Source organism: Microcebus murinus, chromosome X (assembly GCF_040939455.1).
Source record: "Microcebus murinus isolate Inina chromosome X, M.murinus_Inina_mat1.0, whole genome shotgun sequence".
NCBI classification, from domain to species: domain Eukaryota; kingdom Metazoa; phylum Chordata; class Mammalia; order Primates; family Cheirogaleidae; genus Microcebus; species Microcebus murinus.
The window spans coordinates 56284562-56411718 of NC_134136.1; the positions used below are offsets into that span (position 1 = coordinate 56284562).

The 127157-nt window shown below is 38.8% G+C and overlaps 2 protein-coding genes, 1 non-coding gene and 1 pseudogene across 8 annotated transcripts; 3 read left to right on the forward strand and 1 right to left on the reverse strand.

The window, feature by feature from the left end:
* The first annotated feature begins 4603 nt into the window (after positions 1–4603).
* Positions 4604–16599, forward strand: RAB33A (RAB33A, member RAS oncogene family). The gene is made up of 2 exons (XM_012750443.3): positions 4604–5526; positions 16013–16599. The coding sequence occupies exons 1-2, from the start codon at positions 5269–5271 to the stop codon at positions 16466–16468; spliced, it is 714 nt and encodes a 237-aa protein (XP_012605897.1). The 5' UTR covers positions 4604–5268; the 3' UTR covers positions 16469–16599.
* A 6833-nt stretch (positions 16600–23432) lies between these two features.
* On the forward strand, positions 23433–23539 carry LOC142866016 (U6 spliceosomal RNA). Its single transcript, XR_012916089.1, has one exon. It is a non-coding gene; the product is annotated as a U6 spliceosomal RNA (small nuclear RNA).
* A 9083-nt stretch (positions 23540–32622) lies between these two features.
* Positions 32623–85953, reverse strand: ZNF280C (zinc finger protein 280C). Of its 6 annotated transcripts, none has more exons than XM_012750411.3 (21): positions 85810–85953; positions 84549–84602; positions 76833–76876; positions 76664–76710; positions 73321–73467; positions 70850–70915; positions 70614–70750; positions 67198–67312; positions 64224–64394; positions 63931–64040; positions 59472–59692; positions 57416–57573; positions 56450–56550; positions 55145–55291; positions 50837–50968; positions 46570–46880; positions 45659–45799; positions 38737–38799; positions 34751–34869; positions 34566–34602; positions 32625–34443 (listed from the first exon to the last, which is right to left on the reverse strand). In XM_012750411.3, the coding sequence occupies exons 4-21, from the start codon at positions 76692–76694 to the stop codon at positions 34428–34430; spliced, it is 2223 nt and encodes a 740-aa protein (XP_012605865.1). In that variant the 5' UTR covers positions 76695–76710; positions 76833–76876; positions 84549–84602; positions 85810–85953; the 3' UTR covers positions 32625–34427. The 6 variants fall into 6 exon arrangements, with proteins under 6 accessions (XP_075855692.1, XP_075855691.1, XP_012605865.1 ...); XM_012750406.3 differs by having other exon boundaries at positions 84513–84602; XM_012750412.3 differs by lacking the exon at positions 84549–84602.
* Positions 83584–83656, forward strand: LOC142865994 (uncharacterized; annotated as a pseudogene).
* Positions 85954–127157: the final 41204 nt, after the last annotated feature.

The window sequence follows — 127157 nt, forward strand, 5'->3', positions numbered from 1 at the left end:
TGCTGACGCTGTGTCTGTAACGGGAAGTGCTAACAACACCTTACAAAGCGTGGCTCCAGCAGCACACTTTGTCCTTTATTTTTAGGCCACTAGTCACTAGGTACTTAAGCCTCCCGGATTCTCTTGCTATCGTCCATTTCCAGTCTTTCCATGGGTCCGAGTGGAGGAACCTGGCTTCCCAGACCCAGCTTGTACTTCTGCCTTTTACAACTTGCCGGCACTTTCCCACCTAACCCCTGTTTCCGAGACAACTAATCATTCTGTGCTCTTTTTTCCCATATTACCTTTACATTGTGCAATTCTGTGTTCTAGCGGCTGCACCAGGTGCTGTGGATAGTCTCCTGTTATTACGGCTTCGGTGCTTAAGAGCAAGGTACTGGCAAAAAGAGTTCGTTTTTCACAAACTTAGCGTGAGAGAAGTCCTAAACTGGATTTTCAAATTTGTGGGAGGATTAGGGTGAGGGGCTGAGTGTAAATAGGCGTTTTGACTCTGCCAAATGTAAGCTAAATTAGGAATAATGTTTTGGCTGTGTGCAGAACATAACGCGCCTTTTCCAAGGATTTGGGTTACATATTCATTTAACAAGTACTATTGAGCATTTGCCGCTTGGACTGTACCATTAAAGGGGCTCTGGTGGGTATGAAAAGTATGACTCACGATGGTTCGAATTCTGATGTTTAGACTTTGTGATGGGTTTATCAGGACATAACCTCTTTTAAGACTAGGGGCATCTGGACTTAAAGTGGTGTTTTTGTTTTGACTTTACGATGAATTTATGGGACATTAAATGCATTTCCAGGCCAGACGTGGTGGCTCACGCCTGTAATCCTAGCACTCTGGGAGGCTGGGGGAGGGGGGGAATGGCTCGAGGTCAGGAGTTCGAGACCAGCCTGAGCAACAGTGAGACCCCATCTCTACTGAAAAAAAAATAGAAAGAAATTAATTGGCCAGCTAAAATATATAGAAAAAATTAGTCGGGCATGGTGTCATATGCCTGTAGTCCCAGCCACTTGGGAGGCTGAGACAGGAGGATCGCTTGAGCCCAGGAGTTTGAGGTTGCTCACAGCTAGGCTGACGCCACGGCACTCTAGCCCGGGCAACAGAATAAGACTCTGTCTAAATAAATAAATGCATTTCCAACTTAAGTTATTTTGGACTTACAGTAGGTTTATTGGGACATAGCCTTATGGTAAATTCAGGTGCATCTGCATAGGAAGTGATCACTATATAGTTGGGGAGATGACCTACTGGTCATTGAAATAATAAATAATATCTGATGTAGTGCCATCAGATATTGTAGTGCTATCAGAGAGGAGTGTGGAATGGAATTCCTAAGGAAGAACTTTTTGCAAGATGTGTTATTTGAGCCATGTCTTGAAGGATGAGTAGTAAAATTCAAATAGTGGAGGAGAAGGAACAATATTTCAGATGGTCAATACGTTGGGACAAAAGGTAACATTTTTTTTTTTTTTTTGAGACAGAGTCTCACTCTGTTGCCCTAGCTAGAGTACTGTGATGTCAGCCTAGCTTACAGCAACCTCAAACTCCTAGACTTAAGGGATCCTCCTGCCTCAGCCTCCCTAGTAGCTGGGACTACAGGCATGTGCCACCATGGGATCCTCCTGCCTCAGCCTCCCTAGTAGCTGGGACTACAGGCATGTGCCACCATGCCCGGATAATTTTTTCTATATATTTTTAGTTGGCCAATTAATTTCTTTCTATTTTTAGTAGAGACAGGGTCTCACTCTTGCTCAGACTGGTTTCGAACTCCTGACCTTGAGCAGTCCTCCCGCCTCGGCCTCCCAGAGTGCTAGGATTACAGGTGTGAGCCACTGTGCCTGGCCCTAAAGGTAACATTTTTTAATGGTTAAGCATGTTGACCTTGGATCCAGACTGACCCAGGTTGAATCCTGGCTCTGCCATTTGGGCAAGTCACTTAACTGTGCTTCATTCTCCTTATCTACCAATCTCACAGGGGTATTAGGGAAACTAAATCAGCTAATATTTGTAGAGTGTGTTAGAGGAAGCACCATGCTGTTTGTTAAATTGAAAGGTATTAAAAACCAAAAGCCAGCATATTTTCAGGGGACAATGACCAGAGAGTAAGTACATACTTGGAAGTAGGGATAAGGACAGGTAAGTATGATTGGGCCAGATTTGAATTGGCAAAAGTGTTTGGCCCTAACCTTGTAGGTGATGAAGTTACTTTTTTTTCTTAGTGGAACAGGGATAGGAAATGAAATTACAAAGGCATTGTTTTAGGAAGTTTAATCCATAATGTAGTCTTTATTGGATGAAAATGATTCAGGGTTCCCTTACCCATTAAGCAGAGTAGATTAGTGTTAAGAAATGCAGGCAATTGGTGACATTTTACCTAGAGCTTCTTTGGGGGATAAATATTGAAAATATCAATTTCAGAGTAAGGTAAAAATTATATTTCCTTAATATTTTAAAGGCCTTCCCACATGGTCTAGCGGTTAAGAAGAAAAAGAAATAAAATAAAAAAAAATATTTTAAAGGCTTTACAGACATTGATGTTTATTGATATTTATAAAAATGAATAATAAACATGGACTGATTAAATACAAAGTTCATTGTATCTGTTGGTGAAAGAAACTTTGGAAAACTGCCAAAATCATGATAATCAGGTATCTATGAAAACAACTGCATACATTCAAAAGACAATCATTTAATAATACACAGTTAACAAAAAGGCATTTTACAGTACATTTAGTTTTTTTTACAATAGGTGCAATGAGATAGTTTCCTGTTATTTTAATTAAAAATTATATTTCATCCTTTTTTGCAAAAGCAATGTATACTCATTGAACTAATTCCAAAAATATAAGTGAAATGCCCCCAAAACCTCACCCCACAGAGGTAACATACACTTTTTGTTAGGACAAGGAACTCATTTTGAGATACCACATCACCAGAAATCAAAGCTTCTTCCTTACAAAAGTAGACTCATTGACAAGTTTTTGCCAGAAGTATACAACTAAATAATCTTATGTGGATCTAATGTTGATTTTTTAATATCTCTTAGGAAGTTGGCATTAATTCTAGCCGTGAGTTGGCAAAGCCTCTTTCCACTTTATGTACAGGATGTGCCTAATTAGTGGTCCCTCCACGGAACACACACACACTTTTTTACAGCTATTCTGTAAAGATCACCAGGTATTAGCTTCAAATACAGAGGAATGATCCAGCAAACTATTATCTGGACATTAAACAATTAAAAAATCAAAATACTGTACAGTGATGATTGATACATGATACAATGATAATTGGCATTCATAATGATGACCTTGGATTAGCCAACTAAGATTAAATCCTTATCTTGATGGTTTTAATGTTGAATAGTATAATCTAGGGTTTTAGGAATAGGTGACCTATATGTATGATAAAAGGGTTAGCTATAAATAAATCTGCTAACTCAACTAATAACATTAACTAGAAGACCCTGTTTTGAGTAACTGAGACTTGGTTAAATAATAACACTCCAATTTGCTTTCAGATATATGGCTGATGCACTGAATTGTTTCTCTCTTAGTGGGAGTGGATTTAGTCACATTTTTTCTCTTCCTGAAGCTCAGCCTCACATACATAAGGTGGCAGCTCATGTGTGCTGCTTGAATCTGACCTTAATGACATTAGCAATAATTCATGTGTCAGTGCTATTGGCATATGTCAGTGTTATCTTAGACTGTGAAATATGTAGAGGGAGGGGTACGGTCTTAAAAACAAACAAAATGGGCGCACTTTGTTGTATGTAAATTTTACCTCAGTAAAGTTGACTTCAAACAAATTCTGACCCTGCAAATAACTTTTGGGAAGGATATAATGGCCTTGACCAAGATGTGTGGTGAACAGTAAGCTTTGGGAAGCTGCCCCCTAATACCGTAAGGAAGTTGTGTTCATTTATCATCTTCCAAGCATAATCTAGGCTTCTGGCAAATTAGACCCAACCACTTTGTTCTACATTCAGTTGCAGGAGGGGGGGACCCTCCTAGGAATTCTCAACTCCCTTTGAAACCCCACCATTTTGGAAGGACTTATGGTTATATGGAGGGCTCAGGAATGCAAGGCACTGTGGGGTTTATGCCATGTCCCAAGATACCTCCACCTGGGCCTGTAATGGTTAGCCCCAGAAACAAAGTCCCCTTTTGCTGGAGCTGCCACCACTAGCTTCCCCCCTTCACTTACCCTCTCCCGCAGCGGGCCTTCCCCATTGGCCAGCCAGACACAACCGACTGCGGCAGCCAATGGGAGCTGCTCTCCTGAACATTCAGAGGATGGGTGCTCGTGGTGTGATGAGGGAAGGTTGGCGCCTGGTACGCGCCCCCCTACATCTGGCAAGTCTGTGACAGAAACAGTAACTAACACCCCCTTACACACGCACACTCGCGCCCCCCTGGCTCAATGCTCTCAGCTGCTCGGTCCCCCGCAATCCGCTGCGTGTCTTGGCAGTACCCTCCCCGGCTGCCTGGGGCACGTGAGTGCACCTGCTCACTCAATAAGACAGAGCATCCCTTTATCCCAAGGGTGGGGGAGGAGGGGACCCGGAGCGGGGCAGCTGCAGAGGCGCGGCTCAGCTGCCCGCTGCTCCCAAGGCAAAAGAGAGGTATCTTCGCTCTCCACCCCACCCTCGGCGAGTTGTGCTGCTCCCAGGCTGAAGTGCTCCAGTGATGCTTTAGGGTGCAGCGGTCTTTGTCCTCCCCAGCTGTACTCCCTAGCCGCTGACCCCCGTGTGCGCTCCGAGCGAGCGGGGGGTGGGCAGCCGGAAACCTATAACATTAATGGGGATAAGGAGAAAGAAGCTATCCCAGGGTGGTGTGTGCCGCCCAACCCACCCCCTCCCTTTCCCCTGCGGTCTGTCCCTGGGGTCCAGGCAGGGGAGGGTCTAGGCAAAGGCGCAGCGGCGGCTTGAGGAGCGTCCGGTCCGAGGGCACACACAGGCTGAACGAGGCTTGCGGCTTGTCCATCTCCTCCATCTCTTCTCCTCTCCCTGGCTTTTGTGTTGGTGCTTCGGAGCTGCAAGGAGGGTGCGCTGGGGGAGGAAGAGGGGGGCCCGGGTGACAGGCACCCCCTCCACGCGCGCGCGCGCACACGCTGCGGGCGCACGCACACGCGGGCGGACACACACTCACAGACACGCACGCACACACACACGCACAAAGCTCGCTCGCCTCGAGCACACTAACGTGGCCGTTTTCTTTGTGTGGAGCCCTTGAGGGGGGTTGGGGCCCCGGTCCGGTCCGGAGGAGATGGCACAGCCCATCCTGGGCCATGGGAGCCTGCAGCCCGCCTCAGCTGCTGGCCTGGCGTCCCTGGAGCTTGACTCGTCGCTGGACCAGTATGTGCAGATTCGCATCTTCAAAATCATTGTGATTGGGGACTCCAACGTGGGCAAGACCTGCCTGACCTTCCGCTTCTGTGGGGGTACCTTCCCAGACAAGACTGAAGCCACCATCGGCGTGGACTTCAGGGAGAAGACCGTGGAAATTGAGGGCGAGAAGATCAAGGTGATCCAAATGGTCAGGTCCGGAAAGGGAGGGATCTGGGAGGGGGCCTTGCCTGAGGCACAGCTCTAGTGGTTGTAATTGTCCAGCTCATGGCTGGTCTCCGCTTGCTGAGCACAAGACCCTGGGCACCTCCTCACGCTCTTTTGCCTCTCCCAGTCACCACTTCCCATCCTTATCCAATTTTTAGGGCAGGAGGGAGTGGTTGCATTCTTACTCTTTGCCCCTGCCTGACAGCTCCTGCCAGGGAAAGGATGTTTGATCCTATCCCTGACCCCAGAGCGAAGCAGCGGCACCTGTGGGCAGAGGGAGGCATGAGGCATCTCTTAGTCCTAGTCTGTGGGATGGATCCCAAAGCACTTTGCACATCTTGAGGTCTCTCTTCTACCTCTCGGGTGCCAATAGGCTGCAAAAACCCACTTTGGCTAAGCCTAAGGCATTATAGGGGAGGAAAGGATGGAAATCCATGGAGAATGAAAGCTGTTTTATTTTAAATTGCAGTTTATAGTTAAGGGCTGAGTTGGGATGGGGGTGGAGTGGGGTGATTCTGGCACAAAGCCATGAGCCCTACTAAAGAAATTGAGACAGGGTCACCTGCTGGTCCTTCATAATAGACAAAACTTGTTCTTTTGGAACAGGCTCCCTCAAATGATATCTTTTACTTGTCTGGGGTACCTAATGAATGAACTGCCCATTACTCATTCTGTTGGTATTGTCTTCAGGAGGCCTTTGCAAAAAATGTGGAGCAGCTTAACTGATGAGGGCCCAGGGAAATGCCTTGGTCCTCCCCTCCCACATTAGTTTATGAAATAGGTTAACTACAAATATTCTTGTGTGCTCACAAAAATATCTGTGCTCACCTTTAGTTCACAAAAGGTAGAAACTCGATAGGACAGGAATATGTTAATGTGCAGGGTGGGAGGGGAGGACATGGCAAGGGCAACTTCACGTGTCAGGGGAGCAGGAGGGGGCAGGATTATGGGGAGAAAAGCACATGTAATAAAGGCACTGGGTACACTGAAGTCCAGCTGTTCTCGACTCATGGTTGGCCTTTTCCTGAGCCTATGGTTGGACTCTAAACAGAGTCAGGGTGAAGGTAAACCTCCCTCTTGTTGGTCAAACAGCAAAAGTGACCACAAGGCCCCTCTTCTGAGTGATGTGCAGAGAAGGGCTGAGTAACTGGGGAGATACTCCAAACTGTGCAAAATTCCTGACTGCTTGATTATGAAAATGAAAATGATTATGAAAATGGCTTCAGAAACTGGGCCAAGGCACTAGATGTCAGGAAGGCAGACAGCTCAGTACTGATAAGGGAGAGTCCCAGGGCCAGGAAGATAGAGGATCACTTTGAAATTGTGATCTTTTTGGCCCCTTGCAATTTGGAGGAGAATTGGTACATTTCCCTTTAAAGTTAAAGTAGGTCTCTTTCCTCTCCTAGGGTTCTTATGTTGACATTTGCTTGGTTAAGACTTCCTCTGGTGTGTCTTTAATGTCTAGTGCTGCTTTAAGGCTGTAAGATTCTGGAATTTCTAAAACATGCCTTTTTTAGCCAAAGTAGATATATATTTATGGATGAATTCATAAACCCTCAAAAACCTTAAAGTTTCATGCTATCATTTGTTTGTTTTTTTGAGACAGAGTCTCGCTCTGTTGCCTGGGCTTGAGTGCCATGACATCAGCCTAGCTCACAGCAACCTCAAACTCCTGGGCTCAAGCAATCCTGCTGCCTCAGCCTCCCGAGTAGTTGGGACTACAGGCATGCACCACCATACCTGGCTAATTTTTTCTATATATTTTTAGTTGGCCAATTAATTTCTTTCTCTTTTTAGTAAAGACAGAGTCTCGCTCTTGCTCAGGCTGGTTTCAGACTCCTGACCTTGAGTGATCCACCCGCCTCAGCCTCCCAGAGTGCTAGGATTACAGGCGTGAGCCACTGCGCCAGGCCTATCATTTGTTTAAAATCAAGCGGCACAGTCAGCAAAAGAGTTCCTTGGATTGAAAAGGGAGGAAATAAGTCCATCTGAAATTCAGATAGAGGAAAGAGGAAGTGTCGTGGAGTCTAGGGGAGGACAGGGAGGATGAGTGAGGAGAGAGAATAGGAAGCTAGAAAGTAAGGAATGGGAGGTGAAAATGAGAGGAAGAGTCGCCACCCAATGGCCTTATAAACCTTTCCTTCCCTTCTAACACCTCTGTACTTAGCCAAACTGGGTTTAACAGTCTCTGCCAAAGATTCCAGACTTTTTCCCAGAGGACAGAGCCTGTGACAGTGTGACTCACTAGAAACAGAACCCAGCACAACCCCACGTGCAGATAAGTGCTTAATAAAGGCTTTTTTGGGAAGATGATATTTTCAAGAGGACAAAGCCTTGTGACACTGTTCATGGAGGAGCCCTCTGAGGGCAGATTCTGAAGGAATTCAGAGTAGAATGTGGGAGTAGGCGAGATGGTGACCTTGCCTCTTGTACAGCTGCTGCAACCTCAGGGCCAAAACTGACAGGCAAGAGACCGGCATGCCCATGGGAAGGTGGCAGAGCCTGGCAGCTAGCACATGATCTAGACAGGAGATTTGGCCCCACACTCTGGCTGGCCTGGAGTTTGTCAAGGAACAAATGCCAAAGCCATGCTAGGAGGTGACTGCCAAGGGCTCCCCACTTTGGGAGAGAAAGAAAAGTCTAGTGTGACAAGCTGAGGTAGCCCTAGACCACAGGCAGCAATACAAAGTTGTCGGGCAATAAAATAGCAGCTCTCACAGGAGAGTGGTAGAGAGGTCTCAGTCTGCTCTTCTCAGTCCAAGAGTAGGGTGTGGCCTTTTCTGGGCTTCCTCCTGTGTCCTAAGGTAGCGCACACATCAACCTGTGCTGGGCGACGGCTATTTGGTATAGTTGAGGCCACACTCTTAATTATCAGGGCCACCCCAGGGGATTGAGGCTCCATTTGGTATCTCCAACCACTATATCCCCCACCCTCACTCCATCACAATATTTACAATCCAGTGTTTCTTGGTTAATATGAACATCAAGAAAAGCCTCCACAGAGTAGGCAATAATAATAATAACAGCAACTTCTATTACTGTTTATTTAATAAACAAAGAGCCCAGGTAGGACACTTTATATGTATTATCTTATTTGATCCTCACAGCACCCCTATGAAATCAGTACTGTTATCATTCTCATTTTATAGATAAGGAGACTGAGGTTGAGTGAGATGAAATAACTTGCCCAGTGGCACATGGATCCAAGCTTTGGTCTTTGACCCTTGAGCCCAAGCATTTCCCCATCTCACTATGTTTTTTTTAAATTTATATTTAATAATTTTTACTTAATTCTTTTTTTTAATTTTAATTGTTTATCCTTACATTTCTTTTTCATCTTTTTGGTGTGTCAGTATCCAAACAATCCCCATCTCACTATTCTGCCTTCCTTGTGACAGGGCCAGGATTCCAACTTAGATTCAGAGCCCATGACCTTTACCATTGCACTCCACCCTAGGGGGCAACAGACAGTCTCCTGGACTAGAATGCCAGGCAGCCAGTCTTGTAGGCCAGGGGACATAGGGTTATAGCGCGAGGACCCAGGAGCCTTTAAGATGTCTCCTTCAACTGCATCTAGAACACATTTGAAACCATCTGGGTTTCACTTTTTGCACCTTCTCTATCTCATCTTTGGTGTGAGAATCAGATAATGTTCAGAGATAGAAGAGACCTTAGAGATTCTCTAATCCAACATCATTTTACAGATAGGAAACTGAGGCTCAGAGAGGGAAAGTAACTCACCCAAGATCACACATATCCAGGCCTAGAACTCAGGTCTCTTAACTCCCTTTCTGGTGCTCTTTCCACGCATTAGGCTTTCTGGCTTAAAAGAGCACATAAATCTCTACTCCAGGCTAGCTCCATGGTTCATCCAACCCATGAGGTTACCTGTGATAGGGATGCAGAGGGAATATATGGGAAAGCTGACAGTTTTTCCTGACATCAGCCTAGAAAGGGTGGAGGCATCCCCCAACCCCCAAAGGATGGGTGGAGTTTCCCTTAATGACCATTACGGTCTGTCACCTACAGATTTAGCTCAATCTGTTAAGTCTGTCTCAGTCTAAAAGCACTGGAAAATGCCGAGCAGGGGTGTGTGTGTTGGAGTGGGGTAGGTAGTAGAGGGTAGGCTCAGAAACTAATTTTTGAACCATTCTCTGTAAACTCTCATGGAAGCTGCCCTCCTGTCTAGTTTGGTTCCTCCCACAGGCAGGGTGCTCCCTTTGCCTCAGCCCTCAGGACCAGTCAGCGGTGCCTCTGGGCAGGTGCGGCCCGGGACTGTGGATTTCTCTTCCTCTGCTCATCACTAGGATAAAACACCTTCCTGTGTTACATTACCGAATGGATGGAGGCTGAGCTAAGTGTTCCTCAGAAGCTGCCCGCAGTCAGAATGACATCATGTCTTCTGTAGGGCTTCTGAGCTTCCATTTTCTGCCAGTTAGCTTAATGGTTAATTATCCATAAGTTTGTGTTTCTCTGTCTCCTTTGCTGCCTCTCTTTCTGTGCGTGAGTTTCTCTTTGTCTCTGTCCTCCTTTGCCATTCTCCGTGTCAGCTTTGTGTGTGGATCTTGCATGCAGATGGGATAGTCCAGCTAGTTGAAAACAGATTTCTTTTAAACTTTTCCCATCATCCACTCAGGCATGCTCCAAAGGTTACAGATGTATTTGTCTCACTTTTTGCACTTCTACCCTCCCCCATCAGCCTCCAACAAAAGGACATTGATGCCTCATCTATACAAAGATGCCAGATATGTTCCCTAGGGAATAGAAAGACCCATGTCAGCTAAGAGCACTTGCAGGGGTTGGGGGCTTGCTGAAGCTTGCTCAGGCAGGGAGAGCCCCAGAAAAATGGTTCAAAAGGCTAGATGTATCTTTGGCAGCTCCCCACACTGTCCTGCCTCCACCCTCCTTCAGCACCCCATCACTCTGGGCCTGTCCTCAGCCTCCCATGGCATGTTGCTGGCATTGCTCTCCCTCCTCCTCCCCACGGGACTACCCTTGCCTTGGCTGTCTCACCTTCGAGAAGCCAGGCTCTCTGTGCTTTCCAGGAAGAGAACCAATGGATTCAAGGAACAGTGATAACAGGAGATGGCTTGATAGGCTTTCTGAGATGATAGCAACACCTAATATTTGCAGAACACTTGACTTTTTGCAAACACCCTTTCTCATGTGTGATTTTATTGGAGGATTATCCCGGCAACTGTGGGAGCATCAAATTCCCATTATAGAGATGAGGAAAGTGAGGCTCAGTTCAGGGAGGTTAAAGGACTTGCCTGGTCATTTACTCAGCTACTAAAAGGAAGAACAGGGATGCTGCCTTTCCAACAGCACTTACTCAAGTCATTGTCCATTTAGACTTGGTACAGGTTTCAGGCCAGGGAGGAGAGGAAAGTGTATGTTATAAGTGTGTGTATTTATAGGGAATGCTAATCCTCACAGCATCCTTAACATGATTGCTGTTGTTCTCTTCACTTTCCAGATGAGGACACTTAAGATAGAGAGAAGCCGGGCGCGGTGGCTCACGCCTGTAATCCTAGCTCTTGGGAGGCTGAGGCGGGCGGATTGCTCAAGGTCAGGAGTTCAAAACCAGCCTGAGCAAGAGCGAGACCCCGTCTCTAGTATAAATAGAAAGAAATTAATTGGCCAACTGATATATATATAAAAAAATTAGCCGGGCATGGCGGCTCATGCCTGTAGTCCCAGCTACTCGGGAGGCTGAGGCAGAAGGATCGCTCGAGCCCAGGAGTTTGAGGTTGCTGTGAGCTAGGCTGACGCCACGGCACTCACTCTAGTCTGGACAACAAAGTGAGACTCTGTCTCAAAAAAAAAAAAAAAAAAAGATAGAGAGAGAAAGTAGTTTACCCAAGGACACCTAACTAGGACATGAATTGGGCTGAGATTTGCAACCAAGTTGGTTTGACTCCACTATACCCTACTGGCCCTCTGAGAGAAAAGAGGATCGGAGGAGTGTGTATGTGAGAAAGGAGCAGTTGCGCCCCTGTCCACTGTACGGCTGCAGTGCCCACAGGAAGGGAGGAAAGGGTGAGAGGAGAGCCGGCTTCGAAAGGAGATGCTTTCATTGCTTGGGGGGGGGGGCAAGGGCCGGGTGCTTATGAGGATGCTGAGAAGAACAGGAACACCGAACCCCCAAATAAAATGAGATCGTTTGGCTGGGCGCGGTGGCTCACGCCTGTAATCCTAGCACTCTGGGAGGCCGAGGCGGGCAGATTGCTCGAGGTCAGGAGTTCAAGACCAGCCTGAGCAAGAGCGAGACCCCATCTCTAGTATAAATAGAAATAAATTAATTGGCCAACTAATACATATAGAAAAAATCAGCTGGGCATGGTGGCGCATGCCTGTAGTCCCAGCTACTTGGGAGGCTGAGGCAGAAGGATTGCTTGAGCCCAGGAGTTTGAGGTTGCTGTGAGCTAGGCTGATGCCATGGCACTCACTCTAGCCTGGGCAACAAAGTGAGACTCTGTCTCAAAAAAAAAAAAAAAAAAAGAGAGAGATTGTTTCATGTGTCCAGCGAGCCTGACTGCTATGCTATTCCTTTCTTTTTTCTTTTCTTTTTTTTTTTTTTGAGACAGAGTCTTGCTTTGTTGCCTAGGCTAGAGTGAGTGCCGTGGCGTCAGCCTAGCTCACAGCAACCTCAAACTCCTGGGCTCAAGCAATCCTTCTGCCTCAGCCTCCCAAGTAGCTGGGACTACAGGCATGAGCCACCATGCCCGGCTAATTTTTTCTATATATATTAGTTGGCCAATTAGTTTCTTTCTATTTTATAGTAGAGACGGGGTCTCGCTCTTGCTCAGGCTGGTTTCGAACTCCCGACCTCGAGCGATCCGCCCGCCTCGGCCTCCCAGAGAGCTAGGATTACAGGCGTGAGCCACCGCGCCCGGCCTTATGCTATTCCTTTCTGATGGCTCAGAGGCCACACCACTGGGTCTTCTATTTTCTGCTGTGAGCAGCCTGCTTCCTGGCTCCCCTCTCAACATAGGGCTGCAAGAACTCAGGGTGGGGTTTATAAAGAGCTGGAATGGGGGTGTTGCCTACAGTTTAAATTCTGAGCCTCCAAATAAAAGCTTTGAGGCTTCCGATCACTTTGGAAAGGCAGAGGAGGTCTCCAGCAGAGAGGGCCCTCCCCACAGTTCCGGCAACTTGGGTGGTGTACACGATTATACAGCCAAAGAAAAGCCAAACGGCCAACCTTACTCAGCCTCAAACACCTCACACACTCCCACCCGTGTTCCTGCTAGTGGCAGGTATTTTTAGAGTCCTGAGCTCATGGTGTTAAAGCATCTGCCACATGCCTCAGGGCTGGTAGGGATTCAGCCTTTCTCAGAGGCAAGAGTTAAGACTGGGGGGTGGGGCGGGCCGTGGTGGGAGTGGGGATCATGTGCCAAGTGGTGATGGTATTCTTGGCCTATACCTGCTCTCTTCTCACTGACTTCCATCCCTCTCCTGGCCTGTTCTCCCTCTCTTCCTGTTCAGAACAACAGAGATGTGGAAGAAATGAAAATCTGTTCTGTCTCTGCTTGCAGAAACAAGTCAGCCTTCGAGGACTTATGTTTTTCGGTTTGACCAAAGTCAGACGTTCTCTCTGAAATTGCCTTAGCAGATGCCTAGGATGCCACGCTGCTTGTAGTTTTGGTGGCTCAGGTCAATCCTGCCTTTTGATAATGCTGTTCTTGACGATGACGACGACAAGCAAAGACTGCTTCTAGTTTAGCTGGACAGACTCCAGGAGCACTGATGAAACAATTAGAAAACACATAAATATATTCTAAGTGGTATGACACAGACTCAAAGTGCACTAGAAATTCCTACGAAAAGACAATTCAAGAGAAATTGGAGAAGGTTTGAGGAAGAAGGTGGAAGCATAAGCCAAACCTTGAAGAATGGGTGCAGGGCAATGAGGGGGGCAGCCAATTCGATGGGGAAGGGTGGACCTGCAGGGCCAGATGTGCACAGGATAGAGCAAACCAGGTGGGGCTGAGTAGTTTGAAACCAGCTTGGGAGGGGGCAAATTATGGCAGGCAGAAAAATTTCCATTTGATGCCACGTGCAGTAGAGGGCTATGGTAATTTTCTGAAGAGGAGGATGACATGAGGATATAAGCAGGGATTTAGGAAGGCTAGTCTGAAAGCAGTAATCAGGAGACACTGAATCCAAAAGACTTTGCTGTAGTCCAGGAGTGAGAAGAGGAGGGTCTGGCTGACGGACATGAACACTGAAATAGACGAAGGGGCAAATCTGAAGGTTGTGCCAAAGGAACTTAAAGGCCATGTCGATAGAGGAGATGCAGGGGAGGCTGGACAATGAAAACTACTGTTTAGAATGATGACTCTGGGGCCCTGTAAGATCTTCACTCAGCTGAGAGATTCAATTATATTTACTAGATTATACTTACTGACTGCTAACTCCAAATAAAGGCTATACTCCGTTTTAAGAGCCGTAGTAGTCAATTAGTGGCCATAATCAAATTTTCTTTGATAACTGAGAATTGTATAGGGCCTTGGGACCTTCATTCTGAGCATGAATTTTCCTTGTCCAAGGCATTGGCTGTATAAACGGTAATAGATTAGGCTGAATGTGTGTTGACTCCAGAGTATCCCCTGGGAGTTGTGTCTTTGCATATGTTACTGATATCAGCTGTTTTTCTTCAAAATTTGGCCTTTATCCCAAAAGCTGAGATGCAGAAGAAAAATCCAGTGAGTTAAATGACCTTATATATAACAAAAAAGTGAACTTAAAAAGAAATTGATGTTCTTCACATAGCAGTGCTGGGAAAAAAGAAAAAGTTATTAAGTAATATAAATTATATATTTAAAAAAAAAGAAGAAAAAAGAAATTGAACTAGAAGGTGAGATTTTAACACTGACTTTATTTTCTTTAAAAAGTACTGCAAGACGGGCACGGTGGCTCATGCCTGTAATCCTAGCACTCTTGGAGGCCAAAGCCAGAGCATGGTTTGAGCTCAGGAGTTCGAGACCAGCCTGAGTAAGAGCGAGACCCCATCTCCACTAAAAATAGAAATAAATTAGCTGGACAACTAAAAATATATAGAAAAAATTATCCAGGTGTGGTGGTGCACACCTGTAGTCCCAGCTACTCAGGAGGCTGAGGCAGAAGGATTGCTTGAGCCCAGGAGTTGGAGGTTGCTGTGAGCTAGGCTGATGCCACGACATTCTAGCCCAGGCAACAGAATGAGACTCTGTCTCAAAAAAAAAAAAAAAAAAAATTAAGTAATGCAAAAAAAATCCCAACTCAAAACAAAGTAATGCATGCTTTTAGCAGAAAAGTCAGAAAATGCAAAAAAAGAAGAAAATAAATATCACCTATAGTCCCATTGCACATAAATAACCGTTAATGTTCTGATATATACATTTCTAGTCTTTGTATATGTCTGTGTTTGGTGCTTTTAAAAAATTGGGACCATAGCGTATGAAAAATTTTGTATCCTGTTTTTTTTTTCACCTACATGTATTTTGTGAGCATTCCCTTTATCGTTTAGTCTTTGAAAACATTTTTAATGGCTGCAATAATAGCCCATTGTCTAGATATACACTTTAGCTATTCCTCTTCTGATGAGTGTTTAGGTTGTTTCTCATTTTATAAAAAGTCTAAATAATATTGTGATTAAGATCTCTGTATAGAATTTTGACCACATCACTGCTATTTCTTATCTTGAACTCGTACTCCAGGCATCAAGCAATCCTCCCACCTCAGACTCCCAAAGTGCTAGGATTACAGGTGTGAGCCACTACACCCAGCCTCTGCTATTTCTTTTGTATAGATTTCTGGAAGTGGGACTACAGGCTCTAAGAGTTGTAAACATTTTGAAAGTTCTTGATAATATTGCAAAATTGCCCTCCAGAAAAGTTGACCAATTTACATTTCCAGTTTTTCAGCTAAAAACCTCAAGATTTTTTAACTCAAGATTTTCAGTGAACACAAATTCTGAAACTTCTCTGTAGGCTTTGATAAGTCTATCCTGCTAATCTGTCAAAAGAACCACTTCCTGTGTCAGGGCTTGCAACCTCATTTTTTTTTTTTTTTGAGACAGAGTCTCACTCTGTCACCCTGGGTAGAGTGCAGTGGCTTCATCATAGCTCACTGCAACTTCAAACTTCTGAGCTCAAATAATCCTCCTGCTTCAGCCTCCTGAGTAGCTGGGACTACAGATGTGTGCCACAATGCTCAGCTAATTTTTCTATTTTAGTAGAGACTAATTTTTCTATTATTAGTAGAGACAGGGTCTCACTCTTGCTCAGGCTGGTCTCAGTCTCCTCGCTTAAGCAATCCTCCTGCCTCGGCCTCTCAGAGTGCTAGGATTACAGGCATGAGCCACCACGCCCAGCCAGTGTAACTTCATTTTTATAATGCTATAGAACCATGTTTTCTCCTATCTGTTCATGTTTCCTTTTCTGACTCCACATATGGGTTTTTATCTCTTCCAGGTTCAGGTGTGGGACACAGCAGGTCAGGAACGTTTCCGCAAAAGCATGGTCGAGCATTACTACCGCAATGTGCATGCCGTGGTCTTTGTCTATGACGTCACCAAGATGACATCTTTCACCAATCTCAAAATGTGGATCCAAGAATGCAATGGGCATGCCGTGCCCCCACTAGTCCCTAAAGTGCTTGTGGGCAACAAGTGTGACTTGAGGGAACAGATCCAGGTGCCCTCCAACTTAGCCCTGAAATTTGCTGATGCCCACAACATGCTCTTGTTTGAAACATCAGCCAAGGACCCCAAAGAGAGCCAGAACGTGGAGTCAATTTTCATGTGCCTGGCTTGCCGATTGAAGGCCCAGAAATCCCTGTTGTATCGTGACACTGAGAGGCAGCAGGGGAAGGTGCAGAAACTGGAGTTCCCACAGGAAGCTAACAGTAAAGCTTCCTGTCCTTGTTGAAACCAAATGGTGTAAATACAAGATAAATTATTGCTGGAGTTTTTTTCTTTCCCTTTTTTGCGTGCCTGCATAGCGCTGACACCTGCTTGTTTCCGTACAAATTGATATCAAAATAAAATTTGTATAGATTATCAATGACTTTTTGTCTTGATTTCCTCCAAGAAGACATTTCTGATTGTGATGAGAGGAAGAGGCAGCTTGCCCTCCTAGAGTGATGTACCTGTGCCAAGGCATACTGCCTACCAGCTTCCTATGCTTCCTGACATGCTCATTGTTTGAGTCACTTCTTCAGGACTAATTTATTCTCTCACTCAGTATCATCAGTGGGCAGAAACGCCTGGTGAGGATGGGACAAGGGCCAGATATGTTGTTCTATAGAGCCAAAGCACATGGAGGTATAGAGAAGTCTTGAAAGGAGATATGGACTCAATCAGTACATCCTGGGTTCCCTGGGCATGTGCCTTGGATGCTGAGATAGGTTGTTCTCTCCCTATTTTCCAAAGTTTAAGAATAAAAAGTATAGGTTGCCCAATGGGCCCAGTTGCTTCCAGAATAGATCCTTCTTCCCATTTGTCACCAGGCAGTCTTGGACACCAAGAGCATTCTGCCACACCCTGCCCTTTCTTGGATGGGGCTGGGCTCAAGCTAACAAATATCTGTTATGTCCTGAGACCTTTGCTGGGTGCTATGGAAGAAACACACCAAGAGAACACGTCCCCTATGTTCAAAGACCCCATGATCTAGTGGATGGGGCAATGTACATGCTGAAACTACTTGTGAACAAAAATTAGACAACGATGTCACCAAGTGTGAGGTTGTGCCATGGGAATGGAGAGCATTTATATATTCAATATCAAGGAGGGCTCACAGAAAAATAATTGGACTTATTTTGTATGTTGAATAAAGTACATTTGGATTGTTAAAGAGGAAGGGAGTGGGCAAAAGTAGAGAGGCAGGAATGACCTTGGGGGTTGGACAGGAAGACAACTGGGAGCCTGGCCTAGGAGAGCTGAGCAGCGCTCGTGGGGAGCTGAGGTTGGGGAGGGCCTGCACAGCAGGTGGAACAGTTTGCATTTGCTTTTGGAGCCAATGGGAGTTTTAGGTGGTTCCCCAGCAAGAGAACCCTATAGTTATTTCTTATAGATCTGCTCCTATTGATGTGAAAGCCCCTTGTCCAGTTGTTAAAGTAACTAAAAGTGGCTAGAAAGGCCTATCTACAATAGATTTCTTTGCTTAAGGGGTGCTCCTTTAGGGGGCTCTCTTGTTAGAATCATGTTGTACGAGAGCCCTGGGAAGACAGCTCCTGACCACTTTCCTGTTACGTGTATGCAGCTCTGCTCCCAGACAGTAAAACGGTAACACACACCAGATGTGCTTCCCACCCAAATAGCCTGTCTGGTCCTGCCTGGCTTGTCCCTATAGCCCTCTCCACACCACCCCATCTCCAACTAGCCTCAGGCTCAGCTCAGCCCCCCAGTCTGGTTCTCATCACTTGGCTTCTGCCTGGATCCTAGTATTTGCAACCTGCTTGGTACTCCAGTTAGAGCTGCATTTCTTCCCAGTTGTCTCCACCCAATGCCTGGCCCCTGAATCTCACCCAAGGGGCTAAGGTCCTATTGTCTGTGGATGAGCTGCTTGTCGAAACCCTGATTGCTATGCTTCTCTCAGATGGAATGCCCCATGACCTTGTCTCAGACTCCAAATGCTGGTTCCTTGCCCAGGACACAATCTATTGTGGCATCTTTTGGCTCCTGTGACCTGGCTGCAGGTCTGCGCCACCTCTCAGTGACTGGAGGTACACTTGTCTATTTTAATGTGTGCATTTCAGTGGGTTCTGGCCCCTCTTGATCAGGGCCTCTTTCTGCTATAACAAGGCCAAGATGACAATGTTCCGAGTGTTACGAATCCCCTAACCAAGATTGCCTCTTCTTAGACCTCGGTTGCCTCTGACACCTTTCAGGCAGTAAACAAACATTTACTGAGCACCCACTATGTGCCACTGTTCTAAGTCCTGGGGATACATAGGTAAACAAATAAAATCGTGCTCTTATAAAGGAGACAGACACTAAACAAGAAATGAGATACCTAAATGAGCTCATTTGAGAGAGTGACAAGGAATCTGAGGGCCATAAAACAGGGCAAATGAATGGAAAGTAAGAGAGGTTGGGGAGGGCAATGTATTAGCTAGAGTAGTCACAAAAGGCACCTCTGAAGAGATACCATTTGAGCTGAGGACTGAAGGAAGAAAAGCAACCAGTTGTGAGATCAGGGGGAGGAAAACCTCACATGGAAGAAACAGCAAATGCCAAGGTCCTGAGGCAGGTGAGAAATTGGCATGTTTGAGGGACAAAAAAGAGGCCAGTGTGGCTGGAATACAGTGATCCAGGGAGAGAGTGGTGGGAGATGAGGTAGAGAAGTAGGTAAGGCCAGGTCTACCAGGGCCCTGTTGGCCATGACTAAGAGTTTGGGTTTTATTTAAGTGTAGTGGGAAGCGAGTGGATTTTAGCACCATCTAGACTCAGTAACCTTTGGAAAGATTCAGCAGGCTTGCTGACCTGCAAGAAAGAAAAGCCGAGTGGGTGCACTAGCTCATGCCTGTAATTCTAGCACTTTGGGAGACTGAGGTGAGAGGATGACTTGAGGCCGGGAGTTGGAGACCAGCCTAGGCAACATAGTGAGACCCCATCTCTACAAAAAAAAAAGAAAAAAATAGCCAGGCACAGTGGCACACACCTGTAGGCCTAGCTGCTCAGGAGACTGAGGCAGGGTGATTGCTTGAGTCCAGGAGTTTGAAGCTTCAGTGAGCTATGACCGTGCCACTGCACTCCAACCTGGGTGACAGAGACCCCATCTCTTGAAAAAATAAAAAATAAAAAGGAAAGCCTCTACTTTTTCTTAGCTCCTCTGAGACGGATAGCTAGTGCTTCCTGGGTGACTCCTGAGTGTGGGCCTCAGCACTGCCACGTCCATGCTGGCTGGTCCCCACCTTAAAACCAGACTCTGAACACTCCCACTAGACTGTCACCTTTTGGTCTTGCCAAGGTTCTGATAGTTTTGCTGCAAATAGCAGGCACTCACCAGTCCTACCTGCTTCTGTCCTCTGTGCCTCACCTGCCTGATCCTTTCCCATCCCACAGTATGAGACTGTTCTCCCTCAGCCACGTGAGGACAGCCAAGAAGTCCTAGGGCTCCCCACTACAGTCCCAGGAATCCTGAGAATCTCCAGGCTCCACCCAGATCTTCTCTTAGTTCCTTGCAGGGGTCCCCAGTTCCCCTCCCAGGGGGCGGGATGCAGGGGAAGATGGTATCCTAATACGGAGCCAAGACATTTCAATAGGACCCCAGCATTGCTAGTAAGATCCCTTTCGCAGCCCCAGAACTGATTGATGGCCACAGCAGAGTTGCATAAGGTGCTCAGGCCTCCCTCAAATTGAGGGAGATGATTTGGGAATGGGCTGGACCCAGAACATACCCAGTGGAAGGGAACCCAGAAGGCCAGAGAACCATGAGACCCTTGTTGCCGTGTGGGTGGTGAGGAGTGGAGGGCTTCAAAGGAAGTAGAATGTTTCCAGGCTCCTCATTTGGCCTCACCATGTCTCTGGAACTATCCATGCTTGTTGCCATGTTTTCTACAGTGCCCCTTCACTCTCTAGACCTGTGTCCTGGGGTCTTCACCTGTGCTACAGAGACAGGACCTGGAGAAATAACTTCTAAAATTTGAATGTCTACTACCATGGGCCATGCTTGAACACTTTACATTCATTCACTATGTCATTTAATACTCCTTTAACCCTGTGGGGTAGGGATAATGATTTCCATTTTATGGACAAGAACATGGATGCACTGATTTAGTGACTTGTCCAAGGTAGTGAGTGATGAAATGAGATCTGTCTCACTTCAAGTTTAGGCTTTTTCTACAATATTATACTGTCCTTCCAGTGAGTTTCGAGCTCCAGGACCCTTGCGGGGGGGGGGGGCAGGGTTAGCCCAGCCAGTCTCCCTGACTCACAGGGGTTTGGCCACCAGGCCATTCAATATCCAGGAGGTGTCTGGGACATGCCTCCCTGAATAGGATGTCCCTGACTGGTTACCTCCAAGAAGCCCCACTGATTGACAGAAGTGTTGGCTCTGGGAGTCCAAAGGAGTCCCCAAAATGTCCTTGCCTTGGACAATCGTTAGGAACCACATAGCCAGCTGGACTCCACTGCAGAGCCTTTGGGGCTGTATGTCACTGTCCCCTACGCCCCTGCACTATCCCTTCCCCCAGTGCCTTCTCCTCTGCTCAGGGCCCCGGACTATCTCGGTAGGGTTCTCCAGTCAGAGAGCCCAGGACCAGGTGCTGCTCTGCTCACCACCACCTCGAGCAGTGGCGGGGAGGGATACCCAGCCCAGAGTAGCTGCAGTAGCCCACCCCTCGCCCCAAGGGAAGCTGACTGTAGCCCACCCTGAGTGTGTGTTCGGGGTGGGTGGAAATATGCTGAGAGCTCCTCTAAAGGCAAGGCTCGGCTTCTCCTGCAATTTTGACCAGCAGATGCAGGGAGAGGCCAGTATTTATTCTCTTGTAACACCTGAGGGGACAGAGTTGCCACCTTACCTTAAAGAGGCCCCCTCTACCTGCCATCCCTCATTGCCTCACTGAAAGGGTCCTTGCTCCCTCTGAGATCCCTTGAAGATCCCAGCATGATTCAAATGGAGTGGCCACATGGGCTAAAACCTTGTTTGGATTCCAAGTACTCTTGACTTCCACACCCCTAAGGGCTGGTGCTGGGGCAGCAGGACTGAGATGGGGGTCCCAGAGATTCCCCTAGATTAGTTGTTCCCAAATACTGGTTCATAGCTGACTGCATGAAATCAGTGGGGGACTTGTTAAAATACAGATTCCTGGGGCACCAACCCCAAATGCTCTTGCTCAAGTAGATTCGAGAGCGGGCCCAGGAATTTGTAGTGGTAAAATGTCCACAGGTGATTCTGATGTGCCTCCAGGTCTCTATGTATGTGCACGCGTGTGTGTGGCTGCACCTACACTTCCTGATGAGTTCTAAAATGAGAATCTACTTTTCCTTAGCCAGAGCTTCAAAACCAGCTGCGTGAACCCCAGGGCGATCTGGTTAACTACAGAACACGGCCTGGTGAGGCAGATCCTTTCAGGCTCTAAACTGTTTCTAAAGGAAACTGTCCTAGTTATACCCAATACCCTTGGGCTGTTCACCTGAAACTAGCAGGCAAGAGCCTCTTAACTTTAAGAGACTACTGAAGACTAATCCTGACTATAAACACCTCCACATTGAGTACCACTCTGGACGCAAGGCACAAGATGAGATTGATAATACAATAAAGAAAATGCATGTCTGCCATGCGCCTCCTGCTGGTAAGATTAGTGAAGGCAGGAGGCAGGAAAGTGTTTACCGAGTTTTTCTGACCAGTACTGACCATTTCCTGGGATGGACACCCAAAAGGAAGGAGCTAATCCTGGTCGCAATCTGAGCACTTAGACACCTGGAACTAGAGAGGTTACTCTTATAAAAGGGAATGGGCTGAGGAGGGTGTTCTGAAGTTACCTCTGCCAAATCACTAAGGCTTAACTCTCCTAAGGGAAGTCTGTGAACCCTGGTAAGAGCTACTAACTAGCCCGACAGCTGGGAGGGAGAGAGGGGAGACATTGAGAAACACCTCACCTGTTTAGGGAGGTACATTTTGAAGTCAGGTAGGTAAGTAGCCTGGGTAGTCTTAAGAAAGACCACTGGAGGCACAGAGAGATTTCTGCTAAGCCATGAGGTAGTTGAACTAGAATGAGAACTGGACCCCATGACCTGATCTGACTCTCCAGGTGGTACTTCATCTCTTCCCCAGTGATATAGTAAGTATTGTAACCCTCTGAATTTAAAGTACTGGAGGAAGTACTTTAAGTACAAGCATGGATAAGAAACCTGGCTGACTTGACCCTTACCCACCAATCCCAGGTGGAAACCCTGATGTTTCATATAAAGGAGGGATCTCCCCCGCCTCCATATTATTTTTCTGCCTGTCCTTCCAGGGAGATCATTACATGGAAAAGATAATATTGGACCACACCTAGTTTTCAGCTTTTATGCCTTTGACTGAAATGACAATTATTAATGGCAGCTAACATTGAGTACATACTGTGTACTACTAAGTACTATGTTATGTGCTTAACCTGGACTGTCATGCTTAATCTCACAATAGCCTGAGGCACAGAATGTTCAAAGCACCTTGCCCAGGGCCACACAGCTGCCAAGTATTGGAGCATGGTAGATCCCAGATCTGCCTAACTGCACAGCCTGAAGCACAGTGCTAACTTCTCTTATCCTTCTCTATTTCTTTCAAGCTGAGAGGAGATATGCTCTTGGGCCCAAAGTTAATGACCCTATCCCTGCTTCATTTAGGATTAAGTAGTAGATTAGATGGAAGTTGATGCTAGATGCCAGGGCTTTAAGTGGTGAAAGTATTCTTTTTTGTTTGTTTTTCAGCATATTATGGGGGTACAAATGTTAATGTTATGTATATTGCCCATGCCCCCTCCCCCTTCGTCGAGTCAGAGCTTCAAGCATGACCATCTTCCAATCTCACTCATTATATTTGTATATACCCATCCCCTCCTCCCCCCTCCCACCTGCCTGACACCCGATAAATGTTACTCCTATATGTCCACTTAGGTGTTGATCCGTTAATACCAATTTGCTGGTGAGTACATGTGGTGCTTGTTTTTCCATTCTTGAGCTACTTCACTTAGTAGAATGGATTCCAGCTCTATCCAGGAAAATACAAGAGGTGCTATAGGTGAAAGTATTCTTAGATGAGGCTTAGGCCCTGAACCTGGGGGTAAGGCCTGAGTAGGCACCTGAGGATAGAACTATCCTCCCAAGAGGGGAGGGCAAGGCTTGGGGATGGAAAGTTTAGAAACAGGCAGGCTTGAACAACTGGAACTTTTAAAAAAGAGGTATTTGTGCTCGCTTCGGCAGCACATATACTAAAATTGGAACGATACAGAGAAGATTAGCATGGCCCCTGCGCAAGGATGACACGCAAATTCGTGAAGCGTTCCATATTTTTCCATAATATGCCGAAATAAAAAAAATTAAAAAAAAAGAGGTATTTCAGAGGAGCTTCTTGCACTATTTCAGAGGTGGGAAGAGATGACCTCTAAGGACCTTTTCAGTTCTCCATCACTATGAACAATAAAAATAGTGATTGTGCATAAATTTCTATGGCCATAGCCATGTTAAGCCAGCTATGAAGACAATGAAGTTTTAGGCCTCTGAAGAAAGATTGCTTACTTGTTTACAGATAAGAAATCAGCAGACCTTCCATTAAAGAAAATGCTCTGATTTGACTGAAACCAGAGTAGGGAAAATGGTGCTTCTATAATGTGAACAAGTCAGTACTTCCTGATACCATTTATTTTCAGAATGACAAGTACCTCAGTTTCCTCAGCTATAAAATGGGATTGAAAATCATCTTTACAGGATTTAGATTTAAATAAAATAACATGTGAAATATAATTTATGGACAGACATGTGTATATAATACTTTATTCAATTTTCCTGACATAAAGGGCACTAGGAAGTAATGAAAATGGAATATCATTCAGGTATTTCCCAATCATTTAGTTTTAAAAATAAAGCTGTGTAGGCTGGGTGTAGTGGCTCACACCTGTAATCCCAGTACTTTACGAGACTGAGGCAAAAGGTTACTTGAGGCCAGGAGTTTGAGATCAACATGGGCAGCATAGCAAGACCCCATCTCTACAAAAAAAAAAGGTAAAAATAAAAAAAAAATGAAGCTATGTTGAATATATCCTTCTTTAAATTATTCAGAACTGAGGTAGCTTGACCACAAAGCCACTTCGAAGTCATTAAGAGAACTAAATCAATTTTTAAAATCATTTCGAATTGTAGCCTTTAAGACATTTGATTCAATCAATAAGACAGACAACTGGTTAAGTAGCCTAGTCTTCCAAGCTTGAGGTATCTGATTTACCAAGAATTCTTATGCTCTGGGGCTCTAAAGATTTGCTAGATAGAAATATCCCATTCTATTCCCAAAGTTTTTATAAAGAAAAAGAAACTTTTCTAGCTTAAAACTTACCTTCTATATTATATCTATCTATTTAGATACCAGAGAAGATGGAAGAGGGGAAAAAATGGAGATGAGGGGCAAACAGACAGAAAAGAGCAATTCCAAGATTCAGTGACAATAACCCTAGTCTGAGAAAGCCGGGTATTTTAAAAAAATCATTTAAAAATCCTACAAAAGGAAAGGACACTTTACTACCGCTTTTTATAATTACATGCTTTCATACAATTAATAGTATTGGATAAGTAGCCAAGATTTCATTGATTCAAAATTCATTTCTTTCTAGAAACAAATTCCTAGTAATAAACAAATTTCTCTTAAAGAAGGGATTCTCTAAGCATAAAAAGCACAAAAGGAATGCTTTCCTTCAACTCAGATAAGATTATGTACTAGTTCTCAACAAGGCATTGTCATTTCATAGCCTTTAGACAGAAAAAGCCAGAGCTACACTCACTTCTGGCATTAGAGAATTATACCACATGTAACTTAAGCACTGTGATAAGATGCCATCCACCCAGCAGTTTGAAGGAATGTATTGCAAGACCTGAGAACTATGAGCCAAAGTTACAAATAAGCACCATGGTGATGGATTGCCACCAAAACTGTCAATGGATTCCACTGATGCGTAGTTTCCAAGGTCTCTTTTCAGCAGTAGTGGCAGTAGTGATAGTAGTAACAGCAGCAACAGAAATAACAGCAACAACAGCTGGAATAGCAGTAGGGGCAGGAGTATCATCAGCATCAGCACAAAAGTGTCTACTTTTTGTCATGCCTGTGCCAAGTTTTATACATATATATATATGTATATATATATATATATGCTATACAGATAGTTCCCAAGTTATAATGGTTTGACTTACAATTTTTCGACTTTATAATGGTGCACAGGTGATATACACTCAGTAGAAACTGTAACTTCCAATTTTGAATTTTGATACTTTCCTGGGCTAGTGATATGTGGTAGGAGACTCCCTTGTGATGCTGAGTGGTGGCAGCAAGCCATCGCTCCCAGGAGGCCATGCAATCACAAGAGTAAACAACTAATACACAACAGTGTACTGTGTTGCCAAATGAGTTTGACCAACTGTAGGCTAATGTAAGTGTTTTGAGCATGTTTAAGGTAGGCTAGGTTAAGCTATAATGTTTGGTAGGTTAGGTGTATTAAATGCATTTTCGACTTTATCTTCAGCTGACAGATGGGTCTATGTATGCAACCCCATCGTAAGTTGAGGAACACTTGCATATATATATTCCTTACAGCAACCTTACAAAGAAATTATCATTACATACCTTTCCCTCATGAGGAAGCTGAGACGGGACAAATGCAGGTAATTTACCAAGGATATACAGCTGGTTAGATACAAAGCGAAGATTTAAACCTAGGACTGTATTATTCTGAGGCTGCACTCTCTTCACTCACTGTACATTACAGTGGTATGGATAACAAATATTGTTCAGATACAAGATCATATTGTCAGCAAAGAGTTTGGCCTCCTCTTTTCTGATTTGGATACCCTTAGTATTCTTCTCTTGCCTGATTGCCCTTGGCTAGGACTTCCAGCACTATGTTGAATAGGAGTGATGACAGTGGGCATCCTTGTCTTTTTTCAGTTCTTAGAGGGAATGTTTTCAACTTTTCCTCATTCAGTATGATGTTTTTCAGGGTGGAAGACTAAAAACAGTAGAAGAAACGCTCAGTAACCTCTCCAAGTTTGTCGACAACAGTAAGCGTTTCCAGGTGGTCAAATAACAAAGTGACTAGAGTGAGGCTACAGAAGGGTCTCAAAATCAGAGAAGTGAGGTGTATGAGTATAAGGTGAACCATGGTGTGGCCAAGTATAAAGTGGTATAATTCAGGGAAAATACCCCAATACTATTTATAAAAGACAGTTGTCTAAAATTGACTAAAATGATCCTAGGAGAATTCATAGATATTCTCTAAAAATGGAAGTCTGGTGAACTTGAGACATCACAACTCTAATGGTATTCCTATCTTTAGTACTATGTGCTTCAACAGTGACTTTCAAGAAAGACACACTGGGTTAGGAAAAGAGTTAATGAAAATGATTATGAAAGTGATGTGGATGATGAAATGAAAAATTGGGTGAAGATAGAGCCATTTCTTTCTAAATAAAATGAAGACAGAAATAAAGTCAAGAAAGGTAGTAAAAGACTAACAATAATATTAACAATGTTGACTTAACACTCCTGTGTGCCAATCATTGTTCCTAAGCAGCATATGCTCATACTGTATTAACTTAACTCTCTCAATTCTGAGTAGATGCTGTTACTTGCTTTTTACAAATGAGGAAACTGAGGCACAGAGCCCAAAGTCACCTACATCTAGAGCCACTGACAGGGCAGGAACTCCAACCTAGGCAGTCTGCTGCAAAGCCTGGGCTCCTAACTACTCCACTGCACTGTCCCTGTAAGGGTACTGTGGAGTTGGGTATTAAATCTCAGATATTATAATCCTAGTATCAGGAAGATCTCTTAAAGCTGTTTAAGCAAGAAGTAAAACTTTGCAGAGTAAGACACTATTTAATATATAATAATAGGCTAAAAATAGTAATAGTTCCAAGAAAAGTAGGCAAGTGGGTAGATTAATGAACTAGGCATTTAATGGGCTATAGAGAGAAGCTAGACATAATTAAGATAGTCTGAAGGTTCTTGAGTTTGAAATCATATAAAGTGACCATACCCTCCAACACAAATAACTGGTCTGTCCCAGTTATATATTTCTTAGATTTTACAAATATAATAATGAACATATAATTTTTCCTGATATTTCTAAAAATATGAAAATGAATATCGCTAGCCTTCAGTTACATATTCCACCTTACAAGTGATTCATGAACATGAATGAAATGTCTAGAAGTTCATCTTCGTCAACACACTCACCCAACTACTTTATATTTCTCAATTCAGAAAATCTAATTAATGATTATACTTGATTAGCATTCTCCACACTATTCTATGCATATTAACATCAAGAAGTTATTAAGTATGGGGGGGATTTTCCAGAGTCAAATAAGTGCCCTTTGAATTTTCCCTTAGAGAATCATAGACCACATGTAGCATGAAAAATTCATAATAAAGAACTTTATTTAACTTTAACCCAGCATTTCCTAAATTTGACCATTTGACCTTTATTTTGCAGATCATTTCTAAATTATGGACATTAGTTCTAGACCTAGATACCTTCTTTTACAGAAATGTACGAGCATTACTTTTATTATAGAAGAGTACACATACAGAGTTAACTGTGCCTAGGAGTAACTGGGACATCTCATTTTCTCAATGTCAAAAGAGTTCCGGTTTCTGCTGTTTGGGATAGTGGTTACATGGCATTATTTGGTTTCCTCCAACTTTATTGAGATGAAATTAACAAATAAAAATTGTATATTTCAAGTACACAAAGTGGTATTTTGATAGATATATGTGTGTGTGTATATATATATATGCTGTGAAATGATTATGATTCTGAATTCATTTTCTTGTAATAAAAAATTGTGATGTTTACGTATAACCAAAATAGAATCATAAAATCCAAGAACTGTACAAGTTAACACCCACGTTTTACAAATAGGGCACTCTAGGTTTCAAGAACTCAGTGACTGCTTTGGTGTTCCTCTCACCACTGATTCCTTCTCATCTCCCTAACCTCTTGTTCTTGGAATGCTCCAGACCTCAGTCTGTGGATTTTGTCTTTTCTCTACCCCTATTCTATCCCTTGGTGATCTCATACAGTTTTGTGACTTTTAAAACAATAAATGTAACCAACAGGATCTCACCCCTCAACTCTAAACTCGTATTCGAATGTTTATGACAACCCCACTTTGGATATCTAATAGGCATCATAAACTCAAACATGTCCTAAATCAAAGTCCTAGTCTTCTTTCTCAAGTTTGTCCTTTAGTCTTCTTTGTCTCAGTTAATATCAACACCATCTTTCCAGTTGCCCAGGCTAATGATCGTGCTGTCTCCTACAATGCTTTCTCTCACAACTCACATCCAAACCATCAAAAAATTCTGTAGGCTCCACCTTCGTGATATACCCCAAATGAAGCCACTTATCATCTACACTTTTTTTTTTTTTGAGACAGAGTCTCACTCTGTTGCCCTGGCTAGAGTGCTGTGACATCAGCCTAGCTCATAGCAACCCCAAACTCCTGGGCTCAAGCAATCCTTCTGCCTCAGCCTCCCGAGTTGCTGGGACTACAGGCATGTGCCACCATGCCCGGCTAATTTTTTCTATTTTTGGTAGAGACGGGGTCTCGCTCTTGCTCAAGCTGGTCTCGAACTCCTGAGCTCAAACGATCTACCTGCCTCAGCCTCCCAGAGTGCTAGGATTACAGGCGTGAGCCACCATGTCTGGCCATCACCTACACTCTTACCCCCTATTTTAAGCCTCCATTACCTCCCACCTGGATTATTATCATAGCCTCCACATTGATCTCCCTGATTCTGCCCTTGGTCACTTGCAGCTTATTCTCAAAATAGCAGCTACAGTTAATTCTGTTAACACTGTACTTAAAGATTTTGGGGTTTTGTTCAGATTTTTATTGAGGTATAAAATATCCTATTCAAAAATCCACTAACAGCTTCCTATTGCAGAATAAAAGCCAAATCCTTACAATTGCATATAAGGCACTATACTACATGGTCCACATGACCTCTCAGGCCCCATCTCTTGCCACTCCTCGAATTCCATTGCAGCACCATCAGTCCTATTAACGTTCCTTGATCCAGGCATGAGCCTACTTCAGGGGCCTTTTTATCCCCTTCCTCTCATTATTATGATGTTAGCTGTAGATTTTTATTACGTTAGGTTAAGGAGGGTTCCTCCATATTCCTAGCTTGCTAAATTTATTTTAAAGCGATGTGAGTCATTTACCATAAAATTAATCATCTTAAAGTGAACAATCCAGTGGCACTCAGTACATTCACATTGTTGTGCAATCACCATTTCTATCTAGTTCCAAAACATTTTCATCACCTTAAAAAAGAACCCTAGACCCATGAAGAAGTTGCTCCCCATGCCCCTCTCCCCTCAGCTCCTGGTAACAACTAATCTGCCTTCTGTTTCTATGGATTTGCCTATTCTGGTTATTTCATATAAGTGGAATCATACAATTTGTAACCTTTTGTGACTGATTTTTTTCACTTAATGTAATATTTAAGAGGTGTATACATGTTGCACGAAGTATAAGTACTTCATTTCTTTTGTGGCAGAATATTCCATTGTACAGATATACCATTTATCCCTTTATCTGTGCATGATGCTTGGGCTGTTTCTATCTTTTAGCTTTTGTGAATACTGTTGCTATGAACATGCGTGTACAAGTATCTGAGTATCTGCTTTGAATTCTTTTGGATATATACCTAGGAGTGGAATTGCTGGGTCATATGATAATTCTGTATTTAACTTCTGAGGAAATGCCAAATTGTTTTCCATAGTGGCTGAACCATTTTACAATCCCACCAACAATGTATGAGGTGGGCTCATACACTTCAGGGCTTTTCATACTAGTTTTCTCTCTCTGGAATGCTCCTCTGGTAGATACCCAAGTGGCTCACTTCCTTACCTCTTTCAGGTCTTTACTCAAATACCATCTTCTCAAGAAGGCCTACTCTGACCATTAAATTTAAAATGGTCAACCAATTTCAATTTGCTATCAACAAGTTCATATTTGCTATCTCCCCATCCCCCATTTAATTTTTCTCCATAGTACTGATCATTGTCTAACATACTCTGTAATTTTCTTATTTATTCTGTATTGTCTGTCTCTCATCATTGATACATAAGCTGCATGAAGGCTGAGATTTCAGTTTGTATTTCCAGCACCTAGAACAGTGTCAGGCACATAGTAGGTGCTCAACAAATATTTGCTGAATAAACAAATGAGGCCAAAAGAGGTGTTTTGCCAAAGTGTGACAAAAAGAAGGGTAAGACTCTAAGTCTCTGTAGTTTAGTGATTATTTTTCTAATAATGGTGATGGATTGAAACTGAGCCAACCATAGCTTTTATTCAGTTGAAATCAAAAAGCACACATGCACAAGATGGCTATTTCTTTTTCTTTTTTCTTGGACAGAGTCTATCTCTGTTGCCCAGGCCAGAGTGCCGTGGCGTCAGCCTAGCTCATAGCAACCTCAAACTCCTGGGCTCAAGCAATCCTTCTGCCTCAGCCTCCCAAGTAGCTGGGACTACAGGCATGTGCCACCATGCCCCACTCATTTTTTCTATATATTTTTAGTTGGCCAATTAATTTCTATTTTTAGTAGAGACAGGGTCTTGCTCTTGCTCAGGCTGGTCTCGAACTCCTGACCTTGAGCGATCCTCCTGCCTTGGTCTCCCAGAGTGCTAGGATTACAGGCATGAGCCACTGCGCCCGACCCGGCTATTTCTGAATTAAGCAAAAGAATGATTTAGAATAACCTAAAGATAAAGAGGGATTAGACTGTCAAGCTAAAACCCAACAGCACCAAGTAAAACTCAACTAACTGCCTGTAATAAGCAAGCTTAGTATTGACTGTGAAACATTTTATTTAAACAAAGCAAAAAAAAAAATGTTACAGGACATAAAGCTTTAAGACTATTATATTTTAAGAAAAATAACCTGATACATATTACAAGAAATGGAATCCCATGGAAAAATACAAAGCTGTACCTCTACATAAAATACTGCTATAGCAAGAATGTGGTTTTCATATTTTTGAACTATGACAGAGATACAAAAAATCTGTAAATAAAAAAGAGGACCTATGTTAAAAATGCAAAGAAGTTATTTCTGGGCAAAAGTTTAAAACTTAAAGAAAAATTGGGTGTCATTAATGCTGCTAAATTGTATACCTGAAAAAGGTTTAAACAGCAAATTTTATATTTTACCACAATAAAAGTAAAAAAAAAAAATAGGCAGAAAGATGGTGATTGACAAAACATCCTAGACAGGTATGGAAATGAAGACTAGAGCACCACCAAAGTCCACTACTATGATATAAGCCACTTTTGGAGATTATGGAAAATCATTTACAGCAGAAATCAGTCTGGAAAATCAAAACTAATGGATTCAAATCTTTTGATTATGAATTGAAAGGAGTATATTACATAACAAGTGGTCATTGAAACTGCCTTTTAATGTTTCAAAGAACATTCAAGCAGTTCTGATTTTAGAGTAAGAAAACCACTCATGATTAGGTCAAACAACTTCGGAGCCTGCCCACTTTCGTGGTTATTAAGATCACAAAGGGGGCTTCTGCTAGCCTTTAAAGTTCAAGAAATTAGTAAAGTTTAAATTGTGAGCTTTTGGCCGGGCATGGTGGCTCACACCTGTAATCCTAGCACTCTGCGAGGCCAAGGCGGGCAGATTGCTCGAGGTCAAAAGTTCAAAACCAGCCTGAGCAAGAGCGAGACCCCATCTCTACTATAAATAGAAAGAAATTAATTGGCCAACTAATACATATAGAAAAAATCAGCCGGGCATGGTGGCGCATGCCTGTAGTCCCAGCTACTCGGGAGGCTGAGGCAGCAGGATCGCTTGAGCCCAGGAGTTTGAGGTTGCTGTGAGCTAGGTTGATGCCACGGCACTCACTATAGCCTGGGCAACAAAGCAAGACTTTGTCTCAAAAAAATAAATAAATAAATTGTGAGCTTTTAACTGTGCTGGAGGAAAGAGTGCTAGAGGGACTCAGACAAAGCTCCGTAGATAAAGTTCTCAGTCTGTAGGCCAAGCAATTGGGATTTATGTAACTGGAGCAAAGCAAGGCTCCTAGTTATACAATATGATATACAGCTTTTATATGAAATGATTTATTAGAAAAGCAAAGCAATGCTCCAAGTATACGATATGATCTACAGCTTTTTTTTGAGACAGAGTCTCACTCTGTTGCCTGGGCTAGAGTGCTGTGGCATCAGCCTAGCTCACAGCAACCTCAAATTCCTGGGCTTAAGCAATCCTACTGCCTCAGCCTCCCGAGTAGCTGGGACTACAGGCACGTGCCACCATGCCCAGCTAATTTTTTCTATATATTTTTAGTTGGCCAATTAACTTCTTTCTATTTTTAGTAGAGACATGGTCTCACTCTTGCTCAGGCTGGTCTCGAACTCCTGATCTTGAGCGATCCTCCCACCTCAGCCTCCCAGAGTGCTAGGATTACAGGCGTGAGCCACCGCTCCCGGCCAATCTACAGCTTTTATATGAAATTATTTATTAGAAAATAATTCCTGAGGCACTTTAACAATACAAATTTTATTAAAAAAATAAGTAATAACATCAAAACTGTTCAGCAAATCTATATTCAATGTAACCAAAATAAACAAACACCAAATTAAAAAAAATATACATCTATATATATATGGGCAAGAAACAAGTGCATTTTTGGTCCCAATATTTTCTTGAATATATTATCTTTATCCAAAGGAATTACATTAATGGCTAAGAAGATATTATGTATTAGATGTACAGAAATGTAACTTTAAAACTTGTTTTAAGGACTGTAAGTTTTTGGGAACTTTTTGCCAATTCATAATCCCTAAGATAATGTTAATGGTAGGCCAGAGATAGACACAGCATGTAACAATGTCTAATGGTCTGAATAAGTCTCAAGTTAAGGAGCTACCAATAGGTAGTTATATGAAATCTGTAGAGAATTCTAAGAAATTCATTGGAGCTCTTAACAAAAAACCCAAACAAACACAAAACAAAAGCTTTAAAGAGAATAGCACAGAAGTAGACATAACAAAATGGACATTAATACATTTGGTAAGAACAACATAAAACTGAGCTACCAAAATAAAAGTTTAAAAATTAAAAAATATGAATATTAATATTGCTGAAAATTCCTAGGATTAATACTGGATAAAACTTTACATGACAATATGAATAACTTTAACTTTGGAACTGTAATTTTAGAAACTTTACTTTTCCAAAAACATGAAAGTAACCTTGGTTCTCTACACAACCAGAATTTTTATATTCCTTGGACTGCATGCATGCTACAGGAATATTAAAGAGCAGCAGTCAAAATGATTACACTTCAACTTGGATGCTGAAGTATTGATTTGATGAGCTTTTCTTGGTTAGAATTGATCCATAAGCTCAAGATGAAAAGCCAAAGCCCCCAGAGGGAAGTTGTGCTCAATTTGGTAGGCCTTGAGGTCATCTCTGGCCAATTAAGCATCAGCCTTATGGGAGGCCAGTCAGATAGGAAGGGACTCTCCCCAAGATCTGATTTCTTAAGGCCACAAACTAGAGGAGGTCTCACAGTCAAATAATTCACATTCCTTGGAAAGAGAGAACAGGCATCAGTTGTGTCCATCGAAGGGGGACACTGTCCAGGAGTACCATGGACATTTTTTGAAATTTCTGTGTTGTTTCTGCATCTGGAAAATATGAAAAATAGAACAATGACAGACAAGAAACGAGGAAAAAATGGCTATTGACCTAAAAATGTAAGACATAAGAAATTAAGAAAGCAGACAAAACAGACAAAAAAGATGAATAGCCATATTGTTTGGAATGTAATATTCTGAAGGCAAGTACAGCAGAGAAGAATACATATTTTAAGCAAAACAAGAAAAGACCATAGCAACAAAAGTTATTTTTGGAGAGCCGACTGTTAAGATATGTTAACCTGACACAAAGATAAGGTGGAATAAGAATCTAGTGCCATCTGAAAGCTGAAAAGAGCTGAATAATGAGAGCTAGTGTCATGAACGTGACTGTTTAACCGCCTTTATGTGAGAAAACACTTCAGAACTTTGAACTTAGGAAACTGCTTTTGTATAAAACACTTCAGAACTTTGAACTTAGGAAATTCCAACTTGTCTTGCACCAGGTTGCACGAGCTCCATAGAGCAGGAATCTATTTCAACAAGCGGCTTTAAAAAAAACAAAAACAAAAAACTTTAATATTTTTCATTTCTATCAATGATACATTTTAAAAATGCAACAATGCTAAAATCCATCAAAGTAAAATGCACTGAATGAAAATTCAACTTACTCAGAAGTAGGTTCAGAAGTTGAGGTACTTTCAGAAACTGAAATCAGAAGAAGAGTTTTATGTTTAAAATAGCATATATGAAGAGTGAGATTTTCAATTTAATGCATAAGAGCCCATATTATGGCTGACCAAAAATATTGGAATAAATATCAGAAATTCAAAGTAACACAATTATGTATACATACCATTCTCTATTATCACTTGGCAAGTATGAGTTTTACGTTGACTTAAGTGTTTAGCCATACGATCTAATCCAGAAGAATCAGTTAGGAAATCACATTTAAGGCACACTAGAGTAATGCCCCTGTGAAAAAAGAAGACAGTAAGAAAGAGAAGTTATCTTTTATGGAAATATATGCATGAGTTCAATAATTATTTTTCCACTTAATTAACTTGATTTTCATTTTATGTACCATGACCCTCATTTCCCAATTTTGTTATATAAACCTGATATATCTAAAATGATTCTCTAGAAAATGGTACTATAGCCATGTCTAAATTATGCCAGCAGTAATGCTTTATAAATTGTTCCCTCTCAACCTGTTATTAAAAGCTAGGTGTTAAGAGACCCAAAGCCCAGTCTTGCCTCCCTTAACAATTTTTGTAACATGTGCAAGTCACAATTTTTCCATGACTTTGCCTACCTGCAAAGCAAGGATGTAACATTCATTCAGTTAAATATGTAAGTTTACATTTGCTGAGGACCTTCTTCACACATAATACTGGGTATTATGGATACAATAGTGAATAAAAAGGGTACAGTTTTGGGGGCTTATAATCTAGTGTCTTATTTAAGTGAGAATAAAATTGTAAAAGAAATGTGAAGGTTTTAAAAATAAATCATGTAATATATATATAATATAATCATTATCAGTTTATTAACAATGCATATATATTCTTTTAACATTGGTCATATACTTTAAACTTAAATATTTCACCTGTATAGGAATAAAAACCAGTAGCATACTTTCGACTTACTACTCCCCTGAAGCTCTGGCCTTAACAGCCTGTTGTATATTCATTCCTGTCACTCTTACACATCAAAAATTATCTTTCTAAAACTGAAATCATGTACTTTCCTCTCAAAAATCACCTCTCCTGACTGGTCCCTCTTATAATGCCATTTCTCTAATACTGAGGCTCAAAATTATAGTTATCTCTGATTTTCTTCTTCCTTAAAACATTAGATGTTTTGAACATTTTATAATATTAACAAGTTATTGAGCACTTACTCTGTGCCAGCGTGAGGGTTTTAGACATATCATCTGATCTAAACCTTATAACAACCCAGAGGTAGGCACTATAATTATCACTTTTTTATAGAGGACAGGGTCAGGATTAGTAACCTACCAAGGCCAGGACCAGGTTTGAAACTGAGGCCAGGTTTGAAATTGAGCCCTTTGATTCCAGAAGCCTATGTTCTTAAATATGATGCCACATTGCTAACTTAACCCAGGTCAGTACTAAATCAGTCTTAACCTCAATAGAATAACCAGTCTATGTGCCTCATGCAGCTACAACTTACCTTGTATATCCTTCCAAATTGATCTTCCTTTAGTACATTTGATTCTATTCAAAATACCAATGGTTTCCCCAATGTCCTCCAAATTAAAATTAAGTCCAAACTCCTTAGCTTTGTTTTCAAGGATTTCACAATCTGGATCTAAGCTCAAAATTATTCCCCCAGACTTTGATCTTTCCTTCTTCTTCTTCTTCTTTTTTTTTTTTTTTTGAGACAGGGTCTCCCATTGTCACCTGGGCTAGAGTACAGTGGCATCATCATAGTTCACTGCAACCTCAAACTGCTAGCTTTAGTGATCCTCTTGCATCAGCCTCCCTAGTGGCTGGGACTACAGGTGCATACTACTATGTCCAGATAATTTTACTGTATTTTGTAGAGATGGGGTCTTCCTCTTGCTCAGGCTGGTCTTAAATTCCTGGCCTTAAGTGATCCTTCTGCCTTGGCCTCCCAAAGTGCTAGGATTACACGTGTCAGCCACTGCACCCAGCCCAGATTTTGATCTTAACACCGTGTTATATGAACTTCGTGCTCTATCCAAATTATACTACTAGTTATACATTGTGACTCAGAAGAATGTGTATGGTTTCTGTTTTTTCCTTTCTGCATTTTTATTCATGCTATTTCTTCCAACTGGAATAGCCCCGTGCCTCTTCTTCTTTTTTTTTTTTTTTGTCTCTTTAAATTTTTTTATTTTAGCGTATTATGGGGGTACAAGTGTTAAGGTTACATATATTGGCCATGTCCCCTCTTCCCCCTTGAGTCAGATCTTCAAGCGTGTCCACCTCCCCCAAATGTTGCACATCTTACTCATTGTGGTTGTATATACCCATCGCCTCTTCCCCTAGAAACCTCTCTCCTCTTTGAAATTAGTAACTCTCACTGCACTTATTACAAATCTCCTTGTATTACTGTGGTTATTTATGTTCACACCTTATAACCAAAATGTCCAATAGATTAGACATTCCTTGAAGGTTGGTACCAAAGCTTTCTTCTTCATTACTGTCATCTGTATAAGACCTGCTACATCATGTTATATGTGACAAATACATAATAAATAGCTAAAGAATAAACATTTCAACAAAATAGTAATTACAAAAACTACATTATAGAATTACAATATGGTAAAAATAAAATTAAAGTCTCATCTTTAGAATTAATAAATCCCTTTTCATTCTTATAAAAAAATTTCAAGCTGGGCGTGGTAGCTCACGCCTGTAATCCTAGCATTCTAGGAGGCTGAGGTGGGCAGATTGAGCTCAGGAGTTCGAGACCCCATCTCTATTGAAAAAAAAAAAAAGAAAGAAATTCTCTGGACTATATATGTGTGTGTGTGTGTGTGTGTGTGTGTGTATAAATTAGCTGGGCATGGTGGTGCATGTCTGTAGTCCCAGCTACTTAGGAGGCTGAGGCAGGAGGATTGTTTGAACCCAGGAGTTTGAGGTTTCTGTGAGCTAGGCTGACGCCACAGCACTCTAGCCCGGGCCACAGAGTGAGACTGTCTCAAAAAAAAAAAAAATTACAGTAAAACTAATGCCTAATATAGCTTATTATTTAATTCCTTGAATTTAGCAATCTGTTAACCACTTCAGTACGAGCGTCGACTATAGTCGACAGCCACAGATGAACGTGTACGACGACTTCAGCTGACAGCCATGATATGAAGGTGCACAGCTGAGCATCGACTTTAGCCGACAGCCCTGATATGATTATTCTAATTTTTCATTTATCAAAATAAAATTGTGAACATTTAAAAATAACGTAATAAAAACATATATGTAAATGTTACCTATTCTGATTTACATTACAAGGAAAGCTGCCTGTAAAGTAAAACAAGCTTTCAGTGCTTTAAAGCTTTCCTCATCATACAAGAGCAAAATAGATTCGACGTCAATGCACAGCACAAACTATTGTTCGGACTATGAGTGCCGGCTGTGGGCAAGGTTTCCTGCCAGTAAGCATCGTACCAAAGTGGTTAAACACAGGACTAATATATATTTAAAATAAAATCAAACTTTCCTCTGCCAAATGAGCTGTTGGTCCAACATCAACCACATATGTCATTTTTAACATATACATTAACTTACTCAACAAATTTTTTACCAAGTGCCTACTATGTGCTAGGTACTATTCAATGCCTGGCAAATGTCTGTCAACATGAATAAAACATGCAGTCAAAGGAACCAGAAGAATGTGGAAAAAAAGGTGTTTCTGAGCTTAGTGTGTGGTGTGACCAAGGTTAATTATCAACGGCTTTAGAAATATTAATCAACAAGTCTTTCTGTACAACAAAAAAGTTGTAGCTTTTATTTCAAGAAAACCCCTAAGAATTATGAAGACTATATATCGATTTCAAGTATTATAGTGTTTTAATAAACTTACTTCTATTCAAATGTTGTTGCAGAGCTTTATTTTTGTTCTTTTACAATGCAAATACCTGAAGGTTTCATCTTAATACCTGGCACTGCTAAAAGACAGTTCAGCCAAAGATAACAGGCTATTTCCCCCTTTTGGTCTAAGGATATAATAAACAGAACTTTATCATGTTAAGTAGTAATCATTCAGATTTCCCAAATAGGCACTCCAACATCAGGTTTTAAGAAGTTACTACAATTTTTCAATAGGGAAAATGGAAAAAGACCAACTAGTTACCTGAGTGTTCCTGAATGCTTCTTAAAAATATAAAATCGTTTACTTGGATGGCTGCTATGAAAGCTGGAGAGACAAAAGACAAACAAGATTTTATTAATTTTGTTACACAATAAGTCATATTAATTTTATGATCACATTTCAAAACTACGCTTTATTTCTTAGTTTTGAATATAAGATCACAATCTAAATAATAAAATCCTGTTGGTCACTGCTACGATCTGAATGTTCATGTTCCCCCAAAATTCACGTTAAAATTTAAACCCCACAAGGTGATGGTAATAGGCAGAGCCCTCATGAATGGGGTTAGTGCCCTTATAAAAGTGACCCTAGAGAGCTAGCTTGTCACTTTCACCATGTGAGGATGCAGTGAGAAGTGCTGTCTATGAGGAATGAGCCCTCACCCAGACACCAAATCTGCCAGTACCTTGGATTGTAGACTTCCAGCCTCCAGAACTGTGAGAAATAAATTTGTTGTTTATAAGCTACCCAATTGATGGTATTTTGTTATAGTAGCCTGAACAGATTAAGACAGTCATCTCTATTTAATTCAAGACTTTTATCTTACATTCCATTTTACCTGTATATTTTCTTTTTTTTTTTTTTTTTTTTTTTTTGAGACAGAGTCTTGCTTTGTTGCCCAGGCTAGAGTGAGTGCCGTGGCGTCCTAGCTCACAGCAACCTCAAACTCCTGGGCTCGAGTGATCCTTCTGCCTCAGCCTCCCGGGTAGCTGGGACTACAGGCATGCGCCACCATGCCCGGCTAATTTTTTATATATATATATCGGTTGGCCAATTAATTTCTTTCTATTTATAGTAGAGACGGGGTCTCGCTCTTGCTCAGGCTGGTTTTGAACTCCTGACCTTGAGCAATCCGCCCGCCTCGGCCTCCCAAGAGCTAGGATTACAGGCGTGAGAATTTTACCTGTATATTTTCTAATAATGTATTTCCCTGACAATATTCTTAGATGATCAGAACTATTATTAAAAAGGTACTCAAAGAGTTAAAAATGCAAAGAGCATCAAATTAAATTTTTTCAACTATTAAGAGCAAAAACAATTTAAAAATATATTTGCTAATAATGTACTTTTCTATAATAGAAATGAAGAATAATAATTATTTATTACTTTCTAATCTTAATATGTTTAGGGAGGAGGGATAATATGAATGATCCTAAAAGTAAACACTACATGTGCTAAATGCCATTGCTTAACATCAGTAAAATGAAACATTTAATGAGTCCTTTGCAATTACTAAGATAACTTTTAAAGAATGCATATATATATATATATATATATATATTTTTTTTTTTTTGAGACAGAGTCTCACTTTGTTGCCCAGGCTAGAGTGAGTGCCATGGTGTCAGCCTAGCTCACAGCAACCTCAATCTCCTGGGCTCAAGTGATCCTACTGCCTTAGCCTCCCAAGTAGCTGGGACTACAGGCATGCACCGCCATGCCTGGCTAATTTTTTGTATATATGTTTTTTAGTTGGTCAATTAATTTCTTTCTATTTGTAGTAGAGACGGGGGTCTCGCTCTTGCTCAGGCTGGTTTTGAACTCCTGACCTCGAGCGGTCCGTCCACCTCGGCCTCCCAGAGTGCTAGGATTACAGGCATTAGCCACTGTGCCGGCCTAAAGAAAGCATATTAAATAAAGTAGACCTCATTAAGCCTCACTGAGAACCTACTGAATTAATCTCTGTCAGTGGGGCCCAGAAATCAGTTTTAATGAGTTTTCCAGATGATTCTTATGCAAGCTAAAGTTTGAGAAGCACTGGCCCTATCTTGCACTGACAAACTCAAACTAGCCAACACACCAGGTCAATGGTTACCCTCAGACACAAGGTAACCATCACCAGCATAATATATACGCATGGGAAATGAAAAGATTCTGGCCAGATATAATTCCAAGAAAATATCCTCAGGATAGGTGCCAAGGTGAATACAAAGAGCTCCTCTCTCAAAGAGCTAATAGAGATGCTAGGCAGAATAACTTGAGTGTTACAGAACTCAAGAAAGGAATGATCCTTATGAGTGGCTGTGTTGACCAGATATTGCATAGAAGGTGAACTGAAAAGGAAGGAGAGGGGCAATCCAGGGAATAATCAAGAATATAGGGCCGGGCGCGGTGGCTCACGACTGTAATCCTAGCTCTCTGGGAGGCCGAGGCGGGCGGATTGCTCGAGGTCGGGAGTTCAAAACCAGCCTGAGCAAGAGCGAGACCCCGTCTCTACTATAAATAGAAAGAAACTAATTGGCCAACTAATATATATAGAAAAAATTAGCCGGGCATGGTGGCACATGCCTGTAGTCCCAGCTACTCGGGAGGCTGAGACAGAAGGATCGCTTGAGCCCAGGAGTTTGAGGTTGCTGTGAGCTAGGCTGACGCCACGGCACTCACTCTAGCCTAGGCAACAAAGTGAGACTCTGTCTCAAAAAAAAAAAAAAAAAAAAAAAAGAATATAAAAAGCTGTCTTCAAAATAGTGTTGGAAGCAAAAATATAAAAAATAAAAACATAAAAAGCCACTTTAGATATTGAATATGGAGAAACTACATTGCGGAACATTGGGGAAGATTAATCAATTTGGGGGGGCCTATCTTCTGGCCACAGAATTGTTGTATATGAGAATAAAAGTATACAACCTCTGAGAAAATGAAGCTTCTGTATATACAGAGCTCAAGCCTATAATAAAAGTCCACACTGGGTAGAATGTGAGGGTGTACCATTCAGGGGGAGGTGCCTGAGGCAACGAGGGAATCAAGGTGCCATTGAAGTAGGGGAAAAGCACAGAATAAGAGAACGAAATTGCTCCCAGTGGTGTACTGAGGGGAAAGGCCAGCTGGAGTCTGGTTTGGAGCAACTTAAGAGAGGATGCAGAACCACTATAGCAGTGGGAAGGCAGAATGGTAAGTTGCAGAAGGTGGACTCTCAGGAAGCCATATGGTGGCAGATCAAGACAGCTTCATAACTTGGGACAGTGAATTATTTCTAGCTGGTACTTCATGTTTATGCAAATATATAGATGCTAGTGAGTCAAAAGCGAAAATATCAAATGGAAATAAAGAGTTGGATCTCAGGAAAACTCAGCATTGAAATCGGAATATTTACAGTTGAAAGGTAAAAAGTAAAACTCTGCGAGTGGTTAAGATACCAAGAAAGGGATTATAAAGGGGCAAGAAGAGTTGAAGGAAGAAAAGATAATTAAATAGAGTAGCTAAAAAGGAAGAAGAAGAAAAACAGAACTTGAAAAGAGTTTCATAAGTGAGTGATCAAAAATGTCAAATACGCTGAGGAAGTCACAGAGGAGTAAGAATGAAAAATAGTGAGTATATTTAGTGATTAGGATATGACTGATAACCTTTAAAGGAGAAGTTTTAGCTATAGGTCAGGGTGACACTCAAATTACAAAGGATAAAAAATGACAAGCTAGTAAAGAATATTCTTTACAAATATTGATGGCAAAAGGAAGACAAGAAAATATGCAAAGTAAAGGCAAATCTCCCTTACCCTAAAAAAAATCCTGAAAATATTTGCAGGCAGAAGGAATGTGGTAGAGAGAAAAATATGAACTAAAGGTCTGAAAAAATGGAATAAGGTGGAGGAAATGCAGAATGTAGGAGATGAGGAGCAAGGGTTAACTTCAAAAAAATGGGACATGTCTGGTTTTTTAAAATCTTTTTCTTTTTTTTTTTTTTAAATGGTTGTTATAGCGCATGTCTGTTTTCTGAGATTAATGTCTGGATGAAGGAAAAAAATCTTGAGGTAGAAAAAAGTTAATCTTGAGAAAAACAAAAAGGATGACCTTTGAGTAATCAGTAGGAAGGTTAACAACTGAAAAACTAGAATAAAATCTTGAGGGTACCGAAAATGGTTTAAACAGATGTAGTAGATAAAAACAAAGAGGTACTTTTTTTTTTTTTTTTTGAGACAGAGTCTCGCTTTCTTGCCCAGGCTAGAGTGAGTGCCGTGGCGTCATCCTAGCTCACAGCAACCTCAAACTCCTGGGCTCAAGCGATCCTCCTGCCTCAGCCTCCCGAGTAGCTGGGACTACAAGCACGAGCCACCATGCCCGGCTGATTTTTATATTATATATATTAGTTGGCCAATTAATTTCTTTCTATTTTTATGGTAGAGACGGGGTCTCGCTCAGGCTGGTTTTGAACTCCTGACCTTGAGCAATCCGCCCGCCTCGGCCTCCCAGAGTGCTAGGATTACAGGCGTGAGCCACCGCGCCCGGCCTCAAAGAGGTACTTTTAAAAAGACAGGACCAAATTAAAGTTAAAGATCATGAATTCGGAGCTGAATCAAGCAGTTTGTAGTCTAGAACTGAGCACAGAACAAAAAGGATAAAAGAGTTAAGGATAGCAAGGCTAAGCATGACTGAAGATATAAAGGATTCTAGGATAAAAACAAAGCAGCATTCAAAACGATGACCTGGAGGGTGAGGTTGATTACAAAATTGGATTGGTGCTGCTGGGCTAGAAAAAGGGGTCAAGAACCTGAAAGTCAGGGGGTAATGAGAATTCAAAATAAATACTGTCTATGATGAGTAAGACGGGATGGTGGTAAGAAAAGGGATACAAGTTAGAGGTGGATGTGAAATGCTAGCACTAAAGAAGTCAAGGTACCATGAGGTCAGGCTGGTCATCAAGGGGGAAAAACCCCTGTGAGCTAGGTGCTGAAGCTGTCAAAAAATGTGGGCGAATCTGTCAAAGTAGTAGTGGACTATGATCAGAAAGTAATACAGAGGTCTTGCCATGATCTGTAAGAAAACCACTTTTATTGGTTATACCTTATTTCTAACTGAAAATAAATGCAACTATCTTGATGTAAATAATCAATTTATCATAGCTGTATCTGAACACTTTTTGGCTATTTAAAATAAAACTCATCCTGAAGGAATAAAGTAAGGCTCAGTAACGAGGTCCAAATAAAAGTACTGTGGGCTCTGAAGTCTTTTCCTAGTATAGAGTACACAGCAGGTGCTCAAATAATTTAATTCAAATAGATATATGAAAATGAATCCCAACAGTTGCATTATGACCAGAATATCGCTATAGTCTCTCATTTTACATTTTATTGAATACATGCAAAGATGGATGGCTAGAAAGACAAATAGACAGATGGATGGGGGAGGGGAAGAGAGAGGGAGAGAAAGGGAGAAAGAGAAAATAAGGTTCTGAGCACCATTAAAAAACCTAGAGCCTCTCAAAGTGACTGCTATGCAGAGGACAACACTCATGAGGTTACATATATAGCTGTCCCTCAGTATCCATGGGATCCTGGTTCCAGGATCTCCCATAGATAACAAAATCTGCAAATACTCAAGTCCCTGATATAAAATGGTATAGCATTTGCATATAACCTATGAATACCTTCCTGTATACTTTAAATCATCTCTTGATTACTTATAATACCTAATACAATGTAAATGCTATGTACTTAGTTGTTATACTGTATTGTTTAGGGAATAATGACAAGAAAAAAGCCTGCACGTGTCTAATACAGATGCAATTTTTTTTCCAAAACACTATTCAAAGGGAAATTTCAGATGAACATTTTCCCCACTTAACAAAGGTCACTGATGAGCAGGATGATATACGTGAATCATTTGAAGAATACACAGCTGTTATAGACCTATTAATTGGAGAACACGATGAAAGGTTCACTGACTTTGAGAATCATGACATTACACTCAAATTAGCATTTCAGCTTCACCTAGTTGATGTCACCAAGGCACCTAAAGAACTACAGATGGAATTAATTGAACTCTCAGTAGATTACATTTTAAAGTCATTGATGCTAAGAAAGAGCCAACTGAAATCCAGAAAAATGCAGAATACTCATACCTACAGCAACATGCTCAAGAAGTGCTTTCTTGATTTTCAACCACTTATTTATTGCTGAGAATCTACATTCTCCTACCTAACCCAAATCAAGATGCCCTTAAGGTCACAAATGACTGATACAAGTACCTAGAGGATCAACTGAAACTGCAGACCTCCATGCTGCAACCAAAAATTCACATGCTTTCCAACAAAAAGCAGACACAACAGAGTCATTAAAAGGTTAACTTTAAAATTAAGAAATAATTTTCATTTTTTTTGAAATTATTAAATACATATTGTTAGATTTTTACAAAATAATGTACATTTTTAAGTATATCTAATTCGAGTTTCTTGAATGCAGTCTTATTTGATTATAGCTGAATTAATGTGGCCTTCCAATATGAAAAGGTTCCCCACCTTTGATTTAGAGGATATGTGTGGCTCCAAGACTGATTCCTCAACCACCATCCTAAAGTAACACACAGAGTTTAAGCAGACACCATCTTGGAGAGGAGGAGCTAATCCCTCCATATGGATGCGGGATCCCATATATAGACTTCTTGGGAACTTATGCTATTAAGTATCTTCTCTCTCTCGTATCTTTTTATTTCAGATGCAATTTAAAAAAAAATATTTTTAGTCTAGTTGGTTGAATCCACAGATGCAGAACCCATGGATACAGAGAATCAACTATATTTATTTGATAAATATACTGAAAACATTTAAAACAACCACTTTTCAAGAGATATCCAAAAAAATCCCCATAGAAAAACAAACTTTCTTAAATAAATCCATTCTAATTTCATTAGTCTAACTGCTCTTATAGTCTTTTTTCTTTTTTAAACTTTATTATTATTTTTTATTATTTTTTTTTTCCTACAAGCTTGGGAAGAATGCTCTTATAGTTTTTGTCCCAATGATTGTGAGAGTTATTATGCCGGAAAATAGTACAAGGAACATAGCAAAAGTTCTCTATTCTAGACCCTTTTAGCTCCTTGATGAGACAACCTTGCTTCTAATAGTACAACTTCATTTCCAAAAAACAAACTTCCCAAATGGCAATTTTGATTGGCAGTTTACATGTTTAACTTACCTCATCATATGATTTATAAAGGCTTTGTTACAATTAGTGTTGTACTTGCAAAAATTACAGTGGATATATATAGAAAAGTGGCTTGCAAAATCTTTTATTTTGGAATGACACTCAATGCACTTGTGAATTCCCCGACGACACCTTATGGAGACAGAAAAAAAAATGATAAATATATACTGTAAAACCAAAGTAATACGGGACAGCCTCATTAACATTTTATTAATTGAAGCCAAGATGTTTAAATTAATATCTTTAAATACAGACTTATAATTTGAAAATTGGCTTTGAAACAATAAGCTAGAATAAGTGTAAAAATTTAACACCAGGCTGGGTGTGGTAGCTCATGCCTATAATTCTAGCACTTGGGAGGCTGATGAGGAAGGATCACTTGAGGCCAGGAGTTCAAGACTAGCCTGAGCAAGAGCAAGACCCTGTCTCTACAAAAAATAGAAAACATAGCCAGGCATGGGGGTGCATGCCTATTGTCCAGGCTACTTGGGAGGCTGAGGCAGGAGGATTGCTTGAACCCATGAGTGTGGGGTTACAGTGAGTTATGATGACGACACTGCACTCTAGCCCGGAGACAGAGCAAGACCCTGTCTCCAAAAAAAAAAATAAATAAAAAATAACACTAGTTAATGTTTCCTTGGAATAAAAAGGATCAAATTAACCAAATCAAGTATCATAAGATAAAAGCATAAAAAATAAGATTAGTGTAAAAGATGAAAATTATAAAATAAACACAGTAATTCAAGTTCTGCTCAGAAGTTTTAAAAAGAACCTTTTTATCGCTTGATCTTTATTTTAGATAAGTGATTATAATGTAAATGTGATATGATAAATTATATTATAATAAAGTTTTAATATTTAAGATTAAATTAGTATTGTATATCAGGAATAAAAGAGATTACCTTAAGTTCTTCAAAGCTATGCTGATTTTATTTTTTCTGTTGCGTTGTCTCTTTTGCTTGGAAGAGGGTTTTGGTTTGCATTTAGAGATACCTCCACTTGGCTTTCTTGTACGAGGTTTATTTGCAGTGGATGCAGTTGCATGAGACTTACTTGTCTTAGATTTACTTGCACTAGATTTTGTAGGATTTTTAGCAGTTGTATTTTTAGACTTTGGAGGTGAGACCTGAAGAGAAGAAGTGCTTGGAGTACAACTGGAAGGTGTAGTTGATGGTTTTGATTGGTGAGGTCCAAGTGAAGCTCGGATAGTAACCTATAAAAACAAAGGCAATATATATTTTTAGAAAATTAATTATCACATTGGTATTAAAACACATCACTATAAGTCCTCACAATTATAGTCAATTGGCTTTTTTTTTTTTAGATAGAGTCTCACTCTGTTTCCCTCACTAGATCACTGTGGTATCATCATAGCTCACTGCAACCTCAAACTCCTGGGCTCAAGTGATCCTCCTGCCTCAGCATCCAGAGTAGCTGGGACTATAGGCATGAGCCACCACACCCAGCTAATTTTTTCTATTTTTACTAGAGACGGGGTCTCACTCTTGCTCAGGCTGGTCTTCCACTCCTGACCTCAAGTGATCCTCCAACCCTGGCCTCCCACAGTACTAGGATTATAGGCATGAGGCACTGTGCTGGCCAGTGAATTGGTTTTTCACAAGGGTACCAAAACAATTCCAATGGGGGAGTGAATCACTTAACAAACGGTGCTAGAACAACTGATACTCACATGCAAAAGAATGAATTTGGACCCCTTCCTGACTCACAGTATATCAAAGACCAAATTTTAAGAGCTAAAACTATAAAATCCTTAGAAGAAAAATACAGTAGTAAATCCTTGTGGCCATGGGTCAGGCAATGGTTTCTTAAACATGATACCAAAAGCACAAGCAACCAAAGGAAAAAAATAGATGAATGTGCATTTCTTCTAAGATGATATACAAATGGCCGATTAGCACATGAAAAGATGCTAAACATCATTAGTCATCAGGGAAATGCAAATTAAATCTCCACTGAGATATTCCTTCACACCAACTAGAATGGCTATAATAAAAAAAATGGATAATAACAAGTATTGGCAAAGATGTAGAGAAACGAGACCACTCATACATTGCTGGTGGGGATGTACAATGGTATAGTCACTTTGGAAATCAGTTTGGAAGTTTCTCAAAATATTAAAGAGTTACCACATGATCCAGTAATCCCACTCTAACAGAAATGAAAATATATGTCCACATAAAAACTTGTACATGAATTTTTATAGCAGTATTATTTATAACAGCCCAAAAGAGAAAACAATCCAAATGCCCACCAATTGATGAATGAATAAATATGGAATATCCACACAGTGGTGTATTATTCAGACACAAAAATAAATGAAGTACAGAAACATGCTAAAATATGGATGAACCTAAGAAACATTATGCTAAGTGAAAGAAACCAGTTCCTAAAGATCACATATTGTATGATTCCATTTATAAGAAATGTCCAGAATAGGAAAATCCATAGAGACTAAAAGTAGATTGAAGTTTTGCACAGGGGCCGGGCTCGGTGGCTCACACCTGTAATCCTAGCCCTCTGGGAGGCTGAGGCGGGAGGATCACTCAAGGTCAGGAGTTCGAAACCAGCCTGAGCAAGAGCGAGACTCTGTCTTTACTAAAAATAGAAAGAAATTAATTGGCCAACTAAAAATATATAGAAAAAATTAGCCAGGCATGGTGGCGCATGCCTGTAGTCCCAGCGACTTGGGAGGCTGAGGCAGAAGGATTGCTTGAGCCCAGGGGTTTGAGGTTGCTGTGAACTAGGCTGATGCCATGGCACTTTAGTCTGGACAACAGAGTGAGACTCTGTCTCAAAAAAAAATAAAAATAAAAAAAATAAAAGACGTTTGCACAGGGCTGGTGGAGAAGAAATAGGGAGTGAATGCTAATGGGTATGGGGTTTCTCTTGGGAGTGACAAAAATGTTCTGAAATTGTTGTAATATTTGTCCAACTCTTCAAATATGCTAAAAAGCACTGAATTACACACTTTAAATGGCTGAATTGTGTGGTATATGAATTATATCTCAATAAAGCTGTTACCAAAAAAAAATCACTGCAATAAAAAAAGTCAAACATCATTTAAAAAGCAGCACAGATATGTCTCCCATTTATTCTAAATGGTCATACCAATTAAATTAAATTTACCTTGATATTTGTTTATGGTTATAGTTTTACATTGATGGTAGTAACATGGATATTAAAGAATAATTAGGAGTTAGAGAAAATTATATGAATATCAAAACAGCACATTCCCTGGCTATTTTAATGCTTTGACAGAACTAAAAGGCTTTCATAAATATAGAGGTCAAATTTAAATCTCAAAGCCTTAAGTAGTAACTCTGGAAAGGTCTGTATGACCTTTGTACTTTTTGGACTACAAAACAGATGTCCAGTATATGTGACGTTCTCTTTCTGGGGGCACACTGGACAGAATTTCTGCTTCTAAAGGTTATGGTGGAGGTTAGTTACATCAATTCCTCATACAGCATGGAGATTGTAATAATGCTCAGAATTTCCTTAACTGGAACTAATATAAAATTTGTCATTTAGTATTTAGGAAAAAATGTTAGATTATATCCATTGGTTAATAATGGAAAACACAGTCACCTACTAACATTCTCTTTAATCATTTGACTATACTTCCTCCATATGCTTGAGAAGCAAACTCTATAAAGTCCCATAAAATACATGTGGTTTAGTATCATATAAAAAGCACTATAGTAGGAGTCAAAAGACCTGAGGTTAAATCTCAGTAAAATCTCAGTATTACCTCTTCCTAGCCATGTCAACTTAAGTAAACAATTTATCCTCTCTAAGCCTCTTCATCTGTAATTTGGGAATAATATCTGCCTTGCCTATCTCATCTGATCACTACATAAATAACAGAATGTATGAAAAAGCACACTGAAAGCTTAATTCTAAAGTGCTATAGGACATTTTGTGTCATTTAGTAATAATATTCTCGTTATTATTGCTATATTATTAATAAGGGGAGATACGAGAGAGGACTGCACTGCTTACGTTAGTATTTTGCATGTCTAAGCCCAAAATGGAATGAATGAATTATAGGGAGGGACACTGAATGTTTACAACATTGCTTTACATTATTTCAGTTAATTCAAATAGCAGAAATACTCACACTGAAAGGTATGCACCCAAAGCCAAATATAAACGCTTGGGGATTATTTTACTTTGGGTTATACATCCCTCCATTGGAGCAAACATTCATGAGCTAACTTCATATAAAGAAGTCAGAGAAAACATATGCATATAAGCAAACAGGGAAAGAGAAATTTGCAGTAATATGTGTGCTTGCTCACTGAAAGCAGCAATGCTATCCAGAAACAGAACTTGCTTTTTGACAGTAGATTCAGTGATACTAACTTCAACAAACCTATGACATTCAAGGCACTTTAAGATAGATGCTGTGGACACAACATAAGTTAAACATGATTCCTGATCTCAAACACCTTATAGTCTAGCAGCTGAAACAAACATATACATTGACAACTGGAATAGCTCAAAAACAGCCCACAGAACATTGAAACAACCTGCTGACTTAGTCTACGGTTAATTTAGTTGTACTAGAAATACTATTCCAACAAAGTACATGTCAATCAACTAAAAAACCAATGATTAGAAGTTATTCTTTCCAAGAATGAGAATGATAAAACCTATGAAGTTGGTTCTAAGTAATTAAAAAAAAAAAAATAGAGGCTGGGAGCAGTGGCTCATGCAAGGTCAGGAGTTCAAAACCAGCCTGAGCAAGAGCAAGAGCAAGACCCCGTCCCTACTAAAAATAGAAAGAAATTAATTGGACAACTAAGAAAAAAATATATATATAAAAATTTAGCCAGGCATGGTGGCACATACCTGTAGTCCCAGCTACTTGGAAGGCTGAGGCAGGAGGATTGCTTGAGCCCAGGAGTTTGAGGTTGCTGTGTGCTAAGCTGACGCCATGGCACTCTAGCCCAGGCAACAAAGTGAGACTTTGTCTCAAAAAATAATAATAATAATAAATAGAAAAAAAAGAATGCTAAAACCCCAAAGTAAGGTCTTAATAACAACCATAAGTGAATTTAAATATTATATTCAATTGATAAAACTAGGCAGAAATTTGTTTCTATCATCACACAAAATATTAAAATACAACACATTAAAACTCACTTTTGTTCCTGGAGGCAATCCTTCTAGTTCTTTAGGCTTTATAAATGTACGATGCTGTGTCTTATGATCCATTTTCTCCTTGCAGGTCAAAAATTGTAGTCTGCATTTTGTACAACGATGAATTCCTTTTTTCTGTTTACAGGAAATATTAAAAATAGTAACTTCTACCACCTCAAATTCTGGGAACTGAAATTACTCTTAATTCTAATATCCAAATAATTTAAAAACCACTATTTTACCATCTTCCAGCATAGATAATACCAAAGTATTATTTCATTTTTTAAAAGCACTACTTGTATTAGTATTTGATGATGATACAGTATGTTTCTGTATAACATGATGTTCAACCAAAGAAATAGTGATTTGTTCCAAGGGTAGAAAAAAATTTATCTGTGTTGAACTTTTTGACAAGCATTCTATATTGTTTGAATGATCTAAGGGATTTTCAACGGTAATTATGACTATCTATAATTTCTGCTTTTAGACCTAATATCAATATGGAATATGAATCTGTGGTAAAAGCTTGGGCTGTAAGTCCATTTTTGGCTCTGCCATTTATTAAGAAATATGTCACTGGGCAAGTTACTCTCTATAAAGCTTTGTTTCTTTATTTATAAAATGGAAACAATCATTACCTGCTTCATAGGGTGACTATGAGGATTAAATAAGAGAGTGCATGTAAAAGCACCAGTAATTGTCAAATGGAAAGTGATTAGTATATGGTAACTACTTACTGTTATTATTAAAGAGCTGATAAGGATATTTGACACATCTGAACTCTTTCATCCTTCCTGAAAAGTTGCACAAACTGATTGCTAACTCTAAAATCACTCAACACATCTTATATTACTTTTAGGAAAAAGTTACAACCAAAGTCTTTAAAAAGAACAAAATGAACCATAGAGTCAACATTTTTATTATATAAATTTGCACTAATAATGTCATTGCAATTACAAGCGTATAATCCTGCTTAGCTCTGGTTTTTGAGTCTTCTGTGAATAATTATGCATACTGCAAATATCTTAAGGGAAGCCTGATGATCCTTCTTATCAATGGAATCCTTTCACTGCTGACTCCCTATATCTGAGGTACTTCAACCTTAAAAAAATTGAGCACCTCAAATGAACTCAATGTTTATGTCCCCTCCAATTCATATGTTGAAATCCTAATCTTCAATGTGATAGTATTGGGAAGTGGAGCCTTTGGAAAATAATTAGATAATGGAAGTAGGCCCTCATAAATAGGGTCAGTGTCCTTATAAAAGGGACCCCAGAGAGCTCTCTTGCCCCTTCCACCATGTGAGGACACAGTGAGAAGACGGCCATCTATGAACCAGGAAGGAGGCCCTTATCACATTGAATCTACTGGTGCCTTGACTTTGGACTTTACAGCCTCTAGAACTATGAGGAACAAGTGTTTTTTTTTTTTTTTTTTTTTTTTTTTGAGACAGAATCTCGCTTTGTTGCCCAGGCTAGCTCACAGCAACCTCAAACTCCTGGGCTCAAGCAATACTTCTGCCTCAGCCACCCGAGTAGCTGGGACTACAGGCATGCGCCACCATGCCGGGCTAATTTTTTCTATATATATTAGTCGGCCAATTAATTTCTTTCTATTTATGGTAGAGAAGGGGTTTCGCTCTTGCTCAGGCTAGTCTTGAACTCCTGACCTTGAGCAATCCGCCCGCCTCGGCCTCCCAGAGTGCTAGAATTGTAGGCGTGAGCCACTTCACCTGGCCAAGTGTTTGTTGTTTAAGCCACCCATTCTATGGTAATATGTTATAGCAGCCCAAATAGACTAAGACAGTACTTGTGGGCCCTAAGACTACTCCCAGATTTGATGATTGAGTAGAAAGACTTAAAGGACTCAGATGTTGTTATACTAACAGCTATGGTTTATTACAGCTAAAGGTAACAGAAAAGGATTAATAAAGGAAAAAGGTGTATTGGGTAGATTCTAGAGGATACCAGGCACCAGCTTCCAAGAGCTCTCTCTCAATGGAGTTGCACAGGACACACTTAATCAATCCTTCAGCAACTAACTGTAGCAGTATGTGTAAAGTGTCTGACAGGGAAGCTCTCTTGAGTCTAACAGCCCAGGTCTATTATAGGGTTAAGTCACCAAATCTTCATACCCCCAGAAGAAAAGCAGAAGATGGTCACTCTAATCATATTTTTTTCACAAATTATATGGACAAGCTTGTATAATAAGGCTCAAGGTTCCAGGTATGTAACATATTCTTATTAGTAACACAGGGAACATTTTAAGAGCTTTATCTGTAGGAGTTAACCAAGGACCAGTTATATAAGCAGGCCCTTCTGAAACTGTACAATATTTGAGCAACCCAGACCTGCTGGGATAACTCTTTCCAATATACATGTAAGTTAACACATACAACTTAGGGTATGAAGAGTGACTACAGATCAGATGAATCACTTATGGACACAGCTCACATAGTGGGCCCACTCATGTCTTTCTTGCTTTTCTAAGCATATATCACTTCCTCCACATTTATATCTATATCACTCTGGAGCTTAGCAAAGCATAGGAGAAATAATTATGTTAAAATTCTCATAATTAAATAGTCAGACCTACTGGTTTATATTTCATTCTTCTTTTCAAAATCAAAGACCAAAAAATGAAATATAGAGCATGAAGAACAGTGCTTCCCAAACTCTATTGCTCAAGAAGTATTAATAGGTATTGTGCAAATAAAGAGTTCAATGGTTAAATAAGTTTGGGGAACATTATATGTCCCTTGCTCAGAGATTTACAGTATCTGTTAGCATATTAAAGGATCTGAAAAATCCTGTTTTAAAAAATAAATAAAAACAACCTTGTTAATTTTGTAAACCCAGCCATTTACCAAATTGCTTTTACCAGGAACAATTTTAGAGGGGAATATATACGACTGAATACTGTTGGGGAAACCCTAGACCAGAAAGACTTTGCCAAAGGTTCTTAAGGGTGAGGTGGCCTATCAGGATAAAAAAACAAATATGTTGGTACCATCTCAAGTCATAACAGAGGTGATCCTAAATGTACTTGGGAATTCTACTTTTATGATTTTTTCCAATTAATATGAATAAATTGGCCATGACAGTGCAATCAATAATAAATGTAATGAGCTGATCAGTGAGGAGGCAAAACTTGGTTACATGATCAGATTGAGTAAATCCACTGACTTCTGATTTTGGCAAAGGCACTGTTTATGTTTCAAACACTCAAGAATAGCCTATTTCATTAAAGTTTTCCAACCCAAAGGACAGTCTAATTGTTTCAGGAAAAGAACCAGTAAGCAAAAATCAGAATTCAAGGGAAAGGTGCAAGCACTAATACTGGTATCCCAGAAATTATATAGCAGAAGTAGAAAAAGTCATTCAGGAAACAAGTTACAATCTAAATATAGTTCTCTGGCATAGCTCACATATCTGATAATAAGTGTCCTTGCTGTTTCCTTTGTTACTTGGTACAAAAGCCCATTCTGGGTCATTGATGACAACCACATGTCTCATAACAAAAAGTGGGCTAGGAAGTAGAAATAACATTTGAAGAGAAACAGTAAAACAGAAGGTTTTCAGTCCTCAATCTTATCTTCCTCAGTTCAAATTTACTATTTTCTCTGCTCTTGATAAGCACCTTCAAAAGCACTCCCATTCCCACCATTCTTTTTTTTTTTTTTTTTTTTTTTTGAGACAGAGTCTCACTTTGTTGTCCAGGCTAGAGTGAGTGCCGTGGCGTCAGCCTAGCTCACAGCAACCTCAAACTCCTGGGCTCGAGTGATCCTTCTGCCTCAGCCTCCCGAGTAGCTGGGACTACAGGCATGCGCCACTATGCCCGGCTAATTTTTTTTTTTATATATATATCAGTTGGCCAATTAATTTCTTTCTGTTTATAGTAGAGACGGGGTCTCGCTCTTGCTCAGGCTGGTTTTGAACTCCTGACCTTGAGCAATCCGCCCGCCTCGGCCTCCCAAGAGCTAGGATTACAGGTGTGAGCCACAGCGCCCGGCCTCCCACCATTCTTAAACCCTGAAATATCTAACCTAAATGTTCCACTCATCTTCCTTTTTTTCTCTCCATCCTAGGGTTACTATTTATAGCTATTTTTCAGAACTTTTACTCCTTATGAGCCTCAATGTCACCAGAAAGCAGGCAAGGAAGAGAAGTGGAAGTTTCACAAGCAATTCAAAATAAATTGTAAATTGTGTCACTCAGAACAACTTTGTTTTCTGTCCAGAACAAATCTAAGATATAGATCTGTTTCTTTTCACTAGGACAACATGAATAATTGAGAACTGCTTAATCTCACCTGATGCTTCATATAATGATTCATGTAGGGGGTTGCCATTCTACTAACTTTGAGGCAAAATGGACATAGCAAGTTCTTAGTGTTTTCATGGGATGCTCTAAAATGAGCTTCTACATCAGAAAATGTTGATGATCTAAACTGGCAAACCTAGAAATATAAAGAAGGTTTAGTTTAAATTGAAATGTTATAATTTATATGCAATTACATCAAAGTAGCAATAACAGGTCATTTGTTTAGAAGAACATTATGTACTACTAGTACATAATGTACTAGAACTAGAACATTATGTACTACTAGTACAGCTCTGCTATCTATACAACCAAGAATCCTATTACTGCAAGTAATAAAGTTAATCTTTGAAACAGAAATGTTATCTTTCAAAGTTTATATATATATTCCCAAATGTAGCTAGACTCCATTCTTCTTTTCAGATCTACCACTACCTATCTTTTTCTTTTTCTTTTTTTTTTTTTGAGACACAGTCTTGCTCTGTTGCCCTGGTTAGAATGCCATGGCATCAGCCTAGCTCACAGCAACCTCAAACTCCTGGGCTCAAGCAATCCTCCTGCCTCAGCCTCCCAAGTAGCTGGGACTACAGGCATGAGCCACCATGCCCAGCTAATTTTTTCTATATATTTTTAGTTGGCCAATTAATTTCTATTTTTAGTAGAGACGGAGTCTCACTCTTGCTCAGGCTGGTTTCGAACTCCTGACCTTGAGTGACCCTCCCGCCTTGGCCTCCCAGAGTGCTAGGATTATAGGCGTGAGTCACCGTGCCCAGCCATACCACTACTTATCTTGATGTGAATTTTTAAACTGATATCTCCTGTTCTATAAAGTTTTTCCTGCTATATAAAACAGAGTATTCTCTTCTTTAGATTTTAAATAGCATCCAGGCTATGCTATTGGCAATTTATCTTTATCTTGCTTTCTTCTTATTACTGGAAGCCACTCCAAATTATGGAAAAACACTAATCTCAAAGTATTTGATTGGGTTCTCTATAACTAAAAGCATTTCCTATTTCCCTGGTGTGTCTGTATTCTTGTCTTTCTGCCATATGATTGTCTTTCTTCAGCAGAGCATTTACCTGTTTAGTGCAGGGGTCAGTAAACTATGGCCTGCAGGCAAAACCTAGTCTACCCATGAGTTAAACCAAAGAAGTTTCCACTAATGAAGAGGGTCTTTAATTTTAACATAGTGACTAATTTTATTTAAATGGTTAATAAAAATCAAAAGAACAAAACTATTTCGTAGCATGCGAAAACTAAACAAACATCTAAGTACACAATAAAATGCGTATGTACCTGGCAAATATATGGCATTTCACCGGGTTTATGAGTGTCCTTCATATGTTGTAAAAGAATATGCTCTGTTTCAAATGATAATTCACAGATTTTGCAAATAGCTGAAAGTGAAAAACAAACATATTATACCATTTTGAGTATGTATATAAAAAGACTCATTTTGTGCATCCAAAATAAGTAATGATAGCAATAGTAGTAGTGATGGTAGTTCTAACAATTCTATAGCTGTGAACTCTGTAATGCTATACTAAGGACATTACTGATATTAGCTTATTTAATTCTCATAACACCATTGAGGAAGGTGCTGCTATTTTTATCCCCATTTTTCAGACGAGGAACTGGAAGCACAGAAAAATTAAGTAAACTGCTTGAGATCTTGCATCTGTATTAAGAGGCAGAGCTGGGATCTGTATCCAAGCTCTTCACCTCCAGAGTCTGTGAATTTTAACTACCACTGTAGTTACTTTTTATATTTAAAAATACATCAAAGCCCTTGATTTCAAATTTGAAAACCATGGAGTCTAATGTATGTGTTCTAATTTAGTCCCCTATACACAACGCAGGAGTTATGCCAAGGAAGTTTCCACTAATGAATTATTTACAAGAGGGACTACAATTTTAGCAACAATTTTTTTATTTTCTTTTTCTTTTAGAGATAGGATTTTGCTATGTTGCCCAGGCTGGAGTGCTATAGCTATTCACAGGCATGATCACAGTGCACCACAGTCCCGAACTCCTGGGCTCAAGCAATCTTCCTGCCTGCTACAGCCATGTGCCATTGTGCTTGGCTTTAGTAACAAATTGTATTTAAGTTTATAAAAGTTGTAACTTATTTTTCAATTTTGCTCTTAAATTACGAAGTCTATTTCTTATTCTTATTTTTCTGTCAGAATGTTTTAGGTTTCCCCACAGTTCAGATGATCAAAAGCAATTAATACACAGGACTTCAATGAAACTGTCACTTACTAGAAAACTCATGGGGCGTGTGTGTACTCTCGATGTGGCACTGCAACTGGAAGGGTGTGGGATACTGCCTGTAGCAGTGCTGGCAGGTGGTGTGGTTTTCCCAGCTCTCAGTGTTCTGCTTCTCAAGTTCCAAGTGGTGTTTCATATGGTTCATAAACCTATAAATGATGGTCAACAGGTGCAAAAAGTCAGATTTATAACCAAAGAAAAATCTCACAAATAAGTATCTGAACCTAAATTTTAAAAATGTAGTTGTATGACTCAAGCCCTCTAGAAAAGTGTGCACTTTAAATAAATAATTTAAGTAGCTTAGTAAACACTTATATGAATGAAATTTTTGCTTTTAAAATTATTCATTAATGTAGTTAGTATGAAATATCACTAATTGGCTATATCTCTTCATCATTATTTGAGATTTAAAAATATTCTTTTGGCAAAGAAAAATATTGGGCTTCTTTTCTATACATGAAACACTATTTACATTTTAAAATATAATACTTAAAGGAAGGGAATCCTACCACCAAAAGCAGCTACAGTCATAAGAGAAATCTTTTGAAGGCCTTGAAGATACACAACAGGTTTCAAGCTGCTTAAAAGATAAATTATTGGTATTTTTATTTGCATCTTGGTTTCCAAATGCATGCAATAGCGATTTTAATGCCTATAATTACAAGAACCTTTTATTTTATTTAATGATACTGGCTTACCGTTAGTACAAACTGTTCATTTTTCCTGCAGACTGTGCCCTTTGTAGCACCGTCCATTTTTCAGTTTTACATTCTGCTATTTCATCTTCTCTAAAAGGCTTCTTATGAGAAGGAACTATGATGTTCAATAGCAGAGAGTACAATATAAATGGGCATAACTATTTCAAAGAGCTTGCTAAAGCTTTTTTCTGAATTTCAAAGTAAAGTTATTCAATCAAAACAGCAATTTTAAGACAGGGTCAACTATTTATAATTATTCACTATGAATCCCTAAAGAAAATAATTTTAAAATAAAGTATTGATGTCATCTACCTAGATAGCAATCATTATGAAGGTTTTGACATCTCTCTTTTTCACACCTCTAAAACACTCTTTAGAGCTGGTTATGGTATACCTTGAAATATCTTCTTTCCTCCTTTGGTTTTAGTAAATGTCTGTACTTTACTTGGAAAAAGTATCCAAAAAAAATCACATGGTTCTATGGATAGTTACATGGTAAAGCAAGTATAGCAAATGTTAATGGTAGAATTGAGGTGATAGACAGATGTTCACTGTAAAAACTTTTCAACTTTGCTGAATATTTGAAAATTTTTATAATAAAATGTTGGAACAGTAACCTCACCTGATATAAACATCAGGTTACTTAAGCAATGAAAATACCAATCACTATGTCTTGTTACTTTGTTTTGTTACTATCTCACTTAAAATGATAGATACGTAACATGCATGTAAGTCAAATATTGCAAAGCACAAGTTTCCAGAATTTAAAGCATACAATAATAAAATCTTTAAAATTCCACTGGGAGTTAAATCTGTATTTTAAAATGTGTTAAATTATAAAATGAAAGTACACGTTTCATAGAACTGGTACTTCTCTAAAGAAGATCACCGAAAAAAGATCACTTTCTCTACAAGGTAAATGGGCTAAAAATTATAAATATGAATTGAAAAACTTGAGCTTTAAATAAGACTAGTATGGAGGTCACACTGGATAAGGTGGTGGTTCTTGTGATATGAAGAAAAGATTTAAAGACAGTTAGAAAATAAAAATATCTCACAAAACTCCTAGTTCAATGATAAATATAGGGGAAAGAAGTAATTTTCCCTAAGTTAAAATACGTTTTATCCTTACATTAGCTATCTGAAAAAAATATAACTAGGTGTATTCAGAAGTCAAATTTCTAAAATACAAGAAAGTACAAAAGCTTTTCAACATGATAACCTGCCTGTGTTCTTAGCAGAAAGTGTTAAAATTGCTTACCCAGGATGGCACAGAAAAATAAAGACTCGATATTCCTATCTGTAGTATCTTAATTTTTAAGCAAAAATTAAAATAAGTACTTACATACCTAATATTATTTTTAAGAACTTTCAAGCAACTGAAGCATTTAAAAGTTGTGTAAGTCTTCTGTTCTTCCTCGGCGGCTCCTTCATGTCTTCCATAATAAAAGTCACTAACTAACATGATCAATTTTCCTTTCTCTGAACTAGTCTTATTTTTGTTTTCGGCACTTGAAAGTTCTGCTTTAATAATTCCTAAAAAGTTATTTACCATATCTGGACAACAACGCTGAAAGAGAAAAAAATACAAGCCTTGAAAATTAAATACCAAAAAATGATTGTGTTTACAACTAGGGCCAAATGATATAAAACTATGCTTGGCAGTATATCTGAAAAGATACCAAAATGTTGGCTTCTTTCTTTATATATTCTAAAAAATTCAAATAATAGACATATACTATCTTAATAATGAAATAACTTCAAAAACAAAGTGAAAACTGTAGGATCAGGGATGTTTATATGCCTAACACCCTTTTCCTTGCAATTTTTCTTTTCAGGTGCAAAAATTTAATAATTCATTTCTTAGCCAAAAATAATACATTTCACATCTGTGTCAAGATATATCTTAAAAAGTAGTTTTATATGCCATTATGTATAAGCTTAATTATCAAATAACACAGTAGCATTTCAGTAAAGCCTGGTTGGCACTAGACTTTTTTATTTATTTATTTATTTATTTTAAAGTTTTAATTATTTTTTTTTATTTTGGCATATTATGGGGGTACAGATTTTAAGGTTTCAATAAATGCCCATTTCCCCCCTGGCACTAGACTTTGAGCACAGTTAACTTGCCATTCTCCAGACTCAATGTGCTAGAAAATGTGTGGGACACAAAGAAAGAAGTCTCAGTTACATCTTGAAATCCTCAGCACATTCTATCTAGAATGCTCAAACATCTAAAGGAGACTGGACATGGTGGCTCATGCCTGTAACCCCAGCACTTTGGGAGGATGAGGTGGGAGGATCACTTGAGGCTAGGAGTTTGAAGACCAGCCTAGGCAACATAGTGAGACCTAACCTCTACATTAAAAAAAAAAGCCAGGTGTGGTAGCATTCACCTAAAGTCCTAGGTACTCGGGAGGTGGAGGCAGGAGGATTGCTTGAGCCTAGGAGTTTGAGGCTACAGTGAGTTATGATCACACCACTGTACTCACTCTAGCCTGGGTAACAGAGTGAGATCCTGTGTCTTAAAAAACAAACATCCCCTCCCAAAAAGAAACATCTGAAGGGAAATCCACCTCATATAAACTGATCCTAATGTGTAAAACTTTCACACAAAAGTCTAATGAGATAAAACTAATTTACTTATTATACATACTGTTTAGTTGTAGGATTTCTCTAAAAGAACTTTCTAAGAATAACTAGAAAGGAAAAAATAGAATGGAGAAAATATATGCAAACCATGTATCTGATAACATATAAGAAACTCCTACAACTCAATAGCAAAAAACCCAAATAAACCAATTTAAAAATGGGCACAGGAATTGAATAGACTGTCCTCAAAGGAAGACACACAAACAGCCAACAGGTATGTGAAAAGGTGCTCAACATCACTAATCATTAGGGGAATACAAACCAAAACCACAATGAGATAGCACCTCACACCTGTTAGGATGACTATATCAAAAAGACAAAAGATAAGTGTTGGTGAGGACGTAGAGAAAAAGGAACCCTTTTACACTGTTGATGGGAATGTACACTGGTGTAGCCACCATGGAAAATGTATGGAGATTCCTCAAAAAATTAAAAGAACATATAGTCCAGCAATCCTACTTCTGGATATATAGCCAAAGGTATTGAAATCAGGACCTCAAAGAGAAATCTACACTCCCATCTTCACTGAAGCATTATTCACATTAGCCAAGACATGGAAGGAACCTAAATGTTTATCCATGCGTGAATGGATAAATGTGGCATATATATGTATAATGGAATATTATTTACCCTTAAAACAGAAGGAAATCCTGCCATTTGTACCAACATAGATGGATTTGGAAGACATTATGCTAAGAAAAATAAGCCAGTCACAGAAGGACAAATATTACATAATCCCTATTATATGAGGAATCTAAAATAGTCAAACTCATAGCTGCAGAGAGTAGAATTGAGATTGCCAGGGGCTGGGGGTGGGGTGGGGAAAGAGGGAGGTATTAGTCAAAGAGTACAAAGGTTCAGGTAGTCAAGATGAATAAGCCCTAGAGATCTCCTGTACAGCATAGTGCCTATATAGTTAACAATACTGTATTGCATACTTAAAAATTTGCTAAGAGGGTAGATTTTCTGTTAAGTGTTCATATCAACATAAAAAGAGGGCAAGAGGAAACTTTTGGAGGTAATGAATATGCTTGTGGCACAGATAGTGATGGTTTCACAGATGTATACTTATCTCTAAACTCATATAGCTATATACATGAAATATGTACAGCTTTTTGTCTGTCAGGCATACCTCAATAAAGTGGTTTTTTTTAAAGACAAGACTACATAACAAAACAAGTTAGGGTGGAAAATAAAAAGACTTTCCTAAAAATCCTAATGACACACACAAAGCAACCACAACATGAAATACTTTAACAATAACCAAAGAGATTTAGAAGGGTTGAAAATAAAATGATAAGCAAAGAATATAACAGGAATATGGAAACAATAAGAAAGCAAGGATTGTGGGTCTGATATTAAACAAAGCATTAAACAATAAAACAAAAAAGGATACTATAAAATACTAAAGGGTGCTTACACAATGGAGTTATAACAGATAGATCCATCTATATCCTAAAGAGTAACACCACGAAACAAAGTTGGAATATATAAAAAAAAAACAGTACTCCCATCTAACCACAACGAGTAAGATGTGCAACGTTTGGGGGATGGACATGCTTGAAGCTCTTACTCGAGGGGGAGGCGGGCATGGGCAATATAAGTAACCTTAATACTTGTACCCCCATAATACGCTAAAATAAAAAAAATAAATAAAAAACAAACAACAACAAAAAAGCAGTACTAATGTGAGACTTGGATTCATCTTTCTCAAACACAGGGAGGTGAAAATAGTGATAGACCTAATACGGTTTTGCCCCAGAATAAAGAGACATGTATTTGGAATTTTAGAACTACTTTTTAAAAACCCTTTTCTGTAAAATGCTGAATTTCAATAAAAATTTGCCAATCTTTGAAGTAGTGAGCAATATCTTTTCCTAAGTTGCTTCTTTGCTTTGTACCCTTCTCATCCCCTCTTTCCCACATATAATCTTCCCTTTTTCCTTGCCTCCTTCCCTACTTCCTGCCATTAACACTGGGCATACAGGCAGAATACAGACTATCTACACACACACACACACACACACACACACACATCCCCCAGAATACTGTAATATCTACTAAAATATTTTAAGGTGTTACTTAAATCTCATACTTTTCTTAGTACTGTGAAAATTACCTAAAACCTAATTTCCAAGCTTTCTATATTAATATAAAGCTAGAATTCATTTATTACTATATTCTAGATTGAATTAAAACTATCATTTCATATGAAATGCTCCATTATTAGGAATTTATTTCTGAGTGTTGAAAATTAAAATGTAAAATTAAGATTTTTATTGAGTAATGTGACATGCATATGTCACTATGGACAAAAAAATAAGGTGAACAAAAGGAATTTTTAAGTTACATAAAATATCAAGCACGTAATAAAATGCCTGCTTTACAAGAAATTTGAATAGAATAAATTTAGTCAATAACATACTTTAATATATTCTTTTCATTTAAAATTAAAATGCAATATGCCTATACTGTAATGTATATGAACTTAACTTTAAAAAGTTTTTATTGATACATAATATTTATACATATTTATAAAGTACATGTGATATTTTGTTAAATGCACAGAATGTGTAATGATCAAATCAGAGTATTTAGGATATCCATCATCTCGAGTATTATCATTTCTATATGCTGGGAACATTTCAAGTGCTCTCTTCTAGCTATTTTGAAAACTACTATATACACTGTTGTCACTCTACTACTGAACATTAGAACTTATACCCTCTATCTGTACGTTTGTACCCATTAACCAACCTTTCTTCATCCTTCCCACCCCTCCATACACACCCTTCCATGCTACTCTCTACTTCTATGACATCAAAATTTTTAGCTCTCACACATGAGTGAGAACATGTGATATTAATATTTGTCCTTCTGTGCCTGGTTTATTTCACTTAACGTGCTGACCTCAGTTTCATCTATAATGATTTCATCTATAATTATAGCATTTAAAAAATTTCATGATTGGGAAAGATTTTTAAATCTTGTATAATCACTGTGAATATCAATTTTTAGTAAGTTATATGAAATATCAACATGAGAAGATTTCCTATCTAAATATCTAGGCAAACTGCATTTACTGTGTATCAATCTTTAATATTTTCAAGGACTTGTAAACATTTTTAAAAATGGAATTTTGAAAAATCTTACCTTCATGTGGTATTTCAAAGGATCCAAAAGGTTGAACTGAACATTGCACTTTGGACAAGCTCTTAGGAAAGGTGCTCCAGTTTTATACTGAGTTGATGAGGTATTTGTACCTAAAATAAATTAAATATTTTTTAGAATTTTTAAAATATTTTTTAAAATTAATTTTAAAGACTCAAATTCATCTTTTTAAAACCTTAAACAACCATTAATAATAGTTTAAAACTCATCGTAATTTCTAGAATTTATGTGGAAGTAATACAACTTCTTTTTTATATGCCAGATTTCATATTTACCTTTTGATAGCAAAGCCTGGGAAGATGTCCCTGAAGGAGAGTTAATTACAGACAGTGAAGCAGAGGGATTTATTTCAGAAACATCTTCACTGGTCTTTGGCTTTTTTGAATTAACACTGTTTACTTTAGAAGTAGAAGGACGTTTTAACACAAATGAAGTTTGATCCATACCTACAAACATTTAAATAATGGGAAAGATAATTTTAAATATTCCAGTATAGAATATTGCTCACACAAAACTACTATTAAAATGACCTTCCATTTAAAATAAAAATATCTTGGAGCTAAATAAAAGGTAATATAATTGAATTAGCATATCATACAAATGGCAATAAAGAATGATGAAAATTTATATGACCAAGGAGTAGAAAGAAATTGCACCATTACTATGAACTACATAAATGTGACTAATTCACAAAATAAACTTTATGTGACAAAATTCTAAAGATGCTTTCAAACAAAGAAAACATAAACAGGTACCATGAAAGAAGTCAGACCAAAAAATTCTGAACAAAATAAAAGAAATAAAAGTACCCTTTGCATTCGCTTGCTTTTTTCTCATTATCCACTCAACATTATCCACACTCGACATCCGAGTGCAAAGGGTTAAAGCACAAAGAATACTCTGAGCTAAGTTCCTATAAATGAATCCATCTTTGATGCTTAAATGCATGAGCTTGGAAAATATTTTTAAAATTTATTCTAAACATTTAGAGAAACCCATTAAAATGCTATAAAAAAACTTAAGGTGTCTAATGGAAAATTCAAGTTAGTTCTTTTTCCACCTACCAACCTAACAGGTGGTTTATATTATCTATTTATTCCTTATGTACGAAGTGGAAACAACTAATCTTGAATGATAATATCTCATTTATTCATATGAAAAGGTTTGGAGTTAGTATACTGGCTTTCAAAGTATGTTCACCTAAGTCTAATGGGTCTATCTTAGGGAATATAATGGGTATTACAGATAAATAAACTCTCCTTTTATTTTTTATTAGACTTTTGCATAAAATTTTGTTTGAGTAAGAATTTCATTGCTAAAAATAGTTCTGAGTTTGAAAAACATCACCTTAAAGGCCAAACAGGATTATACAATTTAGGGCATTCACAAGAGAAATAGTGCTATTTAGGCTCTAACCAGACCCAGCAAAAGTGATTTTTGAAAATAACAAACAATTGAGCTTCAAGTCAGTGACAAGTTCAAAAAATTGAAAATAACACACAATTAACTGTACTTTGCAATAAAGGTTCTAAAACTGCACATCATGTTTTAAAGCTCACAACTGGAGAAGCAGTAGAGTAGATATATGCCAGCAAAATAAGAGTATTATATTAGTGGGCTCCTCTGTCAATTGTTCTTTCTTTGAGATAACATAGAAGTGATTTTTTTCATCCTTAAAACACATGATTACTGACAGCTATACTGTAGGCACTTAAGGCAGATTTTGTGTAATCACTTTAACATTCTTCTGAGATGCTTAGGTTACTTGAACAACCAATGAGTGCTGGTATTCTGGACTAGGCAACTGATTATTTAATATAATGGGATGGATAGTAAAAATAGACTGTTTTAATATATAATTTTTTGAGCATGAGGAAATCTAAGTTGAATAAAATCAAACTGAGCTCAACAGTTTTAAATTCTGACCTTTTAAGTTATTTATTTCTGTTGTGTTTGGCTCATGCCATTTCCTACCCTCAACTTTTCTTACCTGTGCCAATAAAAATCCTATTCTCATTCTTCAAAAATCAAGCTCAAATCAAACCTTCTCTAAGAACTTTCCATGATCATCCTGAACAAGAGTCCATTAAAAATTGAGATATAAAGAGGTTAGTGACTTGACAAAGGTCACAGAAGTCTTTAGAATAGAGGCTTAAACCTATATCTTCCTAATGAGCTATAACCCTATTTACCATTCAGGGCAAAGTTCCACTCTCTACAGTATAAAAACTCAGAGGGAAAGTAAGAGTCACTGTCTTTACCTCTAGAAGTTCAAGAATTCAGACTTTTCCTATGAATAAAGACAATGTGCTTTTAAAATCAGACTTAAAAATTTTAATCTCTCCTTTTATTTTTATTTTGGTTCTTGGCTATTTTATTAATTAAATAAGTGATACCTAGATAGATGAATATCAAACCAAGTATTATCAAAATGGGAAAATATTTCTGGCTACTCATATTGCAACAATTTTTTAGTTTTGGTTTGATAAATGTTATATACTAATTTTTTAGTAAACAATTTAAACATTCAAAAAATTCTTGTGTCCCTCCTTCCATTTAGTGAAATATATCAAATTAGCTAATATCAGTAATTGCTTTGCTTATAGGGAATTTTTCAACTAGATAAAATTCCTTCATTGGCATACTATTTTAGGTTAATTAAGAAATTCATTATGGCAGACATCAAAGAACTGTAATTCTTCAATTTTAATTATTCCTTCAATGGATATTTACTGAGTACTTATTATGTACAAATCACTATTTCTTTAGTTCTGCCATTTTGTGACACTACTCTATAATAATATTTAACTATCATATCTGCATTATTTATTTGGATAGAAAGACACTAGCCTATGAAGAAATCAACTATAACCATGAACCTTTTCTCATAATAATGGCCTTCCAAATAATTAACACTTTTTAAACAGAGTATATAAGGCATCAGGGGACTTACCTGACTCACAGAAATTATATTAAGATTTTTCAGCCCATGGCTGGTTCCAAGTGAGAATGAGCTCAAAGAATACATGCTAGCCAACTTAACAGGACAAAATAAAATGTTCTATTATTAAATAAAATTTTATATAATATCACCCAAGAGAGGCATTCAGGAATGATTAGCTCTATCCCATCTTACAATATGTGAAAAACTTAACATGAAAGTATGGGGCTTCAAAACAGAAACATAATTCCATAAATATAATTCCAAGTATTTGTCTATAATTTTTATGAAGGAATGCTAAACCAAACCTTCTATAAAAACTGCTGGTCGATCTTGGGACAGTGGTATTGTATCCTGGGTCAAGTCAAACAGTAAGACTGAAGAATCATCTGATTCAGCTTGTGATGAATTCTTTGTAAAATCCTGTAAAAAGTTATAATTATTTTGTTTCATAAACTTTTATAAAGGTAAGCTTAACTGTATGTCAATACTATGAAGAACCGTAATGACTCAATTACTACTATGTAAAACACAAAGGTATTATTACTCTCTGCCAAAATTAGCATCTACTGGGTGAGGGGTATACAGGAACTCTGCATTATTTATGTAATTTTTCTGGAAATATAAAACTAGTTTGAAATAAAAAGTTAAAATTAAAAAGTAATGATAATATTATTGGCAAAGTATAGGCTGTATTTTAGAAGATTTCTGCAAGAAAACTTTAGCAGTATCTATCAGCAGGGCTTTAAAAAGTTTATATCCTTTGATCCAATTACTCCAATTATTCTAACTTCTTAGAATACTAAGGAAATGAAAATGTTTAATGTAGAATTTTTTTTTTTTTTTTTTTTTGAGACAGAGTCTCACTTTGTTGCACAGGCTAGAGTGAGTGCCGTGGCGTCAGCCTAGCTCACAGCAACCTCAAACTCCTGGGCTCAAGCAATCCTTCTGCCTCAGCCTCCCGAGTAGCTGGGACTACAGGCATGCGCCACCATGCCCGGCTAATTTTATATATATATATATATTAGTTGGCCAATTAATTTCTTTCTATTTATAGTAGAGACGGGGTCTTGCTCTTGCTCAGGCTGGTTTCGAACTCCTGACCTCGAGCAATCCGCCCGCCTCGGCCTCCCAGAGTGCTAGGATTACAGGCTTGAGCCACCGCGCCCGGCCTAGAATTATTTATAATAGCAAAAAGTAAAAGCTTATGTGTTCAACAACAGAGGAATGATTAAATAAATTAAATGATAGTCTATCATACATCACAGTTTTGAAAAACATCTAGTGACAAAGAAAAATGTTCTCAGTACAATGTTCAGTGAAAAATGAGGAAGAGGTATCAAATATGTATGGATATGGTCCTCATTAATATACTTTATATGCTACATTAACCATCTGCAGAAAACAAAAATCAAAATATAGCATGTGTTCTTCTCTCTTTTCTAATCCACCCCTCTTACACAGTATTTTTATAATGAGAATATGAAGATTTTGGTTGCTTGTTTTGTGTTTACAAGTTGAGAGATGATTAGGTTTTAAGAATTTTACTTCCCTACTAAGTTTTCTAATGACATGGGTTTGTTAAGAATTTATGGAGACAGACATTGAAGTGACCCAAACCATTCCATTCTTAGAATATGAGGCATAACAGGAAGATTTCTGCATTTGAGCCTTAAAGTATATTATATAAAAGCAATAATGGGTATGACTTAATTATAACCAAGCACAATTTTACTGCAAGGTAAATATTTTCTCTGTATATTTGCACTTAAAAATGGAAATTACCCCCTTGTAATTTTTTTTTTTTTTTTGAGACAGAGTCTCACTTTGTTGCCCAGGCTAGAGTGAGTGCCGTGGTGTCAGCCTAGCTCACAGCAACCTCAAACTCCTCGGCTCAAGCAATCCTACTGCCTCAGCCTCCTGAGTAGCTGGGACTACAGGCATGTGCCACCATGCCCGGCTAATTTTTTTCTATGTATATATTAGTTGGCCAATTAATTTATTTGTATTTATAGTAGAGACGGGGTCTCGTTCTTGCTCAGGCTGGTTTCTAACTCCTGACCTCGAGCAATCTGCCCGCCTTGGCCTCCCAGAGTGCTAGGATTACAGGCGTGAGCCACCACGCCTGGCCACCCCGTTGTAATTTCTAAAAATAGCGCTTTAACAGAAGTTCCTCCAAATAAAGGCAACGCTATAAACCCTTTATGAGGTGACATCTCTGGACAATTAAGTACCACAATTTCAGAGAACAGATACATTATTCAACCAACAGATAACTTGTTAAATAATTTTCCAATTGGGAATTTCTTATGTCTCCTAAAATAGTTTAGAAAGATAACAAATACAATAGTAATGTAGAATAGACAATAGACTGTGATTCAGAAGACCTGTTCTTATATTTGACTTTGTAACCTTGGGCAAGTCACTTCTGAGCTTCAAACTATTTACCTTTCCAATTGAAATAACAGCCACCAATAATTGTCTTTAAAATGTGCTTGCCTCTTTCACAGTACATGTATTATACCGAGTAGTTGTCACAACAGTACTAATAAAGACCTAATATTACCTCCCATTTTACAGATAGGTAAAGTAAGGTTTTGTGTGGTTAAGTAAGGTTCCCAATACAACCCAGCTTGTTACTGGTGATGGAGCTAGAATTAGAACTCAGGTCTGCCTAAGTACAAAGTCTGTGTCCTTAAGCTACATCACATTGACTTTAAAAGAAATAATAACAATCATCATCACCATCTCCCTCCCTCCCTCAGAGTTGTTGAGGTAAAGAGAATGAAATAGTTTTAAAAATTAAAAAAAAAATTCCTTGCATAGGAGTCTCAATTCATTCAAGAATATATAGCTGTCATTCTCAGCCCTGGCTGCACATTATAATCATCTGGAGAATTTAAAAACGTCAATATAGTGAAAAGGGCAAATGTCTTAGTGTTAAGACAATAGTTTTAACTTTATAGACCCTTGAAAGTCTCGGGGAACCCCAACAGTCTGTGGACTACACCACTGTTCTTAAGGCAATGTTTCCATTTTTAAAGTATATACTTAAATGGATGAATGGATGTATAGGCATATTTTTAAAATAGGTTAACCTGGATTGAAATCCCAGATGAATCATTTACCAGCTGTATGTCCCTGAATAAATCATTTAGCCTCTGAGTCTCAGTTTCTTCAACTATAACACGAGAATAATAATAGTGCCTACCTCATAAGGATGTCCTAAGAATTAAACAAGATTAATTTATATATAGCATTTAGCAAAAAGACTTATCCATACTAACAGCCAAATAAATATTAAGTACTACCATTATCTATTACTTCTGTTAAAAGTGTTTGTGGTTCAGTTTACTATCTTTTTTCTTTTTTCATTTTTGATTAATTCATTCCCAAAAGCACCAGAAAGTTTACTATCTTAAAAATGTTGCCATTATGCAATATTCATTACTGATTATACCTTTTTACTCATATTTAGATATCATAGTTTTCAATACCATACCTATTTAAGCATATCACTTGACTATTAACATGTTGAGCAATTAGCTCCTATAGTTATTATTTTGGGTATTAGTTGAGCTATATCATAAGGATGGTGATATTTTCTGATAGTGATTATGCCTCTACTGAAATGGTAACTAACTATTCTAGTTCACAATTTTAAGTCAGTATTATAATATCCAATGTGTCCCTGAACTAATTGTGTAATTTCAGAAACACTTACAGGTTTAGACGCATTCTGAACAATAACAGAGCTATGTGAAGATTTAGATTCAGGATGAAATCTAGGCAAGGCAGCCACTGGACTTGATGTTGGGTCTTTGTAGTGTTGACTTGTAGGCTTGAATACATCAGGAATACCTGTATTTTAAAATTACATAATATATTGAATATATTTCTATATAACCAATTATGTCAAAATATTTCACTTAAAATTAAAATACTGTAGTAATACTGTACCTGGACTGAGTGCCTCACTCTTTATTCCCTTTGAAGATGAGCTGGAGTTACCTCTGTTCAAAATATCTATAACAATTATGTTTATTATAAAATTTGTTATGTGAATGAAACACATATTAAGAAAATTGAAAGGCATTCCAAAAATATATTCATACATGACCAGTAGGTGAAGTATATTTCTTTTCCTTAATGGTGAAAGAATTGTGTAAAGACTCAGGTTCCTGTGACTTGAAATCAAGCCCTTCCCCAACTCCATGCCACATTCACACCCTAAAAGCCTGCAAGATTTATCATGGGTGAGTGGATTGGATTATCTGCACCATTACTCTTGAGTTCTTCTTCTTTTTTTTAAATATAAGCACAGAAACAGCATAGTTTTGAGTTCTGAATGGTAAATTATGAAAGAATTCAAACTAGACTAAATTCAATTTAAGCGTTTACCAGAGTATCTGATTAACTTGTTTCAAATCTACCACTGTATCAAAAGTCAAGTTGAGCCTGACTAGATGCTCTGTATCAGTTTAAGATCACACACTCTTGTACCCACATGAATTCTGTAAATTCTAGATTATTGAGGTATCAAATTGAAATTTGGAAGAACAGAGATTTGTCTAAAATTGCTTATCAGGAAATGGTATAGAGCTTTAAAAAGTTCCATAAAATCTCAAAAATTTCCCTTTTTTCTCTCCTAGTAGAAAAGGACCAAATCCCATAAAATAATTCTATAGTAAGGGGACATGCAAAGTAGGGTTATTTCATGATCATGGAAATGCACTACTCTATGATTAAACAGAACATAAGTCTTCTAGGAGAAAAATCTGCTCAAACAACTTGATATTGTTTTCAATCAGAAAGTCAAGATAAGTATTTACTCAAATCATTAAAGAACAGCTATTTCTATGTTTCGGTGGCTGTAGTTTTACCAAACACAAGTTTTCTACCCCTTCCCATGGTAGTTCTACATAAACATTTAGCTCATGTTCCATATGCTAAAAATATTTTATGGCTTATACATAAAACATCAATAAAATCATTTTAAATTATGAGTTAACAATTTATAAAAGAAATTCCACTGGGGCCAATTCCTTTTTTGATAGAATCACTTAAAACTAACACACATCGTTTTAGTTGAGCACTGTTAACTGTCATTTACAATTAATATAAATCCAACTTGAATCTTAATTATCATGCTTTCAATAAGATGATTTGAGTAATAATTTTGAAATAGGGTAACATTTCAGCATAAAAATCATCACAGTGACTAGAAATAATTAAGAGAATACAAAAGTCTGTTCCACTGTCACCAATAAACAAGCCAAACATACCTAGTCCATTTTATAAGTTAAGTGGCACTCCACTAGCACCTTCCAATTTGCCACAGGAAATGATGCAGAGAATTTAATTGGCTAAATTTTTCTACCTTTGATAAAACTGAATAGAAGTGCTATGCCAAGCTTAGAGTCAAGAGAAGGAAGAAGTAGGCTTTCAGAAAATTTAAAATTCATTTCTTAACCACACTATTACCCACTGCCATGGTAAATAAAGGAAACTGGTATGCTGGTTACATTCCTTGGTAAATTCTCCAGGCTTAAAAATAAAGTAAATAAAATGGGAAAGAATCTGTTTCCTCTTTCTCACCTGAAACTAGGTATACTGTCCCTCGTACTTTACACAATTTTGAGAGGACATTTTAATAAGTATCTCGAGTATCTTCACTTTAACATTATAACAATATCAAGCCTAATTACTCTAACAGAAATCTAATAATCCACAAAGCTATGGGGCATATTTTGCTACAAATCCATAAGGATTTAAGTGTGTCGACTGCCTGCATTGTCTAACTACGGTGGCTAAAGACCAAGACCCTCCTCTTTCATGAATATAAATAGTAGTTGCTATTAATAGAAGATAAATGTAGCCAGAAGCTATAGCACATGTTGGTACAGAGACCAGAGATTGTATAATCATGCAGTGCCTATTCATTTTGTAGTCATATATCAAGATGACACTTTGATGACCCAGTTGCCTGGATGTGAAAACCCCCATCAGACCCTAACACAGATTTATTTAGTATATTCTGATATTTTAAGCAAAGCATTCCAAATACTTCCTTTTCTGTAAATCTGGGCTTTAAGGGGAAAAGGAAAAAAATTAAACAGATAAGCTACCTGGTTCCATTAAAAATTATGATTTCCAATCTCATAAGGCCTACAATGTTGTCAGGTAATCATACCCTCTAGTTAGTTATTTCTCTTTTCTCATATCTGATGTTTTAACCTCTTACATTCCTTACTCCAGTTCCTAACTACATCCCCACCCTGATTCTCACAAGTTCTTACTGTCCTTCATCCTCCCTCTGACATCCAATTACTTACAGAAGGACAAGGACATCAAAGACATAGAAGATGGCCCACAGGTCTTTCTGTTAGAAACAACCATCTTATAAAACTTTACTGAAAGTAAATGCTTACTTGAAATGGCAGGTTTTGAACTTAATATTTCTCCAACAAAGATCAGTTCATCATCATCTTCATCCTTAATTTCTTCTACTTTCTTCTGCCACGGTTCTAGCTCTTCTTCTTCACATTCCATAAAGAGTTCTGCCATTTTGGGATTACCTAATTTTCAAAAGGAGAGAAGCAACCTTATTTTCAAGAAGAAAAATACTTTTTTGCAATACATAGGATATTTATGTACTCTAATAGTCCTAATAGCAATTACTGAATCAATATTTGTAGTCAGTACATGGTAGCAAAGAACTCAGAACTCAATCACTAAGATCTAAATCGGTTTTACTAGCTACCTATGAAGGACAGCAGTTGTATACAGTGGCCAATAAATTTTAGAATTAAGTACAGTCAAAGTGAGTTTCAGTTATATGACCAGAATATAATTATATCCACAAAAAGGATTGTATCCATTATCTGAAAAAAAAACCCACCTGTATTAACAAAAGGGAGATAAACTAGGAATAAGAGGCAATGGGTAGAAGATATACTAGAAAAACTGAACCAGATTCAGGTATATCAGGCACAGAGCAAAGCAGGAATGATAGGCTAGACTGAAAATAGGGAAATTAAGTGAAGCTTATTCCATTCCAGGGCAAATCAGAAACTTCTCACCTGAAGAAATTAAGTAAAGAGCATACTATGAATAACACCAGTTTAAAAGTTCTCACCAAACACAGAGCTGCTAGGAAATACTTCAGTGCCTCACTCTTAAATGTGGATGAATCACCAATGAGTACCAGAAATTTGAGGAAAACCTCCAATGTTAAAGATCAAACCAATAAAACAGACCAAAAGATCTTAAAGAAAACAGAGATAATACAGTTGAGCAGGAGAAAATAATAGAGAAGCTATAATTAGCATCTTTAGAGAGATAAGGTATAAAAAGTAACATTCAGAAAATAAGACTATAAACAAGACAGCCAAAATTCAGTTAAAAAAAAAAAAAAACCAAATGCCAAAGTTAAGTAAATGTGGCACTAAAAGACAAAAAAATTAAATCAAGACAAGATTGTTAGAAAAATCAATTTTTTTTAAATTTTTTTAATTTTTACTTCTTTTTTCTTTTTTTGCTTTTTCTTTTTACCCTGGTTCAAGCTTTGATAACTGCAAGGGGTCAATTTCAAAGGTATAACCTTCACCTAATAAAGGCTACAGAGACTAGAGAAAAAGGAGAGGGGAGATAATCAAAGGAAGATTTAAAAAAATTCCCAGTTCTAAAGGACATAAATCTCTGGAATGAAAGGGCCCACCAGCACCCAGCACAATGGTCAAGAAAAAAAACCCTACAATAGAGAGATATATATCATGAAATCTCAGAATGTTGGAAATAAAGAGAATATCCTAAAATCAAGGTGGAGAAGGAAGAAAGTTAAAATAATGCTTACAAAAGTCTTAGTAAAAATAATTTTCAGTTTAGAATTCTACACTCAGCCAGTATTTTCATCAAGCATGAGGTACATATTCTTTCATCAAGAATAAAGACCAGCAATATCATACAAAATTTATTTCCTCTTCACCCTTTCTTTCTCAGGAAGAATCCACCAAAATACAAGACTCAATCAAGGAGGAAGACACAGGATGCAGAAAACATGCCGTTCAACACAATACAATTTTTACATATACAAGATCTCCTTTCCCTCCTTCTCTCCCTTCAAGAAACTGTTGTCCTACAACTTAAAGCCTTTCCAGATTGCTTGACTTTAAAAAACTGTATGTGTATTGTCTTGTGTTAAAAAGAAGTATTGAAGAAGACCTAAACTAAAATCATAGCGATGGGGTAGATACAAGTGGTGGAGGGAGATGTGGATGGAGGGATAACTAAAAAATAAATATATACAAACAAAACAAAACAACTTCAGGGTTCTAGCTTATACAATACCATCTTTGTTTTTTAAATGAAGTCACTTCTAAAAGTAATTTTACTATATTATAATAATGCTATTTCTACTTTTGACTCAAAACTAAGACCATACTTTAAGCATGGCCTTAAATGGCACTACTTGAAAACAATGATTTGGGTATAGCATACATAACAAAAACATCTTAACAAATTGATGCCATTTAAAAAAAATTTTAATTTAATTTCCTTTCTATACAGGTATGCCACAAACCATTTCTTAGCATAATGTTGCTTAATGTTTAGTAGTCTACCTACCAAAAAAACAACCAAACCTCCAACAAAAAACCTTCTCCTCTTCCAAAATGTAACCAATATTATAAACTGATCCCCTTCTTTTCTAAACCATACCTCAAAAAACATCATATAAAATGTTCTAAATCAAATAATTAAAAACATAATTCATAGTTTAGCATTTGCATATTCTGAATACTTGAAAACACCATCCTCAATGTGTGTCCCTCGAAGCCCTCATTCATACTGCTTCTTCCACTTAGAATATCCTTTCTCCTTGTACTGTCCACATCATTGAGTATAATGGAAAGAGCATGAACTTTATGTCAAATTGAATAGTTCAAATCTTCTTCGTACCATTTCTAATCATGTGTCTCTGAAGAAATTACTTGAACCTATTTCCTCACCTCTAACATGAGTACAATACGTCCCTAATAGAAGTGATAACAGATTCAGGAAAATGCCATATAAAGTATCTAACTTCAGATACCCAACAAAATATTCATTCCCTGCCCCTTCCCAATCTTAGTTCAATTATAACATTCTCAATAAATCATCAGACCTATTTTTCTTTCACTTCTTACTGCACTGACAGTCTATACTATGCTATTCAAGATTTACTATCTATGATCTCAAACTGCTCACTATTTCTTCATATGTCTTAGAAACTAGGCAGTCAGGGAATGTCAAATTTAAAGAAATGAGGGAGATCCATGTGTACCGTTAATTAAAAAATCACTTATATTAATGGTGATAACATGTGGACACATAGGTCTTCCATATTCTTTTTAATTGGGTACTGCCATTATCAATATAGCCAAGATATATTGTTGAGCAAAAATTTTTAGAAGGTACATAATAGCATATATAGTATGATATTATATAGAAATAATTTTTTTGTCTATGCATATAAAAAGTTTGTAATTATGTAGACCAAAACTATAATAGTAGTTATTTCCGGGGATGAGGAGAAAACATTTCATTTCTACTTTACTGACATTTTTACTGTATATTGCTAGGTTTTTTATTGTGAGTATATATTACTTTAATAAATGTAGGTATTTATGTTTTTAAGAAAATGTGCCCACCTCTATCTCTAACCTTTCCTCTTGAAGAAAGATTATCAGTACAAAAGCCATGCATATTAGTATCAACTGTGGCAGCAATACTTACTTTTTGGTTGAAAAGGGTTGTTGTCATCCATCAAGTTGCAGGATCACCTAAGTATCAATAAATGACAACTATCAATTTTTATGAGGTACTTTAAGTAACATCACATATTGAAACATGAAATTTGGGATCCAGAAATCTTTGGGTATATTTCGATCTCCAGCAAACTTACCATGTAACTCCAGACAAGATAATCAGTTAGGTCTGTTTCCCACCCTATAAAATAAAGACATCCACTATTAGTGTGAATTTTGTTAAATTAAATACACAGATTTAATATTTTTCTCCTACAAAAAGCTCACCTTTTGAATTTGATATGTTTTATATACACATGTAACTAAGTTTCCATAATTATTTCATTCCTGAATGAATGCAAATTTAGTAAATAAAATGAATGTATGAAGGAAGCATTTACTACTTGAAAAAATCGGATTAATTATTAAATTACAAATAAATTTTAAAAGGCATCCTTATGTAAAAATGTAATATATCTAGTTCAGTAAATCTGAATTTTGAAATGTGAAGTGACATTAATCTTTAATATTACCTATTCTTCACATTTCGGAAATGTTATTATTGTAAGAAAACACACACATTTATACTTTTTGTTTTTTTAAATCAAATCAACTATAACTGAAAAGTAACAGAAAAATTATTTAGATAAATTTTATCGTATCTTAATTCATTAAAAAATACTCATTGTCTTCTCGTTCAACTTAATGTGCTAAATTCCAGGGAAAAAAACAAAGATAAATAAGGCATAGTCCTTGCCTTCAGAAGTTTACAATCTAATATGTAAATGGTTGTTTAGGCTTTTAAAAAAGCTGTTATGGGTAATCACTCTGTGGTTTTCCCCATGTATATGTTTAAAAAGCTGTTACATTAAACATTATCAAAAAACATTTCAATAGCTTTATTTTAAACAGAAATTTGTATTTTGAGTTCTCATCTACATACAAAATAAACACTATTAAAAAACTATTTCAGTTATAAAATAAAAAAGGTCAAAATTTTAGACATCCAAAATCTAAAGCAGGATATACAGAGCTAATTCAGCCTCTAATTATTCTCAGACAGACAGAAGCAAACTTTCCTGAATTGCAAATTATTTGGATTCAATTAGTCCAAATGAAAAAATTACTTTAATTCCACAAAGTTACTGGTATAAAAGTTTAAATTTCTACTACAAGAGTCTCTAGTGAATTTTGCACTTTAGTAAATTTTCCAAGTTCTAAGGTCTCACTGTTCAAATTCCTTTAGCTCATTTATTTGAATAGTGCTTGTCCCTAAACTAGAATTAAGGTAATACATACATCAAGTAGACAAATATATGGAAATTCTTGCTCACCATTAAGGATCTGCTGCTACCAAGAACACAGAATATTTTTTGAGTCACGACTGAACAATCTATGATACTCACATAACAACAACAACAACAAAAAAAACTGTTTTAGAGACAGAGTCTTGCTATGTTGCCCAAGCTGGAGTTCAGTGGCTATTCATAGGCATGATCATAATATACTACAGCCTTGAACTCCTGGGCTCAAGCTATCTTCCCACCTCAGCCTCTGAAGTAGCTGGGACTACAGCATGAGCCTGGTTCAACACTTCTATTAAATGATCATAAAAAAATATTTATTGGCACAGACACCCTAAAATGAGCACTAAATATACAAGTAATCTATGTAAACAAGTCATATCCACTGCCTATGGCTATATTGATGGCTTTTGAGGCCCATAGCAGTCACCAAGGAGCCTCAATTGGTACATTTATAAACACTTTAAAAAGTCAGAAAGCCTTGTATGCCATTAGAAACATAACTTCAGTTTAGAGCTGTGCTATCCAATGAGGTAACCACTAGCCCCATGTGGCTAATTTTATTTAATTAAAAATAAAAATTTAGCTTCTCAGTTATTAGCCACATTTCAAGTGTCCAAAAGCCACAAGTGGCTAGTGGCTACTATATCAAACGGTACAGCTCCAGAACATTTCTACTGGACAAAACAAATCTAAAGACTATCATATTTAGTTCCAGTTTAAAAAACAAATAAACAAATAAATTTCATGGATTCTTTTGGGGAAGGATTGGAACCCTCCAAAACTATCACCACGAGAAAACCCTGAAGTCATCACTTCAGAGTTTTGGTGGCAAGGGAAGGAATTATATGGGGGATTAAGTCAGTTGTCAGAGAAATGGACTATCCAGCAAAGACATGCAGTAGGGATCTTAGAGCTCCTATAATATTAGTCGTGAACTCCAAAGGGACTCCAAGTTCTGCAACTCAGAGTTGGTATCAAAACAGGCAAAAGAGGAAAGAACTCTCCATTTCAGCTATTTATTCAGGTGGAGATACTTGCCTGTTTAAATACACTGTTCTTACAGGAGAAAATGAATTCCAACTAAGTGACTAATGAAACACCTCTTAAACACAACCCATTCACTTTTTGGAGACTGCCTGTATAAATAATTATTATTACTATTTAGTTATATTTTGGTTTCAGTTTTTATATATCTAAAATTCAACCATCTTTTAAAAGAGCTTGTTCTACAAAAAATATTTAAAAATGATGGATTAACATAGCTAAAATGGCAAAGTATATGTTATGTGTATTTTACCACAATAAAAATATTTAAAAAATTAATGGATACTATTTTATACTCACTAGGATAATCAAAAGACAGATAATAACAAGTGTTGGCAAGGATGTAGAGAAATTGGAACCCTCAAACACTGCTGGTGAGAATGTGAAATGGTACAGCCATGTGAAAAACACTTTGGCAGTTTCTCACAAAGTTAAACAGAGTTACCACATGATCCACCAATTCCACTCCTACGGACAGATAATTGAAAACACATGTCCACACAAAAATTTGTACACAAATATTCATAGCAGCATTATTCATAATAGCCAAAAAGCGAAAACAACCCAAATACCTACCAATTCAAGAATGGATAAACAAAATGTGATATACCCATAAAATGGAATAATATTTAGCAATAAAAAGCAATGAAGCACTGATACATGCTACAATATGGGTGGGCCTTGAGAATATTATACTAAATGAAAGATGCCAGTGAAAAAGACCACATATTATATTTCATTTATATGAAATGTCCAGAAATGGCACATGTATAGACAGAAAGTAGAGTAGTGGCTGCCTATGACTGGGAGGGTTGGGGGGAGTGACCACTAATGGGTACAGGGTTTCTTATTGGGGTGATGAAAATGTTCTAAAATTAACTGTGATGGTTGCACAACTCTGCAAATATATTAAAACCATTCAACTGTGCACTTTAAATGGGTAAATTGTATGCTATGTGAATTGTACCTCAATAAAGCCATTAAGAAAATAAGCCTGGAAGTGATGGAGTCACTTTGTGGAAAAAAGAGTACCTAATAAAGAACCCGGCAAAGAAGATAGCAAAGCCATAAGATTCTGGGGTAGAGAAAGAAAAAGGGTAGGGTAGAGAGACATTCAAGTCCTGATAATATCATTTAAACACCTGAAGCTAGTCATACTTGAAGCAAATTATCCACTAAAGTTTTTCAGTTAAGAGAGGAAAAAATTATTCATTTTTGGTTTATCCTAATTTGAGCTAGGTTTCTGGCACTTCTATTCAAGAGTAATAATAAACTCACCAATGGATTACCTCAACATTTTCCAAACCAGGGTCAACAGACCTCTAGGGAAAGGAGATATATTCCAGATGGTGCAAGAGAGCTCTATAACAATATAATTCTGTATTTTTGTTTTGCTGTCTATCTATAAAATTAACATAAGCATACTCTGGGGATTATCTGGATGACCACCTTATAACTAAGCTTGGCCACATAATTTCAGTGCTCATGTTTTTGTCTGTATTTACAACTGCATTGTCACCAAGTACTATCATTTTTATTGCTATGGCTTATTAGCAGAGAGAAAATATCTAAGCGATATGTATGCATTAAATGAAGGGTAAATCACAATATGGTTAGCTATACAAATGAAGGCATTAAAAAGGGTTCAAATAGAAAAATCTTGATATTTACATAGGTATGAATTATAGGTATGAAAACTCAATAGAAGTAGGCAGTGACTGCTTCAGGAAAATATATTATTCATTCAATATATTAAGTTGATTCAAATAGCATTGGTTGGTTTTGTAGTCTCACTTGATTGCTTTGTTGTATAATTGTGTAAGAACTCTGAGAATATTTTAACCATTTTAAGTATGGGGGCGTCTATGAAAATGTTTTTCTTATAACAGGAAGTGATTGGTACAGTACTCAAATCCAAAAAAACACCAGATTTTACCTTGGTTCCTTAGAAACTTTCACTGGAATGTAAACAATTCACTTTCAAACCAGGTATTGGGAACAAATCACATACAATTCAAAAAGAAAACAGAGACTCCCCATCATTTCTTTGTCTAAGAACTTTTTATATTGTGAAAATTATATTTTTTTGAAAGCCTGAACACATGAAATCCAGGTACATTTTGAGATAACTTTACTATTTTCCTCCTAATTTATTTGTTTTCAGTTTTTTGTCTCTTAATTTCAATCTTCATCTATTTGTAGAAAATAGTTAGCTTACACTAAGATTTAAAATTCATTAGCATAATACTTTACAAAGTTTGTCTACATTTTAAAATAATTTCCTCTATGTTAGTTTTTGAGATGGGGCACTCCAATAAAATTTACTTTCTACAAAGTAATTTTATATTATATTCAGGGTAAAGACTTCATAGGCATGTGATTTTATTATAATTCATATATAAATGATATAACCTGAGGAAAAGACTAATACATAATTACTGGCCTTTCAAAGTCAATCTGTATAGTAAATACTTTACATAAGTTTCATAAGATATGCTATAATTCCTAAAGTAACCCCAAGAAGTATGTATTATTAATACATAATATATTATTAATATATAATAATATTAATTAATTCACATTTTATAGGAGTAAAACTTTTAACCGGGGAAAATGTCAAGGAAGCTCAATGATGGGAACACTGGACATAGGGACTGAAAACCTGAGTGGGAACTTCTGCCCTATCACGTCCTGTTTGCCAAACCTACTGGAAGATTAATCATGCTCCTTGAACCTTTCTTTCTTTCTTTCATTTTTTTTTTTTTTTTGAGACAGAGTCTCACTTTGTTGCCCAGGCTAGAGTGAGTGCAGTGGAATTAGCCTAGCTCACAGCAACCTCAAACTCCTGGGCTCAGGCATTCCTGCTGCCTCAGCCTCCCAAGTAGCTGGGACTGCAGGCATGCGCCACCATGCCCGCCTAATTTTTTCTATATATATTAGTTGGCCAATGAATTTCTTTCTATTTATAATAGAGACAGGGTCTCGCTCTTGCTCAGGCTGGTTTCTAACTCCTGACTTCGAGCAATCTGCCCGCCTCGGCCTCCCAGAGTGCTAGGATTGCCGGCCTCCCAGAGTGCTAGGATTGCCCGCGGCGTGAGCCACCGAGCGCGCGCCCCGCCCAGCCTTACTTTCTATCTGCAAAATGAAAACAGTAATAGCTTCTTTACAGCACTATTGTGAAGATTAAATAAATAAAATACAAGAAATATTCTTATACAGGATTTTGTACTATTTTGCTTAACTTCTCCTTTAAAAAACTTTTTTTTTTTTTTTTTTTGGCCGGGCGCTGTGGCTCACGCCTGTAATCCTAGCTCTTGGGAGGCCGAGGCGGGCGGATTGCTCAAGGTCAGGAGTTCAAAACCAGCCTGAGCAAGAGCGAGACCCCGTCTCTACTATAAATAGAAAGAAATTAATTGGCCAACTGATATATATATAAAAAAATTAGCCGGGCATGGTGGCGCATGCCTGTAGTCCCAGCTACCCGGGAGGCTGAGGCAGAAGGATCGCTCGAGCCCAGGAGTTTGAGGTTGCTGTGAGCTAGGCTGACGCCACGGCACTCACTCTAGCCTGGGCAACAAAGCGAGACTCTGTCTCAAAAAAAAAAAAAAAAACTTTTTTTTTACACAACTATCGTTGTATAAAAACTTCTTCTTTACCTGAAGTCATACTACAAGTTGATGAGTACAAGCACTAAAAAGAGAACAAAATTCTACTTCACATAAAGAACTCAATTAAAATACTATCACAAATAAACTACATCAGATCAGTAGTTCTCAAACTCCTTTGTCTCAGGACCTCTTTTCACTCTTACAACTTACTGAGGATCCTACTGAGCTTTATGTTTATGTGGATCATATCTACTGATACCATATTAGAATCTGAAACAGAGACAAAATTTAAATATGTATTAATTTATTAAGAATAAAACCATTACATGTTAAATATAAATACTTTTAATGAAAATATTTTTTAAAACAAAAAATCTAGTGCAAAGAGTAACAATGATTTACATTTCCTCAAATGTCTTTAATATTTGTCTTAAGACAGCTGGATTCTCTTATTAGCCTCTGAAAAAAATACTGTATGATCTCACTTATATGTGGAAAAGAGTTGATCTCATAAAAACAGAGAATAGAAAAGTGGTCACCAGAGGCTGGGGGGAAGGAGGAGCAGAAGAGATGGGAAAGGGAAGATGCTGATCGAAGAGTAGAAAGTTTCAGTGAGAATGGGGAAATAAGTTTTAGTTACCTATTGCCCTACAAAGTCACCACAGTCAATAATAATGTATTATTTCAAAATTGCTAAAATAGATTTTTAATGTTCTCACCACAACAAAATGATCAATTGGTGAAATGATGTACATATTAATTAGCCTGATTGAATATTTCTATAATGCATACATAGATAAAAACATCATTGTATCCCATAAATATATACAATTATCAGATGTCAATTAAAAATAAAAATTAAGAAAGGAAACAAAAAAATGAAAAAAAAAAGAAAGAGAAACACTCTCTAAAAGAAAACCACTTTGCAAAGAATGGATCAAAAAGGTCCAAAGATTATACTTTCAGGGATCATTTCTATAGTTCTTTACTAGAGAAGTTTCTTTGAACTTGTAGAGCACTGGGGGGGAAAAGTCTAGACATACATTTTTGATCAAAATTACTGAATAAATCAAGTCTTCCTGAATCATTACTTGGAACAACCTGACTGAAAACCCAGTATTTTTAAGTTTTTCTCTGAGGCAGAAGATACAGAAAAAAAATTCAGGGTTATATATCTAATTAGTGAACATAAGTGATAAATATTTCTGATCTTTGAAAAGTGATTTTTGAATGACAAAATGTTTTCAATATAAATTTCTAATATCCTGTTATTTCAAGCTGTAAATTACCTTCTTTTTTTATAAAAATTGCTATTCTCTTTCGGTATTTCACCTGCCCACTTTGTTAAGCCACCAACAAATAAGTTCTTGGTATGGTTCTAAACATCCTGTTGAATAAAGAAAACAAGTGGGAGAAAAAGAAGGTACAGAACTGTATATCCCTTTTCCCTTTCTCTTTTCTCCCCTACTAAAAGAGACAATGCTGAGTAGTAAAATACTAGACCAAAAAAGCCAAACTGGACCAAAAAAAAAAAAAAAAATCTAACTGAGGAAAACAGGTCAAACAGGAAAAGCTGAGATTTGGAGTTCTTCAACATCAGAACTTTTTCAATAGGCCATTCTTCAACTTTTCAACATGCTTGGAAATATTAAATACTAAAAAGTTGAAAAAATACGAAGTCTTAAAATAAAGATATAAAGAAAAAGAGGATTGAATAATATTTCTTAAAATTTTTAAATGAGCCTCCTCATGGCTTATTCGCCTCTAGCACTTCACTCCCATAAAAAGTGGCATATAATATAGTGAGTGAACGGAGCATTGGATGAGGGTCAGAAAACCTAGGTTGAAGAATGAGTTCTAGCACTTCCTAGGCACTGACCTCCATAAAGTTCTCTCCTTGAGGATGTTTTCTCACCTCAGAACAGTTCTATCAGCACCTCACAGACCATCTCAAAAGGGGTGATTATCACTGAAATATACAAATGCAAGATACAATTATAGTGGAATTTGTTAAAACAAAGGTACACAGCCCTAACTTAGTTTTACAAGCAAACCAGCGCCTTCAAAGGCTCTGTAAAGTTTCTGCTTAAGGAGACAGTTTGAGTTTGCACAGTAACTCCCAAATCGGGACACCTCACGAATGCTAAGAGGGAGGCTTTTGTAGTCTAAAACTCTACTTCTAGGTTTCAATTTTATGTTTAACGGCACTAAAAGACATTAAATCTCATAGTCCAAACCTGAAAACAATAAAGTCAAAAATTTAGGCTCACAGATTAAAAAAAACAAAAACTCCAAAATTAATCTTTTCAAACAAAGAGAATCCCTTGGATGAAGGTTTCCCATGCCTGCAAGATGCTGGTTCACTTGACATTTTCCTCTCAAATTTTTCCTTAAAAAGCATTAAAACTTGAGATAAATTGAAAGGAACTTCCTCCATCTCCAGAACAGGATAAAACCTCAGAATGAGATAATTTTTTCCATCTCATTAAGTAAAACCTGCAAAGCTTACTGTTAGGAAACAGTGTATGTAACTCCACGTTTCTCCTTAGGGCTCTTATCCTCTAGACAATAACGGAATGGAGCACGATTTCTATGACAGAGAAGCGAAATCCCTTTGGTAAGGAACAAGGGTGTGCGCGTGGTAACCTATGGGGGGGGGGGGTTCGAGCAAAAGGAAGGGGACACAGGATCTCTGATGCCTTAAAGTTCGAACCCCCCACTAATCTCTTTTGGTATGACTGAAGAGACTTGGGGGTGGGCGGGTCTCGTTAGACATCAGCATCAAACATACAAAAGACCAAAGGGAGTTGCCTCTAGAAAGAAAAGCCAAAACCAGAATGGGGACGGAGTCATAGGCCTCGGGAGGTGAGAAGTCGGCCTCTAAGGCGGCGATGGCCCGCGAGGCCACTGCCCGCGCAGCAGCGGGTCGCCAAACCCCACCGACAAGCAGCTACCTTTCCGAGATCCCTCCCCCTTCAGGGCCGGCGCAAGATGGTGGCCCACCAGCTGCCGCGCCGCCAAGCCTATCCCCTCCCCCGCGCTCTGGTGGAGACTGACGACCCGCGCGGGCATCGAGATCCTCAGGCGTGGCTATCCTCGGAGCAAGGCGGCCACGACCGCGCGGGAGAGCCGCTGCCTGCTCCAGCGCGGCACAGGCGGGGGCGGGGGACGCTTACCGAGAGCAGAGCAGATCGGCCTTACTGGGGATCGGAGGAGGAGGAGGTGGAGAAGGAGGAGGAAAAGGGGAGGAGGAAAGGGAGGAGCGCGAAAACGCTAGGCTACCGACTCAGCAACACAGAGGGACGCCGAGACTTCCAGCGCGGAATGAGCGCCCCGGCTCACGGCTGGAATATATAACTATGCGCGCTGCCTCATGGGTAGACGCCGGCTCCACCCTCCCCGAACATCCGGGTACCCTTTCCAAGTGACCATGGATGGCGGGCGTCGACATGTGCAACCGTTACACACCCTCGAAGGCAGCGGCTCTCGGGCCCTGGGCCATGGGCCGTGGGCCGCCGGCTGCGGACAAAGGCCGCGGACAAGGGTGAGGGACCAGCGCAGATGCAGATCAATTCAGCGAACCTTGCACTTAACCCCATGTTGCAATCCTGAAAGCATGGCTGTACATTGTATTTGACCACGTGGAAATGTGAATTCTGTGTTCTCTCTGTGTGTAAGGGCTAAAGGCACCAGCTTAAAAATGCATATTGTTTATAAGAGGTGAGACACTTCTCACCTCTTATCAGATAAGCGAAAGGAATATACATGAAGTTATTAAAATAATTTCACCACATTTGTTTTAAACATACGGTTTTGCTTGCTTCTCTCTGTTATTCCTAATTCTGTAATAGTTACAAAAATGCAAAGAAAAAACACAAGAGAAACACATGCCAAAATACTGCACATTTTTTAAACATTGTGTTTTGAACTGTAAAGAAAGTTTCTCTCCCAAGTTTCTCCACAAGGTCTATGACACTACTGGTTTATCTTTCAAGAATTACCTAAACTTGCCTGGCTTGTTCCTTAACGCACATAAGAGTCCAATCACTGCATCCTACCCAATGTTTCCTATTTGAGCTACTTTCTTCTTTTTCGTCTATAGCTTCTGACCCCGAAAATAAGCTTTACAGGAAAAAACAGCGAGTCAAAATAAACATAAAAGTTTAAAGTTCCAAAATCTTGGAATATTCATAGTTGGTCCCCACTTCCAGCCAGGCTAATAAGAAAGCCAACATACCTGCCTTGGTGCTGGGAGGAATTTAAAAACTAGCAAATCTATAGCCTGCAAGACTCTGGCACCAGTGAGATATTTAAAACTCGCAACTCTCCAGTCTGTCTCCGCCTCTGGTGGAAAATTTAAAACTGGCAACAATCCAACCTGCCCACCATTTCTTTTGGAACAGGTGGGAAGTTTAAAATTTGCAAATCTACAACCCATGCTGGGGGGAAGTTTTCCCTAGTCTCACCCCCAGACACTGTAAAGGCCCGTAAGACTCTTTCTGCCACTTTCAACCTGTTTGCAGCACCCTCCCCACCCCCACCCGGTTCCCTAGGCAACAAAATTTCTCTCAAATTCTCTTGGTGTATCTAGTGTCATGAGGCCCCACATCTGACCTAAAATTAGGAGGGGGGAGAGTCAATCTGCCTCAGTAGGATGAGCAGAAAACGCTTATAAACCACGCTTCCAATCTAATTTATTTTTTTTCATGAAAAATATAACTGCCAAGAAGACCAGAAAACTCTGGTCAGTAAATTTTCTGTCAAAATGAAAGCTACATGAGAAGCCAAATCATAATTAAAGGATGTCTGGTGAGAATGGAATCAGCATATGGAAATTGTTTGAATGATTTTGACTGCTCTGTTCTTAAAACTCTTCTCCAAGCTTCTGGAAAACCACTCTATTGGTTCTCTTCACTAACTGGCCATTATGAGAACTAACTGTTCTCATTTTTTTTAAGGACTGCCGTTTTATTTATTTATTTATTTATTTATTTGAGACAGAGTCTTGCTCTGTCACCCTGGCTAGAATGCAGTGGTGTCATCATAGCTCCCTGCAACCTCAAACTCCTAGGCTCAAGTGCTCCTCCTGCCTTAGCCTCCCAGGTAGCTGGGACTATAGGCACGTGCCACCACACCTGGCTAAGTTTTCTATTTTTTGTAGAGACAGGGTGTTGCTCTTGCGCTCTTGCTCAGGCTGGTCTCAAACTCCTGACCTCAAGCAATCCTTCTGCCTCGGCCTCCCTCCCAGAGTACTAGGATAACAGGCGTGAGCTACTATGCCTGGCCAAAGACTACCATTAAATGATGGTTTACTCATGAACAGCCTTTTTTGGCAATTTAAAATATTGAGACAAATACACATAAATCCACCATTTAAAAGTGTGCAGTAGAGTGATTTCTCAAATATGAATTTATATTATGCACCCACTTAGATTAGATCACCACTATCTAATTCCTGAAAATTTTCATTATTCCCCACCCCTTAAAACCCATAACCTGTTAGCAGCAACTCCCAATTCTCTCCTACTCTTATGTGCCAGCAATCATTAATTAGCTTTGTATATCTATGGATTTGCCTATTCTGGATGCCGCATATAAATGCAATCATACAATATGTAGTTTCCTGTGTCTGACTTCTTTCATTCAGCATAATGTTTTTGAGGTAGGTTCATCCACTTGTAGCATGCATCAGTACTTCATTCCTTTTTATGCTGCATAATATTTCATTGTACAAATATGTGACTTTTTGGTTATCCATTCTTCAGTTGGGCATTTGTGTTGTTTCCACTTTTTGCCATCGTGACTAATGCTGCTATGAACATTGGTGTACAAGATTTTTAAAAAACAACTTTATTGAGATATAGTCCACAAATTATACAATTCATGCACTTAAAGTGTACAATTCAATTGTTTTTAGTATATTCACAAATACATGCTACCATTACCACAGTCAATTTTAGGACACTTTCATTACCCCAAAAAGATACCCTGTACACATTAGCTACCATGCCCTTACCCACCCACTCCCACCCCCAGCTACCCTCCAGCCCTACACAACTACTAGTCTACTTTGTGTTTGTATGGATTTCTCTGTTCTGGACATTTCATATAAATGGAATTATATAATATATCATCTTTTGTGACTAGCTACTTTCCCTTAGCATAATGTTTTCAAGTTTATCCATGTTGTAGCACATGCTTCTTTCCTTTTTAATGGCTGAATAATATTCCATTGTATGTCCATAGCACATTTTGTTTATCCATTTGTCAGCTGATGAACATTTGTGTTGTTTCCAACTTTTGGCTATTATAAATATCCATGTACAAATTTTGTGTGCAAGTATATTTTCAATTTTCTCTGTTATATAACTAGGAGTGTATATGCTGGGTCATATGGTAACACTATGATTAATGTTTTGATGGATTGACAAACTTTTCCACAGTGGATGTACCATTTTTCATTCCCAATAAAATTTATTTTGATTCCAATTTCTCCACAGCCTTACCACACTTTCTCTTTTCCATCTTAGTTTTTTGTTTTTTTGTTTTTTTTGGTTATAATAATCCTAGTGGGTATGATGAGGTATCTCATTGTGATTTTGATTTGCATTCCTCTAATGAATAATGTTGTTGAGCATCTTTTCATGTGTTTATTGGCTATTTGCATATATTCTTTGGATAAATGTCTATCCAAATAAAAAGTAAAAAAGAAAAGATTTGTAAGATAAGACATAAATTCTGTACTTAGAAGTTATTCTGAAATAACAACAATAAACTGATATTTGGTATTAGATATTGATTGCTGTGCCATTTTAGCATCTGCTGTGGTTTTACATATTTAATTTTTGTTAATTGATATTGTACATACCAATAAGCTATTGCTTTGAGTTTTGAAGTTTTTTTTTTTTTTTTTTTTTTTTTTGAGACAGAGTCTCGCTTTGTTGCCCAGGCTAGAGTGAGTGCCGTGGCGTCCTAGCTCATAGCAACCTCAAACTCCTGGGCTCCAGTGATCCTTCTGCCTCAGCCTCCCGGGTAGCTGGGACTACAGGCATGCGCCACCATGCCCGGCTAATTTTTTTTATATATATATCAGTTGGCCAATTAATTTCTTTCTATTTATAGTAGAGACGGGGTCTCGCTCTTGCTCAGGCTGGTTTTGAACTCCTGACCTTGAGCAATCCGCCCGCCTCGGCCTCCCAAGAGCTAGGATTACAGGAGTGAGCCACAGCGCCCGGCCTGAGTTTTGAAGTTTTAACTCTTTGCACTTGGATGTTGAGTGTGGATAATGTCGAGTGGATAATGAGAAAAAAAGCAAGCGAGTGCAAAGGGTTAAATTTAGATCTTAATATAATTTTTCTGATCATTAAAGAAATACAAGTTCATTATAGAAAAATTTGGATGTTTAGGAAAGTTTAAAGAAAACAAAAATCATGAATGATGCCACCATCCAGAGGCAAGCATTGGTTAAATTTTATTTCCTTCAATTTTTTATTCTCCCTGTTTTTATATAATTAGGGTTGGACTGCATATACAAATTCACATTTATGATCAAACCACTTAGTAATAGAGGGCTTTTGAATAAGTCCCAAGGATGATCAGCGCACTTATACAATTTCTACGAAAAGAGAATTTTCATACTCCTTTGGTAACTGTATGCAGAGATTGATATAGCCCTTCAAAGGGCTTAAATTTATGTAATCAGTACTTTGCATTGTGCTATATTTTAGAGGAAGGCACAAAGAAGTTTACAATATAGACCATTCGTTTTTTATTATTTTTTTCTTTTCTTTTTTTTTTCTTTTTTCACGGATGCCTCTGGCAGATAGACCATTCTTTTATAGCATTAATATCTAATTGGCAAGTTAGGCACAACACCCCAGAAATGATTAGCGAACAATGCAAGAACATGTATAATCAAGTACTAACTTTGTGTGGCTCAGACTATCAAGTGCAGCAAGAATTCAGAGAAATGGAAAATTAGAGCAAATGGAAGTAGACATGGAAAGACTGGTCTTAAGCTGAGCTTAGACTAAGCAGGGTCTTGAAGGATGAATACAACTTGATAAGGCAAAGAAGAATCATAAATGACTGACATAAGAGTCAGAAGGTAAGGAGACATAAATGAAAAGCATACTTCTGTTAGACAATGAAAGGACCTCTATCTAGTAATGCTCCGCTGCATTTTATTAATTGCATGAATAGAGAGAGAATGAAAATAATCAAGACTCACAGTTGGGAACTGGCACAGGCATGAAAAGTCAAACTATGGTGGAGTTAGTGTAATTCCGCTAGATTATAACTCCTACGAAGGCCACGTGGCACATAGAACAAAATCCTACATATGCAGAGTTAGTGCTCAACAGATATATATTGAATTTAGTTAAAATGATTGGTTTCTGAACTGAAGACCAAATGGCTTCCTTTTCCTGAATCTTCCATTCAGAGAGTGCCTTTCGCCTGCCACCCTTCATCCCTCAACCAAAACCTTCAATATTTTCACCTCAATCATTTAAGTTTATTTATACAACATATTTGTGAGATAGGACTTGGTGAGAATAGTTTTATTTAATTTACCAAGAAGAAAGACACAAAGAGATGATCTGGCTTGGTCAAGGTCCCAGAGGGCATCTATGGCAGAGCAGGGATGGCCCATTGAGTCCTTGGGTTCTCAAGCCATTGTTCTGATGTCCCTGGGTAGTGGTTTTGATATCACTTTCTTCTTTCTCACTAGCCTGCTAATTATGCATGCCACTCATATTCAGGAACATCATGGGCCTAAAGGTCAACCACAGTCTCAGTAGGCGGTAATTCAAGTGAGAAAGTAAGGCACGATACAGATTTTCCTACTTCAAACATGCATGAAAATTATGGCCCCATAAGTCTGAAAAAGTGTGCAGGAGAGAGTGGCGCTAGGTTTTTTCCCCTGACAGACATAAAAAGAAAAATATATCAAGTGCTCTGAATGAACTACATCTGCAAATCAAGTGAGAAATCCACCAGCTTAAAATACCTTTCTAGTCCCTCATCTTACAGTAGTGGAAGAAAAAAATAAATAAATAAAATACCTTCCTAGAGAACAGTCAAGAATGTTGAAAAGAGTTCTCCACCAGTCTCTAAAAAATCAAGAGAGATGCCCCCTTTCTTCCTCCTTACGGAGGAGTGACTGGGGCATCATTCTACATGCAGTCTGTTAAGATAGCCTGGACATGATGGAAGATTTAATACAAACCTTGACAAAAATGTTGATTGCTATTCTCCTAACCAACGCTTTGACTTTCTTCCTTATTTATTTTCACGTATGAGGGCAACATCACAATGTTCAGAAGATGAGATTTAGATCTGGAGAAGGTCCAAAGGAGAAACACAGGGGAAGAGAGAATGCAGCATGGGAACAGAGTGTGCATGGGGGTTGAGGCTGTTAGTGTGAGAGGACTGTGAATTAGCCCTAGGCTAATATCCTGCCACTCATCCCTGAAGACAAAGGCACTGGGGTCCAGGACCTCTTGTTGCCCTGGACCACTGACCCTCCTTTGGCGCTGTGAGTGCCACTCAGAGGCTAGGGCAGAGGGACGTGGGTGGGCTAGACCCTAGCTCTTCCCTTGGGGTTAGACAGGTAGATTTTTCTCCCCTAGGAAAAAGTCTTTTACTGTTAAGTATGATGTTCTTTTATTGTTAAGCAAGCTGTAGGTTTTTGTAGATATTCTTTATCAAGTTGAGGAAATTCCCCTCTGTTCCTAGTTTACTAAAGGCTTTTGTCAGGAATGGGGGGGAAGAGTGGATTTTGCCAAATGCTTTTTCAGTGTCCAGTGATATAATCATAGGATTTTTCTTTTTTAGATATATGGTTGATTACATTGAATGATTTTTAAATGTCGAACCAGCCTCTCACACATGGAATAAATCCCACTTGGTTGTGGTGTATAATTCTTTTTATACATTATTGGATTCAGTTTGTTAGTATTTTGTTGAGGATTTTGCATCTAAATTCATGGAAAATATTGGTATGTGGTCTGTTTTTCATACTGTCAGTCTGGTTTTGGTATCAGGGTAAGAGTGGCGTCATAAAATAAGTTGGGATGTGTTACCTCCTATTCTATTTTTTGGAGGACATTGTGAGAATTGGTGTTATTTCTGTTTAAGTGTTTGGTAGAAACAAATGAAACCATCTGTGCCTGGAGATTTCTTTTGAGGTTTTAAATTATGAATTCACATTCTTTAGTAGTTGTGAGAGTATTCAGATGATCTATTTTGTCTTTGGTGCATTTTATTAGTTTGTGATTTCGAAGCAATTGGTAGACTTTGTCTAAATTCTAAAATATATTTCTTGTAGGCCGGGCGTTGTGGCTCACACCTGTAATCCTAGCACCCTGGGAGGCCAAGGCAGGAGGATCGCTCAAGGTCAGGAGTTTGAAACCAGCCTGAGCAAGAGCGAGATTCCGTCTCTACTAAAAAATAGAAAGAAATTAATTGGTCAACTAAAAAATATATATAGAAAAAATTAGCTGGGCATGGTGAGTCCTAGCTACTCGGGAGGCTGAGGCAGGAGGATCGCTTGAGCCCAGGAGTTTGAGGTTGCTGTGAGCTAGGCTGACGCCACGGCACTCTAGCCTAGGAAACAGAGTGAGACTCTGTCTCAAAAATATAAAATAAAATAAAAATAAATAATAAAATATATTTTTGTAGAATTGTTTGTATTATTCTCTTACTATCCTTTTGGTGTCTTCAGCATGTGTAGTGATATTTCCTGTTGCCTTCCTGATATTGGTTATTTGTCATTTTTTTCCTTTGTCAGACTTGCTAGAGGTTTGTCGATTTTATTGATTTTTTACAAAGATTCAGGTCTTTGTTTCATTGATTTTCTTTATTTTCTTCTGTTTTCAATTTCATTGATCTCTACTGTTAGACATAGGCCTTTTGGGAACTCATTAGTGTACAAAACTTGTGTAACAAATAATCATGATTGTACGATCTTATTTATTTGAAACGGCCAGGAAAAGAAAATCTCTATATATAGGCACAGAAAGTAGATTAGTGGTTATCTGGGGCTGGGGGTGGATATAGGGACTAACTGTAAATGAGCCTGAGGGATTTTATTTAGTGGATGAAATGTTCTAAGACTTAATTATGATGGTTGCACAGCTTAGTAAATTTATTAAAAGTCATTGAATTATACACTTGAAATGGGTGAATTTTATCTGTAGTTTGTATCTCAATAAAGTTGTAAAAACAAATAATAATGATATAATGTGAATAAATGCAATAGTAGAACTATATAGTAGTCTCAGCACCTTTTAACAGCCAAGGAAATAGAGACTAAATAATTTGCCAAAAGTCATATAATTCGTTATGATAGGGTTAGCTTACGAATCTAGTCCTATTATGCCAAGATCAGTCATGAACAGAGGTAATAGTATAATAAAAAAAGAGACATAGAGGTATATGCCAGGAAATAGCTACTGTTTCTACAAGTGATGGTTACCCCTTTCTCAGAAAGATCCTCACCCTGTGAAACAGAGGTCACCCTGAGTGTTGATGCCACACACATATTGCCAGCTGTATAAGCCAGCTAGCTTCTGGCTTTGGATTGACTGGGGTTCTTAGTTTCAAGTGACAAATATAAATTCTGAGTTATTGAGGTGGAAAGAAATTGGGCAGCTCACAGAATCTTTGTGAAGGTTGAGAACCAAGCTCAGAGCTGTGTAGCTAGTAATAATGCCTAAAACCATGCTGCAGATTCAGCCGCTCAGCAAGAATATTACTTTAAATGAGGCTACTCAGTGTGCTGGACTCTGCCCCTTCATCTACCACCATTATTGCCATGGGAACTCAATTTGCCCAAACTGTAGCTGTTACAAGAAAGAGAATTCATTGCTATCCTAGCTTTTATGTGTTACTATTGATATTAATAGTTCCTGACTCAATTTATTATGCAAATGCTTCTGATTAATAGAGTGCAGGTCATGCAACTAAATTCAGGCTGCAGGAGAGGTTAATAAAGTATATGACACCTTCTATCAGATTCCATAGTGGGAACCAGGGTCAATTTTCCTCCAAGACTCATATATTGGTGAATTTCCTAAGTGCAGAAAGTGAATTCAGATGCTGGACAGTACGAGCGTGCACGTGAACACACACACACACACACACACACACATATACACACACACACACACACACACTCACACACACACTTTCCACTGCAGCCTTGCTCAAACTGTGGTCCACAGACCAGTATTATTGGCATCAACTGGAAGCTTGTTAGAAATGCAGAACCTCTGGTCCTGCTCCAGATCTTCAGAATCACAATCTGCTCTTCAACAAGCACTGGAGATAATTTGCATGTACATTATAGTTTAGAAGTGCTGTTTCTACTTTATGCAATGTGTAGTCCTTTTTAATTTTCACAGATCAGTCACATTACTTTCTATTGATCCATAGGATTGCTAGATTTAGCAAATAAAAATACAAGACTCCAGTTAAATTTGAATTTCAATATAAACAGTGAATCATTTTTTCAGTATGTCCTGTATTTTATCTGCAACTCTACTTATTCACATACTCCCCTCCCCAAATTAAAAAATGAACAAAAATAAAGAGAAATGGACAAAATGGCCTATAGGAAGGCATGCACACCAGTTTTCTGTTTTGGCATGGAGGATTGTAAACAGCATGACAGAGCAGCATGCAAACTCTACACAATTTCAAGCACACTGAATGCATAAGCATCCGATTCCTGAGGTCCCTATAATTTGAAGAGTGAATGGCTTCCCCTATTAACTGTTCCATAGGATAAGGTTGTTTTTGTTTTTTAAAATGTAATTATGAATTGCAATTACTTTTACTTAATGATTTTTTTTTTTTAATACAGAGTCTCGCTTTGTTGCCCAGGCTAGAGTGAGTGCTGTGGCGTCAGCCTAGCTCACAGCAACCTCAAACTCCTGGGCTCAAGCAATCCTACTGCCTCAGTCTTCCGAGTAGCTAGGACTACAGGCATGCACCACCATGCCCGGCTAATTTTTTCTATATATATTAGTTGGCCAATTAATTTCTATTTATAGTAGAGACGTGGTCTCGCTTTTACTCAGGCTGGTTTCGAACTCCTGACCTCGAGCAATCCACCCACCTTGGCCTCCCAGACTGCTAGGATTACAGGCGTGAGCCACTGCGCCCGGCCTACTTAATGAATTTTGACCGAAGGTACTTTTATCCCACATAATCTTACTTTCATTGCTTTCAAAATAGGGATAAACTGAGTCTCAAGGTAAATAGAGAAGGTTGGGCACAGTGGCACATACCTATAATTCTAGTATTTTGGGAGGCCATGGCTGGAGGATCTCTTTAGGCCAGGATTTCAAGACCAGCCAGAGCAACGTATCGAGACCCTGTCTCTACAAAAAATAGAAAAATTAACTGGGCATGGTGGCATGCACCTATATGCCCAGCTACTTGGGAGGCTGAGGCAGGAGGATGGCTTGAGCCCAGGAGTTTGAGGTTGCAGTGCGCTATGATGACGTCATTGAACTCTAGCCTGGGCAACAGAGTGAGACTCTGTCTTAAAAAAAAGGTCAATAAAATATGAAAATATGTGCTGGCTTCCTTCTGGAGGATGTTTCATTTTTTTTTCCTAAAGAAAAGAATTGTTGCCTATGTCCAGGAGTCTTAGGAAAATAACTATCAAATATTCAGTCTAGGAAAGAAGCAGATTGTATGATATACCAGTCAAAATTAGAAGCATCATGTTAAAAAATAAAAGAAAATATTTAGTACTCCAAAATATGTACTAATTACCTTTATTCGTAAGATGGCTTAATTCACCCTAACAATACAAATAGTGCCAAGCAAAGCAACAAAGCAGGGAAGTTTGGGTGGTTGGGAGACAGTGATGTTCTGTTTCTAATTTTCAGGAGTAAGGGAGTAGTTTTCTAGATAAAAACTTCTTGCATAGGTGAATAAGAAGTGAGCCACCTTCAATGAAGCTTACTGATAAAAACCGTTTAGTAATCATATTCCCATAAAGCCTTATCCTCTTGGCTGATGATGAAATGTCCAGGAACTGTTAGCAGGATTATAGTTTGAAGAAGTGGAATTATCCATAGAGGCTAATGAGTACCAAAGACTAAATATACATATCCTCTCCCAGAGGATTTATTTCATGTCTGCTGCCCACTTTTAATTCATTGTTCGTAAACCTCATTCTAGAGGCAGATGTCTCTTATAGGTGAATGATGTCCCAGAGTTTATTTTACGGCTCAGGCCAAAGTGGGCCAGTTGACTAGGCTTTTGTTAAACATTAAATAGGATTAGAGCAAGAAATTACAGGATGATCCTGGAACATCTTGTCATAACATAAGTTAAGTATCAGTGACCACTGAGTCATGTCAAAAAGGACTCAGAAGCCAACTTGATGATTCCTCTGCTGCTCAAAGAGGGAACAACTTGAACAACCATTAGAATAATAACTGTAATGGACTGAAACATATCAAATCTATTTCGATACATTGGTTCAGATTGATACTCTAAAACAATGCTAGGGAAATCAACTTATTATTTCAAAAACTGGAAAATAAAAGAGAATGAAGCAAGTATTTATTCTACCTTTCAAATTCATGTTGTACCTCAGATTAAATCACATTGTTAATAAGAGAATGTTTCTGTTTACAGAAGTATTTCAGCTAATAAATGAAGAAGGAAGGATAGAATGTCATCATTTTATTATGCCTAATAAAACAGTGCAGGTGGAAAGGATCCTCAGTGGCTGTTAACTTCACAAAAACAGATAAGCAGATAGTATTTGCCTCCTGATGGTATGAATACAACATCATATATTTAGTTGCAAAAAATAAAACTAAAATCTGATCAGGCCTCTAAATCTATGTAATAATTTATAGCAAATACAAAGGATAAATAACACATTAAATGACACAATCAGAAAACTCTTACCATGGAAAACTCTATGGGACAGACAACCAGTATTGCCTCAACAGATAAAGAGAAAGAGGGAGGTACTGTGGATTCAAAGACACTTAAGAGATATCAAACAAGTGTAATGTGTGGAACTTATTTGGATCTCAATTTGAGCAAACCAACTTCAACAAAATCATTCATAATACACTTAGGGGAAATCTGAACACTGTTGATGTTAGTAAAAATTATTATAAAAATTGTAGGTATAATAATGGTATTATTGTTATATTTTTAGAATTGTCCTTATCTCTTAGTATGTATGCTGAAATATTTATGGGTAAAATGAATTGATGTCTGGGATTTGCTTCAAATCAATCAGAAAGTAAGGATGTGGCAAAATTGGCTATGAGTTGAATATTTGTTGATCTAGATGGTAGGTATGTGGGGGTTAATTATATTCTTGTATCAATATTATTATTATTATTATTTTTGAGACGGAGTCTCACTTTGTTGCCTGGGCTAGAGTGCTGGGGCGTCAGCCTCGCTCATAGCAACCTCCAACTCCTGGGCTCAAGCAATCCTTCTGCCTCAGCCTCCCGAGTAGCTGGGACTACAGACATGCGCCACCATGCCCGGCTAATTTTCTATATATATTAGTTGGCCAATTAATTTCTTTGTATTTATAGTAGAGACGGGTTCTCGCTCTTGCTCAGGCTGATTTCTTACTCCTGACCTCGAGCAATCCGCCTGCCTCAGCCTCCCAGGGTGCTAGGATTACAGGCGTGAGCCACCGTGCCTGGCTTCTTGTATCAATATTATAAGGGTATAAATTTTTCATAAAACACAATTAGGTTATAAAATTGTACTTAGAATAAGAGCTCATTTTAATTTTGAAATATATATTACATATATATACACACACAGAAGAGAAAGAAAATATACCAGAAAGTCCTACTGGTTATCTGTTTGGTAGTATTAGAAATGAAATATAATTCTTTATTGGTTTCTATGTTTTTCATTTATGGAAAACATATTTTTAATTGAGATGTAAAATTCACATACTATAAAATTAACCATATTAAAGTGTACAATTCAGTCACTTTTAGTATATTCAAAATATTGTGCAACTATAAGCAACCCAATGGCAGAACATTTTCACCACCCCAAAAAGGAAACCCAGCAAGTAACTCACTAACCTCCTTTTCTCCCCCCACCACAAGCAACCTCCATTCTACTTGACATCTCTATAGATTTGCCTATTCTGTACATTTCATATAAATGAAATCATACAATATGTAGTCTTTTGTGATTGGCTTATTTTACATAGCATAATATTTTCAAGGTTCATCCATGTGGTAGCACGTAGCAGTACTGAATCCCTTTTATGGCAGAATAACATCTCTTTGTATGAATATACCTCCTTTTGCTTATCCATTCTTCAGTTGCTGGACATTTGGGTTGTTTCCACTTTTGGGCTATCATGAATAATGCCACAACAATCGCATGTGTATAAGTTATAGTGTGAATATATGTATTCTTTGAGGCATGAACATTTTTAATTTTGATGAAGTCCAATTTATCTATCTTTTATTTTTGTTAGTTGTATTTCTGGTGTCATATTTAAGAAAATTGCATGATCCAAAGTTAAGATCTATACATATATTTTGTTCTAAGTTTTATATTTGTAGGTCTTAAGATTAGGTCTTTTACCCCTTTGCATTAATCTTTCTATATACAGTAGTATGAGATAGGGGACAAATTCATTCTTTTGTTCATGGATATTCAGTTCTCACAGAAGCATTCATTTAAAACACTATATTCCCCCATTGAATGGTTGTGGCACCCTTGTAAAAAATCAATTGACCATAGTTGTATGGGCTTATTCTGGACCCTCATTTTATTACATTTACCTATATTTCTTTCTTTCTTTTTTTCTTTTTTGAGTCAGAGTCTCACTCTGTTGCCCGGGCTAGAGTGCTGTGGCATCAGCCTAGCTCACAGCAACCTCAAACTCCTGGGCTCAAGTGATCCTCCTGCCTCAGCCTCCCGAGTGGCTGGGACTACAGACATGCCCGGCTAATTTTTTCTATATATATTTTTAGTTGGCCAATTAATTTCTTTCTATTTTTAGTAGAGACAGGTTCTCGCTCTTGCTCAGGCTGGTTTCGAACTCCTGACCTTGAGCAATCCACCCACCTCGGCCTTCCAGAGGGCTAGGATTACAGGTGTGCGCCACCGCGCCCAGTCTCACTTATCTATATTTCTATCCTTACTGCAGGTCCACAGGTCCACAGGTCCACACTCTTTTGATTACTCTAGCTTTGTAGCATGTATTGAAATGGGTAAGTATGAGTCTTCACACATTGTTCTTTTTCAAATTTGTTTTGGCTACTTGACGACCTTTGCAATTCCACCTGCATTTTATGATCAGCTCATCGATTTCTTCAAAAAAAGGAATATTTTGATCGGTCTTACATTCAATCTGTAGGTCAATTTGGAGAGTATTGCCATTTTTGCCATTTTAACAATATTAAATCTTCTAGTCCACGAAACAGGAATGTCTTCCTAACTTTTTAGGCCTTTTTTTTTCTTTCTTTCTTTTTTTTTTTTGAGACAAGGTCTCTCTCTGTCGCCCCAGCTAGAGTATAGTGGTGCCATCATAGCTCACTGCAACCTCAAACTCCTACACTCGAGTGATCCTCCTGCCTCAGTCTCCTGAGTAGCTGAGACTACAAGGTGAGTGCCAACATGTACAGCTAATTGTATGTTTTGTAGAGACAGGGTCTTGCTCTTGTTTAGGTTGGACTCGAACTCCCAGCCTCAAGCAATCCTCCTGCCTTGGCCTCCCAAGGTGCTAGGATTACAGGTGTGAGCCACTGCTCCTGGTCCTTTTAGTTCTTCTTGAAATTCTTTTAACAATACGTTGTAGTCTTCAATGTTCATGTCTTGCACTTTTTGGTTAAATTTATTCCTAAGTATTTTATCTTTTTCAATGCTATTCTGAACAAAATTGTTTTCTTAATTTTGGTTTCAGATTATCCAGTGATAGTATATAGAAAATACTACTATTTTTTCTTTAACAGCTTTACTGAGATATAACTCACAAACAATTTGCACATTAGAAGCATAAATTTCAAAGGTTTTTACTATATTCCCAGATATATGCAACCATCACCAAAGTGAATTTTAAAACATTTTCATCACCTGAATCAGAAAGCCAGTATACTTTATTACCCCCATATTTCCCTTCCCTCTTCCCACTAATCTACTTGTCGTCTGTATATATTTACATATTCTTGACATTTCATATAAATTTAACCATATGAAATGTGATCTTTGTACCTAGCTTCTTTTGCTTAGCATGTTTTCAAGGTTCATCCACATGGTAGCATGTATTAGTATTTTATTCTTTTTAATGACTGTATAGCATTCTATTTGTATGGACATATAACATTTTGCTTATCCATTTATCAGTTGATGGTTATTTGAGTGTTTCCATTTTTGGCTACTATAAATAATGCTATCATGACCATTGGTGTATAAGTTTCTGTGTGAACGTATGTTTTTAATTTTCTTGGGTGTATAAGTAAGAGTAGAATTGCTGGATCATATATTAAAACTATGGCTGGGTGCAGTGGCTCACGCCTGTAATCCTAGCACTCTGGGAGGCCAAGGCAGGAGAATCACTCTTGGTCAGGAGTTAGAAACCATCCTGCACAAGAGTGAGACCCTTTCTAAAAATAGAAAGAAATTAATTGGCCAAGTAAAAATATACACAAAAAATAGCCGGGCATGGTGGCGCATGCCTGTAGTCCCAGCTACTCGGGAGGCTGAGGCAGAAGGATTGCCTGAGCCCAGAAGTTTGAGGTTGCTGTGAACTAGGCTGACGCCATGGCACTGACTCTAGCCTGGGCAACAAAGTGAGACTCTGTCTCAAAGAAAAAACAAAAAAATAGACTATGTTTAACTTTGTGAAGTTTGACCAATGTGTTTTTCACAATGGTTGCACCATTTTACATTCTCACCAACACTGTATAAGCATTTGGCAGTGTATTCTCAGATTGACACCAAAAGCGCAAGCAACCGAAGAATAGACAAATTGAACTTCATGAAAATTAAAATCTTTTGTGCTTCCAAGTTCATTATCAAGAATGTGAAAACACAACCTTTGGAATTGTAGTAAATATTTGCAAATTATATGCCCAATAAGTGTTTAATACCCAGAATATGTAAATAACTCTTACCATTCCACAACAGAAAGACAACCCAACTAAAGGACTCTTGAATAGACATTTCAAAAAAGGCAAAGTAAAGGCCAAAAACACATGAAAAGATGTTCAAAATCATTGATCCTTAAGGAAATGCAAATCAGAACCACAAAATGGTACCACTTTATAGACATTAAGATAGGTATATTAAAAATAAATGGATAATGAGAAATGTTGTTGAGGACGTGTAGAAATAGGAACTCTCATACATTATTGGTGGAAATGTAAAATGTTGCAGCTACTGTGTAAAATGGTTAGATCGTTCCTCAAATTGTTAAATATAGAATTACCATATAATCCAGCAGTTCCTCTCCTATGTATATTCCAACCCCAAAATGAAGACATATATGTACAAAAAACTTGTGCACAAATGTTTATAATAGTCAAAAGTTGGAGACAACCTAAGTGTTTATCAATGGATGATAGGATAAACAAAATGTGGTATGTTCATAAAATGGAATATTACTCAGCCCTAAAAGCAATGAAGTACTGATACATCCTACAACATGGATGAACCTTGAAAATAGGATGCTAAGTTAAAGAAGCTAGGCACAAAAAGTCACATTACTGTATGACTGTTACAATATGGTATATTCACAATAGTCAAATTCATAGAGATAGGCAGCAGATTAGTTGTTGCCAAGGCCTGGGTGGAGGTGTGAATGAGAGGTGATTACTTACTGGGTACGGAGTGTTATTCCTGGATGATGAAAGGATTTAAGGTGATGGTTGCACTACATTGTAATGTACTAGATATCACTGAATTAAACACTTCACAATGGTTAATTATATGTTAGGTGAATTTCACTGTAAGAAAACTAAGAAAGAATACCAGCAAGGTGGCCGGGCGCGGTGGCTCACGCCTGTAATCCTAGCACTCTGGGAGGCCGAGGCGGGTGGATCGCTCGAGGTCAGGAGTTCAAAACCAGCCTGAGCAAGAGCGAGACCCCGTCTCTACTATAAATAGAAAGAAATTAATTGGCCAACTAATATATTTAGAAAAAATTAGCCGGGCATGGTGGCACATGCCTGTAGTCCCAGCTACTCGGGAGGCTGAGGCAGGAGGATCGCTTGAGCCCAGGAGTTTGAGGTTGCTGTGAGCGAGGCTGACGCCACGGCACTCACTCTAGCCTGGGCAACAAAGCAAGACTCTGTCTCAAAAAAAAAAAAAAAAAAAAAAAAAAAAAAAAAAAAAAGAATACCAGCAAGGTTTAGGGAAATCTTTGTGCCAGAGAGTAAATGTCAATAAATTTTCTACCAGGAAATCTCAGAAGTGGAATATTTTTGCTGGCAGATAGAGGAGAATAGTGAGAGTTCAACTGTCATTGGTGAGCCATGAATTAAAGGGTTTGATTGTTATTAAACTAATTTTTACATTGTATTGTTCCCTCTAGGCCCAAACCTATTACAGTAAATACATTGGTGGAAATAATATCCATCCCTAAAAATGACATATATAAATGTTTTTCTTAGAGGTCAGCATGTCTTTGTTTTTTTCCTTACATTTTATAATTTTTTTATTTTAAAATATTAACAGGGTACAAATGTTTTAGGTTACATGGATCGCTTTTGTAATGCTTGAGTCCCAGCTAGAGGTGTGCCCGTCACCCAGATAGTGTTCATAATATGCATTAGGTACTTCTTTCCCCCCTCCCTTTCTGCCCCCTCCTCCTGGTTTATTTGCACCAAATTTTACTTCCCTCTGTGAAAGTGTGTGCTCACCGATTAGTTCCAACTTAATAGTGAGTACATGTGGTGTTTGTTTTTCCATTCTTGAGATACTTCACTTAGGAGAATGGTCTCCAGGTCCATCCATATTGTTGCAAAAGGTATTAATTCATCTTTTTGATGGCTGAGTAATACTCCATGGTATACATATACCACATTTTATTAATCCATTCATGAATTGATGGGCATTTGGGTTGATTCCACATCTTTGTAATTGTGAATTGTGCTGCACTAATAGTCTTCTCTTCCTCTTTGAATGATTGGCTTGAGCCTTGTTTTCTTGACAAGAGCCTTGTCTTCAAACTCTGAGATTCTTTCTTCTCTTTGGGTTAGCCTGTTGTTAAAGCTTTCTACTGTGTTTTGAAATTCCTAAATGACTCTTTCATTTCTTTAAGTTCCATTATATCTTTCTTTATGTTGTCTAGCTCTCTAGTGACTTTTTCATTTTTTTAATTGATTTCTTGAAATATGTTTTTGGTTTCCTTTTGTTGATTTTCAACTTTCTCTTCAATTCCATTCATCTTATTTGCCATCCATATATTTTTTTTTAGTGTGTTGAATTTTAACAGCTTTATTGAAGTGCAATTAACATGTAATAAACTGCATAAATTTAAATTTGGTAAGTTTTAAGATAGATATATATGGTGCTCAAATGGTGGTGGTTCACCAGGGATTCGGGGGTTGGGGGGGCAGACCCACATCTGAGGGATGTGGTGAGCATTGTGCAGGGGAAGGGCATACCTCTAACCCTAGCTAGGGAGAGGCATCTGTATTTTGAATTACATTTCTGTCATTTTGGCAATTTCCTTGTGGGTGGAGTCCACTACTGTAGCTCTATTGTTCCCTTGGAGGTGTGAAACTATTTTATTTTTTTCATGTTACCATGGTTATTTTGCTGGTTTCTTCTCATCTGGCTCCTCTTCTATGGCTCTGGGTTAATAGGATTGCAGGGCACCTGTTCTCCTTTGCTGGGACTCTCTCAAATAAAGTCTAGGAGTGACAGCTACTCAGGGCTGGGTGGTCCTGAGTCAAGTGAGGTGTTGGATCTTGGGGAGGTTCTGCTGGCTCAGCAGTAGAGGTGGGGAATCACTGGTGGGGTCTTGGGGTCCAGACATAGCTCTGGAGTCTCAGGGGTGGAGTTGCAGGCCCAGCAGGGGCCCAAGAGCTACAGGGACAGAGCCTTGGACTTGGGCACGGTGAGAGCTTCAGATCTGGCTCTGGGGATTTTGGGGGCAGAGCCACCCATATAGGGGGGCTGTTTCACCAGCTTGGGGATTGCTGATGCCCAGCCACACAAGCAGGGGTTTGTCTTAGCAGCCCAGGGTCTGTGTAGGTGGGCTGGGGCTGCTGGACAGCCAAGGTTGTCCTTTCATACCTAGGACCCACTGAGACAGTAGCCCCAGCCTTTGCCCATGTTCCCTGTGGAGTGTGAGGTTTCTCCTGTGTTCTACTGCTATGCCAGGGAGGAGGCATGCTCAGCCTCCAGTCACAGGGCATGACATGGGGGGGAGCATCTGTTCCCTCCCCAGCTCATCAGGGTGATGCAAAGGCTACTGCTGCAAGGCTGGGTCCTAAGTAGACCTGGCTGCATGCACCAGAGTGATCAGGATGTTGTTGTTTGCAAAAACCTAGGATTGGCAGGCACCAGATCTCTGCTGCAGCTGCTGTCTGGTGGAATGTCTCTGTACAGACTCTGAATAGCTCCCCAATCACCCAGATGTCTGCAGTGGAAGAGGGAGACCCCTCACAGATCGAGCTGCCTGTAACTTTTGTTTCTCTCCTAAAAAGCCATGTCCTCTCAGGTTGCCTGTGTCCTGCTCTCTTCACCTCTTTCCAGCAGTGAATTGTATTGGGACCCTCAGTTTAATCTTCGAGGTGGTGGGTGATGCCTGTGAGTAAGAATCAGCCCCTTCCTGTTTGATTGAGTTGGTAGGTGCTGTAATGAGCTATAGAGTTGTTCTCCCTGTCAGTGGTTGATGCTGGCAGAAAAGAGCCAACTGCTGAAATGTTCTTTTGTGCCTGTGATAAGCTCTAGTCCTTCAGGGGGGCACTTGAATGCCCAGGCTTTGGGAGGGGCCCTGTAGCTCCCAGGGAGTTGCTTGTTCTCCACCACAGCAGAGGTGGGTGTAAGAGCCAGGCAGGGCGTGGTTAGGTTGTGTGAGCATGGAGTGGCTTTGCAAAGCCTCAGCAGGGTTTAGAGGTTGTTTTCCTGGACACTAGTGGGAGCCACTGGGAGGTGGGTCAAGGCTGGCTCTCCAGACCACGAAGGCTGCTTGTGAGAAAGGGGTCCACAATTCCCCAACATCCTGGGCACCTGAGTGTGCTGCGCTTGGTTGCCATGGTGGTGTGGGCTGGGATCTTCTCCACCAGGGGACCATCTGTAGTTTGACAGCTCAGCTTTGAGCCTCAGCAGGGCTCCAAATTTGCTTTCCTGGCCGCTAGGGAAAGCCACTGAGAGCAACTTGGAAGGCTGCTCGTGAAGAAGGGGCCACAATTTCAAGTAATTTCAAGATTGTTCTTCTTTAAGCATCAAAGGAGGCAAGAAAAGATTTTTCTTTCTCTGATGCACCCCTTTAATAAAAGGATTTGTTCTGTAAAATTTGGATTTAGTCAAAAGGCAGCACTTAAGGACCTAGAAGGCCACATGTGGCCTTAAGGCTGCAGGTTCCCCAACCCTGAAAGGAATTCGCAGTCTAAAAAGGAAAAGGAAACATAAACCATTTTGGGCCATAATAGATATGAAAAACTTCATCAGTCAGTCCCCCAAAGAATCTGCCATGACTGAGGATTTGGAAAGATAGCTATTTCTTCCTCTGAATCAGCTGTATGGAAAGGGTGAAATGTTGGCCCTCCACTACTCTTAACAACAGGTATGAATCCATTAGATCAGATTACACGCCTCCTCCTTCCCCGAGATTTCCCTCTAGCTCTATCACTGAGCTATGGAGTTGTCCCACTGGGATGAGGCCTTAAAAGTTATCTAATCCATCTGCCCATTTCATATTTTGGTCTTTGGTACCAAAAATGATCACTGAGTTTGTATCAGTTAGAAACACTAAATTATAAGTAATAGAAAACTCAAATCCTGCTGGCCTAATTCATAAAAGTAGACCTGGATTCAGAAGCTGTTTGATTCAGAGGCTCAAAAATGGCACCAAAGTCAGATTTCTTCTGCCCATGTTTTCTTGATGTCTGCTTTACTTTAGCTTGGCTCTCCTTGTGGCTAAGATATGGCTGCCCACAGCTTCAAGGCTCCTTGTTTCTTTGAGCACATGCAGAAGAGAGGGTTGCCTCTGAAACTCCTCCAGAATATGAAAGAAAATATTTTCCCAAAGCCCCCAGAAAATCATTATTCTCATTGGCCTCAATTGGGTCATGCCCATAGCCAATTGATGACAGAGAATGGGACTATGCTGATTAATTTTGATGGGAATTATATTAAGTTGCTTATATTAGAATCATAAATTCCAGGAGGGAGCCAGGGAATGGGTGAGGCACTAAAAAATGGGGTGGCTACCAAGAAAAGGAAGAGTGAATTTTGGGGTGGCTACTACAGAGTCTGGCACAAGGTCTTGGTTTAGCTATTGCCAACATCATGGAAATTCCCACATCAGGCTACAATTGCCTTCCCCCCCTGGACAGTTATGGCTGTAAGGAGGTATTTTTGTTTCTTCAGCTGAATCCAACTGAGTTCCAATGGCTCTTCTTGCCATATTGTTGCCCTCAGGTGCTGGCTGCTTTCTTCAATTTATTAGTTTGGATGTGCCTTCTTTCTCAGCACTGTCTCTTCTGCCAGGCCTTACCAGTCTTTACCACATTCACTGACCCAAAAACTGACTGGCTGTCACTGGTGAAATCCTTAGTTCCATCCCTGACTGGAACAGAACCAAAGTTTAATTGTCCTGTCTTCTGTTGAGTTTGTTTCAGGGCTTCTTCCTCAGGCCACATTCTGAACTTGTGCCAATTGGTGACTGTAGGACAGACCTGTCTGATCCTCCTCTGTAAAATGAAAAAGAGCTGTCCCGATCCATTTCCAAAGACTCGTTCCGCTGTGCAATTCTGGGGCCTGGAATCGGATTTGGGTGGAAGCAATTGTAGACGTGGGGAGCTGAGTGAGTGGAGTTGTTTGAAAACTTGAAGCCCATACTGCTTCGTGAAGTTTGAGGGAGGTCTTTCCCTTTATCCCGTATTGGGCTCAGCACTGAATTTGACAAACTGCACCCTAGCCCAAAAGGAGTACTGCAATCCTTCCTTTCCTCACGCACGCAGCTTCAATCTTTAGCATAGCGCAGCCTGCCCAGTCCTGAGCCGCCAGTGTCCAGCGCGGCTGTCTCAGGGATGGCAGCCTTAAGTAGCCTGGGCGGCTGATCCAGATGTGTTTGAAGCTACATCTCCTTCTGGCCCCCTTTCAGGGCCCCCGGAGGATCTAGAAGAGCGGGAGGGAGGAGGCACTCTCAAGGCCGCCCGGCCTCCGCTGTCGCGGCTGGTGGTCCGGCCCTGATTAGAGGGGTGCCTGCGTCCCTCTTCTCGCCCGCCTCCCCCACAGACGGCTTTGTCCTCTCGCCCTAGTGGCCCCTTCAGGTTCCCGCCGGCTCTTCCGCTGCCCCTCTCCAGGGCCTTACTTCCACAGCGAAATGAGAACTAAGGGGTTAACGAGGGGCTTTCTCCTGGCATGGAGGGCGGGCGTCCCGGCGGAGCGCCTGGCTGAAACCACCCCAGCGACAAAAAATGTCCATCTGAGAAGACCCACCAGTTCTTTTTTGGGGAACTGCCAGCCCCCCGACCCCCGCTGGGGAGGAAGGGGCGGCCAGGCCGGAGAGCCGCCTCCCCCACTCGTATCCCAGAGCTCATGCGGAGCAAAGTGAGCTGAGGCGGCCTGCCGTGGAGCGGGAAGGCCGAGCTCGCTCTCCCAGCCAAAGGGAACTTTAATAGGGGTGGGTGGTCGGAGCTGGCGATGAGGCAGGCAAGCAATTGCGGGCTGGCATGGTGTTGGTGGAGAAGGAGAAGAGCCCTCCCCCCGCACCCCAGCTCCGACACTCCTTTGTACTGCGCCTAATCCGGAGTCCACTCCACATGTGGGGGCGGAGTGGGGGGTGCAGGCACGTGTCCTAGGTCACGATCCCGTGAACGGTGCGCTGATCTGGCGCTCTGCTCCGCGCTCGCAGTAGGTAAGCGCCCAGGCCCTGGGGCGCACCGGAGAGCCGGCGGCTTAGGCTGCGGAGCGAGTCATGTTGCCTTGCCAAGTCCAGGGCTGGTCAGCCACAGGCTGGGTAGCAAAAGTGGGGAGAGGCCAAGCTGGGGCAGGAGGACGCCAGGCAAGAGCAGGACTAGTTGGTGTTTCTGTTTCTTTTTAATAACAAGAGCGCGCAGCGGGGCGCGCAAAGTGAGTGCGCCGCTTGCGGGATCTTTACTAACGACACGTGCCTGCACCCCCACTCCGCCCCCACATGTGGAGGGGACTCTGGACTAGGCGCAGTACAAGGAAGCTTGGGAGCTGGCGTGCCGGGCAAGGGCTTCTCTTCTTCCCCATTAACACTGCGCCAGCATTAGACCTCCAGAGGGGAGCTGTTCGACTCCTGGGGCCTCGCTGGGGACGTTCAAGTGGCAGCAGCCTCAGACATGGCCCCGCTTGAGGCGCATTACCTGCACCTAGTCAATTCTATCGTTGCTGAAATAGCAAGTCACTTCAAATCTCCCCTCGCCTCCACCGCTCCGCTAGGCGGAAGCCAAATTGACCCCTCATCCGGCCAGAGCTCTGCGAGCCCAGGGACCCGCGTTGCCGCCTGGTAGGGGGCGCTGAGAGCGGACATTTGCTGGAGAGACGGTGAGTTTCTGGAACTGCCGCGTGGCTCCCGGAGGTGCGGAGGAACGCGTGGGCTAACCCACTGGGCGAAGGCATTAGGCTCTCTTGCCCGCTCCGCTTTAGGGACGACTGGGGAGTATTGAAAGTCAGCCTGGCGCTCCCAATCTTCTTCCTTTTCCCTGAAGCCCCCCCCACCTCCCCACTCCTCACTTTGGGCTTTGGTGGTCTCTCACTGAGCCACTTGCTTCTGCCTTAGGACCTGCTAGAAGTGGCCAAAGTTGACTCCCAGCAGCAGCGCCTGGCCGCTATAGGGAACTACAAGGTGCTGAGCGACCTGATGGATTTCAGTGCATTGTGATAACTTTCTCTGAATCTTGGGGTTCTGCTGAGGTTTACAAAAATGAAATAATAGGAAAAAGGAAAGTTGATGTGTAGGTTAGGCATCGTGAACTCCGTCTGTTTTGACCAGTAGTTTTCTGGGCTTGAAGTTCAGTTTCATCTTCATCGAACAATGTATCTGAACTTAGATATAATGACTAGATTTGCAGATTTAAAACTTTAATGCTACAGAGGTCATTTGATTTAACCAGTTAAAGAGAACAGTGTAATCATGAGTCACCCTCTGGCCCTGATGTTCTTTAGGGACTTAGGTTTTGGGATTTTATATTAAAAAAGAAAATTAAGGCCGGGCGCTGTGGCTCACGCCTGTAATCCTAGCTCTTGGGAGGCCGAGGCGGGCGGATTGCTCAAGGTCAGGAGTTCAAAACCAGCCTGAGCAAGAGCGAGACCCCCGTCTCTACTATAAATAGAAAGCAATTAATTGGCCAACTGATATATATATAAAAAATTAGCTGGGCATGGTGGCGCATGCCTGTAGTCCCAGCTACCCGGGAGGCTGAGGCAGAAGGATCACTCGAGCCCAGGAGTTTGAGGTTGCTGTGAGCTAGGACGCCACGGCACTCACTCTAGCCTGGGCAACAAAGTGAGACTCTGTCTCAAAAAAAAAAAAAAAAAAAAAAAAAAAAAAAAGAAAATTAATTTTTTAAACATCCCTTTTCATTCCCCTCCCCGAGATCTGGTTGATATAGTTTATGGTGCCTGGAAGACGTCAGTTACAAGAAAGCCAGTCCAGTACTAGATTTCCCAGCCGTTTAAGCTGGGCATTTTTATTTTAAGACTGCTTTAGCTTTTTTTTTTTTGACATGGAAATAATTTAATGACTTAAAAATAATGAGCTGAGGCCTGGCCCGGTGGCTCACGCCTGTAATCCTAGCTCTCTGGGAGGCCCAGGCGGGCGGATTGCTCAAGGTCAGGAGTTCAAAACCAGCCTGAGCAAGAGCGAGACCCCGTCTCTACTATAAATAGAAATAAATTAATTGGCCAACTGATATGTATATAAAAAATTAGCCGGGCATGGTGGCGCATGCCTGTAGTCCCAGCTACTCGGGAGGCTGAGGCAGAAGGATCGCTCGAGCCCAGGAGTGTGAGGTTGCTGTGAGCTAGGCTGATGCCACGGCACTCACTCTAGCCTGGACAACAAAGCGAGACTCTGTCTCAAAAAAAAAATAACGAGCTGAAAGCAAAGGGCCCACTGCCCATTCTTTTAATGGGTTGGATTTCGTTATTAATTGTTGGTAGGAAGCAGGACCAATACCTGCTCTATATAATAACTGTATATAATGAATCTTTACTGTTTCATTGGCCAAGATTTTTACTGCATGTGTGCAAATGTAATGTAAGTGTAATGAGATTCATTTTCTTCCAAAGCGAAGATCAGTGAAATATTTACAGTTTAAACAAAATAATCTTAGACTCCTTCATGTAAATGACTGGCTTTCCAGAGCAAACCTTAACCAATATTTTCAAGTAGTGTTAGGAAATAGTATCACTTGATGTATTTGCCTTATATTTGTGGACTGTTATTTAAAATGTTAATGATATGAACCATACGAATGAATAGAAATTTAGATTTATCTTCAGATGCCACCCATTAAATGAGTGAGTTTTGTCCTACATTCAGATTAAATTACTAGCATCTAGAATAAGTTAAATTAGATTTTCATTCCTGCAGTAACGCTGTCTTTAAATTTACTTTCTGTGTATTTATAACTAATTTACTCCATTATTAAACATTTATCCCATTGATGTACTTTATTTTTCTAACCTTTAAAAACTCATAATTTTGTGCATTTTTCTTTTATTTTCTAGAGTAGTTGCTAGGATTTTTTTTTTTTTTTTTTTTTGAGACAGAGTCTCACTTTGTTGCCCAGGCTAGAGTGAGTGCCGTGGCGTCAGCCTGGCTCACAGCAACCTCAATCTCCGGGGCTCAGCGATCCTACTGCCTCAGCCTCCGGAGTAGCTGGGACTACAGGCATGCGCCACCATGCCCGGCTAATTTTTTGTATATATATATTTTTAGTTGGTCAATTAATTTATTTCTGTTTTTGGTAGAGACGGGGTCTCGCTCAGGCTGGTTTCGAACTCCTGACCTTGAGCAATCCGCCCGCCTCGGCCTCCCAAAGTGCTAGGATTACAGGCGTGAGCCACCATGCCCGGCCTGGATTTTTTTATTGATTCATAATAATTGTACATATTTATGTGGTACATGTGATATTTGATACATGTATACAATGTGTAATGATCAAATCATGGTAATAGGGATAGATATCACCTCAAACGTTTATCATTTCTCTGTGTTGAGAACATACCAAATCTTCTCTTCTAGCTATTTTGAAATATACGATAAATTATTGATAACTACAGTCACCGTACTGTGCTATTGAACACTAGAAAATATTCTTTCTACCAACTGCATTTTTGTATCCATTAACCACCCTCTCTTCATCCCCCTACCGTCCCAGACTCTGGTAACCACCATTCTACTCTCTACTGCCATAAGATCAACTTTTTCATGCCCACATGAGTGAGAACATGCAATATTTGTCTTTCTGTGCCTGGCTTATTTCATTTAACATAATGTCTTCCAGGCTCATCCATGTTGCTGCAAAGGACAGGATTTCCTTTTTTTATGGCTGAATAACATTCCAATGTGTATGTATACCATATTTTCTTTATCCACTCCTGGATCGATTGACACTTAGGTTCATTATGTATCTTGGCTATTGCAAATATTGCTGTGATAAACATGGGATTGCAGATATCTCTTGAATATATTGATTTCCTTTCTTTTGGATATATACCCAGCAGTGGGATTGCTGAATCATATGGTAGTTCTATTTTTAATTTTTTGAGGAACTTCCATTCTGTTTTCCATAATGGCTGTACAAATTTACATTCCCAGCAATAGTGTGTGAGAGTTCCCCTTTCTCTGCATCCTTACCAGCATCTGTTGTTTTTTGTCTTTTTGATAATAGCCATTTTAACCTGGGTGATATGATATCTCATTGTGGTTTTGATTTGCATTTCTCTGATGATTAGTGATGTTGAGCATTTTTTCATGTATCTATATGCCATTTGCATATCTTCTTTAGAGAAATGTCTATTGAGATCATTTACTCATTTTTTAATTGGATTATTTGTTGCTTTTTTGAGTTCTTTATATATTCTGGTTATTAATTCCTTGCCAAATGAACAGTTTGCAAATATTTTCTCCCATTCTGCAGGTTGTCTATTCACTCTGTTGATTGTTTACTTTGCTGTGCATAAGCTTTTGAGCTTGATGTAATTTCATTTGTCTATTTTCCTTTGATTGCTTGTACTTTTGAGGTCTTACCCAAAAATCTTTATTTTATTTTATTTTTTTAAATAATTAAATTTTATTTCTTTATAATATTAATATTTTATTTTTCACTTGGTTGGCCTACAGGTACCAAAAATCTTTAGTTAGACCAATGTTCTGAAGCATTTCCCCAATGTTTTCTTTTAGTAGTTTCATAGTTTCAAGTCTTACATTTAAGTCTTTAATCTGTTTTGATTTGATTTTTGAATGTGGTGAGAGATAGGGGTCTAGTTTTGTTCTTCTGCATATGGATATCCAGTTTAAGCACTGTTTTTTGAAGAGGCTGTCACTTTCCCAATATATCTTCTTGGCATCTTTGTCAAAAATGTAAAAACTCATAATTTTTAATAAACATTCCAGAAGGAAGGTCCATTTTATCTCATAAAGAGAGTGTGAGAATTAAATAGAGGAACATTTATAAAGCATTTAGCACAATATCTGGAATTTATTAAGCACCCTATACATGTTCATTATTTCTAGTTCCATGAAAAGTTATAAATCAATTTTGATATGAAGCCATGTTGGGAACTCTTAAAAGTCTTGGATGCTCCTTGGAGAGGTACCTGTTTTGAATTTCTAGATTATGTCTTTTCTGAACAAGATGATGGGCCTGTTGTTATTTGTAACTGTTCAACAAGAGGTTCTATAAGTCAGAAAAATTAAACTCTGTTTACAAAATTGGAGTCATTGGAAAGGATCACTGTATTAAAAAATCTTGGGATTCAGAAATTATTGGGGGAAAATGGGGCAACCTACATTCTTATGACAGCATGCACACTGTTAGAAGAAAGGATGCTTCAGTTCCTCAAATCTGTTTGAAAGATTTGAGGATGAGAGATTTACTTCACCAGGTAGTTATGAGACCTAAATGAGCTTATGTATGCCAAGAGTTTAGTATGATCAATAAATGTTAGTTCCTTTTGTAATGTGCTTTTGTTTTCATATATTCTAACATTTTTTATTTTGATAATAACAAGCTTAGAATTATTTCCCTCAACATATTGAACTGATACTTAAACCTATATATGCAGTACTATCAAACTGCAATAATTATTTAAAATGGCTATTATATCATAATATGCTTATATTTGCATAGAACAGAGCATATTCTTAGTGTTTATTGTAGGTAATTATTTAGTGATTATACAATTACATACCAGCTGTCTTGAACCAAAAATCTTCCCTGCGCTGGTGATACTACATCTAATTGTGTCTACTTTCCTGATTCTTTATTGTACATATATTATTCTTAATTTCCCACCAACCTTGACTTCCTTCCTTAGATAATGTTTCCTCTCTTCACAACTTGGAGTCTTGTACTCTAATTTTTGGATGTCTATATTATTGTTCTTGGGCTGTTCACATGGAAATCTGCCCCCCTTTCATTCATGAAACCTTTATTGAAATTCCACAGTATTTTAATCACTGGCATTAATTGGGCAAAACAAAAGTAATCAGTTCGCATTCCCTGGGCGGAAAGAGTGTTCAGTGTCATAGAGAGGACAGATTATTGTACTATATAGAATGAGAAGTGCTATAATACAGATGGCCCAGGAAATAGTGGAAGCAATACTTACTTATGAAAACTTCAAGGCACGTTCTATACCAGGCGTCCTCAAACTATGGCCCTCGGGCCACATGCGGCCTGCCAAGGACATTTATCCGGCCAGCCGGGTGTTTTTGCCGCCAGCTGCCTGTCCTGCTTAGCAGCTGACTTGTCCCCGAGCCACAGTGCGCATGGGTGGAATGTGCGCCACACTCTAGAACGGCCCTCCAACGGTCTGAGGGAAAGTGAACTGGCCCCTTGTTTAAAAAGTTTGAGGACCCCTGTTCTACACCAGTGAAAATGATAATCTATTGTGCAATACAAGAAGCAGAGGATTTATGCCTGGAGACATCTCCAATTAGACACTTGGTCTTAGTGAAGTCAATTATTCTCTCTGGGCATTAGATTTCTCACATTTAGAGCAAAAGTTTTGAACAAGATAATGGTTTTCAAAGTGTGTTTCATAGACTATTACTCATGTGCAAATAAAGAGCTCCATGGTCAAATATACTTGTGTATTACTGGTTAAACAAAAACAAATTTACTTATTGTTGGATTTCTCAGCTATAATAGATTATTGCAAATTATAGATATTTAAGAAAGTTATATAATTATTCACATTTTTTACATATGGAATCCTTCTGGATCAGTTAGAAATTTAGTTTGCTATGTAACAATCTCAAGAAATAGTTTAACTCCTAACTTTAGGTCTATGATTCATTGAGATTTTATTTTTATATATGGCATGAAATAAAGGTCTAACTTGTGTGGAAGGTTTTTTTTCGATGTGGTTATCCAATTTTTTTTTTTTTTTTGAGACAGAGTCTCGCTTTGTTGCCCAGGCTAGAGTGAGTGCCATGGCATCAACCTAACTCACAGCAACCTCAAACTCCTGGGCTCAAGCAATCCTTCTGCCTTAGCCTCCCGAGTAGCTGGGACTACAGGCATGCACCACCATGCCCGGCTAATTTTTTCTATATATATGTTAGTTGGCCAATTAATTTCTTTCTATTTATAGTAGAGACGGGGTCTCACTCTTGCTCAGGCTGGTTTCGAACTCCTGACCTCAAGCAATCCATCCGCCTCGGCCTCCCAGAATGCTAGGATTACAGGCGTGAGCCACCGGGCCCGGCCTGGTTATCCAATTTTGACAGCATCATTTGTTGAAAATATTTTCCCCCATTGAATTGCTTTGTCATCTTGGTTGAAAATCAGATGGTCACATATGTCAATTCTGGAGCCAATATTCTGTTCCATTGATCTGTGTGTCTTTCCTACCAATACTACTGTCTTGATTATTGTACCTTTATAATAAATCTTCAATCAGGTAGTGTAAGTCCTTTAACTTTGTTACTCTTTTTAAAAAGTTTTTTTAATTTTAATTTCTTTGCATATTAATTAAGAATTTTAGAATCAGCTTGTTAGTTTTTGTAAGAAAGCCTTCTGGGATTTTGGTTGGTATTGTGTTGAATCTATTGATCAATTTGAGGAGAATTGATTTTTTTTTTTTTTTTTTTTGAGACAGAGTCTCACTTTGTTGCCCAGGCTAGAGTGAGTGCCATGGCATCAGCCTAGCTCACAGCAACCTCAGTCTCCTGGGCTCAAGCAATCCTACTGCCTTAGCCTCCCAAGTAGCTGGGACTACAGGAATGCGCCACCATGCCCAGCTAATTTTATATATATTTATATATATTTATATATTATTTATATATATTTATATATATATATTTTTTTTAGTTGGTCAATTAGTTTCTTTCTATTTTTAGTAGAGATGGGGTCTCACTCATGCTGGTTTTGAACTCCTGACCTTGAGCAATCCACCCGCCTCGGCCTCCCAGAGTGCTAGGATTACAAGCGTGAGCCACCGCGCCCGGCCGAGAATTGATATTTTTATATTATTGAATCTTCCAAGCCATGGGTATAATGTATCTTTCTATTTAAGTCTTATTTAATTTCTCTTAGTCATCTTTTCAGTTTTCAATGTATAGATGTTGCACATTTTTATCACATTTATCCCTAAATATTTCATATTTTGATGCTATTTTAAATATTTTTAAATTTTAAAATATCCAGTTGCTTGTGGCTAATGTATAAAAATACAGGCCGGGCATGGTGGCTCACGTCTGTAATCCTAGCACTCTGGGAGGCCAAGGTGGGAGGATCGCTCAAGGTCAGGAGTTCCAAACCAACCTGAGCAGGAGCGAGACTTCGTCTCTACTAAAAGTAGAAAGAAATTAATTGGCCAACTAAAAATTATAAAAAAAATTAGCCAGGCATGGTGGCGCATGCCTGTAGTCCCAGCTACTAGGGAGGCTGAGGCAGAAGGATTGCTTGAGCCTAGGAGTTTGAGGTTGCTGTGAGCTAGGCTGATCTCCACGGCACTCTAGCCAGGGCAGCAGAGTGAGACTCTGTCTCAAAAAAAAAATAAAAAATTCAAAATACAATTGATTCTTGTGTATTGACTATATTCTGCAACCTTACTAAACTCATTTATTAGTTGTAGCTTTCTTGTACATTCTAGAAGAAATTCTATTTGGACAACATGTCATCCATGAATAATGAGAGTTTAACATTTTCATTTCCAATTTGGATGTCTTTTATTCATGCCTTATTTCATTGACTAGAATTTCTGGATAGCCTCACCTTGTTACTGATGTTAGGGGAAAAGCATTCAGTCTCTCATCAATAAGTGTGCTATTAGGTGTAGGTCTTTTGTAGCTAGCCTTCATCAGGTTGAGGAAAATACCTTCTATTCTTAGTTTGTTAAGGGATTTAATCAGGAATGGATGATGCATTTTGTCAAATGTTTTCTGTGTGTTTATAGAGATGATTATATGTTTTTTCCTTATTCTTTTGTTAATATAGGGAGCTAGTGTGATTGATTTTCTTTCCATTTTAAATTTTTTGTTTTTAATTATTATGGGTAGATAATAGTTGTATATATTTATAGGGTACTTGTGACATATTGATATAGGCATACAATAAGTATTAATCAAATTAATTGATTGGAGTATCCATTACCCTAAGCATCTATCATTTCTCTGTGTTAGAAACATTCCAGCTTCCCTTCCCTTCCCTTCCCTTCCCTTCCCTTCCCTTCCCTTCCCTTCCCTTCCCTTCCCTTCCCTTCCCTTCCCTTCCCTTCCCTTCCCTTCCCTTCCCTTCCCTTCCCCTCTCTTCCCTTCCCTTCCTTTCCTTTCCTTAAAAAAAAAAAAAAAAAAAAAAACAACAACAACAACAACAAAAAAAGAAACATTCCAATTCCACTCATTTAGTTATTTTAAAGTATACCATAACTTAATGTCGCCTATAGTCACTTTGTTGTGCTATCAAATATTGCTTATTCTATCTACAGTAATTGAATTTTGATTATTAAACCTACTTTATAATCCTCAGATAAACCCTCATTCAGTCATGATAAATTATCCTTTTTATGTATTGTTAGGTTCAGCTTGCCAAAATTTTGTTGAAAATTTTTGAATCTAAATTTTTGAATGGTTTTCATCTTTAGTTTTTTTTTTTTTTCTTATAATGTCTTTGTCTGATTTTGGTATCAGGGCAATGCTGGCCTCATAAAATGAGTTGGAAGTATTCTACTCTCTTCTATTTTCTGAAAGAGTTGGTACAGAATAGTAATTATTTCTTCCTCAAAAGTTTGGGATAACTTGCCAGTGAAGTCTGGGCCCAAAGTTTTCTTTGTTAGAATGTTTCTTACATACAAATTAATTTTTATAATAGTTATAGGACTATTCCAATTTTGATTTATTCTTGAATGAGCTTTGGCACTTTTTGTATTTTAAGAAATTTGCACATTTGTCCCCGTCACCAAAGTTGTCAAATTTATTGGCATAAACTTGTTGCTATGTTTTGAATATTTGTCCCCTCCTAAACTCATGTTGAAATTTAATCTCCAATGTGGCTATATTGAGAGGTAGGGCCTTTAAGAGGCTCTGCCATCAGAATGGATTAATCCATTCATGGATTAACGGATTAAAGGTTAATGGATTAACAAGTTATTACGGGAGTGAAACTAGTGGCTTTATAAGAGAAAGAGTGACTTGAGCATAGGATGTTAGCTTGCCATGTGATACCCTGCACCACCTCAGGACTCTGTAGAGAGTCTCCACCAGCCACAAGGCTCTCACCAGATGTAGCCCCTTAACCTTGGACTTCTCAGCATCTAGAACTGTAAGAAATAAATTACATTTTTAAAAAACGAATTATTCAGGTTTAGGTATTCTGTAATAAGTAACAGAAAACTAAGACAGCTGACAATATTTCTGTATCATGTTAACTTTTGTATTAGTTATCTATTTCTGCATAACAGATTACTAAAAGCTTAGTGGCTTAAAGCAACACACATTTGTTATTGCACAGACTCTGTAGGTCAGGAATCTGGGCACAGCTTAGCTGGATCCTCTATTTAGAGTCTCTCACCAGGCTGTAATCAAAGTGTCAGCCAGGACTAGGATCTTATATTGAAGACTTGACTCTGAAAGAATCCATTTCTAAGCTCATGTGGTTGTTGGCAAGATTCAACTTTTTTGTGAGTTGTTAGACTGAGGGCCTTAATTCCCTGTTGGCTGTTGGCCAGAGGTTGCCCTCAGTTTCTTGCTATATTGACCTCTCCAACACGGTGGCTTGCTTCATAAAGCCAGCAATAGAGAAATTGTAACAAGATGGTAGTCATAACCTAATCAGAGAGGTGACATCTCATTACCTATGCCATATTGCATTCGTTACAAGCACGTTCCTAGGTCAATCCACACTCAATGGGGAGGGGGTTCCACAGGAAGCTGGGATTATTGAGGACCATTTTAGAGTCTACCTGCCACAATATTTGTAGGATCTATAATTAAGCTCCCTCTCTCAGCCCTGATATTGTTTAATAGTGTCCTTTTTCTTCCTGATTAATCTGGCTAGAGATTTATCTTTTTATTGACATTCTCAAAGAACCAGCTTTCCTTTATTGTTTTTCCACTTTCAATGTGTTTGATTTCTACTGTTATTTATTTATTTATTTTTTGAGACAGAGTCTCGCTTTGTTGCCCAGGCTAGAGTGAGTGCCATGGCGTCAGCCTAGCTCACAGCAACCTTAAATTCCTGGGCTCAAGCAATCCTGCTGTCTCAGCCTCCCTAGTAGCTGGGACTACAGGCATCTGCCACCATGCCCGGCTAATTTTTTCTATATATATTAGTTGGATAATTAATTTCTTTCTATTTATAGTAGAGACAGGGTCTTGCTCTTGCTCAGGCTGGTTTTGAACTCCTGACTTCGAGCAATCCACCTACCTTGGCCTCTGATTTCTACTGTTATTTTTAATTTAGGCTTAAATTTACTTACTTTAGGTTTAATTTGCTCTTTGTCTCCTTGTTTATTAAGGTGAAAGTTGAGATAATTGTTTTAAGATCCTAATTGTTTTCTTTTTTCTTTCTTTTTTTTTTTTTTTTTTTTTGAGATAGAGTCTTGCTTTTTGCCCAGGCTAGAGTGAGTGCCGTGGCGTCAGCCTAGCTCACAGCAACCTCAAACTCCTGGGCTCAAGCAATCCCACTGCCTCAGCCTCCTGAGTAGCTGGGACTACAGGCACGCACCACCATGCCTGGCTAATATATATATATATATATACATATATATATGTATATATATATATATATATTAGTTGGCCAATTAATTTCTTTCCATTTTTTATAGTAGAGACGGGGTCTCGCTCAGGCTGGTTTTGAACTCCTTACCTTGAGCAATCCGCCTGCCTCAGCCTCCCAGAGTGCTAGGATTACAAGCGTGAGCCACTCGCCTGGCCCTAATTGTTTTCTAATTTAGGCATTTAGTGCTATTAATATAAATTTTCTTCTTACCATGGCTTTAGCGGCATCTCACAAACTTTGCTATGTTGAGTTTTCTTTTTCATTTATTTCAAAATGCTTTATAATTTCCCTTTTGATTTCTTTCTTAACCCATGTGTTATTGAGAAGTATTTTATTCAGGTTCCAACACATCTAACCCACAAGGATTCATACAGCCTCAAGGTGAAGGGATGGAAAAAAATTCCATGCAAAAATATTCCATGCAAATAGAAATCAAAAGAAAACAGGTGTAGCCATTCTCATAACAGATAAAATTGACTTTAAATCAAAAATAGTAAAGGAAGGCAAAGATGGTCATTATATAATGGTAAAGAGGGCAATTCAGCAAGAAGACATAACAATCCTAAATATTTATGCACAGTAGCACCCAGATTCATAAAGCAAACCCTACTAGATCTAAGCAAAGAGACAAACAGCAGCATCATAATTGCCAGGGACTTCAACACCCCACTGACATATCTGGACAGATCATCCAGGCAGAAAATAAATAAAGAAACACTGGACTTAACTGGGACTCTAGAGGTAGCCACTGGACTCCAGCACACAAGGCCACCCTGCAGGAGCATGTGACATGAACACACATATCACAGAATTATAGTATAACGATGTGTCTGTTCATGGGAAGGACTAGAAAGAGGCTAATCCAGACTGTCAAGATAATAGTGTAACTGGCCCCACGAACAAAGTTTGATGCTGCTTTTAAAAAAATAATCCTGTACCTTACTATCTAGTTGACCTTTTGAGTTGTTTCCCCAAAATGGTGGATTTTCTGCAACACAAAGGAACTGATATTCTGAAGGCCCCTGGGCAGACTTCCTGATGCTGAGATTCACCATCCCCCACAACCTGCTACCAATGCTTGTACCCTCTTGTTAGTTATAGTATGACCTGCCCCAATGCATGTGGCTTCTCCTTTAAAAGCCCATGATCTCTGTTAGTCGGAGAGACAAATTTGAGGCAGCTTTTGCAGTCTCCAGACAAGACATCTGTCTGATTAAAAATTCCTTTCTTCCTTGGCAATCCTTTCTTCCTTGTCAGTCCTCATTGTCTCAAAGATTGGATCTTTGTGCGATGAGCAAATGGACCTAGACCAAAACCTCCTTGAGCTTTCCCAAACAGTAGTAGATGTTTGGATTTCAGGTAATTTCTACCTTCTTTCTACTTTTGTGTATAGTTTAAGTGTTTTATAATGACTGCGCACTTTCTATAATCAGAAAAAATAGTTATTTTAAATTTGAATAATAGGTATAGTCTTCATCAAGAAATAAATAGTCCTACTATGCTGTGTGCTGGTAAAACCACATCTTAGGCTCTCAGTCTCCAACAGGCCTGAAAGAAGCAGTGGCCATGCTGCAAACTGCCTGTGGAGAGGGCCACATTGCAGGAAAATAGAGGCTGCCTCCAGAGCTGGGAGCAGCTTCTTGCCAATAGTAACCAGCAAGAGACTGAAGCTTTCAGTGCTACAGCTGCAAGGAAATAAATTCTTCAATAATATGAGTGAGCTTGGAAACAGATTCTTAGCCAGTCAGGTCTCAAGAGAAAAACACACTCTGGTCAGCCAACACCTTGATTGTAGCCTTGTGGGACTCCAGAGCACAGGACCTAGTTAACTCATGCCTGGGTTCCTTCCTGACTTACAGAAACTGTGAGACAGTAAATGTGTATTCTTTTAAGCTGCTGAATTTGTGGCAATTTTTTTGTACAAGAATGGAAAATTAATAAATACTCCTGTGAGCAGTATGTGAGAATTTGAGATGCTTTACATCCTTGTCAGTCCCTTGTATTGTCAGTGCTTTTCACTTTGGCCATGCTTTGGGGTGTATGTTGTGACTTTAATTGGAATTTTCCTGATGACTAACAATGTTGAAAACTTTTTATATGCTTATTGGTCATTGGATATACTCTTATGAAGTGCCTTGCAAATATTTTTCCCATTAAAAATTGAGTTTCCTTTTTATTACTGAGTTTTAGGAGTTCTTTATATGTACTGGATATGAGATTTTGTAGGATACATGGATTTAAAATCTCTTCTCCAATTCTGGTGCTTGCCTTTTTACTCTCTTAATAGTGCCCTTTTTTTAATAGTGCCTTTTAATGAAAATAAAAATGTTCTCATTTTTAAATAATACACATCTAAGGTTTAGTGTCCAACGCTAAACATCTAACAGAGGCTTCTCCTCCCCGCAAAAGTAGGCAATGGTGACTATTTACAAATGCACCTTTGTCTTTGAAGGGTATTGGAATATGCCACCCCAAAATATGTCACTTTGGCATAAAGATTATTTTGAGCTAAATGCTGTTGAGTATCAACAGGTGCAGGAAAAGTTCTCTGCCCTTCCCATATCTGTCTAAAAGCAGGACATATATTTCCCTTTGAGGAAAGTTCCTCACTCTCCCATACAGGAAGGGAAGAATGATCAATCATCGAAAACCAGCCAAGATGAATTGCATAAGCAGACCTTACTAAAATAGCCCTTATATTCCATTAGTTCCCCCATACATTTCCTAGTTTCTTCCCCACAATTAATTATCCCTTGGAGCCTAAGCCCTGTTCCTTTGTTAAAATGATATATCAGTATCTGAGTGTATTTGCTTTTTTGAGTTTCACTTCTTTTCTGTAAACTGTGCATATAAACATTAACAAAAATTGTGTGCTTTTTCTCCTGCTAATCTGTTTTTTGTTAGTTTAATTTACAGTGTGCAGGCACTGAACCTAAGAGAATAGAGGAAAAGGTTTCCTCCCTCACATCTTCTGGGAGCGGGGTAATTAAGATGTTGGGAGGTCTGGAAAGCATCGCAAAGGAAGAATGGTTGAGGGGATGTCAAGCTTGTGCCATAAAACACTGCTGGGCTGGAAGATATGTGGGAGGGCTGCTAAGGGTGGGGGAGAAGAAAGGAAGGCAATTAACATTTGTGAAGGATATACTAAGTGTCTGACCCTGTTCTAGGAGCATTAGAATAGTTAATCTTCAGATAGGAAACTGAGGCTCAGAAATATTATGTAATTTGCTCAGAGTCACAGAGCTAGTAAGTGATGGAGTTTGGTTTCAAAAAGGTCTTCTGGAAATTTCCCTTGTATGTATAAACCCAAAAGAATTGAACACTGACATTCAAACATGCATATTCATAACAGCACTATTTACAATAGCCAAAAGTTGGAAACAGCCCAAATTCTATCAATGGATGAATGGATAAACAAATTGTAGTATACACACAGACACACACACACACACACACACACACACACACATACACACGCAGTGGAATGTTTTTTAGCCATAAAAAAGAATGAAGTACGGACACTTGCTATGACTTGGACAAACCTCAAAAACTTACACTGAGCAAAATGAACCAGACACAAAAGGTATCATTCCTTTTATATGAAATTTTCAGAATAGATAAGTCCATAGAGACAGAAAACAAATTGGTGGTTGCCATGGGATCTGGTGAGGGAGAAATGGGGAGCAACTGCTTAATGGGTATGTAGTTTGAAAATGTTGGTGATGAAAACTGTTGCACAACGTTGTCAATGTACTAAATGCCACTAAATTGTTCCCTTTGAAATGGTCACTTTTTAAAATTTTTTTTTATAGTTGTTTTATTATGAGACAGAGTCTCACTCTGTTGCCCGGGCTAGAGTGCCATGGCGTCAGCCTAGCTCACAGCAACCTCAAACTCCTGGGCTCAAGCCATCCTCCTGCCTCAGCCTCCTGAGTAGCTGGGACTACAGGTATATGCCACCATGCCTGGCTAATTTTTTCTATATATTTTCAGTTGGCCAATTAATTTCTTTCTTTCTTTTTTTTTTTTTTTTTTTAGTGTATAAAATGCAGGCACAATAATTTCTTTCTATTTTTAGTAGAGACAGGGTCCTGCACTTGCTCAGGCTGGTTTGGAACTCCTGACCTTTAGCGATCCTCCTGCCTGGGCCTCCCAGAGTGCTAGGATTACAGGCGTAAGCCACTGTGCCCAGCCTGAAATGGTCACTTTTATGTCATGTGAACTTCATCTCAAAAAAAGGTCTTCTGGCTCCAACTACAGTGCTCTTTTCATTCTTTAAGACCATCTGTTTCTCTGGGAAGAGTAGAAATTGTAAAGCACATTGTGGCTCAATATGAATGAGAACTTTCTAAGAGAGTTATCCAGTAGAATAATAAGATGACTTGTGTTGAATACCTACACTAGAAGGATTCTAGCAGAGATTGGACAACTGTCTTTAATGAATATTATAGAAGAGACCTCTAAGTCTCCCTCCAACTATTAGATTCCACGATTCTATCCTCTTAATAGTTTATCTTATGGAGAGATCAGAATTCAAACATAAAACAAGACAGAGTATAGTCAAATAGTGGTCTTGGTCTTAATGGTCGAGAATATAAATAGAAGACAATTTATAAGGAAAATGATCGACTTTGATAATGAAGGTCATATTTTTTATGTTACAGTTTTAGAGAATGTTGAAAACAAAGCAATAAAACAGCTAATATGTTAAAGTGTGTTATGTGCTTATATGTTTCTACAAATGCCATTTTTAATTCACCTATTATAGGACTTTTATTTTTTTAATTTGGGGGGATATGAACTTATTTATTATTATTTAACTCAAAAAAATCTTATTTTTGGTTGGACTCAGACTTAGAAGTAGATGCTCTCAGAGAGGACAGCCTACATCTCTTGACAATCTGTTCCTGGCGCTTTCTTTGGCCTCTTTATCTCTTGGCCAAAAGTTTAGCATATTCTGCAGCCTCTTCCTTATTTTTTTTAGGATATTGTTTCTTTAGAGCAATATGCCGGCGTTTATGTTGCAGGACATATGAAGTTACAAGTCACTGAAACTTGGGTGCTTTGGTTATAGGTTTCTTACCTTTTCTTTTCTTTTTTTTTTTTTTTGAGACAGAGTCTCACTCTGTTGCCCAGGCTAGAGTGCTGTGGCATCAGCCTAGCTCACAGCAACCTCAAACTCCTGGGATCAAGTGATCCTCCTGCCTCAGCCTCCTGAGTAGCTGAGATTACAGTTATGCGCCACCATGCCCGGCTAATTTTTGTATATATTTTTTTTAGTTGGCCAATTAATTTCTTTCTATTTTTAGTAGAGACGGGGTCTCGCTCTTGCTCAGGCTGGTTTCAAACTCCTGACCTTGAGCAATCTGCCTGCCTTGGTCTTCCAGAGAGCTAGGATTACAGGTGTGAGCCACTGCGCCCTGCCTTTACCTTCTTTGTTTAAGGGCTTCCTTACAACATATTGGTGAACATCATCTTCTTTTAAAATAAATCATTTGAAAACAAAGCTCATTTTGACAAAGTTTACATAAGTAGCCAGTAGTATTAGCTAGTGGTGGCAGTGGCTGAGGCGGCAAAATTAGTCTTGTAGAAAAACTAAGAGTGATTTGCTCACAGGGAGGGCCATAATTCTATAATACAAGGTTCAGCGACCTGGATGTGAGGGACAAGCCCAGGCCACAGATACACATACAATTCAGGTCATTGAAGAGAGTATAGTCCTTCCAAGTAAGAAGGACTCTAAGCTAAAACCTCCCTTGTCTGGCTGAAAAGGAGTACTCTGTTGAGATCTAAATCAAAGGAAATTCACATTTGGAATGCATGTATGTGTTTCTTATATCTATTTTAAGTAAGGAAGTTTCTGAAGTTAACAAAGGTATTATGAAAGCTGACAGCAATGTAGCATAGTGGTTGAGAGCCTGGGCTCTGAAGTCAGATCCGAGTTTAAATCCCAGTTCTGCCACTTATCACATTACTCTCAACCTTTTATGGCCTCACTTTTCTCACTCGTTGAAAGGGGAAAATAATAGTACTGGTCTTGTAGGGTGGTTGTGAACACAAAAGGCTCTTGGCATCACTCTTGATACATGGTGAGTACTTTGTGATGTCAGCTAATATTACGATCATGTGTGCTGCCTGATGAAAATTTTAAATGGAAAAACAAAACGAAACACAAGCTGTGAACTAAATTGAGAAAGATCCTTTTGTAACAAACGAATTCCAAACATTCATTCAACAAATAATCATTTTGGGGCAATGCCTTGCACTGGCTTTTACTTATACCACATAAACAATAAACCCTGTTATTGTGTACTCCCGCGTGATTAGCGAACCGTTTAAGAGGCTTTAAAATCGGTCGTAGTACATTCATTGGCTAATGGAATCACCCAGAAGGCTTTGCGGTCATGCCTTTTGGTGGCCGTTGTTAGGGCCAGAAGCTTGTCATCAGGCTCTCATCATTTTCTGGCAGATCGTGAGGTGCGAATTAACAGGAACTTCCCCCATTGGCGTTTCTCCTCCTCAGTTTCACTCTTTAATTTCTTATGGTCCCCTTTTCTGTTTCTAACTTGGTGTTTCTTAAGTTTCTAACCAAACCGTGAGCTTCCACTACAGGGCCTGAAGCCTAATTTTTCAGTCACTAATGTCTGACTTCCAGTAGGTGCTGAGGATTTATTTGCTTCCTTGATCTTTATTTTCAGGCACTAAATTCTGCTCACCCTTGATCCCTCATTTTCCCACTTTTGTTCGAAACCCCTTGCCCCATCCTCTTCCTTTTCCCTCCTTTTTTCGGACTCTGCGCGTGCAGGACGCTACGCCCATTACTCTGCTTGCCCCGTCCCTCGCCCTACCTGCTCCACAGGCCCCTTCTCCTCCCCCACTCCCCCTCCTTT

Coding starts and splice junctions, on each gene's coding strand:
- RAB33A (XM_012750443.3), top strand. CDS start 5,269: ATGGCACAGCCCATCCTGGGCCATGGGAGCCTGCAGCCCGCCTCAGCT. Junction 5,527..16,012: donor TTGAGGGCGAGAAGATCAAG/GTGATCCAAATG, acceptor TATCTCTTCCAG/GTTCAGGTGTGGGACACAGC.
- ZNF280C (XM_012750412.3), bottom strand. CDS start 76,694: ATGGATGACAACAACCCTTTTCAACCAAAAA. Junction 46,881..50,836: donor GATTGCCTCCAGGAACAAAA/GTGAGTTTTAAT, acceptor TTGTTTTTATAG/GTTACTATCCGAGCTTCACT. Junction 45,800..46,569: donor ATAGCTTTGAAGAACTTAAG/GTAATCTCTTTT, acceptor TGTCTCCATAAG/GTGTCGTCGGGGAATTCACA.